We start from the raw sequence: 105,941 nt of genomic DNA, 5'->3' as shown, positions 1-105,941 counted from the left end.
CGGAGCCGATCAATCTGAAGTTGGATATTGCCGGGGAACTTGAGTCCAAGTCCAATTCCTATAAGTGTAGTTTAAAAATGAGCAACATGAGGTGTAGAGATGAAAATTACAAGTATAAACTCACATAGGAACAGAGTTTACCAAGCGTGGAACCCTGGTCCCTACACTCCACCCTGAAATGAAAATTGACCGCAAGTCTACGGTGAAACTCATTTAGGCGCCCAGCTCTTCCAATCTGTTCTCATTTCCTCCGTTCCAAATGATAGTATCTTTAAGCTTTCTAGGGACTGTTCTGTGTGCGTTATATTATTAACTCATTTATCCCTACCTCACGTTCATAAAGTCTGTTATAACTTGTAACAGAAGTAACAAAGTCGTGGTTCATGGCCTCACAATTCTTTTTCAATTACAAATATTCTCCCCTCCCCCACATTTTACAATGAAAATTCTCAGCGCACAGAAAAGTTGAAGGAATTGTGCTTCCGCACAAACGCATCACGTAGGCGCCAAGATGCGTGTGTGACACGTTTGCTCTATTTGCTTCATCACGTGTCTCTCTCTCCATCCCTCTACCACCCACCCAGGCGTCTTCTGACACATTGCGAAGTAAGTTGCAGACATCAGTACACTTCACCTCCAAACACTTCAACAGATTTATTTTAAATTTGAATAGTTTGCCTGCACTTAAAAATCAGTATATTTCTCTATTAAACTGTTTTAGGTTATTCTTTAAAAATACAGAAGGATCTAGCAAAATATCGGGCCCACATTTCCTCATGACCGTGTTCTCCTTCCTTGTTAGATGGCAAAAGGGCTTTTCCACGGGCCCTGGCAGCTTCATTCATGTCTTGTCTGGTCCTAGAAGCCATCTGAGCTTTTCCCCACCACTAAAACAACTTGATGCAAAGATCTGTCGTGCAATCATGGGATTAACAGAGTTCTGGAGGGAGCTGAGCAGAGGGCCCAGGGAAGCTGAGAAGAAGTGGATGAACTAAAGAGAGAGATAGGCTATGGACCTGATGTATCTTGATGATGAATTGGGGTTAAAGGGGGTGATTGAGAACCACCACCCTGGTTTTCCTTTTCTTTCTTTCTTCGTTCTTTCTTTTATTCTTTCTTTGTTTCTTTGTTTCTTTCTTTCTTTCTTTCTTTCTTTCTTTCTTTCTTTCTTTCTTTCTTTCTTTCTTTCTTTCTTTCTTTCTTTCTTTCAGATTTTACTGGGGAAGGGGAACAGGACTTTATTGGGGAACAGTATGTACTTCTAGGACTTTTTCCAAGTCAAGCTGTTGTCCTTAGTTGTGGAGGACACAGCTCATCTTCAGGTCCAGTTGCCGTTGCTAGTTGCAGGGGGCACAGCCCAGCATCCCCTGAGGGAGTCGAACCAGCAACCTTGTGGTTGAGAGGACGCCCTCCAACCAACTGAGCCATCCAGGAGCTCAGTGGCAGCTCAGCTCAACGTGCTGTGTTCAATCTTAGTTGCAGGAGGCACAGCCCAGCATCCCTTGCAGGACTTGAGGAATTGAACTGACAACTTTGTGGTTGAGAGCCCACTGGCCCATGTGGGAATGGAACCGGCAACCTTCGGCGTTAGCAGCACAAAGCTCCAACCGTCTGAGCCACCGGGCCAGCCCTGATGGCCTGGATTTTGACTCCAGTGGTGGATGCTCGGTGACAACCCTCACTGAGATGAGGAACCCAGGCACAGGTTTTTTTCTTCACATGTCATCTCCCTCTGTTCTTCACTCCTCTCTTCATCCAGCTCATGGCCTGTTAATTCAGTGTTGCCAGGCTGCTAAAATTTCAACCCAGATGAATCTGCCTACCTGACTTTGCTTTGCTCTCACTTGGGATGTGTGCACTGTGGGAAAGCACCCAGCCTTGCATGTTGGGGTCAAAATATTTCCTCATTCAGCTATGGCTCTCATTCTCCCACAGTGCCTATCATAATCTGTATCAAATTAGAACTGCCTACTTATTTTTAGCCTTCAACCTGCCTCCTAACCTATTGCCCCCCAATAAATTGTAAGGGCAAGAACTGCCTCTCACACGTCCTATAATTGTAAGTGTCCTTGGCCATCCTTCCTTACTCAGGAAAGAGACCCTCTTTTTGACCAAGGTCAGCCTCCCCTGTGTATTCTAGTGCAAGTTTAGTTCTATTCCTTTGAGACCTTGCTCTAGCAATCATGCCTTCCCTTTGTGTGATAGATACTCTTCCTTTATTGGCTGTTTCCTTCCCCACCCCTTGTGTTAAATATGTTACTTCCTCCAGGGTTATGATGCTGTTGGTTGTAGAATAAATTTTAAAAGATGTTTTGTTTTTATTGCATTGTATCTTTGCTCAAGGACTCACATTTCTTATTTACAATAAAAGTAAGATCCAGTGTATGGAAGGGCGTGAGAAAACGAGCAGTCTCACACTGTAGGTGGGGTGTGAACTGGGCTTCTTTTTGGAAGCAACTTGATGATACCCACCATAATTTAAGCTATAGATTTCCTTTGGCCCAGCAAACACATTCCTTTGTATCTACTCCAGAAAAACACCTCCACAAATATACATTGAGGTGGATGCAAGAATGCTCACTACAGCCCTGTTAGCAATAGCAAAAACATAAATTAAGAACAGCTCAGGGCCGGCCCGGTAGCTCAGGCGGTTAGAGCTCCATGCTCCTAACTCTGAAGGCTGCCAGTTTGATTCCCACATGGGCCAGCGAGCTCCCAACCACAAGGTTGTCAGTTCGATTCCTCAAGTCCCACAAGGGATGCTGGGCTCCGCCCCTGCAACTAGCAATGGCAACTGGACCTGGAGCCAAGATGTGCCTTTCACAACTAAGACTGAAAGGACAACAACTTGACTTGGAAAAAAGTCCTGGCAGTACACACTGTTCCCCAAAAAAAGTCCTGTTCCCCTTCCCCAATAAAATCTTTAAAAAAAACCCACACAGCTCAAAGCCCTTTAGCAAGGAAATAGTTATGAAATATTATATAGTGACTAAAAAGAATGAGGTGGCTGTATGTGCACACATGAAAAGAGCACCAAGAGATATTGCTATGTGACAAAACAGAGTTGCAGAACAATATGGACTATATAATATTGATGTACAATAAAATAAAAACATAGACGAATACAAATGATGCGTAGAAGAATCAATAGCCAACTAATAGAGAGCTAAACTTACTTCTGGGAATGGAGCAGTACTGAGGGGGTGGTTAAAAGGCAATTTATTGCTCAACTTTTCTTACAATAAAAATATCACTATTTACTTATGAATATCACATATTACTTATGAAATTGAAAATGAATAAAAAAGAAAAAAATGCAAGGGCCACAAACAACATACATGGATTTCTGATTACGTGGTCACTCGTGAAAAAATGTGAATGGCCCAGCCTCCACCACCAAATCCCATAATCCTTTCTTCTGAAATCTTAGGGTAAAGAAAAATTTATTCTCTTAATCCAACACTATAATTCTATGCTGTCTGACATGGTAGCCACTGGCCTCATGGCTATTAAGTACTTGAAATGTGGCTGGTCTGAGTAGAAAAACAGCTCTACCTGTAAAACACAAGTATCTAAAAAAAGTATCACATTAATTTTTATATTGATTACATGTTAAAACAATAACATCTTAGGTGTATTGAGTTACATAAAATATGCTATTAAGTTCACCTGTTTCTTTTGCTTTTTTTTTATGCGGCTGCCAGAAATTTCAGAATTACATATGTGGCTTATATTTCTGTTGGGCAGTGCTGCTGTAATCTTTCAACCACAGAAATCAATGGTGTTTTCTTTTCTTTGTTTCCATGAGATTTGGCACTGTGATTGGCAAAGAGAGGGCACTTAGTTACTGTTTACAGACTTATTGAACAAAAGAAAGCTTATAAGGAGTCTTACTAATCTTGTTGCCTGTTTGCCTGGGGCTCTGGGAAATTCAAAGTCCAGCTTCCTGCTCAGCTGAGTTCCTGGGACCTCACCCTGTTCCAGATCAGCTCTGGATGGGTGGAGGAGCCCCATCATGTGGAATTCAGGATTGTTTCTAGAGCGCTGGACACAAGAAAGTGAGAGCATCACAGCCCCCTCTTCCACACACACATACCCTTTCTCCTTTATGAGGCCCAAGTGGTCCATCCAGTGGGCAGGTAGAGATGATCTCGGTGAGAGCAACCATTTAACCTTGTTCAGGTTTTTCTGAGCAAATTGCCTGTGTGGCGGCTGGATCCACACAACCAGCTCGGGTTTACATTCAAATCCCTGCCTTCGGGGCCAGATAAAACGTCTTTCAGATAGAAAGATGCTCTGGAGCAACTCTAGTTTTTTCATTCTGCAAAACTTTTCCAAGCATCTGTTTAGTGTGGCATAGTGTTTAACATCATAGAATTGAGCCAGACAACTTGGGTTCACATTTCTGGTCTGATTGTTTCCTAGCTACGTGACCTTGGTTGAGTTATCTCTGCATAAGTTTTCTCTGCAGAATGGGATGAAACTAATAATAAACCCATCCCATGGGAAGACTGTAAGGTTACCAGTATTATAATGTATAGGGCAGAGGAAACTTCCTTAAAGGAAAGATGTAGGAATAACTGGGCCAGAGATTAGACTGCTGAAGCAGAAAGACGTGGCCAAGAGAGAGTAAAAAGCCAGGGAGGCCCCAAACCATCAGACTTTCTTCAGGAGTGTGGGATTAAGGTCTGGTCTGGAGAAGTGGAGCCCAAGGACAGCTGTAACAAGAAGCTGTCCAGGGCTAGTGAGGGGTGGTCACGGTGGTGGTGGTGGTGGTGGTGCTGGTGGTGGTGTGTGTGAGTTTTGGGGGGCGGGGAGGGGTGCAGGTAAGAACCACCAGCTGGACCCTTCCTGGGGGTGTAACCGAGTCCAGTTGGTGGACAACGAACACAGCTGCAGTAAGTTTGTCCAGTTTAATTTTAGAACGCGGACATTCCGCCTTTGCTAAACTGACTCTCCCAAAGCGCTGCGTACTTCGCCCTCTGGCGGTAATCACCGGCAATTACAGCGCCTTGGTCCCCCTTTTTCCCAGAAAGGGGTGGGGCTGCTTCTCTCCTTACCCCTTTAACTGATCCGCTAGCCAAGTGGGCATCTTTGGCGGACTCATTCAAGAGGCTGAGAATGTGGGACAGACATAGCCAGGGAGGTGGGCGTGCTCTACAGAAATAAGGGGCAGGAGACTGACTTCCCAGGATTTGACCAGTGAAACCCACACATACACTGAGGTGACCAGAGGACAGGAAAAAAAAGATGGTAACAAGCCAGTGCTACCAACTGCCCAGCTTCCTGCCCACAGCAAAGCCGTGTGAGCAGGCAGCTGGTTAGCTTGGAGACAAAGGGGAGGGTAAGAGCCAAGGGTTGGTATACAGCCAACGCTGCCAGGGACAGGAGCCAGGCCTGGGGTATGACAGGACTGGCTCCAAGCAGGGAGTGCTCTTTCTTAGAGATGAGTGCTTTGGGTTTTGTAGAGAGAAGCATTAGAACCATCTAATCCACTTCCCCAGATTGTGATTCCACAGGCTAGAAAAGCTTGGTTCTAGCTCCAAGTAAACTGGTAGCCTTGCGCTCTTGCAGAGAGACAATGGACACGTCTGCCTCGTAAATAATACACAGAACTCCACACAGTTATCCGGCGTTGGGGATGAATGGGACCAATGGAACTCACCTCCACTACTTTCAGGGATAATTTAAATTAGTGCAAAGTGGCTTTGGAAAGTTTGTTATCCTTGAGGAATGTTGATTTTTGCATCCCAAACCCCAGCAAGTCCACTCCTGGTTATACAGCCAAGAATGTGCACACATTCTCCCTTTCAAGAATATGAAGGTTGCAGTTTTCCTTTGTACATTCTAAACTATGTAGAACTTTAACATAGGTAGAACTTTTAAATAAACTTGCAAAGACTGTGATTTCCAGCATTATCATAATGTCAATACTTTAAAATAAAGCAGTTAGTCACTCTTTTAAATGTCTCCATGAGACTATAAATGCCACAGTGATTTGATACCCACAATTATCCATTTAAAAAATACACAGACTAGTTTTTCTGGAACAGTTGCACATTTTATATTGGTTCTTTTTCTCCTTGAACTTATATTTCCATTCTGCACAAGCCCGGGAATGCCTTCATGCACTCTGGTAAATACAGAGTACTGTGTGGAGTGGATCCATGATTTCTTCTTCCCTGTCCACTCTCTGTGCCCTGTTCAGTTGAGTGAATGCAGGTCTGGGGTAGCTGGGTGATTTTCCAGGAAGACCCTGAACCAGCTGAGTGTTTTCCCAGCTCAGAGACCCACTAAGATTTAATTTCCTTCCATTGCCCTTTGTTTACTCATCAAGAAATATCCGAACCACGGTCCTAGCACGCAGGAGCACGTGTGTTTCCAGTCCTAACACTCTGAATAGATCACTACTTACTTAAACATCGAGTCATTTAATGCACTAATCACTACTATATCGAGAGCTTATCATGTACCAGTAACTGTGCTGAGTGCTTTATATACATTCGTGCTCCATAATCTTCACAATGCAGTTTAACCTATTTACCATAGTATTAATATTAACTAATTTTACCAACCAAAAGAAACTGCCTTCTAAAACCAAAAATCTAGCTCTCCAAATAAAATTACCTATTAACGTCCAGGAATTTAAAGGGCCAGGCAATATCGTTTTCCAGACGTTATCGATAATTTTCCACCAACAAAAAGCCACATTTGGAGAAGTTAAGATGTCTCCATCTTAATTGTATTGAGACTTGTTGAGAAGATGGTAACTAGGCACCAGGACATTTCTTGAATTCTTTCTGTAAAGCGACTTTGAATTAACTAAAATCAAAACACGATAGTAGGTGAGTGAAATAAATGATTGGGGATCACAATGTTTCAGGATACCAAATCCTGTCCCGACTCACCACGAAGATGGGATGTCGCAGAAGAGTGGGACAGCTTGGAAGAGGACCCGCTAGAGGGCGGCAGAGCACAGCGGACCCGGTCTGGTCCTGGGAAACCCAGACGCGGTCCACCCAAGTGAAAACGGCTGGCAGAGAGCACTTCCGACTGCCCGGCTTCTCACGAAGGGGACGGGAGGCAGGTGCCTGGAGGAAGGTTATGGACCAGCACTGTCCAATAGAAATATAATGTGAGCCACCATTCGTAATTTCAAATCTTCCGGGAGCCACTTACAGAAGGAAAAGAAATAGGTGGCGTTAATTTTAATATTTTGTATTTACCCCCATATATCCAAAATATCATTTTAGCATGTAATTAATATAAAAAGGTATTGATATCTCACTTTTTTTGGTATTTGGTCTTTGAAATCCGATGTGTATTTTCTATTTACATCACTTCGCATTTCAAGGGTTCAATAGCCACTTGTGACTGCAGACATTTAATACCCAGCAGGTAGGTACTTCCTGCAGGACAAGGGCCTTAGGAGGATTGCAGTATCATCCCAGGGAGAAAGAAGGTCAGGCCAAGGACTTCTCCTGGCCCTACGTACAGTCACCCTATGGCTCCAACACCTCCTATAAATATTTCTGCCAGGGCACTGCTATCTCACTCTTCACTTCTCAGGCCTCCTCTTTGCTCCACCAGAGTTGCTTTCTAAAGTTCCCAGATTGGGAAAATTTCATAGTTCCTCCTGTCCGCTCTGCTCCCCTGTGGTTTGAGACCAAAACTGTTCGGGTTTGCAGAGGTTCAAGAGTTTAGATGGCTTCACGTCCAAAGAGCACAATGATTGGGAAAACTCAACAACTTGATTCTAGACCCAGTTTCCCACTGAGAGAGAGGCAGATCTGCAGAGAGGTGAGAACAGGCTGTGGTCTTCCCCAGTCCTGGTGTGGATCCCAGCTCTGGTGCCCTTGGGCAAATGGCTTAAAGCTGTCTTGGTGCCTCAGTTTCCTTGTCTGTAAAATGGGAATAATAATAGTAGCTATCCAATATGCTTGTTGTGAGGATTAAATGAGATAAAGTTGTGTTTGGCACATAATAAAAGCTAAATAAATGTTAACTTTTAAAAATCTACATTTGTATAACTGCATTTCAACACTTTTAAACAATTATTATTTGGCAAAATATATAAGCTACTGAAAACTGACAGCTGCTGTGCTGGGCCTGGCGTTGCTCTGATCAAACCTTTGTGGTGCCTGGATTGGTCTGTTATAACCTCACCTCCTGTCAACTTCAGCCAAATAACAGATCCCATCATTACCAGTCTGCCTACTGAAATTTTTAAACAACAGGAAGAGAAAGATTATCAATTAAAATGCCTTTGAAAACAATTTTGTTTTTTGCTAATAAATGGGTAATGTTTATTATTCAATAATAAGCAAAGTGTCAGGTGATTTTTTTTTCCTTTTTTAAACATGCTTTAACACATTTCATTCCCACAACTTTATGAATTAGATGCTATATTTTATAGATGAGGAGACGGGTCACAGAGCTAGGAAGTAGCATAAGCAGTTCCAGACAGTCTACTTTTCACCAGAAAAATCTATTCCTTCCACCCTTCGGCGTCACCTTAAAAGCTCTCACCTCTATAAAGCCCTTTTAACTGCCCCAGTCCTCCCCCAACCTATCATGTGCTCCTAGGCCCTTGGTTCAGGACTCTTGTCATCTGTCATGTGACATCACCCTAAGTTATGCGGGAATCTAGTTCCTCATACCAGGGTGTCAGCCTCCTGCCGGGTGACAAGGCCCAGACCCAGGCCCAGAGTAGGGAACCCAACAGACCGAGGTTTGATTTCTGGCTCTGCCACCTACTTTGTGGGGTGCTTTAAACCAAAGGCTTAATTCACTGTACCTCCAAGGCGTCAGAGTGCTTTTGGTAATATGTGTAAAGTTTCTAACACATACAGATGTTTCATAAATCATGGTTTCTTATCATCAAGACAATGGCTATGCTGTGTTTTTCTCTGAATTAAAAAAATAAGGTTTTTCACAATCACTAAATGACATAATCAGTAAATTGATCTGGAAGGCAATTTGGTTACAGCATAAACACTTTAAATACACTTGCCCTTTGACCCAGCAATTCCACTTCTAGGGAATTACCTGAAAATATATTCCCACAGGTCCCCTCTGCTCCCCTGTGGTTTGAGACCAGAACTTATATATGCATAAGATACTCATTGTAGCAAAAAATTAGACGCCACCACAACGTTCAACACCAGGGAATTGTTTAAATAAATTCCAATATACCCATCAGATGGGATGCTATGAAATCATCAACAAGACATGGCTTTATGTACAGTGGGATGAACCACTTTCCAGATTTTTTTTAAAAAATGAGCAAAGGACAGAACAAGTGGAAAATGTTACAATTTGTGTAAAAACTAAAGAGAAAGGCTGTATATATAAGTACGTACGTATACATTGAGTATCTCTGAAAGGAACCGCCAGAAATTGCTTTTGGATATAGTCTCTGGGTAGGGAGTTGTCGGGCTGGGTTTCAGACATGGGAAGGAGGCTGGCTTTTCACTGACTGCCCTTTTTGAATATTGTGTGATATGCATGTATATTGATTACATTTTTAATTAATTTAAAAGTAAAAATGAACACCTGGAGATATTCAATCTCAGTCATAACACTTTCTTAAAGAATATATAGAAATAGCCAGCAGATATATGAAAAGATGTTCGATATCACTAATCATCAGAGAAATGCAAAACCACAGTGAGAAATCCCCTCACACTCAGAATGGCTAACATCAAAAAGAGAAGTGCTAACAAGTGTTGGGGAGGATGTGGAGAAAAGAGAACTCTGTGTACTCTTGGTGGGAATGCAAATTGGTACAGCCACTCTGGAAAATAGTATGGAGTTTCCTCAAAAAAATTACCTCAAATAGAATTAGCATGCGATCGCAGCAATTCCACTTCTGGGTATATGTTCAAAGGAAATTACAACAGGATATCGAAGAGATATCTTCACTCCTATGCTTATTGCAGCATTAGTGACAATAGCCAAGACACAAAGCAACCTAAATATCCATTGATGGATGAATGGGTAAAGAAAATGTGGTGTACAGCCTTTAAGAATTACCTGCAAGAAAACTACGCAAAGCAGGTCTCCAGCCAAGAGCCCTGACCCGGGCTGTCCAATGTCTCTCTCATTGTGCTGTCTTTTATTTTTTTCATTAGATGGGCTGTCCTTTCCTTAATTTCTGTATAGGACTCTGAATCTTCAGCTGTGGTGTCATATTGGTTTTGTTTCTGTTTTTAAATTAAGTCTCTGGTTGAACCCCTGTGGTGAATATATTAAATAAATACATTTTGGTTTAAAAAAAAAGAAAAAAAGAAAAGAAAATGTGGTGTAAATATATATACAATTGAATATTATTCAACCATAAAAATAAGGAAATTTTGCCATTTGCGACATCATGGGTGAACTTTGAGCACATTATGCGTGAAATAAGTGAGACACAGAAAGACCATTACTGTTCAATCTTACTTATATGTGGAATCTTAAAACAAAACAAAACAAAACAAAACAAACAAAAAACCAGACTCTTAGAAACAGAATATATTGGTGGTTACCAGAGGTTGAAGGGTTGGGGAAATGGGTGGCGGTGGTCAGAGGGTACAAACTTCTAGTTATAAGAGGAATAAGTTCTGAGGATCTAATTAACGTACGGTATGGAGACTATAGTTAACAATACTGTGTTATATACTTGCAAGTTGCTAAGAGAGTAAATCTTAAAATTTCTCACCACATACACGCAAAGAAGGTAACTAACTATATGAGGTGATGATGTGTTAACTAATTTTATTGTGGTAATAATTTTGTAAATAAACATATACCAAATCATGACAGGTGTCATTGGGGGAAATGATTGAATGAACTGGGGAGTCCAGCATGAGAAGGGAGCCTACTAGGCCATGAGCTACGCATAACTGCAGTTGCTCTGACTCAGAGAGCCTCGGGTGGCCATGCTGGTATACCCTCTGTCCCTGGCTCACTCTGCTCCAACACAGCTGGTCTCTGTGCTGGTCCTTGGACATGCCAGATGGGCTCCTACCTCAGGGCCTTTGTACCTGCTGTTACCTCTGCCTGGAACACTTTCCCAATACATCCTCATCTCCTTCAGGTTTTTACTCAAATGTTATCGTCTCCATTAGGCCTGCCCTAACAATCTGTTTAAAATAACAACATCTGCCTCCCAGCATTACCCAGTCCCCTTTCTTACTTTATTTTTCTTTATCATCATCTAATAAAACCCATATTACATTTAAGAAGTTTTAGGTTTGATTTGAATGGATACTGTGTTCACATGGTTCAAGATGAAAAGTTGTGCCCAGTCTTTTGCTATTACAAATAGCACTGCAATCCGTAACCTTGTGCCTACATCATTTCACTGCACAGAGGAAGCACTAGCCTAAAGTCCCAGAAGTGACATTTCTGGGTCAAGGGGTAAATGCATTTAAAATTTTATCTTATTTATTCCTTGTTTTCCTGCTCACCTCACTAGAATGTGAGCTCCAGGAGCGAACAGGACTTTAAACTTCCATGCTTAGCACATTGCACGTGCTCAATAAAAAAACACGTTGAATGATGAAGGAATGAACCCATTCCTGGAAGCCTGAAGATAGGCTCCTGTGGACCATTCCAGTCTGCTTCCTTCCTAGCCTCAGAGCTATGGATCCTTAGAAACCCTTGAACTCAACACAGAGTCCCTGCTGGTCCCACACCCCCTCCAGAAATCAAAAGCCTTTTCCTCAGCACCTAGAGGGGTGCTGTTCTAAGGCTGGTTGTTCTCTTCCTCTGCTTCCCTTACTTCACCCAGGAAGGCATTTTAAAAATATGTCTACTAGGCAGCATGCCTCATTTCACCTCTCAATTTCCTTCCCTGACTACAGTTTCCTCTTTTCTAAACATTTACAAAAATCACTAAATGCTTGAAGAATGATGAGGTGGCAGAGAGACTGGGCTAATTTTCAAAACTGAAATTCATTCATGGAGTGAGGGTTTATTTGTGCCTGGCCCTGGGCTGGCAATGAAAATAGACGACGAGAATGTGATGAAAGTTGTCCCTACATCAGGGGTTCATGAGTCACAGGGAGAGAGCACCCAGGACATTTCCTTGAGGGCAGGGACTCAGCATCCACCCCCACAAAAATGAGCTGGCTGATGTTTGAGTCCTTCAGGCCTCTAGGGCAATAGTGAAGACTTGACCTGAATAATTCTCTGATTTTCCTCACCTGTCAAAAGGACTGTTTTTGTTGGTTGGTTGGTTGGTTGATTGACCTTTGGTTTCATGTTTCTGGGAGTGTCTATTGATATTTGTCTGAGTCAACTGTTTTACTGTTTAACTTGGCCATTCTGATTCTAGGTGTTTCCCTTTGGGCCTATTGGGGAAAACCCAGACAGCATTAGGACTTTCCCCATTGGCTCCCAGTTTCCATGCTAGTGGGGAGAAGAAGAAGGGGCTAAAATATGGAGCTGGACTCACCTGGATTCAGACCCTGGCTTGACAATTTAGTATGAGGTTGGTGCAAACTAACTGTGGTTTTTACAATTATTTTTAATGTTTTAAACCGCAATTACTTTTGCACCAAACTAATATAGTTATGAGGTCTCAGAAAGCTGAGGTCAAAGCTCCCCTCATCTTGTGTTCCATACTTCCTGCCTTCCTGCCCTGCCTATAACCAGCCACCACAATAAAGAGGAGGAAAAGGGTAAAGTTCAGAACTTATCACCCAGAACTGGAGAGAAGATTCCATGATGGCAATCTGTGTGCCCCAGGCCAGGCGACTGCCTTCATCTTGTGGTCAAGTGAGCTCTTTATAACAAAAGCTGGAATCCATGGCTGCTGATCATCCCGATGTGCCTTTTGTGATTGCAACTTCAAACATGTCTTGGCTCCTAACCTAAACTTTCTGGATTTTCTGAGGAGTCCAGATATAAATTAGAGCATTGTTTGGACCTCTTTAATCCCACCCGGCACTCAAGTATCCGTGATATGTGTAACCAAGAGTGCTCTTACTAAACTTCAGTAAACAGAAAAGTACAGAAGATTCCTAGACATTGGACACCTGCGTCCGTGTTTCTGCTGTAGCGACAGATCCCAAATTTCTATACGGACTGAACCACCAAGGCAAGGTCCTTTAAGATCAAAAGAAACTGGAGAGTCTTGTTTTTCTTTTTTTAATTCATAGTTTTATTTTGTTTTGTTTTTTAAATGTTATTGGGGAACAGTGTGTTTCTCTAGGGCCCAAGTCGTTGTCCTTCAATCCAGTAGTGGAGGGCGCAGCCCAGCTCCAAGTCCAGTCACCATCTTCAATTGTTAGATGCAGGGAGCATAGCCCACCATCCCATGTGGGAATCAAACCAGCGATCTTGTTGTTCAGAGCTCACGCTCTAACCCACTGAGCCATCCGGCCGCCCCTGGGGAGTCTTTTGATTCTAAAGAAACTGAAGATTTGAAAGAGCTTGAAGCAGCCTGAACTGGAAGACGACGCAGTGGTTATTTCAGGAGACAACAGTGATTAAGATGAAGGGTTTGGTTTTGAAGGAGGCACCAGACACCCCCTGCAGATCTGAGATGGTGACTGGATCAGTAGAAAAAGAAATGTCGTTTCAAATCCCTGAACTGGTGCTGTCCATAGTGGAGTATTCCACTGTAGCCTGGGAGAGAGTTAGGAGACATACCAACGACTGAAACCTATAGACCTTATTTGGATTCTGACTCAAACAAACCAATTATAAAAAAGGAACAAATAGGGGACATTTAGAGAAACTTGAAAAAACTGATTAGATAGTTGAGATTGAGCAGATCCTTATGACACATAATATCCAAGAAACCATAGAACTAACCCAGACACACATTGGAAAGAACTACCGGGGTGATAATTGTTTGCCTGGAAGTATTTGATTTAAATTAGAACAGGAAAACAGACAGCTCTGATAGCAGAGTCTTAAAAATGTCTTCAATGGGGTAAGACATTCTACAGTAGCCTGTCTAGTTGAAGCTGAGTGATGGATCCGTGAGATTCAAGTTGCTGTTCTTTCTACCTCTGCATACGTTTGAATTTTTCTATAATAAAAGTCAAATAAAATAAGGCCAAAAAATGGAATACCTCAAATGTAAATATCAAATACTTCTCTCTCCTTACAAATCATCAATTGTTTAAAATCATGCCACACATTTGTTTACTTCATAATTGAATCACAATTTTCTGATAAAATTTTGTGTTTTTCCTGGAGCTTCTTGGCACCTTTCCCATTCCTTTCTGAGAGGAGAAATATGTGCCTTTCTTACCATATGACTAAGAGCTTCTAGTTTCTTAATTGTATTATCTGTTGACTGGAATTCACTTTATTCTTAAAGATATATATAATTTTTTTTTTTTTTTACAGTTAACCAGAAACAAGTTTATTCAAGAGATAAATTCAATACAGGCTACTTTAGAATGTCTTACCCCACTGAAGACATTTTTAGGACTCTGTTATCAGAGCCTCCTGTTTTCCTGTTCCAATTTAAATCAAATACTTTCAGGCAAACAGTTATCACCCTGGTGATATCTTTCCAATGCGTGTCTGGGTTAGTTCTATTGTTTCTTGGATATTATGTGTCATAAGTCAGGCTCCCCAGAAGCAGAGCCTGACAAGAACTGTGGTGAAAGTGAGACCACTCTCTCAGTTAATCATCATCACCAGGATAGAGCAGGGGAAAAACACTAAGCAAGGAAATAGTTTTGCACGAGACGAACTTCAGCCTGGTCTCATGGAGATTCTGGAGTTTATCTGCCTTGAGATAGGGGGACATTTTGTGCAGCAACACACAGCAGCTGGGTGATGGGTACACCAGAGTAATGAAGGATGCTATTCCAGTGGTTCTCAAACTCATCAAAACTCAGATCCCTGGGCTCCACTCCCAGAGTTTCTGATTCAATAGGTCTGGGATGGGGCCTGAGAATATGCATTGCTAACATTGCCAGATTCTGCTCCTGGAACTATACTTTGAGAATCAAAGCACTATATCATATGTTCCTTTTTTTGTTTTCCTGGAGTACAAACTCAAGTAAATTTTTTCAGCAAGAGTACATTGCAAGTAAACTTTATTTGTTCTCCCAAGTCTATTTTGCTCCTACACTTGTTTTTTAGTTTGGCTGGTTCAAAACATTTCTCCTCAGGATTTCGCAGGTCATTGTTTATAAGTTTTTGGCTTTAGAGAAGCATGATGCTAATTTGATCTTTATTCCCTTATAGATAACCTGCTTGTTTGCTTTCAACTTCCAGAAGCTGTTAGACTTTCTGAAACCTAATGAGATTCTAGGCTGCATGTTTTTTCTTTGATTCTACTAGCATTTAACAAGCACTTTTAATATAAAGACTTCTTTTCTTCATCGCTCTGGGGAAATTTTCTTTTATTATCTTCCTGATTATTTTCTTGCCTCTCTTTTCCCTTTTCTCTCTGGAATTCTCATTACACAGACATCAGGTCTCTTAAATTGACTCTGTATGACTTGATAGTTTCCCCCTCATTAAAAAAAAATTTTTGTCTCTTTATTCTTGGTGAATTCTATGACTTTTGCTTCTAGACATTTTTAAAGTAAATTTTTCATTTTGGACTAATTTTAGATTTATAGAGAAGCTGCAAAGATAATACAGAGAAGTCCTATAAACGCTTCACTCACTTTCCTCTAATGTTAGCATCTTACATAACCACAGTGCATCAAAACTAAGAAATGAACATTCATACATTAATATTACTGAAACTCCAGATTTTATTCAAATTTCAAGTTTTCCCACTAACATCCTTTTCTGTTCCAGGACCTGAATCCAGCACCACATTGTATTTCGTCATCATGTCTCCTGAATCTACAGTTAGTGTCTTTTTTTTTTTAAATCACTTTGACAGTTTTGAAGAGTACTAGTCAAGTATTTTGTAGAACGTTCCTCAATTTGGATTTTTTTCTCATGATTACACTGGAGGGAGAATGGCACAAAGGTGAAATACCCCTCTCCTCACATCATATCAGCTGGTGACCGTAACCTTGATCACCTGATTAAAGCAGTTTGTTAGATTTTGCTGCTGTAAAGTTATTATTTTTTTCCTTTCCATACTCTATTCTTTGGAAGAAAGTCACTAAATCTAGCACACATTCATGGCAGGAGAGCCAATTAAGCTCCATCTGGAGAGTAGAGTAGCTACATATGTTATTTGGAATTCTGCTGTAAGGAAGATTTGTCCCTTCTCCCCATGTAGTATTTATTTATTCAATCATTTATTTAGATCAGCCTGGACTCATGTATATTTATTTTAGACTTTAGCTTATCTTCCAACTACATTATTTATTTTGTTGTTCAAATTGTCCTAGCTTTGGCTATTGAGAGCTCTTTCAGGTTGGTTTCTGTGTCCCTTTGACACTCCCCATCCTGATTTATTTAAGTACTTCCTTATTTTCTGGCACTAACTTCTGAACTGTCAAATTGCACTTTTTATCTTGGCAATCATATATTTCATTTCTCAGAACATTTTCCTATTTTCCGATTAATCCTTTTTATTAGCAGCCATTTCTTGTTATGGACTCGATATAATCTCAAATTAGAATTCACTTCTAATCTTGATGTTGTAAATGTTGTTTATTGGATTTAAGTGATCAGAATTACTCTCTAAAGTACAAAAGACTTAATTACAATTACAGAACATATGTAAGTATGATAACTTGGCAATGTAACTAACAGCATAAATGTCAGAATCAGAAAGTCAGGAGAGATGAAACTGAGTATAGGTGCTAATTTTATTTTACATAGTAGAAATCATGAGATACAGTTAAAGTGGATGAAACTGGAGATAAATGTTTTAAACAAATATTGAGCTTGAAGAAAGAATCTCTAGAAGAATAAACTAACATTATAACGAACACAATGTTGAAAGAATTGGAAGAAAAGCTGTAGCGTAGGTGAGCAGGTTTCTTCATAATTTGCATGAGAGGAGTCAATACATATTAATTCAATTAATCAAGAATGGACGTATATGCATATTAATCAGGTTTGTGATGAAAGCTACCACACCTCAAAGCAGAAAAGATTGTGGGGTTTCTTTTGGATATGGGGTCTATTCCTTTAGAAATAGAATGGAGCAACACTGAGTTAGTCCTTAGTTATTATTCTGTATTGAAGCATTTAGAAAAAAAAATGTATTACTTTGGTAAAAATATTCTATAAAAGTGATTTCAGTGTATGTAAATGTTGAATGCAAAGCATACTAGTGCTTGATAGAATGTACAGGGTGGGAAGAGAAATGACGGGGCTAGATGAGGTGCAATGTGTGCAGGGTCTTGGCTGCAGAAAACAACCCCCTGTTTTCTGCTCCTTCAGCATGTTTATCCATTTAACAATTTACCTAAAACTGGCTGAGCTTCAGACCCTGTTTTGGGTCAGAGCCTCTGGAGCTCTCTTTGCCCTTCATGTTTAAACCAATCCTTACAAAAGACTGCTCACTTTAGAGCTGGCACTCCTCACCATGGGAAGGGTCAAGAGTCCAAGTGCATTTTCCTTTTCAGGATGAAGGAGGTTGGGGGCAGGGGGCGGGATTCCTAGGAGGTATGGTGACCAACCCTCCTGGTTTGCTCACCAGTGTCCCAGTTTTAAAATTGAAAGTCCTTCATCTCAGGAAAACTCTCTGTCCTGGGCAAACCTGGGCATTTGGTTACCGTTTCCAAGGGGGCAGTACTAGCCCCTCCTCTCACTTCTCCTCTGTCTTTGTTCTGTTGGAAACCAAGCCACCCATGACTTATGGGAGTCACCTCTAGAGCAGACAGCATGATCTGCTGTCTGAATTTTGGAGGGTCCGCAGTCATAGGGTAGGTGGAGCACAGATCAGGGAGCAGGTGATGCTGATTTCTGCATGGCTAAGGTGAAGGAAAGAAAGGGCTCCAATGGAGGGTACTAGGAGCAGTAGGGGGTTGGGTAGAGTAGATTAAGGTAAGGTGGTTTCTTAGCAACCAAAGTTGGATGACTGGGGAACATTAGAGTTTGACCTTGGGAGGAGACCAGATTGTTATACCCACCTCATTCTTTAAAATACACTTATTTAATAAGTATTTATTGAGCACCTACTATATACCATGCTCTTATCAAGTTAAAAAGAAGTAGTGAGAACTGAGATCCTTGCCTTATTCCTGATCTTAAGGGGAAAGCATTCAGAAAAGTACAGAGATTCCCTATCTTCCCCCTACCCCCACATATGTACAGCCTCCCTCACTGTCAATATCCTGTATCGCAGTGGTACATTTGTTACAATTGATGAACATACATTAACACATCATTATCACCCAAAGTCCACTGTTTACATAGGGTTTACTTTAGATGTTGTACATTTTATGAATTTGGACAAATTCATAATGACACGTATCCACCGATATAGTATCGTACAGTATTTTCACTGTACTGAAAATCATTTGTGATCATCTATTCATCCCTCTCAATGTGTGGCAACTACTGATCTTTTTACTGTCTCTATAGTTTTGCCTTTTCCAGAATGTCATATAGAGTCATAAAGTATGTAGCCTTTTCACAGTGGCTTCTTTCACTTAGTAATATGCATTTAAGGTTCCTCCATGTCTTTTCATGATTTGATATCTCATTTGTTTTTAGCACTGAATAATATTTTGTTGTCTGGATGTACTCCAGTTTATTTTTCCATTCACCCACTGAAAGACGTCTTGGTTGCTTCCAAATTTGGCAATTATGACTAAAGCTGCTATAAACATCTCTATGCAGGTTCTCGTATGGACATAAATTTTCAACTCTGGGTAAATACCAAGGAGCATGACTGCTGGAGCATATGGAAAGAGTATGTTTAGTTTTGTAAGAAACCAACAAACTGTCTTCCAAAGTGGCTGTACCATTTTGCATTCTTACCAGCAATGAATGGTACTTTCTGTTTCTCCACATCTCTGCCAGCATTTGGTGTAGTCAGTGTTTCAGCTTTTATTCTTTCTAATAGGTGTGTAGTAGTGTCTCATTGCTGTTTTAACTTGCCTTTGCCTGATGACATATGGTGTGGGGCATCTTCATAAGCTTATTTGCCATCTGTACAGCTTCTTTGGTGAAGTGTCGTTTCTTTTGGGGGACTGAAATTACATGATTTTGTTCACAAGTCAGAAAGGCAATTTTTTTTCTCTTTATTCTTCAAATTAGATCATTTAGATCTATCTTCAAAGTCACTCACTCTTTATTCTGCTGCCACAAACTTATAGTAAGCCCAACTAGTGAAATTTTTACTTCAAATATTTTGAGCTTGTATTTTGAGCTTTAAATTTTCCATTGTATTTTATTTCTTTCCATTTCTGTGCTGAAATTTACCCATCTATACAGTCTTTATGAGCCTATTTTCCTTTATGTTCTTGAACGTATTTATAATATGGACTTAAAATTCTTGTGTGATCATTCCAACATCTGGGTTATCTTGTAGTCTGTTTCTATAGGCTGCTTTTTTGCTTGACTATGAGTTACATTTTCCTGTTTGTTTGTTTATTTGTGTGGTTTTTTTTAAAACTGTCTAGTAATTTTTATTTTTGTGCTGGACATTATTGATGATATGCTGCAGACACTCTGCATTTTGTCATCTTCCTATGGAGAGTGTTGACTTTTGTTCTAGTAGGCAGTTAAATTATTGGCTGATCATCCTGAACTGTGGAAGCTCAATTTTATGCTTTGTTGAGGCAGATATATTTCATTTATTATTTTTTGTATGATTAATGGTTTTGAAAAGTTTCTTTTAGTTTAAAAATCTGTTATTGGTTATATCACATGCAGTTTTAAGGTTGTATCAAATATGGTACAAAATTTTAATGTTTTTTCATATATGAGCTTTAAGATTTCAGGCCTTTTTGTTCATTATTTTTTGATACAGTAACTAATCTTAAATATACTTTTACTCTTTAACTAGTTTGTCATTGAGGTTGTCCCTGTGGTACCCTGTCATTAATTTTTATGTTATCTTCATCAATGTTTGTATTTTATGTCAAATCTGGAAAACATTAAAAACTTTTTCTAATGTGTTAGTTTGATTATTCAAACTATTCATTAATTGACTTTCTCCTATTCATTAGGAGGAATTGAATAACTCCTATTCATGAATTGCATCAAGCAGCAATCTAAGAGAACATTCATCAATTCTTTTTGAAATTTATCTTTTCCTCTTAATTAACTACCCTTTTGGGGATGATCTGAGAAACAATTGTTACAGTTCATGGCTTGATGTTTAAAATAGTTTGTATTGATTTTATCACTTAGTTTTAAAATATATAACTTTGTTGAGGCATCTTTTAGATATAGGCATATCATAATTCATAATTTCAAGTGTACAAGTCAATGATTTTTTTTAGTAAATTTACCAAGTTACAGAACATTTCCTTCACCCCAACTAGATTCCTTATTACTCTTTACTGTCAATCCCCATAACCCCTCTTCTCATCCTTGCCCCAGGCTATTAATCCACTTTCTATCTCTACATATTATGTTTGCCTTTTCTGGACATTTCATATAACTGGAATCATACAACATATGGTCTTTTGTATCTGTCTTTTTTCCCCCACATAGCATAATGTTTTTGAAGATCATCCATGTCATAGCATATATCAGTATTTTGTTTCTTTTAATTGCCAAATAGTATTCCTTTGTATGGATATACTGCATTTGGTCTACCCATTTTGTCTATACATGTTGATGGACATTTAGATTGTTTCCAATTGTTGGGCATTGGGTCTATTTTATTTTGCCTTTAATCTTGGGCCAAAACCCTAGTCTTGGGACACAGTCTTTATCGTTAAGGTATGGCACTTACGAAGTTTCAGTGGAAAGCCCAAGGTAGTCACTAAGTTACTATCACTTGGCGAGACTCAAATTTATCTCCTCTGTGGTGGGACATGTCTGAAATCTCTGCTTAGTTCTTTTGACTTCCTAACTACTACTTTCCCCTGAGATCGTCCCTGTGTATGTACAGTTAAGGGTCAACCAAGGACTTGAGGTCAGCCTATATGTAGATTTGGAGTCTTAATCCCTCTGTGGTTCCCTCCTTTCCAGGATTCCCGCTTCAAATTGCTAGCCATTCTAGCAGCCCCAAATTCCTTCCTCTAATACCTCAAGAAAGCTTCTTCTCCCTCAAGTTTTCTGCTTGAACTCTAGCTTCCCTATGCTGCTAAGACTCAGGAGTGCCCTTAGGGGAAAAGCATATCAAATTTGATTTCATTCAGTGTGATCCCCATCTTTCAAGAGTGAAATCTCCTCCAGTTTCAACTGTTTTTGTTTTCTCTCCACTGCCTTCAAATCCTTGTTTTTATATTGTATTCCAAAGTTTAATTGTTATCTCCAAGAGGGTTATTCTGACACGCGCTACTTCACCATTACTAGAATCAGAACCATTATCTCTCTTTTTTAGAAAGCTAACAATACTAAGACAACTGGGCAAAGTCTCTGTTAACACGGGTGTCTGTCCTTTCCTGTCATCTCCTGGCTCTGAACTTCTACTGTAGCTCACTTGGCTGCATTTCACAGTAAAGTGGATATTTGTATTTTTCGGCTACTCAGCCTCTAAACTTCCTTCTTATGTTTGGGGAATCCTCCACCCTGTGATTCTTGGAATAATTAAAGCCTGCCTCCCATGTGGAAATCACAAATGCCAACAACACAGTTTCTGTGTCCTTGCAGCAAGGGCAGGGCCACATGACCTAGGGCAAGAGCACATGACTAGGCTTAGCCAATCAGATGCACGGGGGACTTTAACTCAAAGATGTAGGCCCAGCAAAGAATCCTTTCTGGTGAGAGGTGGCAGTGGCCATGTTTAGTTTCTGGGGCTAAGTTTGGTGCCAGCAATAGGGGCAGAATGAGTTGCAGTGTTCTTTATTCAGCAGTACCACCTACCTGAATTTCCTGCTAATATGCTCTTTGTATGGTTAAGTCAGCCAGAATTGGTTTTGTTGATTACAAATGAAAACTTTGAATTGTCCACCTAATGACAGTTAAATACCAGTAATTCCACCATGAAGAAATCTTATTAGACAAATCGGAGATCTAAAACAGCCCCTGCCATTTTGGGAGCTGACCTATCTGTGAGCCTGCTTCCTCCGGATATAGCCCCATCCTCCTTTCCAGCCCCTCCCCTCCGCTCTGTGTGCTCTGGCCACAGAGACAGCCGAATTCCTCCAAAGTGTCTTGCCCTTTCCTTCCTCCCTGGCTTTGCAGCTGTTGAATGTCCTCTCGCTGGAATGCAGTTATCATCCCTCCTGTAAACGGCTGACACTGCCTCCTAATTAGTCTCCTCTGCATCCCCTCTGGCCCAGGTCTAATCCATTCTTCGCACAACAGCCAGAGCCATCTTCTCCAAATGCATGTCTGAGCATGTCACCATTCTGCTTAAAATCTTTCAAAGCTTCTTTATTGATTTTTGGATAAAGACCAAATTCTTTCATATGCCCCCCCCCCCCCCCCCGCCCAAGGATGGTCTGGCTCCTGCCTACCTCTCCAGCTTTATGCGGAGACACTCAGGTGGTAGATATCCAGGACAGCTTGATCAGGAGGGGAGGCAAGGATGACACCCAGATTTCCGGTTAGGGCAGAGGTAGGAAAGCTCTTTGGTTTATTAACCTTTAGCGTCTCCAAAGCACGCCTCAGTCAGCCTCACATCCTGTGTTGAAAAGGGAGCTGAAAACTCATCCACCCATCCACTAACACTTGAATCCGACATTCAACTACCTGACCAGCTAAGCGGAGGCTTTCAGTTTGAGCTACAGTTCTACCTCTTATTTGCTATGTCCTTGGCTTAGGAAGTTTCCCTTTCAAAGCTTAGAGCTTTTGTTTTCTCATCTATAAAATAGGAATAATACTGCTTTTCTCCCTATGTAGGTATTTGTCTTTTGGTAAGGAATTGTTATTGTGAGTGGTAGATTTTCAGGCATGTGACTGGCCCAAGTTGGGGCATAGTTGGAGATGACCATCTCCTATGGGCCTCAGTAGTAAAATCTAGTTGACTTTTAGAAAAAAATCCTTGTGGTTTTCAGGTGGAGTATGTATTACAAATGTGTTGAGATCGGAAGGAAGGCGCGTCCAGGTACTCTCGGCCATCAGTGCCCTTGGAGCCCTGTGCGGGGAGGTGGCCTTCATGGCCAGTAGAACAAATAGACCTGCCCCAGACCTCAGAGTTATCCTGGATCCTCCACTGTCTACAGTTGGTCCCTCAGCAGAAGCCTTCGGTTCTACCTCCAAATATATATGAACCCTTTTACGTCTCTTCATTTCTGCTGCCACCACCCTAGTCCACACCACCGTCCGCTCTCTCTTGCCTACTACAATAATGAGATGCCCTGCCTCTGCTTTGTCTCACTCCAAGACATCTCCATCCAACAGCCAGAGTGACCTTTAAAAATGTAAAGCACTGTTCCTCATCTCTTAGGTCTCCACTGGCTCCCCAAACTCCTCCGCCTCAGACCATCCTGCGTGATTGGCCCCACTGCCCTGTTCACCCAAATCCAAGCACCCAGTCCCTGTTCCTGGGCGTCAGAAAGGCCCAGCTGCTGTATTTATTTGCGATTCCCCTCTGCCTGGGCACCTCTTCCCCTGGCTCTCCCCACACACCACACAGCGCTGGCTCCTTACCCGCAGGTCTCGGCCCAGAGGGCATCTCCTTGAAGAGCCCTTTTCTAAGTACACTTGAATCCATCATGCTTTGTTTCATCACTGCTTTATTTCCTTCGTAACACTTACTACTGCCTGAAATTAGACTGTTTATATTTATAGAGGTCTCCTCAAGACTACTACTTTTCCATTTTTATTAATTTTAATTATACTAGGAATACATAACAACATTGTCTGAAAAGCCTGACAGGTAAAGCAAAAATACCCCCTTCCCTCCTCTTCCCCCATCCTAGACCCCTCACTGGAATGACAGCTCCATTTGTCCTGTTGATCACTATTTGTAAGTTCCTAGAACCATGCATGACACATTCAACAAACAGTTATTGAATGAAGAATAAATCAAGGACCACGTTCCGGCTCTACTACATACTAGGTTCCTTTTGGGGTGGCCTAGAGGAGGGGAGGTCAGAGGCCAAGGGCCAGAGGCGGCTATGGATTTGTGCAAACTTAGCTTCTCCAAGTGTCATTTTGCTCATTTATACAAAAGGGAAAAGAACATTTATCTTATAGAATTGTAAGTATCAAATAGTGTCAGGCACACCATACACTCCCTCGTGAAGTTCATAGGCTAGCGGGGATATACTGGAAATACTGCATGTTGAGTCCATAGGCTACCAATCTGTTCAGTGTCCCGAGAATGTTAGAACCATGCTTTCCAAACTGGGCTGAGAAGAGCTGTGTGCTGACAGGGGTTACCAGCAACGATTTGATGCATGTTCCTGGGTAGTTTGTTTTACTTGGAAGTAATTTATAACATTATGCTTTATATTGAGTCAAATGATGCTGCGGGCATCATCATGGGGAGACTCACTGGACATGAGATTTGGTCAAAACACGGTTTTCTAGGTGGGAAACTGATGCAGAGAGTGGCAGAACTTGGCCTCTTGATCCTGGGAAGAGTCCTCTTTGGCTCACACAGTGAGCCTCCTGTCATCACACAGAACTCTGCTGTACTTCTCTCAAGATACTTGACCTTAGCAGAAATAGCAGGTGGCTACCTCTCCCTCCTCCGTGGGAGTGAGGGTGAAGCCCAGAGGCCAAGGCCAGGAGGAGAGTTCTGGGCCTTAATCCACACTCTCCTAGCTGATAATATTACCCAGACCCTGGACCACCCTGCCTGCCTATCAGTCCCCACTCCCCTACCACTTGCCCATCTGGACACAATTACAGTAATTCTACTGGGATATCCTTACCAGGCTATGTATAACCAGCATAGGTAACTTTCTGAGCATAATTACAGGAGATGTTTACAGACCCACAATCACATCGGAGTAAATAATAGTTTCCTTTCCTCCCATTAATACTCCAAGATTAGGGACCTATCAGGGCCAATTAGCCAAATCCCAATAGTGAAAGACATCACACTCGGCCACTATCTGCAAAGCAGGAAGGGACCTCAGACAAAGCAGGGTTCCAGCCAGGATTTCTCAGGTCGCCAAGAGGCCCGCAGGGAGATGAGCTAACCTGTACTAGGCACCTACTATGTGTCAGGCACTCAGGGAAGACCAGCAAACACCTATGGCCAGTTCTGCAAGCTGGTATTAGTCTCGCACTTTCTGTGTTTGGAGATTGGTTCTGAGAGGGGTGGTGTCCAGGGTTACCCACTGCAGGCGAGGAGCTGGGCCAGGGCGCTTCTCATCACGCTACCCTGCCAAGCTAGCCTCTGAGGCTGTAGCATACCAGCCCTACGCCCCTTCTTTATCTCCTCTTCTCACTGCTTCCTCTTCCGGGGCTGCCACTACCGCTGCCCCGGCTCCCTTGGGTTCCCCTCCCATCCTCATCAGTTCCCCCGTGTAGACGCTCTTCCCCAGCCCCCTCCACTCCTGCTTCCTGTCCCTGTTGGGTGGTTGGGTGTTCTCTCACCAGAAGGGCGGGGAGTTGGGGTAGGGGGAGCGTTGAGCAGAGGGCGAAGGCCTTGCCAGGCACCCGGAGTCTCACCCCTACCCCACCCCTACCCCACCAGGGGCGCCGCCAGGGTAGACTCTAGGCTTTCACCTGCCCACACACACAAAGACTGTCCCCGGCGTGCGTGGGGGAGTGCGTCTGCACACACGCACAGCTGCACAAAGACGTGCACACAGCTTCATCTGCACAAATACTCTCCTAATCGTCCCGCGCACGCGGCGTGCACACGTACCCGCGCCGGCACACTCCCGCACGAATACCCTCCCCCTCGTGTGCCCTCACGTGCACACACACACACACACACACACACACACACGCGCGCGGGCGAACCCCCAAATACTCTGCGGGCCCTGTAGTGGCCGGCTGCCCTGCCCTGGCCGCTCGCTGGGCGGCGCGCGCGCACACAGACACGCGCGCACACACACACACACACACACACGCACACTCCCCGCACTGCTCCACGCCCCTGGCCGCGGCCTGGGCGCTGGCAGGCGGCGGGCGTGGACCCGGGCGGGGGCAGCGGCGGCGGCGGGAGAGCGGAGGAGGCGGAGCAGGCAGCCGAGAGCAGGCTGGCCCCGCTCCTCCTGCGGGCCGGGGATTTTCCAGCCTGGGTGCTGACGCCGCGGACCTCCCTGCGGCCGCCGCGGACCATGGGCGACAAAGGGACGCGGTGAGTGCAGGCGGCGGGGCAGCCCGCTGCGCGTGGGGGCGAGCTGGGCGCGGGCACGGCCAGGGGTTCTAATCCGCGTTCTGGCCCCGCGTTCGTGGTCTCCTCAGGACCCCCCACGCCCGGCTCGGGAGGCACTCGGCTCTCCTCTGCCCCAGCGGTCTCCCGTGTGGTCGCTGGCAGGGCCGTGGGCACGGGTACCGAGAGCAGAGGACCAGCCGCCCCATCAGGCGCCGGGCTCCTCAGCGCCGACACACACACACACACACACACACACAGACACACACACACACACACACACACACACACACACACACACTCCCAGGCAGCGGCAGCAGAGACGCACAGGGGCAGGTTGGCACACAGTGGTACACACGGTCCTTTGGACACACGGGCACACTCATCCATGGGCACGCTCATGCTGGCACACACTCACCACATACAGTGACACACTGTCACACACGGGTACACACTTGTCAACACATGCTTGCCGACCGTCATGTTGGCGGACACGGGTCACACTCCAACACACGTCAACGCTAACACACCTTCATGCTAGCACATACGTGTTGGTCTACACTGATACACATGCACTGTCACTTGCACTCGCTCTGGCACACATGTGTTGTCACCCTTATTGACATGAACCCTTGTGCTGGCACTTATCTCACTAACGCATTGTTAGCAAAACCACACTGACACTGACCCCCCACAGACACAAACCAGACTAATGCCCACACAGACTGGTACCCCAGGGTGACAAGCTAACAGACCGTGGGCTGCTGACACACTCACTCCAGTCCTCACGTGGCAAGGAGTGGAAACACACACATATTACACAGGGTGGGAGGCCCCCCCGGAGCCTGGGAAAACCGCATCCCATCCACCGATTTCCTTTTCCTCTGTCTGACCTCCCCAGGCCTCAGGGCCTGGCTGGGATCTGTTTTGAGCTGGGGTGGGAGAGGCGCTCCTATCTTCTTAGGAGCCTTCCCTAACTCTGAAAGGCAGAGGCTATGCCTCTGAAATGGGAAACTGGGACAAAAGGGGGCAGGGGGCTGGGGCAGCGCAACCCCTGGGGACAGCCCTGGTCAGGCACTTTAGATCTGTCCCTTCAGTTTACCCACTTCCTTAAGTTCTCTCTCCTCTTACACCTTCTACAACTCCCTCTTTTTCATTTTTCCTTTCTTTCCTGTCTCCTATCCTTGTGCTCCACTCCCCGCTCCTCTCTTCCTTCTCTCCACCCTCCCTCTGTCACTTCTTGCTTCCAATAATTATTTGTCGAGCACCTGCTGTGTATTAGAAATAGTGTGGGGATCAAAGATGTGTCCTGAAGGAACTAATAGATGAGGGAGAAATGGCCTCAGAGGTCATCATGTTTTGCGATCACTGACAAAGCAATGTCACACCCATTGCCATCTGACACACTCTCTCAACAGCATGAGAAAGGTTCTCCAGAGATTATTTCCATTTTCCAAAAGAAATTGAGGCTCAGAGGTAACTTGTGCTCCGAAGGTTTAGAAACGCTTCCCAACCATCCTCCTGACAGCTCTTCAAGGAGGCTGTTTCCTCTTCCCCATTTCCCTCAAGAGGAACCAGAGCTCAGAGAGGTTACCTGACTCGCTTAAAGTCAGGAAGGGTCTGAAGCACGGCCGAGGCTATTGCCCACTCGGTCAGTTTCTCTGTGACTTGCCCTTGGATACTGCCAGCCCCTGTAGGCCTTGGGTTGCAGGCCTGGGTGGGGTGCCCTGCTCTGTGTGGGAGGCCCAGACTGGTGGGGGAGGCTTCAGAAGATCGTGAGGCGTCTGAATGTACCTTGATGGCTAGTCCCCATTGCAGCCGGCTGGCCAGCACTGTGAGCCAGGTCTCTGTCTTTTGCAGAAGGGAGGACATGTGACTCTCCTCCACCACGTCCATGTTCTTCAAAAAGCAAAGATCCACCTGACTGTGAGGTCTGACTTTTTCCCCTGCAGAGAGTCAGGAGCCCTTCCTCTCCTTCATTCCTCCTGTGCTGCTTTGCTATCACGGTGACTCAGCCCCTCTTGGGCCTTGGCTCGCCTCTCTGTGACTTGGGGAGGAATGTCATTGGTCCCCTGTTGCCATGGGTTGTCAGCAGGTTGGGGACACCATGAGCAGTGAGGCACCTATTGGAGACCCTATCCTTGGGGCCAGAGCCTTTTCCATGATTCCCCCTGCTCTGTCTCTAAGTCACTAGGGGACCTTGGGCTATTGTCTTCACCTTTCTGGACCTTAGTTTTCCCATCTATATATTGGAGCTATTAATACTTAAAATTTTCAGGGCTCTCCTTGTGTGTATTGAATTCACTTCGCAGAGGAAGAGGACTGCCTGAATCTGGAGCCCAGGCGTGGCTACACTCCACCCAAGGGTAGCTCTGCAGAGCGCTGTCTTTCCTGTAGCCCCAGGAGGCCTCCCTCTCCTTTCTAGGCAGGTTTCCTGAGTAATTTGGAAGAGAAAGGCAAAATCAATAATGGGCTGTATCTTTCCTTGTTCAAAAGCCTTGGGACTCTGCTTTATCTCAGACAAATATCCAATATTCTAAGGGTCATCATGTTCATCTCTGGGCCTGGATTTGCATCCACGATATGCAAGTGATAAAGGGAATTAGTCAGAAACTGTCACTGCCCTCTAGGAACTTCTGGGGTCGAGGAGGAAAGAGGGGATGAGCTAAATACCTGATAAGACTCATTACGGGGCAAGTAGTACACGCATGCTGACTGTTCTAACAAGGTGCTCTGGGAACAATCATACATCCTTTCAACAAATGTTGACTGAGTGCCAGGGGCTGGGGGTTCAAGATGCATAGCTCCACTCAGTCCCCAAGGGATTTAGAGCAGAGCAGGTGATTATAATGCAGAGTGGGTGCGGTGGGGGGCTAAGGAGGAGTCCCCACACAAGTCCCGGTGGGGACACAGTAAGGGAAGCTTCCCTGGAAAGGAGGTGACATTGGAGCTACTGAGCTTCATCTGGAAGGGTGAGGAAGCCAAGGGGATAGGGTTAGGGACATCATTCCTGGCAGAGGGTGCAGAATGTGCAGCTTTGGGAGCATGAAGCAACACGTGCAGCTGCGAGACGCGCTGCGGATGCTGGGTGAGCCCTACGAGGTAAACACGGCCCAGTCATCAACAGCCTGGAATGTCAAGCTGAGGAGAGAGTTTGTCCAGAAGTTGATGGTGATTCAGAGAGGAGTGTGAGGAGGGGAGGGGTGGGAGCACATCTGCATTTCAGAGGGGGGCCTTTGGCAGTGGCAAGGAGGGTGGATGGGAGGAGCTGGCCTGGAAGCAGGCAGACCTGTGAGGTGGCTGAAGAGCCTGAGAGAAGGCGAGCTCTGAACCAAGGCTGTGGAGAGGAGGGAATTGAGAAACATGAATAAGGTGGTGGAGCTTCTTCGTCTCACTGGTTGGGCATCTGGTGTGTCAGGAGTTACACACATGATCTCATTTGATTCTCCCAATGATCCTATTAAGGGACTGTTGTTCCCATTTCACAGATGAGGAAACAGATTAGGAGAGATTAAATAATTGGTCCACTGCCTTCAGCCGGTGAACTTCTGAACCCAGGCCTGTCTGCCCACAAAGCGCCTCTGCTGCTCCATGCTTTCACTCAGAGGGAGGGAGCTTGTCTGGCTAACAGTGGGCCTCCCCCATCTCCCTGGCAGCCGTGTCCTCAAGTTGTGCCTCCCTTCTGCTTCTTGCTGTTAGATAACAGGAGGGACTTCCTGAAAGGCAATGGAGTGGAATGGATTTTCCTTTCCTACAAATGTTTATGAACTCTTCTTTTTTGGCGGCGGAGGAGGGTGTATGTCATGAGGACACGTAATCACCAGCTCTCTGTGAGCCTTGGCTGTTGTCTCTCTTGGCGGTTAAGCTCTGTGTGACCCATCTTGGCTAGAACGTGGGCAAGTCCTGTGGCTTTGGTCAGGGTCACTTGGGCTGCTGGGAACAAAAGTAGAGCCTGACCCATCGACTCCGATCCCTGATTCTAGGCCAGCCTCTGGGCTTCAGACGTCTGCATGGCTCTCTTCATTCCAAGCTTGGACCTCCGTGCCCGAGGTTGAAGCATGGGTTCTGGGATCCTGAGTTGTGGGCTGGCCAGACCTCAGGGCTGGGCAACGGGAGAACAATAAGCTGAGGGTCAGCCTGCCCCGAGGAGCTTCCTGGTCTCCATTAGGACGTTCTCCACTATTGCCAGAGTGACCATGCTGCCCATCTCATGAGGCCTGTGGGGGGTAAAGAGCTTGGCAGGAAGCCAGACTAGAAGTTGAGGAAGATGTAGGGGGACTTATGCATAGGTAAGTCAGGACCTGGGGGTGGGGGCGGGTAAGGGTGAAGGTGGGAGGTGGGGATTTGAACGTCTTTTCTTTAGAGATGGTATAGTTGACTTGGGGAGTATAGATAACATGGCACAGGGAGAAGGTGTGGCCTATGAAGAGAGGATGGTTGGAGATAGCTGGGGCCTTGGAGAGTACCCATGGCTGAGGGTGGAGAAAGGAGCGAGGACACAAGGGAGGCTGTGTCCTGGGAGCCAAAGAAGCAGGGAAGGACTAACAGAGGACAAGCTGGAAAAAGACCCCTGGGATGTAGCCAGAAGGCAGTGGCTGGTGACTTGATGAGGGAATTTGATGGAGTGATGAGGACAAAGCTAGGTCCAGGGGCAGAGGAGAGGGGGAGAACCCTGCTGTTCTCCATGCCTGGCAGTGGGGTGAGTCTCTTGGAGGAAGGGTGTGAGGCCCTGGGCTGGGGTTCTGGAGCGTGGGGACCTGGAGTGTCAGCCAAGGGCCTGGAGGAACACGGAGGGCGTGTGAACTGGTCACAGGGGACGTATGTCTGTTCTGGCTCCTGAAAGACGGGGAACCTGACTCAGGCTGCCGGTCTTGGGGAAGGCTTCCTGGAGGAGGTGCCCCCTGAGCTGGGTCCTGGGGCATGAAGAAGGCTTAGGTGTTCTAGACAGAAGGAAGAGCCTATGCCAAAGTGCAGATAGTGGATGTGGGTGCATGATTCACGAATGTGAGGAGTGAGGCTGGTGAGGGAGGTGCAGCCCTGGTGAGAGGGCCTTGGGTGCTGGGGTGGGTGGGTTTCAAGGCACTTTCTCACTCCTGTATCCATACCCCACATGTCTTTGTTCCACAGCAGGTGAGCTCCTTGTGATTTGGGACTATTTCTGTTTGCTCTTTGCTGATCCATTCTTCACCTCTGGGTCTGGTCCTTAGGAGTTGTCTGGCAGGGGTTTGTTGACTGTACTGAACTCCCTCTCTTTTTGCTTCTGCTATCAGTCTAGGAGTTCCCTAAGTGCTAAAATCAGGTCTTCCCCACTGGGGAATCCTAACAATGGAAGTCATGCTTCCCACATTAGACTGGGTGCTGGGGGGTCTCCTCCATCAGGTTGGAAGTTCTGAGGGCGGGGGTGTACCACCCCTATCAGAATGGGGTTCCTGCGAGCAAAGTCTGTTTCTCCTCTATGAGACAGACTTCTGCAGCTGGGGTCCATAGCTCCTACATCACTCCTGAGGGTGGGCATGTCTGCAGCGTGATCGTGCATTAGAACAGGTACTGTCCCTGATGGTTCCTGGGCACCCTTCCTCCCTCCTGTTACCGGACAGGTCCTGCCCCAGGGGAGGCTTGTGTCCTAGTAGGGGGTGTAGAACAGAGGGGGTGGGTAGGATAGGGTGGCTGCTTTTGAGAGGGGAACAAAGGACGCTGTTGTCCTCACCCCTTTATCCCTCAAGGGGCCCTGGCAGGGTCATCTCTCTGGCGACGCACCTCCTCCTTCCTGGGATGGGCCCATCTTCAGTCCCACTTTAGAGGAACTGCTTGTTCCTTCTCAGGAGACCTGGTGCCAGACGAGGTCCCCTGGAGGTCGGGGCCCAGGGACTGGACCAGACAGGTCCCTGGAGTTCTGTGTGACTGAAGTCACCACAGAAATTGAGCAGCTTTCCCTCTGCCTAGGGCTGGGCTGAGCCTGGCTAAGACCGTAGCTGGGACCTGTTACACCTGGACAGGGATGGAAAGAGCCTGGAGCAAAGTGGGGCGATGTGGCTGGTAGCAGGCCAGCAGCAAGTGGGACTCCTCACTCAAGCTCTGAGCTGTTCAGTGGTCGTGCAGAATGCAGCTTCTCCCCCTGAGTGCACCCAGAGGCCCAGAAACTAAAGCAGATGAGGCAAGAAGTCCCTCCCATACTGGCCCTGAGCCTCTGGGTGCGCTAAGAGAGAAGCTGCACGCTTTTTCTTTGGCAGCTGGTCCCCTTCTCCCATCCTGGGCAATCAATAGACATGGGTGCATTTTGGCAGAGGGCCAGGGGAGAGCGCGGGGAATGGACAGCTGGGATGTACCTTCTCAGGAGGGTCCCAGAGCTATGCTCCAACGCTGACTCATTTGCAGTGTGACCTTGGGCAGGACATTACCCTCTCTGGGTCTTGGTGTCCCTATGGAAGTCGAATCAGCTAGCCTTCTGATTCGAGACCCTTCTGGCTAAGTCACCCCTTTCCTCTGTTCTACTAGTTTCAGGGTGACCTTTCTTCTGTAGGATCGGAAGCGGGGAATTGGGCAGCGCAGGCCTCTGCCACAGACCAGGGGGTTGAGATTGCCAGGGAGCAGGGTCTGGGTAGTGAGGGTCGTGCTCTCTCCCTCTGGCCCTCGCCTCTCAGCAGCCTTCCACCTCTCAAAACACTTGCAGTAGTCTGCAGGTCCCGGAAGGCTTCATTCTCTCTGCCCAGGCGGTTCCCTCCTCATGGACACCCTCCTTTGGATATCCACAGCCCCCTCTGTGATCTGATTCGCATAGATTAGAGGCTGATTAACATACTGAGTATGCTCTAACAAGAACCAGATTTCCTGGTTTCAAATGCCAGCTCTGCCACTTACCAGCTGGGTGACCAGTCCTAATTATTTAACCCTTTCTCTGGTGTAGCTCCCTCATCTATAAAACAGGATAGTAATAGTGCCTGCGCAGTGGGTTTTCATGAGGATTAAATGAGTTAAAATAGGTAAAGCTTGGAGACAGTCCTGGACACAGGGCAGTGTTATGTGAGGTTGGATGACCTCTCACTGGGTCTGCCTTCTTCACCAGGCTATGAGCTCCCCAAGGGAGGGACCCTGTTTGACTCACTTTTGAGGCCCCAAAGGGCTCAGCACAAGCCTGCTTTATCGTTGGCCCTCAGTACAGGGGTGGTGACTTGACTTCACACAACTCCCTTCTTGTCTTTTAAGGACGGGCTCACATGTGGCCTCCTTTGGGAAGCCCTCCCTGATCTCCAAGTGCCTTGTGACTTTTTGTGCCATTCTCTTCCTCTGCAGCACCGACCCCTCCCTCTGTGCGTGAGTCCTGGTTATTTGCACACTTGTGATGTCTTCTCTGTGAGGCCAAAGGCACCTGGCCTAAGTCTGTTGTCCCTAACACCTGTGCAGACCTGGCATGGCACTGAGCTCCATAAACATTTGTTCAGCAAAGGAAGCTGAATGTAGGTGTTTTACTGGGAAAAGATATACTCTGGGGGGGTAGGGAGGAAGTGTGCTTGGGGCAGACAATGGGGCATCAGTGCTGATTTTGAACTATCTAAACGTGGCCTAGAGCCATAGGTATTAAATTATTCTTTGTGACCCACAGGGCAGAGGTCACTGGTTAAGCAGCTTTACCTTGTTAGGAGAATATATTTTCCAACAGCCAGAGCTACCTGGCAAAGGGGTTGGTGGCTCATTCCAGCCTCTGTGCCTTTGCTCCTGCTGCTCTCTGCATCTAAAATGTCGTCTTCACTTCTCTCTGCTTGTCCAAATCCTACTTCTTAGATAAGTGCCCCAGCCATGGAGCCATCCTTTCCTGCCCCCCTCCCTAGAGGATGGGCTCCAGTCACCATCCCCAGCCTTATACATTACTGAGCCTTTCCTGGGTCCGGGCAGTGGCACAGGAGAGTGGGGAGTCCCCTTTTAGGATGGACATGTAGATCTGGCTACCGCATACCCAGTGTGGTTTGACCTGGCCTGAGGAGGGGACCATGGCTTCCAATGACCCACTGGTGATCAAGGAACTCTTTATGCAGCTGGAGAGCACAGAACTCCCTATTGGCTTCCACTGGGCAAGTACTCAGAACCCACCTAATTACTGGGGACAGAGTTCTGGGCATTGCATCCAGCAGGCTGAGGTCATAATCAGCTAATTAAACCACCCAAGAATTGCTTCTTGGCCCGGAGGAGTGGATGGAAAGGAGGTGGGAGTGGCGAGGCTCAGAGAGATGTGAGAAGGAGAGGGATGTTATGTAGGGCCTGCAGAGCAGAGCTGGAAAAAGGAAGCAAGAAGCCGGGAGAGCAGGGAGAGAGAGACAGATGGATGGATGAGAGAGGGTGCTCTATGGGGACAGCACCCAAGGGACATGACTCAGGGGTAGGGACTCTGGCCTGAGAGACAGGACCCCACTTCTTCACTGTTCCTGTGATACCACGGAAGAGCTGCTTTTCTTCTTTGGGCCTCAGTTTCTCCATGTGTCAAGCAGGAAGTAAGGGAGGCATTGGCCCAGAAGGTTTCTAGGAACTTTCTTTCTTGCCTCTAGAGCTGAAAGGGGAGAAGACATCAACAGAGGGTAGGCTGTGTTTCAGCTTGGCCTCTAGCAGCCCTGCCCTCTGGAAGGGGCAGACATCTAGCCTGAGACTGAGTTGCTGTAGGTTCATCCAAAGGGAAGACTGGTGGCAGCGGGCAAGCCCTCAGCCTCTGACAGGCCCTGTCCCTGCCTGTCCTCCTGACTGTCCTAGCAAACTAGTGTCCTCAGCGAGAGACCATGTAAGGCTGCACAGTGTCTTTTCCATCAGTCTAGGAATTTCCCAAGTAGCACCCCCAGGTATGTGGGGATGTGGCTCTCCGAAGGTGGAGCCGTGAGGTTTGGAGCATGGATTTGTCACAGACTTGGCTTTACTGTCCAGCAGTATTGCTCCCTATCTCCAAGAGCTTGGGTGAAGTTCTTCAAGTCTCTGAGCGCCAGTTTTCATAATTGTGAAATAGGTGGAATGATATCACCCACTGCAGGTGGTGGCCGAGCAGAGAGAGTAAGGACTTGATAAGAAAAAATCATTGTTATTATTTAAGACCTAGAGTGGATCTCACTCAGCTTTTCTGTCTCTGACCCCGTCTCTCCTGCATTCCCCTCTCCTCTGGCCTGCCCTGGGCTGTGCACACAGCTAGGAGTGTGGGGGCGGGAGCTGCTCTGGGCCAGAAGAGAAGCTCAAATGATGGCGGGAAAGGGAAGTGAGATTGCCCAGTGCTAGGCAGGGGAGGAGCCCTGTGGTGCTGGGGCAATCTGGGCCCCATCCCTTTTGGCCCCTCACCCATAGCAGATTCTCTAGGAGGAAGTGGGGAGAATGTGGGGCAGGAAGCCAGGGCATGGGTGGGCATTGTGGAGGACCAGAAGGCCTCTCTCCCTTCGTCCTTGCCCTGAGATGCCAGTGAAGAGCCCAGAGCCTGGTTTTCTGTTACGGAAGCCAGCAGGCCACTTGTTTCACATACTCAGACAACAACAGCCCTTTTTGGTACCCAACCCCTAGCGGGTGGAGCCTCCTTGGAGCTGGGACACTTGGAAAGCAGCGCCTGCCGCAGAGGCAGCGAAGACAAGGAAGAAAGCCACCTCCCCCTCCCCCAGCCTCTCCCCAAAGGGCTGGGCTGTGACACACCAGGGCCTCTGCCTCTGAGGAAGCTGGTTACATAACTTAGCACGACTTCCAGCTTCCTTCTTCCATTCCTCCCCAGAGGGGCCGTGGTGGAGTGCTCCTTTGCTCAAATTCCTGGGCCTTGAGGGGTCCCTGTGACCATCCCCCTGCCTGGGGACTGGTGGTAGGTGCTGCCCACACCGTTTTGGGAGGAGCGCTGTGTGTGCTACCTTCGTGCAGGCCACTGGGGTTGGCTCTGCACACTACCCCCCTTCCCACACTCCTGGGAGCTGAGCTGCAAAGGGGAGAAGCCTCATTAGAGGAAACAGGCCATGTCCTGAGATAATTTGCTTGCAGAATGCCCCCAGAGGGGAGCTGGCTTCTATGCAGCCAGAGGAACAAATAGCCAGCATTTTTCAGTTTGTTCCGTTCAATTTCACAAACATTTCTCAAGCGCTTGCTGGGTGCCATGCCCAGACAAGCCGCCTGGCCCACTCCAGTGGCATGTCCCTCTCCCACTGGGCAGCTGATGTAGAGACAGACAGCCCTGCTTCTGTCTCTCATTTAAGACCGTGCACTTTCTCATAGGCTGGGGCCTCACCCTCCTGGGTTCTGGGGTGGCAGAGAATATCATGACAAGAACCACCGGCCCCTCACCCGCTGAATGTCTAGAAACTCCGGGCTAGACATTTTCAGGGTTGTCATATCCTCTTTCTATCTGACTACCCCTGCCCTTCCAAGTTGGTGCCTATGAACCAATACTTCTGTGAGTATCCGTCCCATTGCAGGCCCTGGGCTGGGCCCTGAGTCTGAAGAGGAAACAGACAGGTCTCACCCCTAGTGCTGCTCATATCTTTTGGGGGAGAGGAACTGGATTATTACAACACATGTAAGAAGGGGGTGATGGAGATGAGTTTATTCTGGGAAACTCAGTAGTAAGGGTCAGAAGCAGCTCCTCAGAAGGGCGATACTGGAGCCAGCTTTGGAGGTGGGTTTGAAGTGAGCCAGAGGGGACGCTTGTCTTGGTGGTATTTGTGACAGATGTTTTCAGTCGGAACTGACTTCCTTCATCAGATACTTGAGAACCCACTATATTCCAGCCATAGTGTTAGACACTCGTTTCATCTGCTGTCTAAGTAAGGGGTGTCCTGGGACTGCAGACTGCCTGAGGACATCAAATTTAGGGTAAAAGTGAGTTCTGCCACGTGGCGTCCATTGAATGCTTCGGCCTGGACAGAGGAACTGGGGGAGGTACATGAGGAGACACCGGGCTCAGCAAACCCCACCGCTGGAAACCGGGTCTGCCCAGGCCTCCTCTGGTGGAGGGCAGCGGGAGCAAAGGCTTCTCTCCAGCAAAGAGACCCTGCCAAGGTCGGATGACTGCTCCCAGGGGAGCGACAGACATGAAATAGTTGGGGAACCACATCTTATGAGAAAGAGCTCTAGGCTTTGGGGCTGTTGTGTGGTAGATGGGGCCACGTGTGCTATCTCTGTAGCCCTGAGGGCCTGGGGCGTGGTGGAGAGAGACAGTGGCTGGGGTTCTCACCTCCCCTCTAGCTGTAGCTTTATGGTGAGTTTTTCAGGCATTGTGCATTAAGTTTCCATGCTTTTTCTGTTCTATCTTGGCTAATGAAAGTGCCCAGCATATTAGCAGGTTGATTTTATTATGGGGCTGTATAGCCCCAGTGCAGTGAAAGAAACCTGGAAGCATTTTTAAACTCAGTAAAGACGACTTTTTTCTTTCTTTCTCTCTTTTTTTTGGCAATAGATTTTTAAACATATACTAAAAATGACAAAGATGATCAGACAGTAAAACTAAGCGATTAATATGCACATATAAGGTCAGACAATTAAGTTCACGAACTCATCCTAGAAAAAGTGCTATATACTGCATTGCTGAATATCACTATGTCACTTCGAAGTTCTCCTGCTGGGAAGCTATGCACTGATGCCAGTGCCTAGTCCACCCTTCAAAGCAATTTTGAAACTTTTTCTGGAATGGCCATCAGAGCTGTCGTCGTATTACCCTTGATGTCCTGAATGTCATCAAAGTGTCTTCCTTTCAATATTTCCCTTATCTCCTAGTAAAGAAAGAAGTCATTGGGGGCCAGATCAGGTGAGTAGGGAGGGTGTTCCAATGCAGTTATTTATTTACTGGCTAAAAACCCCCTCACAGACAGTGCCCTGTGAGCTGGTGCATTGTCGTGATGCAAGAGCCATGAATTGTTGGCGAAAAGTTCAGGTCGTCTAACTTTTTCACCAGCCTTTTCAGCACTTCCAAATAGGAAACTTGGTTAACTGTCCACTTGGTACAAATTCATAATGACTAATCCCTCTGATATCAAAAAAGGTTAGCAACACTGTTGCAACAAGTTTGCGAACTTACTTGTTAGAACTCGTATTCATTTTCCATGTTATTTAGAGAGCTGACTTCAGCAGCAGCGACTCAGTATATGTGCTTGAAACAGTCCAGCCATATCTTATGTTCACCATTTTACAGAGTCAACTTTGCAAAAGAAAATAAAAAAACAAACAAATGTTTTTAGTAAGAAGAACTTTCAAAGAACCATGACCCCAAGACTGACCTGGCTCCCTCCGGCCTCAGCTTCCCTTGGAGTGTAGAGCTGGGGGAGGGCGTGTGTGAGCACAGAGCTCCACAGCAGAAGAGAAACCCTAACCCTCAGAGTACCCAACCTGATGGTGATGGACACACGTCCCCATCACCATAGTGCTTTTCATCTCCCCATTTCACTGCGACTAGCTTGGTCCAAACCCCACTTCTGGCCTGGACTATTGCAGTCGTCTTCTGCCTGCCGTCCCACTGCCCAGTCCAAACCTTCCCCAAACCCTCCTTTGATTCTGAAATTCACATCCGACCCTGTCCTACCCCTGCTTAAAAATCGATCCGTTGTGCTCCGTGTCATAGGATAGTCCACATTCTTCAGTTGGCTCTGGAAGCCCTTCATAGTCTCCTTCCCAAACTCCTTTCCCAAGTCTCCCCACCACACAGACAACACCCTGGCGACACTGACTTTCTGGCTATTTCTCCACAGCTTTTGTACTTTCCACACTTCTTTGCCTATGTTCGAGCAAGTCTTTTTGTCTGGCTTGCCTTTCTCCTTTGACTGGTGAGACCTCCCTTACATGTTAAGTTTGAACCTGACCTCAGCACTGTTCAGTTGGACATGTTTCACTGGGCACCTGCTGGATGCTTGCGTGATGCCTTCCCTGGACTCCACGCTTCCTGCCCAGGCAGTGTCAGTGCTCCCCTCCATGCACTTCCAAGGCTTTGCTGGCTTCCATGATGGCATGTTGTATCATAGTTGCCTGTCGACGTGACAGTTTCCTGTGCTAGACAGCAGATACATGCCTGGTACCTCTTAGACTCCAGCTTCTGATCGGAGCCTCAGAGAAGTGGGGGCCAGGGTTGGGTGGGGGAATGAGTCAGGCAAGATTCCCTGGAGGAAGTGAGCCCTGAGCTGCTGACCTGAAGGAGAAGCACTCCTTCCCTCTTCTCACTTCCTTTCTGGCCCTGATGCTGGAAGAAAATAGCTAAAACTGACCGGAAAAGGGAAATGTATAGATTTTTGAATTGGGGGTTGGGATTTTCTATTCTTAAATAAGGCATATACTCCCTCCCTTCCTTTCACATACAGTTTCTGAACCTCTAGGACATGCCAGACACTGGCGCTATAAAAATTAATTAAATAAAACATGTCTCTATATTTTTCTATCTTCTAAATATTCATGCTGGAACCTGCTCTTTCCTTTATCTGCCTCGTTGGATCTGAGTTCAAGTCTTGGCGTGTCACTTTCAGCTCTGCGACTCTGGGCAGGTCATGCCACTTTTTTGAGCCTTCGTTTTCTCATATATACCACAGAGATGATAATACCCTCCTTATAAGGTTGCAGTTGATAATGTGTGCAAGGTGCTGAGCGGGTGCCTTTGACAGTGGTTCCTCATTGCATGAGACCCCCTGTCAGACTGGAAGCTGAGGGCAGTGACTATGTCCAGTGTGTCCTCAGTGCCCAGTACAGGGCCAGACACACAGTACATTACAGTGATCAGTCATCCCTGTTCTCCTGGGACTGTCTCACCTGCATCCTGGGAAACCCCTTGGTCCTGGGCGAATGGAAACAGTTGGTCACCCTATGCTCCATTCTCCGTAAGGGTTTATAGAATGGATATACGAATGAATGAATTGTGAGGGAAGGACAGAGGTGGGACTTGGATGAGCAAGAGCAAGCGCTGGAGGGCTGGCTAGTGCGGTGAGAAGTGGTCCTGGGAAGGGTCTGGAAGGGAGGTGGGAAGGGGCCCTCTGCTGCTTGGCAGGGTGTGGGAAGACACAAGGCCAAGTCTACAAGGCTATGGCTTTCAAGCAAGTGTCAGGCTTCCAGGGCCCATGCGCTCTTCCTCTGACACATCCAGAGAGAAGGCAATCATTGATTTCCACTTTTTTGGGGGGAGTGGGGGATGGCAAAGCCTATAACAAGCCCCCAGCTGCTCCTCTGCCTCAGAAGCTGGAGGCCTTTTAGAGCATGTCTGTCCTCTGCTTTCTGACCTGTTCACATTAGACTGTGATGAGATTGGGCAGAGGCCAGGGCTGGGAGGTAGGAGAGCCGGGCTGCAGCCCCATTCTCAGGCCCAGGCCCAGAAACTGAGCGAGGCCTCAGTTTCCCCACATGTTCCATGGGGATACAGCTCTTCCTGCCAAGGTATCTGTGAGATGTCATTTGTGGAAGGCAGCTTAGCGTGTCTAGTACATACTAGGTATAAAATAAATGTCATTTATGGTCACCTTCTGTAAAGGGGGACAATAAAACTTCCTTAGCATACCTCGCAGAGCTGTGGTGTGGGCCAAATAGGACGTGGGAACACGGGTAAGCTGTAGCATACCCTTCACATATTTGGGCATCAGGTTCTTTATAGAGCTGTTCCTGCCCACCCAGGGCTCCAGGCACAGCTGGGGGCTGAGCCTGCCCCCCCCCACCCCCCAGGCATAAAAGGATCTTCCCAGCCATGAAATCCAGTGGTGCTCTCCAGATGCACACATACCCTGCGGGCAGGCCCTGCACTCAGATGGTTCTGCTTCTTCTGAAATCTTGGCAAGAGAGAGGAAAACAGACTGGGATTGACTGCAGGGAGGGTTTAGCAGCAGCAGGGTGTATAAGGAGGAGAAGGAATGTCCTCTGGAGCCAGAGCCGCCTTGGAGCCTCCTCTGTCTGTTGGGCTGGAGGCAGGGCCTTTGTGAAGGCGGGTTGTACTCAGATCGCCTCTGGGCCCTTCCTCCAGCCCAGAGGCGGATTCACCACGAGGCCAGTGCAGCTGCAGCTTCAGGCCCTTCGTGCTCCAGGGCCCTTTCAAGGCCTAGCAGTGCCTCCGAGTGCTCAGAGGGTTTGTGAAATGTGCACAAGGAAGAGGTGTTTTTGGTTTTGTTTTTAAAGAGGGCTTCCAAACTATATGAGCTTCAGGCCCAGTCAAGCCTGCATGTGCCCCTGCTCTGGTTGGGCGGTCCTCTGTGCCAGGATGTTGGTGCTATGGTGCTGCATGTCCTCAGGGAGGTCTCATCCCACCATGTGGACCTGGTCATCAGTTAGAGCCTTCCCTGGTGAGGCAGGACCTGAAAGCCAGTTCTGGGCCAGGCTGAGCCTGCTGGCTGTGTAAATAAGAGCCTGGAAAGGCCTCCACTCTCAGTCTCACTCACTACAAACTGGACATATTCTACCTACACGAAAAGGCTGTGGGAAGGTTTAGAGAATGTACCGCAGATGAAAGTGCCTGGCACAGCCCCAGGCTTGTCATGGGAGCCAGTAAATGTTCATGGAAGCTGAATGGAGATGGCTCAGGGGAGCCCACCCCTTCCACTGGGATGGAGTCAGTTCTGCTCTCTGTCAAATTCACCTGCCCTGTGCTGTGCCTGATGCTGGGTGCCACCCATACAGGCTGGTTGGATAGGGTGGCAGTGATCAGATGAGCTAAGAGGGTTCAAGTGTTTATAAGCTGTGAAGGACAGCTCCCTGGGAAAGAGCTATTGTAAACTGAGTGGCCTTTTTGTAGGGGAGGGGCAGGGTGGAAGTCTGGACTGACCTTCCCTGCTTCTGGGTCGGGGTTGGGGGGTGGGTGAGGAGCCTAACCTGTTTTGTGCCTGGAAAAAGTTCCTGGGGCTGACAAACCTGACCTTTCCTGCTCAGAAAGGAAGGCAGGCCAGCAGGGTGCGCTGCTTTCCCCTTGCAGAGTCCGGTTGCCTCGTGTCCCTCCCAATTTAAGCGCCTTCTTCAGGCCGGGGAGGGAGGAGACTGGTGGGGGCGACGTGCTATGAGGAAAGAACGTGGGCTTCGGTGTCAGGCCAGGTTTCAAATCCCACTCTTATTGCTTGTTATATCTGTGACCTTGAGACAGTTATCTAATCTTTCCGAACCTCAGTTTTCTCATCTTTAAAATGGAGGGTGATAATATCTCCCCCACTCCTGGGTTGTGGTAAGGCTTACATGAGATAATGTAGGGCTTAGCACCGTGCCTGGCACAAGTAGGTGTTCAATAAATGTTGATTGTCCCTTTCTCTTATCCCATAGCCCCCATCAACCTGTCTTACACTCCAGCCCTTTACCCAATCTGTGCAAACCCCCAGTTGGACTGTGGGCTCCTGGAGGCAGAGGTTATGTTTTGTTCTTCCATCATCACACCCCCAGCCCTGGCACAGTACCTTCGAGACACCTTGAACAGGCCCAAAGGAAAGAGTGCTACATTTTAGCCAGAAACTCACTGTGCACCCACTATGTGCTCCTGCTGAGGCCTACTGTGTGGTCTCTGCCCTTCACAGCTCAAATGGCCACTTGTAATTTGCTGTGACCTTCTCTGCACAAGCGACTTTGTCTCCTTTCTTCTTAGCATCCCTGTAATCCAATCATTATTTGGTCAGTGTTTAAGATCTGCCTCTCCTGGCTGGAATGCAAGAGCCACTGGGGCTGTGTCCCCAGGTCCCAGTGCCTGGCATTTTTCTTGAATGAATGGCTGTCCTTTTCTTTCCCTTCTCTAACGTCAGCCCAACCACTTTCTAGTTGGGGCAAGTCAGCCTGCCTCTTTCAGCTTCAGTTTCTACTTCTTTAAAATGGGGGAAGTAGTGGTCCCAAATAATCAAGTGCTCAGCTGTGCCTGGAACAAGATAAGCACCCCATCACATCAGCTGCTATTTTTCCAATGATCTCCAAGGGTCCTTCCAGTTCTGACCTTTAATGACCTCGCCACCTCTGGCTGGGAGGAGACTGGGGAGAACATTCCATTCCCAGACCCTCTCTGTTGGCTTCACAATGGATGTGGAGCTCTGTGCACACTGTTTATGTTTCCCCAGCAGAGTTTATTACCCAGCCGGGCCTTCTGCAATTAATTACAAGCAGAGAAAATAACTTGTCCCTGGGAGGCTGGGCTTGGCATAAACAGTTACATCCAGCCAGGGGCCGGCCCTGGGGCAAGGCTCTTCCCTCCAGCCTTTGGAACAGAGGAGGGATTCGAGGATTAGGGCTGGGAGGGGTAGGGTCGATGGGGAGGTAGCCAAAGAGAAACATTTTCCTTCAACAGCTTTTCCTGGACTCTTCCTTAGGCCTGAGGTGCTGGCATGTGCTTTCTTTTTCAATCTTCCTAATTACCCCACCAGTGGAGTCCCTGTTTGCAGATGAGGAAATTGAGGCTCAACTAAATTAAGCAGTTTTCCCAAGGCCACACAGCAGGGGAGGCAGGATCACATGGCAGCTATGTAGGAAAATAGACTAGAGAGGGTAGAAATTGGGAAATCACCAAGGGATTGTTCATTAGTTCATTCATTCATTCATTCATTCATTCATTCATTCATCATGTATTTGTTGGGCTCCCGTCATGTGTAAAGGGGGCGTTAGGAGCCAGCGGTGATGATTAGTGACTGGCTAAGACTGTTTGCCTTCACACTGAATGCCAGATACTCCCTCAGGGTGGTCCCATTATGTGTGGCAGAAGGTGGTTTCTTGGAGGGCCAGGAAGGGCGTGGCCTCTGTGGGTCTCCAGGGGTCATAGCCACACCATCTTACACAAAGAAATGGCTTGAATGAGAGTCTTCAACTGGAAGGTCCCTCTAAGGCTAATCCACTCCTCCCAACCTAGAATCTGGAATTCTCAATGCTTGGGCCCCTGCCTTTGAGCAGAGAAGGCTCAGAGAAGGTTTGGCTCCAGGTTATACAGCAGGAAGAAATAGTGGGGACAAGTAGCAAAAGGCTTTTTCTAGTGTAATTATGTCTAAGAGGTGAAATGACTGATTGACGGGCAATCCCCACTGGCTGTCCTGGTCCCATACTCCCTCCCCACTCCAGGGTTGTGAGTTTGTGTTTCCTGAAGGCCCGTTCTAGCAATTCCGGCTCTACTGGACAGTCGTGCTGTACAGCTCTCCGGAGACTTCTGCTGGGGGCTATCTTCCTTCTATGCGGGGCAGAAAGCTGAGACCCAGGAAGGGAAAGGAGCAGGGCACTCCGGCCTCTGCACTCATTTTGGACATGATGTGCCTGGATCCTGGAACCCTTGTGCTGGGGGCCCATCTCCATGGCTTCAGGCCATCGTGGAGACATCCACTCTGTGTTACCCGCTCGTGGGCCAGAGACTGGCATGTGGTAACTGGTGCCCAGGAAAAATGTGACTCGGGATGAGTGACTGGCTGGGAGGAGATGAGGACATAGGGAAGGACACTCTTGTCTTGGAGGTGGGCGGCCTCAGTCCAAGTCACCACGTCGACCGTGAATTAACCTCAGTGTTACCTTCTGGGAAATGAGACAGAACAACCGTCCTCACTCACAGGGTCATGGATCGAAAAGCAGCATTGACTATTCTCAATTGCCACAAAGTGGAATCAGATGGCCCAAATGTCCATCGATGGATGACTGGCTAAACAAACGGTGGTCTATCCACACCATGGGATAGTACTCGGGCATCAACAGGAATGAAGCACCGAGCCATGCTGCAACACGGATAAACACGGAAAACACTAAGTGAAAGAGGCCAGACGCAAAGGTCACATGCTGTATGACCGCATTTACACGAAATGTCCAAGATAGAGAACTCCATAGACACAGACAGCTGACATTGGTGGTTGCTGGGATGGGGGAGAAGAAACTGCTTATGGGTGGAGGATTTTACCGTGGAGTGATGGAAATGTTTTGGAACTAGATAGAGAGTGCACAACACTGTGAATGTACTAAATGCCACTAATAACTCACTTTACAGTGGTAAATTTTATGCCATGTGACTTTAACCCCAATAGATTATTTTTTTAAATTGCTAATAAAAGCAACATCTGTTAGGAAGGTATACTGGGGATGAGACATGGGTATTGAGATGAGGCTACTGGGGAATGGATGGTGTGGGAGTGAGCAGCTGTGACGGGGTAAAGGCGTCCAGTGGGTGGCAGTTTGGCAGGTTGGTTGAGACCAAAGGCTCTAGAACAAGGCTGCCAGGGATGGAAGCTGTATGACCTTGGACAGGTTATTTAACCCCTCTTTGTTTCAGTTTCCCCACCTATAAAATGGGAATAATCAAGTTTTTGCTATGGGAATCTTCATCTTTTATTATGGAAACCTGAACGGTTTCCTGAGGATTAAATGAGTTAATATCTATAAAGCGCTTAGAATGGCGCTTGGCACAAAGTAAGTACTGTGTAAATGTTAGCTACTGTCGTTATCACTCATTCACATTTTTATTTACTTGTTCACTTACCGAGTACCCTGCTGAGCCAGGCGCTGGGCTGTACTCTGAGGACACAGCTGTGAGAATGACTCAGGGCCTGCTCTCCGGAGCTTCCTCACATCCTGGTCCCAGAGTCACACCCACGGGACCCTGCTCCCCTTGCTACGCCTGCAGCTTCAGCTGTGATGAAAATTGTTCATTACCTCCTGCTTCTCCAGAGCTGCCTGAGCAGGCACCGGCTCCCCTAGGATCAGACAGGTCTCTTTCATGGCATTTGAAAATACCCTGGGCTTGCGGGAAACTTAGCAAGGCCCTGGGCCTTCGTTTCCCTACCTGTCACAGAAGACAGGCTGGCTGCGTTCTGGGGGTTCTTCTCAGTGTTGTCTGGCTTCCAGATCTCTGAGCTGCATAATTCACCAGCCTGTGTTTGGAATGGGCTTCAGGTGTCACATCGGCTGAGATTTAATTTATAAGATGGGTTTTTTATCAATTAAAATGGGTTTTTATAAAAATGTGTTTTTTTTTATTTTTATAAAAATGTATTTGAGCCAAACAGAAGATACACCTGGAAGCAAGGTTTCAACAGACTGAAGTAAATAGTTCAGAGAATTAACAGTTTGTCGTTTCTTTTATGCATTTGAGATGGTGAGGGAACGTAAGGAAAGTGGGAAGAAGCATGGATAGTCTTCTTCGGGCTGGCCAGCCAGAGTAGGGGTTAGAGTGGGAGTCAGGGGGTCCGGTCTGAGCTCCAGTCTTCAAAGACCGGGTCTCTGCCTCCCTCGGGGCGTGGCCAGCCCTCTTCGGTGTATGGTGTATTCACACACAATTGTGCTTCAACTGTGTGATGTTTGGATTACTGCTTTTTGTCCTTCAGCATTTCCCATGCCATTAATTTATCCTAATTCCTGTATTTATTAATGACACACAGAGTTCCTTACGTGACTGCTCCCCAGTTTATTGAACTGCCCCCCTATTGGGCATTTACATTATTTCCAGTTTTTCGCTCTTATAAATAATGCTGAAATGGTGAAATTTGAAGCTATTCGATCACTTCCTGAGGGCGGAATCATGGAAGCTGCAGTGGTCCCAGGCTCCGCTGCCACCCTCCCTCCTGACCCCTGCATTCCTTTTCTTGCTCCTAAAGTGAGCTTCTTGTCTGTGGGGAGGAGATTCCCTCCAGGTAACTCTCATTATGAGTTGTTCTGTTTATCTTTGACTACATAACCAATCACCCAATAATCTGCTTAGTAGCTCAAAACAACAATCTTCATCTTCGTATCCCTGTTTCTGTGGGTCAGGAATGTGGGAAGAGCTCAGCTGGGCAGTTCTGGCTCATGGTCTCCTGTGGTTGCAGCTGGCACAGGCTGGAGCAGCTGGGTGCTTACAACAAGATCGGGTGATATTATCCCTGGAATCTGGCCACATCTCTCTCCCTCATTGCTACCTCTCTACTCTGGTCCACCTTCATTTCTCACCTGGATGAATGATATCAGCTAAACACACAGCACTCCGTGGACAAGGTCTTTACATACATGAAGTTACTCATTTAATCTGCACACAATCCAAGGAGGCTGGTGCTGTTGTGATCCCTATTCCAGCTAATAAATGGCAGATCGGGTATTTGAACCCGAAGCAGTCTTGTCATTGATCCTGCTCCTTAACTGGCCTCCCTGTGTCCACTCTAGCTTCTCAGACCTTCCATTCTCCACCCAGCAGCCAAAGTGAGCGTATTAAAGTGTAATTATATCATGTCCCTTCCCTGCTGAAACCCCACTGTCTTTATCACAGTGATGGCAAAATGCCGACTCCTGACCAAGGCTGCCCTGCCCTTGCCGGCCTCGCCTACCCAGCTTCCTCAGTTCCCTCAGGAGGCTCGCTCCTTCCCCCAGAGCCAGGATTTTGTTTTGTTTTCCATTTTGCCTCAATGCAACATCGCCACTTCTTGCCCTTTCAGAGTTATGACTGCTTCTTCCTTAGCTCCTATTTCACATGTCACTTCTTGGACAAGCCTTCTGGACTTTTCCGGCTGGTCAGGTCACCCGTCCTGGCCTCTTGCAGTACTGCACTGGACAGCACTTATCCAAAGAGTCACCTCATCCTGTTGGTTTGTTTGATGCCTCTCTTACAGGGCTGTTGTGTTGTGCACTTGCAGGGGATGCTGTTGGCATTGAGATCTGTGCCGTGGCGCCCCCTGGGGTTGTGCAGTGCCGAGCCCTATCGTCTTCCTGGCCAAAAGGGAAACTTCATGTGGACAGGTTCCATTGCACAAATCTGCCCAGTCACCGTATGTCCCTGATGGCCAGCGCTGTCTGACACACAATAGGTGCTCAATAAATATTTGTTGAATATTATTCGTAGTAATAGAGCTAATACGTATGTATTACTAGATGCCAAGCACTACGCTCATTTAATCCTCAGAACAATCCTTTGGGGTAGGACCTACGGTCCTCCCTTATTTACAGAGGCAGAAACAGGCTGAGGGACAGGGAATCACTTGGATTGATGGCATCTAGGGAGTGGAGGTTTCAACCAAGGCAGACTGATTCACTAGGATAAGAAAGTGAATGAAAGAAGGACCTTTACATTCTAGCAGCTTAGACCCAGTCAGATGAGGAATGTGAGGAAAAGACCAGACACAAGTCATCACAATAAAGCCTCTCAAATGGTGGTGGGGACATATGCGTGACGAGGGAAAGAAGAAAGAGAGAAAAGGCCCCTGGACAGAAGTGGATTTGCTTTGGGGCCCCTCTCCTCCTTAGGTGCCAGGCCTGACTGAGTATTCTGTTGACCACAGCCTGTCTCCTAGGCTGTCTGTACCATTTGGAAACCTGAGGAAAGAGGGTACCTGCCAGTGATGGGGTGGGAGTGGGGGGAAGGGGAGGATTCTCTGCTATGTACTGAATGAAGTCAGTCATACCAGAGGCCTCAGTTCTTACCTACTGTGTTTTCCCCAAAATAAGACCTAGTTGGACAATCAGCTCTAATGTGTCTTTTGGAGCAAAAATTAATATAAGACCCGGTCTTATTTTACTATAAGGCCAGGTCTTATACAATACAATACAATATAATATAAGACCAGGTCTTATATTAATTTTTGCTCCAAAAGACGCATTAGAGTTCTTGTTTTCGGGGAAACACGGTACTTGGATGCCTGTTTTCACCTCATGCCTCCTCTGAGGGGGTGGGCAGGAGAGTCCCATTGTACAGGTGAGGTAATGGAGAGACCCACAGAAATCAAGGGATCTGTCCAAGTTCCAGAGCTAGGACCAGAGTCCAGGTCCCTGGAAGTCCCCTAGCTCCCAGCACTGAGAGAGAGAGAGAGAGAGAGAGAGAGAGAGAGAGAGAGAGAGAGAGAGAGAGAGAGAAAGGGAAGGAGGAGAGGGGAGGGGACGGGAGGGGAGGAGAGAAAGAGGTGGGGGTGAGGGACAAAGATGGCGCACCCCCTTCCTCAGTCCCGGGGCTCCCCCTGACTCTTCATCCCAGCAGTGCACCTACTAGAAAGAAGGCCTCCGTTAAGCGCTGTGGACTGGCCTGAAGTGGCTGGTTGTCTGGGAGTCCAGAGCTGCTTCAGTGCCCACACTCCCTCCTTTGAATTCCTTGGGTTTCCCACTGGATTGTGGGCTTTCTGAGGGCTAGGCCTGGACTCCCTCATCAGGTTAGTTCACTCCACAGTGTTTTCTGAGTTTATTCTAACTTTTGCTGGAGCCCAGCCCAGCCTAGAGATCGGGTCTGGGGGCTTTGCGAAGAGTGGGTACCTGAGTGGGGTCTTACAGGAGCAGTAGGAGTGACCAGGTGGAGCCCACATCCTCTTCTTGCTGAGCGTCGGCCCCTCGAGTATAAAGCTGAGCAGGCCCTGATGACTGATGGGGCCTCCCCGCCACCCCCACGCCTGGCAGGGCTACCCAGCCTCTAAAACTTCCAGAGGCTCCAGCCCCAGTGCCTTCCCAGCCACCTGCCCCGCTGAGGCCTCAGCTTCCATCCCTGTCTCCTTGCTCACAGGTTCAGTCGACTGGGGATTCTGTTTTGGTTGGAAAGAGGAGGCGGGGGTGTTTGCGTGTCTGGCTCTTTCCTCCTTTCTCATTCCTCCTCCCTTCCTCCTGCTTGCTTCTCAAGATGTTTCCTTTGCCAGCCTGGCTCCACTCCAGCCTCTCCCCTCCTCAGGCAGGCAGCAGCCATCCTTTCCCACGTGGGACTTCTGTGGGCTCTGGCTTTCCAGAGCGCACCCATAATGCTTTCTACCCCACTGGAGGGGTCTGCAGGGCATGCCCTTCAGGGTAGGGGCACATTGCCTCCTCCTTCCTCCACTGTTTAAAACCCACATCTCCTGGGAGAGGAGGCTGCAGGCCTTCTGCTTTTCGTGGGACTTGGGGCTCATCCTTTCCCGCTCTGGGCCTTGGTTTCCTGGGGCAGCCCACAGCCAACGTGGCCCCTTGGCACAGAGACACATAGCATGTTGTGTTTATTTGGTAGTAGTTTTGTGCTGCTTTGCCAAGGACCTTTACTTCTGATGGAGATGCATTGGGGAGCTGCTCCCCACAATTTGGCAGTGACTTGGAATGTAGAATTTGCATCACTCCCCCCCACCCCTTGTCCCCACCTTTTCAAATCCCCAGCTGAGGTCCCATCACCCCCTGGGGACCTTCGCTGGCCCCCTCTCTGCCTGCCCCTCCTGGTCGAGGTTCACAGGGTGAAGGAAACCCATGCCCTGGCTTGACGGCGTTCATTCTGGATCGTGTATCCTCAGCACCTTGCACTGTGTCTGGAGCAAGGCATATGCTGAATAAATATTTGTAGAATGAATGGTTGGAGGAGCAGCAAGGGAATCAGAGCGTGGCGTGATGGAGTGGTGAGGATGGACAAGGTGTTGAGGGAGCACTTTCCAGAGCAGGTAGAGCTGACCTGGGGTTTTGAAGGGTGAGTAAGAGTTGGACAAATAGGCAGGGTGGGAAGAGCATTCCAGGCAGAAGGAACAGCCTATGCAAACTCTGAAACAGATGGTGTTTATGGTGCGTTGGGGAAGTAGCCAGAGGAGACTGGTGAGAAGGGCCTGGATGTGGCAGGAACCTCTGATCTGGGGGTGGGCACCCTGGCTTAGCTCCTCAGCAGTTAGCCCCTCAGCGGCGTCCCAGGTCTTTGTACTGCGGGCCTGGGCTTGTAGGGTAGGCAGGCAGTACCGAGGGGGATGGTCCTGGGGCCTTGCCAGGGCTTAGGACTGTGTGAATCCATCCCAAGGTTATGTCTCTGCTCCCCTGGGCTGAGCAGGTTGTAGGATTAGAACCTGTCAGGGCCAGCTGGTTGAGACAACACATAAACTAGAACCAGATTCAACTGTGGTCTCCATAATTTCCTGGCTGTGAACCTGGGCAAATAATTGACTTCTTTATACTATGATTTCCTCTACAATAAAGATAATAGAAGTTACCTCTCAAGCTTGTTACAGAAATTAAAACAAGGTAACTGTGTAGAGTTTTCCTGTTTCCTTCCCCCTGTCGTCCCCGTGCTCCCTCACACTCCTTCTTAGCAGCGCTGGCCCTTTCGACTGAGGCTGAATACGGTTTAAGGACTCTGGGCATCCTCAGGCCTGGTAGTCCACCCCTAAATGTCTCCTCCCACAAGGCCCTGGATTGGGAACGCCCCTGTTAAATATGCACCATCTAGGGAGAGGTCTCAGGGCCTCAGGGCCTCAGCAGAAGCATCGCCTTTAGAAACACAACAGTTAGAACTGCAAATTCCCAGGCCCACCTTATACCTATTGAATGGGAACTACGGGGTGGGCCCTGGAAAGCTGGGTTTTAACAAGCCTCACAGGTGATTCTGACCCACGCTCAAGTGTGAGAACCGTGCCTTACAGACGGGTGCCCAAGGGCTCTCAGTGGGAGGAGCCTGGCTTTCGGTCTGGAGTCGGAGCGTGTGAGTGCACACTGGACCGGATTCGTGGGCTGCAACCTGTGCAAGCTCACTGGGCCCTGAGCTTAGCAGGGCCTCACGATTGGTTCAGTGCTCTTCTGTCTCGTCTTGAAATCTGAACAAGGGGCCCTGCATTTTCATTTTGCACTGGACCCACAAATGATGTGGTTGGTGCTGGATGCTGGTCCCAGCCGCGTTCCAGGTCAGCTGGGTGTCCTCCGGGAAGACACTTTCTCGCTCTGAGTCTCACTGTTTTCATCTGTACAGGGAGTGATATTCCCCACCACCTCGAGTAATTATGAGGATTAAATGGGATACCCAGGTTCAGCAGTTGGCACAGTGCCTGGCCCAGGCAATGGAGAGTGGCTTCCTGAGGCTGTGTGCCAGCACTAGGCACACTTCTGGGGACACCATGGCAGCAAACAGAGACTGTGCTTGGCTTAATGGGCTTTATGCTCTGGCGCAGGGAGACAGCCAGCCAGAGAGGCGCACTGTGAGAAGTGCTCTGAGAATGCCTCAGGAGGCATCTGACCTAGTTGGGGGTCACCGAAGGCTTTCTGAGGAAATGCCCAGTGAGTAAACGTCTGAGACGAAGTGAGATGAAGTGGATGTGAACTCGGCGTTGAGGTGGGCAGCGTTGTCCAGATGGAGGCAACAGCATTACGATGTGTTATTTTCCTGGTTATTAATAAACAGATCTCTGGGGGAGGCTGAGGTGAGAGGAGAAGGCGCGGAGGGAGGAGATGGGCCGCAGGGGCTCAAGGCTTCTCAGCAGGCAGCCTCAGGGCCTCATAACCTGGTCTGGGTTCCTTCCCTTCAAAAAGGCTCCAGACCACAGCGCTTTAGAATAGCAATGGGCCCTCACCCAGAGGCTCCTGGAGCAATGTAGGAATGTGGCTTTGCCGGCTGGTGCCGCAGGCAGGCAAACTATTAATCCTTCGGGAACATTGGCTTCCTCTTCAGCAAAATGGGCTTCACAACCCGGACTCATGGGCTGTGGTGAGGTGGAAGTGAGGCCATTGCAAGGAAGCCCCAGCACAGCGCCACCCACAGGAAGTGCTCAGTTGGCCATCCCTCTTTCCTTCCATCCATGTGGAAGTGGGGAGATCAGGTTTGAATCAGGAGCCCTTCCAGCCAGGCTTGCTCCCTTGGGGTGGGGGTAGGGGTCCTTTCTTTAACCACAAGGAAAATGAGGCTTATAATCTTTTTCCTAGAGACGATCAGATGAGATGAAGAACTAACCAGCCTTGAGGTCCCTGAAGCAGTGGCTTCAGAGATAGCTGAGTGCCCATCTCTCCCTTGGGGTCCAGCCTCGGGGTTAAATTAAACCCACCAGGTACAGCACAGAGAGGGCTGAGCTCCCCCAGCTGAGGCCCTGAGTCCAGGCCCAGCTCTCTTAATGGTGAGAGCAGCTTTAATGTATCACAGGCTTCACTGCACCAGTGCTTCCCATGCATTCATCAAGAATAAAATTATTACTCTCATTTTAGAGGTGAATCAGAATGATTCTCTCCTTGCCGAGCTCACCCAGCTAGTGAGTGGCAGACCCCAAAGCCTTAACCACTGTCCCAAACTGACTCCCTCTGACCCACGGTGGGGCGGAGGCATGTCCTGCACTGCTCCGGGCCTCACAGTTGCCATGTGACCTGAGGGACAGGACCTGACATTCTCTGCCGCCCCCTCAGTTCCAGTGTCCTGGGGTCTGCGTTTCTGGGAGGGCTTGTCTCCCTGGCTTGTGACACCACACACCCTGCCACACATCCAGGCTGCTGTTGCCTTTGCTATGTAGGAAATGCCCACCTTTCTCAGGGCCTGTCAGCTCCAGCCTCTCAGGGCCTGTCAGCTCCAGCCTCCCAGGCCTCCTGCCATCTGAGGCTGACTCCAGGCCCTGCTCCCTCTCCTTTACCCACAAGGAGGAGCAGGAGGGGCCAGAACTCATGGTTTCTCCACCACAAGTGCGTGTGGCCCGGGCCTGGTGGGGCTGGAGCCCTGTGGGAGATTCCAAAGTTAGAGTTTGGTGGCTCTGGGGAACTGAGCAAGGTCACTGTGGCTGGAGGGTGTGTGTGTGTCGGGGGGAGGGGCAGTGTGGGAGGGGAGGCTGGAAGAGAGGGCAGGGGCCAGATGGCAAAGGGTTTGTGGGGAACACTTAAGAGATTGTAGGCAGAGGAGGGACTGAGAAAATGGCAGCGGCAGCGTGAGTTAAGGCATAATCAGGCACTCAGCATTCAATAGCCATGAGTCATGGTTGTGATGCTTTTTGTTAAATCAGTCCTTAGGAATACCCAGATTCGACTTCTTACTGGCTATGAGAACTTGGGCCAGTCACTAACCCTGGGACCTGTAATACTGGAAGAAGGTTGAGGAGCCTTCCTCCTAGGGATTGTATCAGGATCAAAGAGAGTTCCTGGGGTGATTTCATCTAATCCTGGTCAATCCTGGAAACACTCAGACCACCAAGTCCAGCTGTATAGCCAGGACCCTTCCTCTGTGTCACATGCCTCCCTGCTTCACCATTTGGCACAGGGCCAGACTCAATCACTGGCTTCAGAAGGGCCCAGCCGTAGTATAACCCCTTGCAGGCAGAGCTTTATTTTCCCCAGATCCCTTCCCTGTGCTCAACCTCGGCCCTGGGGTGGCAGATCCCTGTCTCCTCCTGAGACTCTATCCATGACCCTGAAGCCCGGACCGAGGGGCTCTGGCCTTAAAAGCTCATGGAGATTCCCAGTAAGCCAATGTGGTGTGGAGGGGAGCTTGCAGGACCTGAGGAAGTTCTGGGGCTTCCCTGAGCCTCAGTTTCCCAATCTGCAAAATGAGAATGGAGCTACCTACTATGTTAGTTTCCTGCTGTTCTTATAACAAATTATCACAAATTCAGTTGGCCTAAAACAATGCAAATGTATTCTTTCACACTTCCGGAGATCAGTACTAAAGATCAGCAGGGTCGTGTTCCTTCCAGAGGCTCTAGGGAACAATCATTCCTTTGCCTTTTGTAGCTTCTAGAAGCCGCCTGCGTTCCTCGGCTCCTGACTTCATCCTCCATCCTAAAGCAGCACTGTAGCGTCTCTCAATGTTTCTGTCATTGACTTTTCTCTCTCTGAGCCTCCTGTGTCCCTCTTTATAAGGACCTTTTTGATCACGCTGGGCCTATCCAGGTAATGCAGGGTAAAAACCCCATTTCCAGATCTTTAACTGAAATCACATCTGCAAAATCCCTTTTATTACATAAGGTAACATTCACAATTCGGGGGATTAAGACATGGGCAACTTGGGGGGGGAGGGGGTATTATTCAGCCTACTACACATATCTTGCAGGGTAGTTGTGAAGATTACATGAGACAAGAAATGTGAAAGGCTCAAACAGTGCCTGGGACATGGCAGTCAGCCCCTCAATATACTTTTTCCCCCCTTCTTTCTCTGGGCCTGTCTCCCCATTCACAAAATGAGACCCCAAATAGCTCCAGCAGTGGGATCCCACCTTATTTAGAGTGTACAATATGGACAGGCCATCTGTGCCCTTGGCCCAGCCAGGGATTCCTAGGAAGCAACAGTATCGAGCCCCGCCCCAGGAGACCCCAGCAGCCCTTGACAAGCACCCCTTGTCCTCCTCCCTCACTGGGTTAGGCCTCCTCTCAGTTCCTGGCTTGCTGAGCATTTCCCATCATTCCCAGGGATGGCTGATGGGAAAGGCTGAGCTCACTGATCCCTGGGGAGGGCAAGGGGTGGAGAGAGCAGAGGGAGAGGCTGGCGGCAGCCTCTGTGAGAGAAGGGAAGAGGAGAGGCCAGGAGAAGAGATTTACAGGGAGAGAGGTCGGGGTTATCAGTGTTCAGGATGAGTGGGAGAGGGTGGGGCAGGGCCTCCAAGTTGGGCCTTAGAAAATGGTCAGCTCTTTCTCTGCCTCTTGGGCCTGGCATTGGCCACGCTGCTCTGTCCCTCTGCCAGCCCCTGAGAGGCCCTGGGGCCCAGAGGAGAGTATATGTATGTTGGGAATGGGAGGAGGGTGTCACAGACCAGCAGGGGCCAGAAATGAAGGATTGCTGCCTGCCAGGAATACCCACTGTTCTTCATGAGAAGAGGGCCATCTCAGCCAGCACCCATCTCCACCCCTTCCCTCTGCTCAGAAGGCACTCACCATTTGCCCTTAGGCTTATCACCTGCCTTTACGGCACCTCACTTTTCTTATTTGCATGTGCATGTGATGGGGGTGGAGGCAGGCAATAACACCATTATGGGATTTGAAAGAATCCAATGAGATAGTGATTTTGAAATGTACACTCTGCTCTGTCAGGATGTGTAATTCCATACGTATGCGTGTCTTCACACTGCTGGTCTCTCTCCTGCACCTTGACAACCTGGCAACCTCTTAACCCTTCAAGTCCTAGCTCTGATGTCCCCTGCTCTCTGGAATTTCCTCAGCAGCCCCCTATCCATCTGTGAAAAACCAAGCCTCTCCCTCCCAGAGTTATTGTCACCCCCTTTACAATCCCCTCATGTGGTTCCTTTGAAGGATAGTTGTTGGTTTGTGCACCTGTCCCCTGTATCGTATGTGGGCAGTGCATTCCCCACAGGCCCCTCTGCTTCTCAAGGTCACTGTAGTTGTGACGGGACAGAGGCAGGCTGGCAAAGGCACCAGGGGAGCTGGCCTCCTGGAGTCTGGTTTGGGAAGGCCCCCAGATGGCAGTCCAGCCCTCAGATTTGAGCAGAGCCCATGACCGACTCAGACTCACAGGCGTCCCAGCTCAAAGCGGCTGGCCAAGTCATCCAGACACAAGGGCCTTCCTTCCCTTTCTGTGACGTGAATGCTTGTGCTCGCTACCTGGGGCCTCCTGCTGATACTCAGGACACCAAGGCGGCCACGTTGGTCATGAGGTTTCCTGATGCGGGTGAACCCTGAGCCAAGGGGAGAGTGCTAAGGGAGGGACCGGGCCTTAGGGAGCATATTCCATAAGCCCCCCTGCCACACTCTTAAGTGCCCCCAGGAGGTCCATGTCCCAGTGCCTTCAGCCCACTGGATAACACAGAGAGTGCCATAGAGATGTCGGGAGATGCGCCATCGTGGTCAAAGACTCCTCCAACCCCTGGCTATTCGTGTGATTACTGAAGTCTTGCCCCCACTAGGCTTTAGACCACATGAAGGCAGGACTCCTATGGCCTTGTTCAGCCTGGCGCTTGCGGTGCCGCTTAGTGCACTAATCCTTTCCGATGTCAAACTTGGACGATGTGCCGGGCATATGCAGACATCCACTTGTTCATTCCCCTCAACACCCTGGAGGTAGGTCGTGTTATCCCACTATCCAGGTGAGGACAGGTGAGGTGAGGAACCGTTACATGCTGGGACAGAGATTCGGATCCTGTTCCCCATTGCTCTTCCCTGTGTCTGTCACCATTTGTGTGGCCTCCCTGGGACTCGGAAAAATGAACATCTAGGTTGGGACAGGTAGAGCTGGTTCCGAAGCTGTCACTCCAGACAGGTTGGTGGCTGTGGAAGGGGCCAGCACCATCCCTCCTGGCAGGTTTTTCACAATGCCCCGGGAAAAAGGAAGGCAACCAGTATTAGGAGCAGGTGCAGGGTTTGGGGTGGGTGTGGGGTGTTTATTACCAAGTCCCAGGGTGTGGTTTGGGCAGAGGTTTTCGGGCCAGCGCTCCTCCCTGCTCGCTGCCTCACAGGCAGCTGCTTTTGGCTGGCTTCACTGACCACCTCATCTACAGGCCTGTCTGTTCTTGGAAGTAATGGAAATGCATTTCTTAAAAATGCTCTATAATTCAGCCTTGTCCTAATAACAGGCCTTTGTCTCTGCTCAGCACTCTGGACTCCTAGGAACTCCTCATACCCATTATCTCCTCTCAGCTGCCCAGGCCGCTATGAGGTAACGAGACCCCCACTGAGAGCCTGTGAGCCAGCTAAGGCCGAGATGGACAGGGACCTGTCCAAGGCCAAGCATCCAGTCTGTTTATTGTGGGTACCACTTACAGAGCTCTAACTGTGTACCAGGGTCTCATTGAACGCTCTGGACAGCTGAAATGCAAGCTGATGAAGTGACAGTCCTGCCCAACTCCAAGCCCTACCTCTTTTATGATGCACCTTCTCTGTGCCAAGCACAGTCCCTGCCCTGGAGCAGCTCCCATCCTGGGGGGCCACGCCTACCAAGGAGGTGTATGAGATAGGCATGCTCAGCCTGGATGCAGTAAAGCTTCCCTCAAGGGAATAATGCCTTTTTCTTCCCTCGCATTGTCCTCCAGATTAAACATGATAAGTATATAAGGTACCTAGCCCGTGACAAATACATAATACATCTCAAATTAATTGTTCTTGGGTTTTGTTTTCTAAATTTTAATAAGACTACTCATTTAAAAGTTTCAAAAGAAGAATAACATGATTTTAAGATGACTGATAAGCACATGTTTTAAACTGTAATGCTTCTCTTTTATAGAACCTCTTACATTCTAAACGATACCACCTTATGTCCAATAGTGAATAGATTTGGAACACACTTAGGATAAACTGTATCTTCCAAAAGTATCTAATTCTTTTTAAATTCAGAAGCATTGTTATGTTTTTACTACTTGATTTATCAAGTGAATGGTACATTTCTTATTTTCTGCTCTGTGACTTTCGGTAAGTTACTTAACTTCTCTGTGCCTAAATGTCCTCATCTGTAGAGTAGGGATAATAAGAGGATCTACCTTATATGGTTCTTGTGAGGATTAAATTAGTTAATACGTTGCTTAGAATAGTGCCTGGCTTGTATTAAACACTTAATAAACATCAATTATAATAATAATTATTATATAATAATTAGTTATTATTATAATTATTATATTATTTTTAAATACAAAAATATACCCAGATTGAGTTACCAAGCCAGTCAAGTTGCTTTTCAGTGAATGCACATTTGGCTAACATTTGCTGAGTGCCGAGTGCTGTCCCTGGGCTTGTTTGGGCCTTGGTCTCGGGGCCCAGCTGCTCCCTTGCTCTGACCAGTGGTCTGGGCTTGCTCATTTTCACCTCTTGCTCACAGCCGTGGAGGCCCCTGGTGAGGCTGAGCTTATAAAACGCGTAGGCAAAGCACTTTGTGGATCGATGCTAACTAATAGCAGCTCCCTAGAGCTGGCACGTGTAGGGAAGCCGATTATGGAGGCGGCTTAGACCAGGCTCAGGGACGGCCTCCACCTGGGGAAGGCCAGGAATATCCTCAAGGTGGGACCCGGGAAGGGCCCTGCTGACCCTCGTGTCTCCTGCCATTTCAGCCAGGGGTGGGTGCTCTCAGGGCTGGGTGGTTGGGGAGGGAGGTGGTTAGTGGCCACAGGGGGAAGAGGTTTGTGCAGTTAGTGTCCGAGCCAGGAGCAGAGAGACCTGTCCAGCCCGCACATCCAAACTAGAGCTGGGTGCACAGCCTGTGCTGAATACCCTCTTGTCAGGGATCTCCCAGTTGCCCACTTCACTGTCTCCCAGGAAGCTGATGGCCAGGACAGATAGTCTCTGGCCTCTGCCCAGACACATGGGTGTCTTAAGGACGGCAAGGAAGCTTCAGCTCAGTTGAGGGCATGAATGGGAAGTTGGCATAGGACCTGTGCAAGGGAGGATGTGGGCGAGAATTGCCCCAGATCTGCCCCAGGGGGAAGCCTTTCTCTGTGTCTTAGACTGAGCAGAAGTCTATTCTGGAAACTGTTGTGGGGGCAGCAGATAGGCAGCCTGCCTTCTGGGAGCCCCTACACTGATGGAGGAGGCATGGCCTTGTCTTCCAGGAGACAGACTCCTGTCTGATGAGGGGAGCAGGGCTCCTGTTCCCTGAGACGCCCCATCTCATGGAGGGGACATAGCGCTCTTGCCCTCTGGTAGCTCCTTGTCTGAGGAAGGAGGCATGACTTTGTTCTTCAGAAGCCTCCTGTCTGATGGAGGCCGCCTCCCTCAGAGAAATACTTATCTGATAGAGGAGATCTGACCTCTCCCCTCAGGAAGGCCCTCTGTCTGCTGGGGAGGTTTATGTTGTCCAAACCACTCGAGAAGCCCTATCTGATGGCCTCTTCCTTTGCCCTCCTCCTCCCTGCCTCCCACCTCCCCACCTGATTCAAGTGGAGCCCAGATCTACAGGTAGTAGCCACAGAGAGCTGGGCAAAGGGACGGGCTTGGCTGCTGTGGGGCAAGGAGAAAGGGAAGGAGGGGGACTGTAGAGGGGTCCCCATAGCAAGTAATGGTGACATGGAAGGCTTCACAGTGGAGGTGTCTTTATGGGACAGTGTGAGGGACAAGAGGCTCCTGGCTGTGACGAATATCCACTGGCTGCCCCAGGCTGAGAAGGGAAACTGGAGAGCTCACCTCAGGGAGCCCCTGTCTCCATGCAGGCCAGATTGCTGGAGAGCAAAGGGCCCTGGAGACCCTCACCCTCAGCCAGACCATGTGCAGGCTGAGTGCTGCCAGCCCAGAGACATCCGCCCTCCAAGGCCTGCGAAGCCCAGAGCAGGGGAGGAAACAGGACACGTATCTCAGGAACGCCTTTTCCTTTTCTTTGTAACTAACCCCCTCATTTGGGGCTGGAGAGAGCTGATTCTGCGGGGCCTGCCCTGGCCTGACTCAGCTGCCTGCAGACCCCAGTTCTGGGTCTTCCAGGGCCTTCCTCGGTTGCTGCTCCTGGGCTGGTCCCTTAACTTCTTCGAGACTCATCTATAAAATGGGGTAAGACTTCCTATCTGCCTCCTAAGGAAGTTTTTCTCCCCTCTTTGTAGGAGTCACATAATTGAGATGTGCATTCAGCGCTTCCTGTGTGCTGACCTCTGGGGTGGGCAGGGCAGAGAGCTTAGGTGAGGAACGGGAAGGGAGCTTAGGTGTGGGCAGACAGGAAGTCTGTTTGGGGCTTGACTGAGACGTCAGGGGACGTCCAAGTAGAGATGTCCCAAGGCTGGTGTGGGGGGGTCGGAGAGGGTTTGTCTGGAGATGGAGATGTGGACGTACCAGCATCTGGTGGCAGCTAAAGTGGCCCGGTGGGTGGGGTCACCCAGGGAACTGCTTGTCATGGGCCCTGGGAAGGGGTGGGGGCCAGACCCTGGAGACGACAGCCAGTCGGCTCAGCTCCGGGGCCTGTGGAGAGCTGGGCACAGAGCAGGGCAGGGGACCACTCGCCTAGGCTCTGGAGTGAGCACTGAGATGGGGTCAGTTGGAGGGTGTTCCCAGGGGGGTGTTGAGCCCTTCGCCTCAGGAGGCTGGGTGGAGGGGAGTGTGGGCCACAGACGAGGGCGTAGTAAAGGTAACGATTCTCAGACACTCCAGAAGTGGTCAGCCAGACTGGTATCTTTTTATTTTCTCGTCATTTGAGTTAGTCCTCTGCTGGCTGGCGGGGTACTGTGGAAGCGCATGTGTATTTATGTGGTATGTGTGTGGGGTTGTATGTGAGATGTGTGTGGGGAGTGTGATGCAGGTCTGTAGTGTGCTTCGTATTTGTGTGTGTGTGTGTGTGTGTGTGTGTGTGGTGTAGGAATGTCTATGTATGGTGTACATGTGGTGTGAGGTGTGAAGTATATGTGGTATGTGTGTGGTGTAGGTATACGTAGCAAGCATACACAATGTGTTTGTGGTGTGGTATGTGTGATATGTGGTATGTTGTGTGTATGTGTGGTGGACGTGGGGTCTGTAAGTATGTATGCAGGGTGTGATATTTATGCAGTCTGCAGTGTACGTGTGCGTGGTGTGCGTGTGGTGCCTGTGCATATGTGAGGGGTGTATGTGTCTGTGGGTGTAGGTGTGGGGTGGGTACAGTGTGCACGGTGTGTGTGTGAGGCGTGTAGAGTCTGTGCCTGTGGCCATGTTCGGATCCCTGTTCCAAGTGGCACAGGGCAGGCTGGTGCTGAGCTGTCTGCCGGGGCTGGAACTTAGAAGCGTCCACCAGCCTTGTGAACTTCTCTTCTCTACCGAGGGGTACACCCAGTGGCACACTGGTAACAATCGGCTGTCCAGAGAAAAAGGGGGTTGGGGGTTGCGGTGTTTGCCGGGTTCTGTGGTGTAAATGCTGCCACCACGGCTTTCACACTGCTAATATGATGTCCTTGAACGTGGAGTTGGAAAGAGGCGCACAGGAGGACACCACCAGATAGCATGCCCACCATATAGGTTAGTAGACATAAATCACCTCAAGAGCATCATAGTAAAATTTACTAGAATAATTGGTAAGTGATAAGTTTTGAGTATGTATTCCCTTGTTGTTAATATAATTGATTTAATTATAAGTTTAGATCAGGATTTTTCACCATCAGTGCTGTTAACGTTTGGACTGGGGATTCTTTGTTGGGGGTGGGGAGGCGCCTGACCTGTGCCCTGTGCAGGCAGCATTCCTGGCCTCTACCTGCTAGATGACAGTGGCCCCCCCACCCCCAAATTGTGACAACCCAAAATGTCTCCATGCATTGCCAAATGTCCCCTGGGGGGCAAATTCTACCCCCAGTATAGAACCACTGGCAAGGGCTGTGGGTAACAACTAGCTCGCGAAATTCCTAAGAATGTGACAGTTGGCTCTTACGAGCCTGTGTGAGCCAGCTCCAGCTAAGGCACCATATGTGGCTAAATATAAGGCATGGATTCCTCCCCCCCTAAAACAAATTCTTTCTCAGGAAAGAGCGCTCACCTTAGGCTGTAGCTTTCCGTTCCTTACAGACCCCTGACCACAGAGGGCCTTCAGGCCCTGACTGGCCCCCACAGTGGTTGATGAGTTGTGAGTCGGAGACGCACATCCATGCTGATCTTTTCTGACATTTTATGAAATGTGACATTAGGGAAAAAGTAATGCTTCTGAATTTAACATCGCATTTTCACATGTTAGTCTATATTCTTAAAAGCTTGTGTGTTCAAATTGGCAAGCAAAACAAATAAAACTTTGAATAAAATCTTCCCACTGGGAAAAGCAGACTGCCCGTGTCTGGGACTGACTGCCCTGTACCTAACGGGCTCCTGCTGAGGACCCACAGGCCCACCTGTGTCTCATCCTGGTGGCCATGTCGCCCGCCTCTGATTTGCTGCTTGGCCCAGGTCCTAGTTTTCCCCAGTTTTGAGCTCAGAGTTTGGCTCTTGTTTATTCATTTATTTGTTGATTCAAAATAGTCATTGAGCACCGACTATGTAGCAAGGAAAGTGAATGAGTGAAGGAAGAGGGTTCCTGCTCTCTGGAGTTCTTCAGGGTTTTTCAGTTCCAAGGCAGTCTGCCAAGGAGCAGAGGTGTACAGACACAAGGTGGATGCCGAGGGGATGAGGGGAGGATGGAAGGGAGGGAGGGGAGGTGTGCATGTGTCAATTGGCCTTAGTGTGCCTAGAGCTGAGCTGGGCACATTCTCCATCATATTCCACCCTTGTGCTCTGACTTGAGAGAGGGCTTGTTCATTTGTGGAGCATGTTTTCCAGCTCCAGAGAGTAGGTGCCTTGGCAGTGGGGCTCAAGGGCTGTATCTCCTGCAGGTAAGAACAGTGCCAGTGCCAGAGATTGGAAAAATAAAAGGAAGAGAAGCAAGGAGGGAAGTAGGAAAGATGGGTGGAAAGAGGAAAGAACGGGAGCAGAGAGCGGGCAGGATCAAGAAAAGCGCCCCTCTCCCTTCCGAGATAAGAGTCCGGGCGAGTGTACTTTAAGCTGAAGCGGTCAGGGAAGTCTTCTGGGATGAGGTGACATTGGGAAGGAAGGATGGGAAGGATTGCAGCGGGGAGAACTGACAGAAGGGCTAGTACAGAAAGAGGGAATAACAAATTGTCCCTGGAGATTTCTGGAATGTGAGGGACTAAAGTGGAATTTAGTTTAGTCCTAATCTGTTGTTTTTCATCTGAGACTGGGAGGAAGATAGATAACTCAAAAAACTTCCCTGTCTCCAGCAGTGGCCACATCACCACCTCCTCCCACCCCCAAGGCCTTTTTACCTGAGGAACATTTGGCAAGAACTCTCCCCTGGGCACCGGAGGGGAGGGCAGAGTGTTGGCCAGGGGAGTGATAAATAATGGCAGTAATAATTATAGTACCATCGATGCCGGCTTCCCTTAAACAATTCCATACTAGATACCAAGTCTTTATATATATCTTCAACCTATGGGGTCCATATCATTCCCATTTTCCAGACCAGGGAAAGTATGCCTCAGAGTGGATGCTAAACTCTCTTGAGGTCACACAGGACTCAGGCAGGGTCTGCTTACTTCAGCATCCATGCTGTTTCCTCTGCCCACAGCCTTCCCTTCCTGCCATCTCGACCCTAAAGAAGGCTGGAGAGTGTTCACGTACAGTCAGTGTACTCTTTCGGACCCAGCTGCCAGCCTGCTCAGTGAAATTTTTATTAGCCTTTGACTTTTAGATCTCCAGTTTCTTAGGATACTAGAAAATGGACCATACATGCTCCTTTAAGAAACTCTCTCCTCTGTCATGGCCACTTGGTAGCTCCCCTCCTTCCTCACTCTGCACCCTCTGAAAACCTCCACAAATATGGATCATGGCCAGTGAAGTGAGCCGGTGAGTATCGAGGAGGCTGAAGGATTTGCTGTCTGCCTAGAAGCCTGTGGGAAGTCCAGAGGCCGGGAGCTTGACTTAGCCAGACCCCCCCATCCACCACCCCTTGCCCCTCAGACCTGCCAGACACCACCAGGTCTGCAGAGGTCATGCAGAGGTCAAGGGAGCCTGTGAGATTTTGAGCCGGAATGCTACAGGAACCCCAGAAGCCTGGGGTTCTCCTTCTTGTGTGTGGCTCTGGGCACACCAACAAGTCTCTGAGCCTAAGTTTCTTGGCCTGAGCTCAAAACTCTTCCCTCCCTTGGGCTTTACTTTTTCTATTTGGGAAATGAAGCTGGCTGCCCTGTGATCCTTCAGGCTCCACAGATCTGTGAAATGGGGGTGACATATCCTGTCTTTCTGCTTCCTTCTCCCTCCTGGGCTGTCCTGAGAAGCAGGTGCATTAATGGTGGGTAAACAGGCAGGCAATGTTCTGACACAGGGAGGGCTGTTCAATTCTGGCAGAGCAGACAAGCCTGTACACAAATAACTCTGCTACCAGGGAGAGTGTGATAAGGGCCCTAGAAACCTCTTTGCTGCTACAGCCACCTGCTCCTCACGCCTCCCGGCTCCCTGATGGTTGTTCTCACACCCAGGAAAGTGGGTCAGAATGTAGGGCGGCTGTACCTACATTCTGTAAATGCCCCCTTGCATGGTCCCCACCCTACCCAACTGAGCCATGATGGATGTCAGGGGTGGGGGAAAGTTACGGGGTCTGGGACATCTCTGTGTCCAACACACAGTCCTGGCCAATCATTCTTCCTTCCTCCAAATGCCCAGGGCTCTCCATAGCCTTCTATATGGTCCAGGTTCCTTAGCTTGGTATTCAAGACCCTTCATATCTAGCCAGAAGCTGGCCAATAGACGTGCTCCATGACTATCTGGGCAGCTAGTGGACCCTTCTCTGGCCTAGCCTCCTCCTTGGTGCCCCCCCAGGCACTCAGGACACATTTTAGCCATGCCAGTGTGCCCACTATTTCCCAAGCACCTCGGGCCTCTGCTGGCAGGGCTGTCACCTCTTTACCTCTGAGCGTTCTTCTCCCTCTTTGCTTCCGCCTCCCTTGAAGCTCTTGACTTCCCAGATAGTACCACACAATCCCACCTATAAGGTAGAATCATGAGCGGTTAAAAGTGTGATCTCTGGAGCCAGACTGCCTGGGCTCTAAAATTGAGTTCTGTCCCTCACTAACTGTGTGACCTTGGTCAAACTACTTAGTCTCTTTGCCTCGGTTTTCTCATCTGTGAAATGGGGATGATAGTAGTACCTCCTCATAAGGATGTTGGAGGAACAAATGAGTTAAGATTTATGACACACATAGAGCAGGACCTGGCGCCTGGTTTCTCTTCTTGGTGAGTTTTCTGATGTTGACTGAAGACTGAGTAATATTTGAAGGTCCTCCCACATTCACTGTATTCATAGCATTTTTCTCCAACATGAATTTTCTGGTGCTTCACAAAGGAATGCTCTCAAGTCAGTGGTAGTGAATTTGCATTCACGGATAGTAAGATGAATATTGTCTACATGATTTCCTCTAGGTGGCTAGTTCATGGGGTTGCTCTTTTCTGATACTGGCTTTATGATGGGGTAAGTTATTTAGGATCGCTGAGTCTTAGGTTTCTTCTCTGAAAAAAATGGGAATATTTGATGGAATAATGTATCTTAACCACGTGCGAAGTGCACCTTGCTTACAGGGAGAACTTAATGCTTGGAGGATGTCATACCTGGCGGGTTTCTCTAACCTGGCCATACCATGGTCTTTTGTCAGCAGAAAAAGGAATTCTTCCTTTTAGTGCGCCCAGAGCCAGGCACTGGTAGGGGCTGTGTGAATGTGGGCCAGCTAATGATAAGTGGAGAGCCATTAGTTAAAACTGAGCAGAGGCCCGTTTGGGGTGTATCAGTTGTATTCCTGACTCAGCCTGATGGTAGCTGAGAGCCTGTCCCTAGGAAGCATTTTCTAAGCTTAATACCCATTGATCCTAACAACCAAAGAGAAGTATAGGCAGGAGGGATCCCTGGAGTCCTAGAGAAAAGGATCATCACCAGCCATCATCTTTTTAAACTTCATCCATCCTCACTCTAGACTAATTCTCTCTTAGAGCATTCATCCAAAAACATTCAACCTGTATTTATTTATTGAACACATACTGTGCTCCAGGCACTATGCTATGCCCCAGGGAGCCAGTGTCAATAACACAAATAAGATTTCTATTCTCGTTGAAGTTATATAAGTGAAGCAGAGGGTGAGTCAACAGACCGTTATAAAGTGTGGGAAATGCTGTGAAGGGGACACATTGGGCATGGGTGTTGGGGGGCATCTAACCCAGACATAGGGGGAGTCAAGGAAGGCTTCCTGGAGAAGGAGATAGCTGAGCAGAAGACATAGCCCAGGCGTTCTAACAGCTGACACAGCAGGCCTGGGGAGGGATCTAAGGAATCACAGGGATGTGGACTCTGGATTGTAAATTGCAGAAGCAGAGACTCTGACATCAAAGGATTCCGTCTAGGATCCATATTTCTCTACTTTACTTACAATGTTTTTTCCAGACTCTCCTTTCACCAAGACTTGAGACATATCTTGCCAGGGAAGCCCTCGCATTTTTATAAAGTAATTTATGCTTATTGTACAAAATGGAAAATAAGGGATATAAAGAAGTGGGTGGGTAGGTGGAGGGAGTTTCGTTCAACCCCTATTACTTTCCTTTCATTCATTTTTTGGGGTTTGTTTTTAGTATTATTCTTTAAAATTGAGATATAATTTACATACCATAATATTCACAGTTTTAGTGTAAAATTTCGTGGTTTTTAGTACATTCACAAGGTAGTATAACTATCATCACTATCTAATTTCAGAACATTTTTGTCACCCCAAACAGAAACTCCTACGCATCAGTAAACATTTCTTATTTCCCACTTGCACAGCCCCGGGCAACCACTAATCTACTTTCTGTTTCTATAGATTTGCCTATTCTGGGCATTTACTATAAATGGAATCAAACAACATAGGGCCTTTTCGTCTGGCTTCTTTAACTTAACGTAATGTTATCAAGTGTCATCTACGCTGTAGCATGCGTCCATATTTTACCTCTTTTTGGAGCTGAATAATATTCCATTGTATGTGTGTACCACATTTAGAAAAATACATGCATCAATTGATGAACATTTGGGTTTTTTTGTTTGTTTGTTTTTTACCTTTCATTACTATTATGAATAATGCTGCTCTGAACATTTACGTACACATTTTTATGCAGACATCTGTTTTCAGTTCTCTTGGGTATATTCCTAGGAGTGGAATTGCTAGGTCATTGTTAACTCCATGTTTAACATTTTTCCAAAGTGAGTGCCTCGCCTTATATGACTACCAGCAACATATGAGGGTTCCAGGTTCTCCACAGCCTTGACAATACTTGCTTTGTCTTTTCTGCGTTATGGCTATCCTAGTGGGTGTGAAGTATCACACTGTGGCTTTGATTTGCATTTTCCCAATGACTAATGATGTTGAACATCATTTCATGTGCTTATTGGTCACTTGTATATCTTCTTTGGAGAAATGTCTATTCAAATCCATTGTCCATTTCTAACTGGGTTATTTGCCTGTTTATTAATGAATCATAATAGGGTCTTTATATATCCTGGATACCAGAACCTTATCAGATAACATGATTTGAAAACACTTTCTCCATTCTGTGGATCATTTTTTCACTTTCTTGACAGTGACCTTTGGAGCTCAAAAGTTTTTAATTTTGATGAAATCAATTTTATTAGTTGCCTGTGCTTTTGGTGTCATATCTAAGAAACCATTGCCTAATCCAAGGTCATGTTTCCTTCTAAGAGTTTTATAGTTGTAGCTCTTATATGTAGATCTTTGATCCATTTTGAGTTAATTTTTTTTTTTTTTTTTTTTTTAGATTTTATTGGGGAAGGAGAACAGGACTTTATTGGGGGACAGTGTGTAGTTCCAGGCCTTTTTTCCAAGTCAAGTTGTTGTCCTTTCAATCTTAGTTGTGGAGGGCACAGCTCAGTTCCAGGTCCAGTTGCCATTGCTAGTTGCAGGGGGCGCAGCCCACCATCCCTTGCAGGAGTCGAACTGGCAACCTTGTGGTTGAGAGGACGCACTCCAACCAACTGAGCCATCCGGGAGCTCAGTGGCAGCTCAGCTCAAGGTGCCATGTTCAATCTTAGTTGCAGGGGGCGCTGCCCACCATCCCTTGTGGGACTGGAGGAATTGAACTGGCAACCTTGTGGTTGAGAGCCCACTGACCCATGTGGGAATGAACTGGCAGCCTTCGGAGTTAGGAGCATGGAGCTCTTACCACCTGAGCCACCGGGCCGGCCCTTGAGTTAATTTTTGTATACAGTGTAAAGTAGGGGGTTTAACTTCAATTTTTTTTTTTTTTTTGCCTGTGGGTATCCAGTTGTCCCCGCATCATTTGTTGAAAAGACTATTTTTTTCCCCATTGACTTGTCTTGGCTCCCTTGTCAAAAATCAATTGACCATAAATGTATGGGTTTATTTCTGGACTCTCAAATTTGTTCCATTGATCTATGTGTCTATCTTTATGTCAGTATTACACAGTTACTATTATGATAGCTTTGTATTAAGTTGTGAATTTAGGAGTGTGAGTCCTCCAACTTTGTTGTATTTTTATTTTTTCAAGATTGTTTTGGCTATTCTGGGTCCTTTGCATTTCCATGTGAACTGTAGGATCAGCCCGTCAATTTCTGCAGAAACTTCAGCAGGCATTTTGGTAGAGATTGCATTGACTCTATAGGTCAATTTGAGGAGTATTGCCACCTTAACAACATTATGTCTTATTATTTTTTCTTTTGGTATGTATTGAGTAGAAATTGAGCTCATGCCAATGTACTGCTTTGAATCCTGATTTATTTTGCTCAGTTTTCCATCATAGGCATTTCCTTGTGTTACGAAAGATGCAAGCATACTTTCACTGCTACATAATATTCCACTGTTTGGCTGTATTACATGGGATTATAAATACATGGTTGTTGGGTAATCTGTCACGGAAAGTGCTTTGTTCTGGGTCCCTCCTGGTGCAGGCTTCTTCCTACAGGCACAAATAGACTCTGGGAGGACTGGTGGCTCACAGAATAGCAGCGAAATAGTAGTGTCAACGTTGATCAACAGGTACCCCAAACTGCAGGTAGGGAATGGGGATCACTGGAGAAGCCAACATTCTCGATCACGGAGAACTGACCTGCCAGCCTTTCTGGCAACGCCACCCTGATGGAATGGAATCAGGAAACAGGATCCAACAGACGGTAGACACTGATAAAGCATGTTTATTTTAGACGTGTTAAAACATTTGCAGCATGAAATTCATTTCACATTGTAACTCAGTACACCTAACATGAAAGTTTCACTAAATGAAACTTTGTGTATCAGCTGAGAGAAGCTGACCTGCTGTCGTAAACAACCCTCAGATCTTAGTGGTGCAAGAGCCTTCTTTCTCTCTCATGCTATAATACTTGTCTATCATGTAGCAGGAGTGCCCTGGAATTTAGGTTGCTGGAGTCTTCCCCATCCAGATCATTGTTGGTTTCAGTGGCAGAGGAAAGAGGGTGTGGTAGGCAGACGAATGGCTCCCCAAAGATGTCTAAATCTTAAACCTTGGAACCTTTGAAGATGTTTTATTACATGGCAAAGGGGAATTATAGTTGCAGATGGAATTAAGGTTGCTCATCAGTTCACCTTAAAATAGGGAAATAGGAGGACGAATGTATTTATAAGGGTCTTTAAAAGTGGAAGAGGGAGGCAGAAGAGGTCAGAGTGATGCAGTGTGATAAGAACTTAACCTGCTGTCTCTGAAGATGGAGGAAGAGGCCATGAAACAAGGAATGCAGGCAGCCTCTGAGAAGCTGGAAAGGTCAAGGAAACAGATTTGCCCCTAGAGCTTCTGGAAAGGAATGTAGCCCTGCTGACATCTTGATTTTAACCCAGATACAATTTGAACTTCTGAACAACAGAACTGTAAGATAAGCCTATATTGTTTTAAGCCACTAAGTTCATGGTTATTTGTTATAGGCTCTATGGAAAACTAACACGAAGGGTATGGGGAACTATGCACCAGCTTGTAAATGTTTCTGCCTAGAAGTGACATGTGGCACTTCTACTCAGATTTCATTGGCCAGAGCAAGCCACATTGCCATGTGTAACTTCATAGCACTGGAGAAATTGGCCCAGCCTTAGAGGGGAATGGACAGTAATATCTATTATACCTTTGTTATCTGCATCTCATGCTTACATCTTCTATTCCATTCCATTAAAACAATGGCAAAGGGCTGGTGGCAGTTCTTTAAGTTGATTTCATTATCAACTTAAGGATTGACCCCTGGTTTGAAAAATACTGCTTTATAGACTCCTCTGCCCACGCCTCATGGACCACATGACACACCCTAGGCAGAGCTGATTGGCCCAGGTGTGGGACACCTGATCAAAGTTGACCAATGAAATTCCTCTCCTGGGAATTTGGAATTGGGCCATTTAGCAGTTAACAGTGGGAAGCGGAGTGAGGCAGAGTAGAAACAGGGTCAGAGTGAGAGCCAGGTGCAAGCCAAAATGATGGAAGAACAGAAAAGCCCTGAGTAAGCAGAGAGAGTTGGTCCACAGAGACAATGGATCAACCACACAGAGAGCAGTGCAGCCGGGAGAACATGCAGCCCCAGAGGGAGAGGTGGAGAGAGAGAGCAACCATCTGAGAGGCTGATGGCTTCCCCGTTTCTGACTTCAGCCCCAGCGCATCCTGCCTGCGCGTTCTTCCCGTGAGATTTTTTTTTTCCTCCTTATACCCTCTCCTCCTTTTCTTGAGCTACCCTCGGTGGGTTTCTGTTCCTAGTCTCCAGTGAGCCTTAATCAGCTAGAACACCAGCAGTATTTCTCTTATGGGAACAGGTCTTGAGTCTGAGAATCAGGCTTGTGGGGCATAGATGGAACTTGGGGGTGAAACAGATCCAGCCGTCCCACAATCTGGAAGATTAGCTTTGATCACAGTCTTGCGTGTTTATCCTAGCTCTTCAGAGTGGGCAGGCAGAAGCCATCTGTGTGATGCTGCACACGGGGGGGGGGGGGGTCCTAGTGATCTGGAAACACCCCTAGAGGGGCCTTTTTTTCTGACCGCGTTGGGGTCAGGAAGCTGGTGAAGTTGCTTCAGGGAGGGCTTGGCTGTGCAATATAGAGTGGAAAGGACAGCGTGGGGACAGCGTGGAGACGGGCAGCCACTGTTCGCTTGTCTGAGCCTCAATTTCCTCATCTCTCAAGTGGGATTGTTGAAAGATCAACAGTGTTCTGGGAAAAATACTTAGAGACAGGACTAGGGCATAACATACTCTCAGGTCATGGCAGCTGCTGTTGTTGTTGAGGAAGCCATCCGTGTGTCAGTTTCCTGAGGAGGTGGCCCCCCAGGGGGCTGATTGAGTTAGCCACAGGACATTCCCCACCACTAGTCATGCTTCCTGCCTCTGGTCACCCTTAATCTCCTTCTCACCCCTTAATGAATAATGGCTCTTTCATTTCTTCCTCTTCCCCTCCCCTGCCCTCATTTTCCCCGATTTTCTGTTCCTGATGTTGGAAACACCTGCTTTAGGAAAGCAGCAGGGTTGGATATAAAGTAGCCGTCCTCTGGAGGAAGACGGGCGGAATTAGCTCGGAATCCTGACTTAGCCCCTTGCTTACTGTGTTCCTGGGCAAACTACTACATTTCTCTGAACCACTAGTTCATGATCTATAAAATGGGGGTTACAATGCCTACGTCACAGTGCTGTTAGGAGAAATAATTAGGTGTTCAACAAACTCTAGCTCTTTCTTACCACCCTTCCTCCCTTCCTGATTCTCAGTCCTCCCAGCCTGGCTCCCACCCTCCTCCTGTGGCCCAGAGGTGGATTTCTGGTCTCCTTTGCAGGTCCAGCCCAACTTGGGAGCTGCTGGTCGAACCGTGTGATCTGTATTTTTTCTCACTTTAGCAATTATTATACCCCAGCTGACTATGGCATCTTCACATTCCAAATCTGATGAATATTTATGAGGAGGAGAAAAAGCTCAGAACTCCTAGGGGAGGTGGGGGAGGGATGTACCAGGCTCTTCTTTGCAAGCCAAGCTCAGACGCATCCAAGGTCCCTTGGGCCTTAGAAGTAAGGGGTGTGTGTGTGTGTGGGGGGGCGTGCTATTGGAGGCAGCACAGAGCCACCCCCAGCTCCTTAGAGGAGTGACTGTCACAGTGACAATGTAAATTCACCCCGCCTTGCTGGACCTCGCTCCTGGAGAAGGATTTGGGCTGTGTGATCCTGCTTGGCCACATGTGGGCCTCCATCTGTCTGTGTCTGCTGTAGCTCTCTCTGCTTGGGACTGTTTCTCCCTATCGTTTTTTGTTCATTTGTTTTTTTTCACCTTTCATTCCATCTTTTATTTTCACACCTCCCGGAGCATGTCCCTCTCCTGCCCTCTCCCTCCTCCCTCCCCTCCTCTAACACCTTCCCTTGGGTCTCTGTCTCTATCTTTCACTTTTCTTCTCTCCCTCCCAACATTACTCTGAGCATTTCTGGGGCTTGATGATGGGAGATAGGTGAGGGGGTCTCAGGCTCCCAGACCCAACTGGGGGGAGAGGGCAGGGGGAGCTGCTAGAGATAGCAGTGTGCTATGGAAGGGTGAGCGCGTGGCGGGAGTTGGAGACCACACCTCCGCCTGACTCTGCATCTAGTGCTCTGTCTGCTGTGTGGCCACGGGAACAGCCCCTCTGTTTCCTGGGCCTCCGTTTCTCAGTTAATTCCAATATTCAATAATTCATTCATTCATCCACTCAACTAATATTTATGGAGTGCTTGCTGCCTGCCATTCATTAACACTTTTATTGAACACCTACTAAGTGTTCATCTAGGCACTTGGCATACATCAGTGGACAAGAGAGCCAAAGATGCCGGCCCTCATGGAGCTGACACATTAGCAGAGTAGACAGGCATAATTGTAAGCAGCCATTACATAGCAGGTTAGGAAATGGTGAGTGCTATGGAAAAAGGAAAAGTAGAGTGAGAAGGAGTGGGAGTAGGGGTGGGTACAGGGTGAAGCCCCGTCCTATAAGGCTGGGCAAGCCGATCTGTGAGGGGAGAGAGTCCCAGGGAAGGGCACTGCTAGAGCAAAGGCCCTGAGGCAGGAACCACCCTGGTGTGGTGGGGGCACAGCAAGGAGGCTCCGTGGCTGGAAGAGTGAAGGAGGAACGTGGGAGGTGATGCCAGGAGCTGAAGGATGTGGGCAGACACGCAGACAAGGCTTGTCCTCTGTGTGAGCTGGGAGGACGTGGAGCAAGTGAGCAGCATGATCTGACTTACATCTTGAAAGACTCTCTCCACCTGCCCGTTGAAGAACAGACTAAAGGGGCCCAAGCCCAGGAGAGCTGTCGTGGCAGTGATGGTGGTTTGGGTGAGGGTAGCGGAGGAGATGGTGAGATCTGATCACGCTCTCGGGGCTCGGATGGTGCCTGAGAATTGCTCCAGGCCTCTTGTCCTCCGTCCTGCTGAGAGACGGCCTGCAGCAGCCTTCACCTGCGTGGGATATGCTAACTCTGGCCTTTCCTCTCTTTCTCTCCACAGGGTGTTCAAGAAGGCGAGCCCGAATGGAAAGGTGAGTCTATGACAGCTGCACCCCAGCTCCTCCCTGACCCCAAACCTTGGTTGCCTCACTTGGGCATGCAGGACTCTGCACACCTCCATCTGAGGTCCATAGGAGCCCCTGACCACAGAGGGAGGGGCCCTCTCCGGAAACTTTCTGCCTGGGGGAGGGTGGGAAGTTCCCCTGGACTTCCTGGAGCGCCTGCCCTGGTGGAGCCTGATGTAGGGTAATGCAGCCTATCATAGACAAATTCGTGTGCGTGCCGTAATTGGAACAAGTGCCAAGGACCTCAGGGGCACTGCCTTCCCTGGTGTGAGGCCTCTGGACCTCTTTAGTGAACCCTGGCTTCATCTAGCTATCGGGGGCAGCTCCCAGTGCCTGCCCTGCTTTCTTTCACCGGCCCCAGGCTCCATGCTGAAATTCTCTCAGTTCAGCAAATAGATATTACTGACATCATTCATGTCAGGTCCCAGTGAGCGGTGGGGCTCGGGATAGGTGTACCGAGACAAGTAAGACACAGCCTGTGCTACTCACAGCCAGATGGGGCAGACACGGAAACTGATGATTCTAATGTAACGTGGCAAGTGTGAGATAAAGCGCTGCCCAGGGGCTGCAGGTCCCCGCCTGGTGGTCAGGGACGGCTGCCCCTAGGAGGCACGTCTTTCCAGACAGGCACGGTGAAAGGGGCATTCTGGGCATGCACATAAATCAGAGAGTGTGAGGGGATCAGAGCCGTTGTGTCTGAGTGCCAAGAAGGAGGCTGGAGCTGAGGCGGGGTGGCTGTAGGGCTGGTCCTGGGGAGGCTGGTGGCAGCTTAGGACCTTGTACTCCTGGCCTGGGCTGGCAAGTGGCATCTTGTGCCCTCCCACAGCAGATATCACCATTCAGCTTTGCTGCTGAGCCAGGAGTCTATCCTAGATTCCATCTCATCCCAGGGCCCCCGGGCAGCTCCTACCAATCGATCAGAGTTGGCATCTGGAATGAAACCCATTTGTCATCTTACCTCTGGGCACTGAGGAACCATTAAAGGGTTTTCAGACGGGAACGGCATCATTAGATTTGCATTTTAGGACAGCCAGTCTGGCTAAGGAGGGGTGTGAGGCTGCAGAGAGCAGGCCATGGGGGTGGGGCTGGTGTGCAGTCCAGGCAGGAGTGTCTGTAGGGACCGAGGGGAAGGGGTGGGCTGGAAACTGATGGAGGGAGACACCTCAGGATTTAGGAATGTCTAAGATGACCCTCTGGATTCTAGCTCAGGGTCTTCCCTGAAGGCTGGCTACTGAGTGGGGCGCCAGCTCCGGATTCCTCACTGCTCGGAAAGCCAGCGCTCACATGAGTGGTTTCTGCCAGACTGTGCAGAACTCAGTGTTCAGAGCACCACACCTCTGTCCTCGCTGTTTCCTTGGCCTCTTCGAGAGGCTCCACTCTCAGGGGTGGAATGACGATCTCTGCAGGCCTCAGTGTCCTCATCTATCAAATGGGAACGATCGCAACTTCTTCATAGGCGTTGAGATGAACAAGTGCTTTCAAAATGGTCCAAGGATTTGTTATTCTTAATAGTGGGGCTGGGGCTTGGGTCCAAGACCAGTTAGGATTTCGATGAGGGTTGGGGAAGGGTCTAGGAGTTTCAGGGGCAACTCCCAAGGTTTTCTCCAGGGCAAGGGCAAGAGGCTTTTCAGGGGTATGTTCTCCGGGCCCATAGCTGCTAACGTGCCCTGTGCCTCTCCTCCCCAGCTCACCGTCTATCTGGGAAAGCGGGACTTTGTGGACCATATTGACCTCGTGGACCCTGTGGGTGAGTCCCTGGAGGCCAGGGAGGAAGGTGATTGGGGAGGCAGGGCTGGCCAGGCCCCTCCAAGGTACAGTTTCCAACCCATTGGCCTATGAAGGATGGCAGCAGGGGTGGCACAGAGGCTGGGGAAGGGAGGGCAGAGCGGGAGGGAAGCAGCTCTACCAGCATACCAGACACCTGGAGCTGTTCAGCAAGTGCTCACAGAGCAGCTACCTCGTGTCAGGCTCCGTGCTGGGCCCTGGGGGGTCCCAGAGAGCCCTGGCGACTTGTCCAGAGCTGACCAAATGACCCACAGTGACAATCCTAACACTGGCTGATTGTGTCTTCCTGATGCTGAACTATCCCCCGTGGTTCCACTGCAAGCTCAGGGGCAAGTCCAAGCCCTCTGGTCTCATCGACAGGACACTTAAGTAAGGTTAGGCCTGGCCATTCTCTCTCGACCAGCTTCCAGGATCTTCTCTCCCAAGCCTGAGATCCGTACTCTTTCCGCTGCCTGCCTGGCACTGCCCCTTGGTCCTCTAATTGACAAGTCTTACTTGCCTTTTAAGACCTGGTTACAGCTTTCCTTCCTTGGGGAGCCTTTCGTGATACCCCTGGTCAGGGGTTGCCCTCTGCACTGAGTTCCCACTGAGCCTCTGGTGCCCAGGCACAGAAGGAAGGCACACAGTGAAAGGAGGGAAGATACAGGGCAGGCTGTGGGGACGGGTGGCACTGCCCTGACCAGCTGTCCCTTAGACCCTCCCAGCATTGGGACAGAGCAAGGAGCCCTCCAGGCCCTCACTGCCAGATATGGTCTCTGAGGTTCCCTGAAAGGTCCGCTGTGGGTGCAGTGTGGGGTTCGGGTGGGTTACGTAGGGTGTGGGCAGAGAAACAATTTTGCTTGCTTAATACATATGGCTGGGTTGAGCTTGGCCAGAGGTAATCGGGGACATCAGGTCAGGGGAGGAGCCTGAGCCAGTGTTTCTGGCCTCTCGGGTTCTGGGCAGAGAAAATGTCCTTTGTGTCTGGCTGCACTCGACACTCCCAAGGCCGGGCCTTGGGACATTCTCCCAAGTGTCAGATGTGGCAGTCACCGTCTAACGCTCTCTACATATTAACTCATTTAGTCCTCACAGGACTTCACAGTCACAACCCCTGACCTGTAAATCCCGAATTCAAACAGCTATGAAAGCCTAAAATTGTTCGTAAGTTTCATACAGCCTTTATGTAGTGGCCAAGCTGACCTGAATAGATAGGAGACTGTTTATGCCTTAGGTAGCCTCTCGGAGGGAACATTCACATTTCTCTGCAGAGGTATCTGTGGGTTTGGTTGTGGGGTCCTGCCCAGACCCTGCAGAGCGTGTTACAGACTATATGGAACATGTATCACATATGGCCTTTCTACAATTGAAAATTTCTAAATTCCAAAGTATACTTGATCGTAGGGGTTTTGGACCCACGTTATCATTCTTATTAACAGATGAAGAAACAGAGGAGTTAAGTAACCTGCTCCAAATCACCAGCTGGATCTGGAAGGCCAGCCCACGGGTGGGGGTGGCCTCCCCATTTCTCTCACAGTGCTTTTGGACAGACAGATGGTTGGGTTTCGGTCTGGCTTGGTGTTTAGGGCATTTGAGAGGGCAAGTTATGGGGGTGTCTGCTCAACTCTCTGTCCTTCCTCCAGATGGGGTGGTCCTAGTGGATCCTGAGTATCTCAAGGAGAGGAGAGGTAAGGCCCCCACCCCCAGCCTGTCCAGGGGCCTCCTCGTCTCCCGCCCCCCCCCCCCGATCTCCCCAATCTTATTGGTACTTCCCTACCCATCCCCACTGGTTCTTCCCTCCACAGCCCCAACTGCACATCAGAGCAGGTGCCCTGGCCTCCTCTGGCCTGGGGCAGCCCTGCCCCATGCCCACGAGGAAATACCATTTCAATGCCCTGAGCACTTTACAATATATCATGATGATCCCAAGGCTGGGTTACGAACAGGGCCGAAGTTAGTGTCTCGTTTTACAGAAGAGAACATGGATTGCCAGGGAGGTGAAGGTATTGTCCAAGGTCAGCAAGAAGATTGGAAGCAGAGGTTGGGCTGGGATAAGACCCCATGCCTTCCAGACACCACCCAACACTTATTTCCCCCTCCCTCTGCTCTTTCCAACTGTGCCCCTCCACACCTCCCATGGGCTGGAGTGGGGGGTGGAGGAACTGACCGAGCAGTCAGCCCCCACCTCCTCCCAATGGCCAGGCCATAGGTGGCTCTTCCAGGTACCCAATACTCCTGTCCCAAAGGCAGTGCAGCCCTCCCCACGGGAACGTTGGGACCAACCTGTTGCCTCCAGTTGGGCCAATCCCAGGGCTGCAGCTGGTGCTCTGGGGGGCTTGTTTGCTGCCCTCCAAGCCCCTCAGTGCCCACTGCTCCCACAGTCTATGTGACACTGACCTGCGCGTTCCGCTATGGCCGGGAGGACTTGGACGTCCTGGGCCTGACCTTTCGCAAGGACCTGTTTGTGGCCAATGTACAGTCCTTCCCACCGGCCCCCGAGGACAAGAAGCCCCTGACGCGGCTGCAGGAGCGCCTCATCAAGAAGCTGGGCGAGCATGCCTACCCTTTCACCTTTGAGGTTAGGACTGCCAGTACCACCCGTGGGAAGCCCTCTGGGCAGGCACATGGGGCAGCTGGGGCAGCAGCTAAATGTTACCCGGTTTCCCAGTGTACCCTGGGACCTGGGGTTCTGTCACTTACACGGCCTGGCGAGTGTCCCTTCTCTGGCCTCTGCCAGGGGCGTCACTCTTACCTCTGGGCTACTCCTTGGACCCTCCTGAGTCCGGGTCCTTGGTGGGAGAAAGGAAGGTTTAGAGGGCTGCAGAGAAAGAAGGAACCCTTTCTCACCCCGGGGTCGCTACAAGGCTGCCTCCTCCCTCAGACTGGCTATCCGCTTGCCCGGCTTCAGCCTGGCTCACAAACATGGGATGGCAAGTAGTAGATTTCCCTGCTCTGTTCCCTTTCCATTCCGAGACTCCAAGATTCTAGGTTTTCAAATGTCCTCTTTCTCAGACTCTGAATCTGTGATTCAGTGAAATCCCCTTGTTCTCTGGGAGGGTTAAAGACTGGGAGAGGGTCCGGATTATCCTCTCCATTGGGGACATACAGGTTTCCTGTGGCTGTTGTAACAGACCACCACAAACCTGGGGGCAATTAAACCCGCCAATTAAAACACAAGTTTCTTACGTTACAGTTCTGGTGTTTAAAAGTAAAAAACGGGTTTCACCAGGTTAAAATCAAAGTGTCAGCAGGGCTGCGTCCTTTCTGGAAGCTCTAGGAGAGAATCTCTTTCCTTGCCTGTTCCAGCCTCTGGAGACCACTCACATTCCTTGGCTTGTGGTCTACCCCCCAAACCCCCTCTTCAAAGCCAGCAATGGCCCGTGAGTCTTTCTCACATCCCATCACTCTGACACTTGACTTTTCTGCTTCCTGCTTTCATTGTTAAGGACCCCTTGTGATTCTATCCAGCCCTCCTGGATCATCCAGGATAATCTTCCCACTTCAAAATCCTTAATCACACACTCCGATAAAGTCCCTTTTGCTGTGTAAGATAGCATAGTCACAGGTTTTGGGGATTTGCGGGGGGGCATTATTCTGTCCACAACAATAAACATCATGGAAAGATCTTTTTCAACTGTTGTTCTGGGAGAATTGGGCTAAGCTAATCCTTTTAGAGAAAGAAAAACATTGAAGTCCTTGGCTTTTCTGGAGGGGGCCTCTGGCCCCGTGTGGGGCGTGGCTTGGCCTGGTCTGATGGAAGAGACATGCTTGTCCTTAGGGGCCCCTGGTGTGATGAATGTGTGAGGGATGGTGGGGGTGGGAGACATGGGGCGGTTTGTGGGGAATGTGACAGGAGGCTCATTCTGTGTGTCCTTGTAACAGATCCCTCCGAACCTTCCATGCTCTGTGACATTGCAGCCGGGGCCTGAGGACACAGGGAAGGTAGGTCAGCCCACAGCGAGCATCTCTCTTGGTGCAGGACACTTGTGTCCCCAGGTCCCCAGCTTTCTGTCTGGGAGGTACCGGAACTCTCCCTGTAGAAGCCTCCTTGTGTCTAGGCCAGTCTGATACCCGCCCCAGATAAGCAGGCTCTTTTCAGACAGGTGGCGGATACGGTTTCATCCTCACTCCACATTCAGTTATGTGGCAGAGTCTCTCCCGACTCACTCTGACTGACCTTGGCGTTGGCTGCAGCAAGACCAAATTGTTCTTGGGACTACCACCTGGCCTCACACGTTATATGGAGGGGCAGTCATTCCATAGGTGGGGAAACTGAGGCTCAGAGAGAAGTGATGTCACTAGTGTCACAGGCTCCGGGTCTCTGAGCCCATTCCCTCATCTGCGAAATGGAGATAATAAGATGTGCCTCCTTGTGTGGTTGGGAGGGTGCAGTGAGACACTGAAGCAACTCACCCAGTGCAGGGTCTGCACACAGGACGTGCTCCCAGATAGGGCTCCGAAGGCACCAGTTGTTGTGTCTGGGCAGCTGCCTTGGTGAGGGTGGCCACTCAGCTGAGGCAGGAGTCCAGGGAGTGGAATCCAGTTAGGGGGGTTTGGGATGCCCAGTGTTGGGGAAGCTGGGGATCAGCTCTGTGGGGAGGTCAGATGGGGAGGCAGCTGCAGAGGGAGGTGGCACGGCCCTGGGGCTGAGCACCGGGCTCCTGAGTAGGGCCAAGGGGCTGCTGGGCTGTGGGAGCTTGGGGACCCCATCCAGCATCCTTGTTTGTAAAATGAGAGGGTGGCTGGCTGTGCTCTGCGGACCCTGCCCATTCCAAGGCCCTGTGGGCAGTGAGCTCTTCCCCACAGGCCTGTGGTGTGGACTATGAAGTCAAAGCCTTCTGTGCGGAGAACCTGGAGGAGAAGGTCCACAAACGGTGAGAAGGGCACAGCTTCCGGCCGGGTGTGGGCCAGCTGCTGACAGAAGGAGGGAGGCAGGCTGGGCAGAGGCAGAAGAAGAGACGAGTAACAATGCCCGGAAGTGTTCAAGGAGGGGCCACCCATTCCCGCCTTGGAAGCTGTGAGAAGGGCACTCTGCAAGGCTATCAGGTCATGGAGGGCTTCAATTGCCCTGGCTCAAGCTCAAGCCGCAGCATTTTTTCCTTTACCACTGTACCTGCTTCCCATATCTCCCTGCTTTTAGTCTTGTCCCCTCCAGACTGCATATCTTTTTACTTTGTTTTGGGAAAAGCCCAACGTTCATATTGTTTTAAACAGTGAGCAAGTTCTTTCCAGGCCATCCTAGACCCCCATTTCCCAGTTCTCCTGGGAGGCAGTCAGCAGCAGCAGGTGGTGGTGGGAGTGTCAGTGGAGGCTTCTATGCAAGAGAGGGAAGTGGAGAAAGTAAACCCGCCCAGGGGAGAGAGAGGAGGAGGTCAGCTCATGTCTCAGAGAGGGGCAGTGTTCTCCTGAGATGCACGGCCTTGGGCAGACAGAGCCCAGGCTGGCAGCCCGGAACACTGGCCCGGACTTCTGGGGTGGACTGCCCAGCCCCACTCTCACGTCGGCATCAGCCTTCAACTGGGATGCACTCCTGCCTGGGACAGTTCCTCCCGGAGGCTGGCTGAAGGCACTGCAACCTCTCCTGGTGTGGGCTGAGTTTGCCACCTGGAGGCCACAGGGTGTATTGCAGCCATCTCCATTTCCAGCCTGAGCAGCTCATGTGTGGGGAGAGATGGAACCCTTCACCCTCGCTTCTCTGTCCCCCTTTTCTTCTTAAGGCACGAGACCAGGGGAAAGGAAGGGGTTGTGGGTTGTGGGTTGTGGGTTTTGGGGGTGGAGCCTGACTGGAGCAAGGAAGAGGAGCAACACTGAGAGCCAACACCCTCACCTCACCACCAACGGGATGTTTTAAGTCCATACCAGAATAATGATACAGCAAATATCGTTTATCAAGAACTTATTAAGTGCTGTACACTATTCAAAGTGATAGACATGTATGAACTAATTTAAGCCTCATAGCTGCCCTAAGAGGTTGGTCCTGCTACTGTTAATGTTTTTCAGGTGAAGAAGGGAGATACAGTTAATTTACTGTGTCTTACAGTTAGTAAGAGGAGAGGTAGGACTTTAAATTAACCCTAGCTGTCTGGTTCCAGGGAATGGAGGTGGCTTATCTGAGAAATGGGGGTGCCGGCATGCCCAGATGCCATGGAGACTGCCTCACTGAGTCCCCATGCCCTCACAACCCTCGTGTCCTTGTTTCCTTCCTGAGCCCTGTCACCTTTGTTGAGCCCCATCTCATCTCTGGGCCTCCATCCTCTTGCTGAGGTTCTCTTTATCGGCTTGCATTCCCCCGACTGAACCTGTCACCTCTCCGAGCCCCCATTTCATTATGGGGCCTTTGTCTACTCTGCATATTTTTATTTAATAGATATTTAGCAGGCGTTTGTTAGATGGAAGGCACTGTCACAAGTGCGGAGAATACAGCAGTGAACAATTTTAGACAAAAATTTCTGTCCTCAAGTGGCTTACACCATCAGGTAGCATGAGGGATACAGGAAGTGAGGACAGCCCCTTTCTTACCTTCCTGCTGGCTACCAAGACAGACCCACATGAAGTGCTGCCATGGGGTTCGGCCCTGGTGTTGTGTGTGTTCAGACCAGGAGAAGATCCAAGTGGATGGATCCAGGAAGGTTTCCTGGAAGAGGAGGCATTTAGCCGGGCCTTGAAGAAGGAAGCAAAGAAGGACAGAAGCCGTAGGAAGAGGGAGTTACAGAGGCCCAATACGAGTGAAGCTTCAGAGATAGGACCAGATAGTCCATCAAGGGTAATAGTGAGGAAGTGGAGGTGACTGGGGACAGAGGGAGCGAATGGAGAAGAGCCAGATGGGGACACAGCCTCCGTGCCAACCTCTGCAGTTTGGACTGGATTCAAAGGCCATGGGGAGCCGTGGCAGTCCCTTGAGCAGGAGAGGGATCTGAGGATTGCAAGGAAAGGGGGTAGAAGCGGGTGACTCTTGTCATCTTTCATTCCGCCCATCTCCACTAGGAATTCTGTGCGCCTGGTTATCAGGAAGGTTCAGTATGCCCCGGAAAGGCCTGGCCCCCAGCCCACAGCCGAGACTACCAGGCAGTTCCTCATGTCGGACAAGCCCTTGCATCTAGAGGCCTCCCTGGATAAGGAGGTAGGAGGCTTGCACTTGGCAGGGGGTGGGGGCTGCTCAACCAGGGCTGGGACCTCAGATCTCAGCTCTGTCGTGGCCTTGGGACTCCTTGGGTCGGCACTTCTGCCCCCAGCCCTGGAAGCACAGGGCTCAGGCGACCCGAGGCTTCCCTTGGGGAATTCAGGGAAACCTCTAAAAGGGTGGCAGAGGGGGTCATGAGCCTGAGGGATGAACTGACTTCAGAAGTCAGTGTGCCCTGAAGGCTCTTAGGTCCTGGCCATCTTCCCTCACCCTCGTTCCCTCTTGAGCTTTGTGCACCCCTTTTCCCTCTCGGGAGACAGTTGAGGCAAGATGCAAGTGGAGGCCCTTCCGTGAGGGTTCAGGGCTGGTTCTCTCAGTGAGCCAGTCAGCCCTTCCCCACCTTTCTCCTGCTTCTTCTGGAATCCCCTGTGTCTAACATTCCAGGCAGCCAGAGCTGGCAGGGACTTGATACATCACCTAATTCAACTCCTCCATTGTACAGAGGGGAAAACTGAGGCTTAGGTAACCTGTCCAAGGCCACACTGCTCTCATCCTCCTCATCATTGTTATTATTGTCAGCACCATTTCTGGTGACTAAGCCAGGCCTGGCCCCCAGGAATATCACCTTCTAATTCAAGTATCTTTCAAGGTCCCACAAAGGAACCGAAGTCTAACATACCTGGTGGCCCAGCATGAGTGGCAAGTTGCTATGAACTTGGGGCCCTTGTCAGAGTGGCCGAGGTCTGGGACCCCAGGAGGTGTGTGGGAGGCCTCTTCTCCCTCTGCCTCTCTAGCTCTTTGGTCTCACCTACCCTTTCTCCCTTCTTACGTCTCCCAGATCTATTACCATGGAGAACCCATCAGCGTCAATGTTCATGTCACCAACAACACCAACAAGATGGTGAAGAGGATCAAAATCTCGGGTACCCGGGCGAGGGCCAGCGGGGGAGGGGGAGGGAGCAACAGGGAATCCTCTGGAGGGTAGGGGGTCGCTGAGGGCTCTCTGCTTGTGAACAGCCTCGTAAATAACTACTGACGCACAGGGAAGCCCACGGCCTGCTCTAAGCCAAAGGGTAAGGCTTTTGAGACTGGTAACACAGGCTGCCTAGTGGCCAGGTAATGAGTTTACCATTTAAGCTGCCACCTCTTAGATTTCCTGGGCTCTGGGCAAAGCCATCCTTGAGGGAAAGATTTTTGGTTATAGAAGGGAATGGGTGTGTTTGGGCTGCCGTTTAAGTGGAAGATGGGGGCTGTGTCCTATGGAAGCCCCCCAAGGACTCTGGCCATTGCCTGGGGCTGAACTTCCCCACGTCCGGGGAGCCGGGAATGCCTGGGAGCTGCACCCCTTTCTCATGCCACCTGTCTCCCCCTTCCTCCCCAGTGCGCCAGTACGCGGACATTTGCCTTTTCAACACAGCCCAGTACAAGTGTCCCGTGGCCATGGAAGAGGCGGAGTAAGTGAGCACAAGCCCAAGCCCAGCCCTGCACACGTGGATTGGCTGAGGCCAAGAGTTACCGGCCCTCACGGCTCTTCTCCACCTGGCAGAGGGCTGCGCTCACACTTCCTTGCCACTCATAGTACATGACCCTCACAACAGCCCTTTAGAAAACATCCACTTGATTTAGCTGTAAGAAAATGCATGCTATAGTCAAGGAAAAGACCTGCAAAAATTAGAATGGCAAAATAAGAGCTAACGACGCTAAGGGCGCTGAGGTCATAATTACGCTGCACCAGAAACCTAAATTGAAGGGAGGTACTTTGCTCTGAGCTTCCTGACAGCCAAAGCAAAGAGGGTAAGGCACTCGGGGCACAGCTTTGCTTGTCTGATAAAGGAATAATCCAGCTCATTGGATAAAAGGGGTTGTGTGGGAGAGTAGAGAATTATTGTATTTTAAAAATCTAGGTTTAAGGAGAGCTACTAGGATCGAGCATGGAACTTTGTCCCAAACTTGTGAGCCGCTAAGGGAAGTGAAGAGACATCGAGTGAAACATCTTTTTTTACCTAAAGGAAGTAGATGTTCCTATTAGAAACCATACCTGTTTTTTCTTCTCCTTGCCCTGCAAATAATTTTTAGGGGCAGTTACATTTCATTTATTTTTTTCTGTATGTGTGTGTTTATTTACATGTAATAGCAATCCGAATTTTTGCAGCTTAAAAACAGTCTTCAAATGTTACTATGTGGTTTTTGAGACGTCCTGGCTAGGTTGGGGTTGGCTCAGGTGGGGATGGGGGCATTTCCACACTTGTCTCCCTTCTTCCCAGTGACACGGTGGCACCCAGCTCAACATTCTGCAAGGTCTACACGCTGACCCCGTTCTTGGCCAACAATCGAGAGAAGCGGGGCCTTGCCCTGGACGGGAAGCTCAAGCATGAAGACACGAATCTGGCCTCTAGCACTCTGTGAGGACCCACTCTCCCTGGTCCCGGGCTTTTGAATGCTCTCCCAGCCCCCAGTGGATCCACACCCACCTTGGTCCCACCAGTGCCAATACGAGCCATGGGTTACCCTCTTCCCAGGTGCTGTCCAGAGCCCATCCTCAGGAGTTTGATCTGCCAGGGAAGCTGTCCTTTTACTCCCACTGCTATCCAGGGGTGACTTGGAGAATAAGATGGACCCCTAGATCCAGCTCCCTTTGTCAGTGCAGGGCTCTGCTGGCTTGCCTAGGGGAGGGCAACCCAGAGAGGCTTCCTGCAAGAGGCAGCAGCTCCTAAGCTAGTGTCTTCAGTCAGATCAGATGTCCCTGGGGCATAGTAAGGCCAGAGGGATTGGCTCCTGGAAGGGTTCCAAGAGAGAATGAATCAGGAGGGGGTTGCAGAGGCTGGAGAGTTCAGGGCAGATGTGGGGGTGTCCCCCAAAGGCAGGGATCCCAGGGACATATGGTCATTCCTTCCCCATGGTCATCACTGACTGTCTGAGACCTTGGGGTGTGGGGAACCTGTTTTTCCCTACCCGCTCAGGTCTGGCCCTTTGGTGGGGCGTGGGCCTGTCTCTTCAGCACCCCAGCCCAGGACTCCCAACATGGACCCTGTGCTCCAGCCTGAATGGTCTTTCACCACCCCCTGCACAGGCTAGCCACACACCTCCAAGCGTTTGCCCTCTTCTACCCTGGCTCAAATCCTGTCTTCAAGACCTGGTTGAGGCACCCCCTCCTGCAGAGTGTCCCCTGCTACCCTCGACCCTCCCTACCAACTACACCGCATCCCCCAATCCCTGTCTGGCCCTTTGTGCCCCACTGGTTGTTGAGCAATCAGGGAAGCAGAGTCAATTCATTGGAAAGTAGGAGGAGCCTGCCCCTCTGCACTGCTGGGACTCAGGCCCAGGGAGGAGAGGGGCTTCCCAGGGCTGCACAGCTAGATATGGAACCCAGGACTCCGAATCCCCGCCCCCTCAGGGCACAGCTTACCTTTCTCACACTCTGCTCTCTGCTTGCTCATGGCTGAGGGGCTCGGGAGAGGGATGGGGGTCCTCTGCCCGCTACTGCACCCCATGCTTGCCATGTCCCATCCCTCCAGCGAGTTCCCATGAACCGACTTCCTTATGTTGTCTTGCAGGTTGAGGGAAGGAGCAAACAGAGAGATCCTGGGCATCATTGTTTCCTACAAAGTGAAAGTGAAGCTGGTGGTATCCCGGGGCGGGTGAGTGCTCTAGCCCAGCCCAGGACCCCGAAGTGCAGAGGGATGTGCCCCCCGACCACCCATGGCCCATTGCCCGGTTCTGCCTGTTTGCTGGGCCGTCAGCTGCATCGCCTTGAGAGTGAACCAAGCTCGAGGACTTCCTGTTCTTTCTCTTCTTCCTTCCTGCTTCTCTTCTCTCTACCCTTCCCCCTCTCCGGCTTCAGAGACCTTCAGCCCCTGCTTACCCCTCCGTCTTTCCCTCCTCCTCCTCTCTCTCTTTCCTATCCCCACCACTCTGGGCACATGGGTGGGGGAGGTTTCCTCAGAGCCTATGCTGTGGGGTTTCCAGGGGGTTCTGTGCCCCTCATCGTACCTTGGGGTACAGCCCCGACCCCCATTCATGTCTATGCTCATCTGCTGGGGAAACGGCTAAAGGGGCTGAGAATCCCACAGCTGGATTGCGGATGTTCTGACTCTCCCATTTTACAGATAGGGAACCAGAGGTCCGAACAGCTCCCCAAACATTTCCTGCAATCTTCTCCGCTAATCTCAGGTCATGGGCTGTCATGGAAGTGGACCAGACATATTCCCTGCCCTGGAACATAGTCTGGTGGCGGAAGGGTCACAGAGAGCTACTTTTCCCCATGTATTGGCCCTACGTGATGTTATAAATCTGGAATTAGGATTGTCTAATTTGTCACAGGGATTTCTTCTCTAATTGATCAGTGTCTGCAAAGATATTTGAAAGCTCAGCATTAGACATTGAATCCCCTTTGTTATGAGAATAATGCCTCGTGCAGGTGGCAGCATGTAATACTGACCACATGTTACGGGATATCTCAGAAACGCAAACCCCAAGTCCCATGGCCTGTGATTCCGGCAGTACCCACAGTCCGTGTAAAGCTTCTTCCTGGAGAAATCCTCAGTGGCTCCTAAATTGCTTCCTGCTGTCGTTAGATGGGCCTCCCCAAGGCAGGCAGCACAGGGGTTAGTTTTTACGTCTTCTCTGCCGATGAGGATCCTGGGGCTCAGAGAGGCCTGGCAGGGGGTGTGGCTGAGCCAGGCCTGTATCTCAGTCTCCCCGCCCCCCAGGCAGGGCTCTTGCCATGTCTGTGTCTTCTTGAATGAGAAGTTCCAGCCGTGCAGGGGTGGGGTGGGTGGGAGTGTGTCCCAGGGTCTTCTCTACCCTGACGGGCAGCAGGGGTGGTGAATGAACATGCTTTCTGTTTTCTTCCTCTCTGAACTCTCTCCTGACCACTCCTCCCGCCTCCTATGACCCACCCAGACTGTTGGGAGATCTTGCATCCAGGTAAATTCCCTCCCTTTGACCAACCCACCTTCCAGAACAGCAGGGCGCTGGGTTGGAAGGAGTCTTGGCAGCCACTTTTGGTTACCAGGCTCAGGCATGTGTCGGAACGAGAACCCTCTCCGAAGAGGTCAGGGAGACACAGTTTCCCCTTTAAAAAGCTCACCCTGCCCTTGCATTCCACTCAAGTGACCAGAACCTTTGCAACCAGCAAAACCAGCTTCACTGATCTGGGGAGTGAGCCACAATCAGTCTGAACTACAGAATGTTTTGGAGAAATGCAGGCTTCATGGCTTTCATGCTTCTACACTAATGAGAAGGAACTACTGGCTGAGTGTTGCTAAGGAGAGGTCTCGGAGAGATCTGCTTTCGTAGACGAGATCCCAATGTTGCCAGCTCGATCCACATGCATGCCAAAAATGCACGAACCCCGCGCAGTGGTTTTGCCTCCTCCTGTCACAAAATGGCAATGTTATTCGTCCCGAAAAATCTTAGTCCCTGGAAGGTGAAATTAATTCAATTCCGTTTAGTTCAGTATAATTCAGTAAAGATTTCTGGAACCCAGACTTGTGCCCAGCTTGGGCTGGGTGACAAGATCCCAGAGAGGAATCAGACACAATCCCTGCCCTTGATTAAGTTGGAAAGTTAAGGTCCAGATTCTTCCACCCATATCCTTTATGGCTTCAGTGAAGGTGGGGAAACTCAATCTTCCAACAGCTTCCATTCTGAGAGCTCACTCTTGCAGGTGAACTTGGGAACGTAATTCCCTTTTGGAAGCAAAATGCAAAGTACGAAAAAGAAAATAAAAGTAGTTTCAACAGGCTTATGAAACGCTTATGTTCCCATTGAGGGAAGATGATGATTCTGACAGCCACAAGCTTCACAGTTTAACCAAACCTTTTGCCTACACCATCTCCTGGAAGTTCTAGTGTTTCTAGAAGGTTGGCATTGTTATCCCCATTTTCCAGATGAGCTCAGTGAGACTTGAGGATGTCAGGTGCCCCCCAGTGAGTGGTGGGGCTGGCAGAATAGACCTTTCTGGTGGCACATCTTATGCCCCTGCCCCCTCTGTTCCCCTGTACCTTCCTCCCTCCCAACTGGGCCTGTGCAGCAAGGTCAGTAGGATGAGCATGTGCCTGGCAGCACTCATAGTTGGCAGGGCCTTCTAGGGTGACACCAGCCCAAGATAAGAAGAGTGGAGAGCAGAGTGTGGGTAGGACTCACTTTCTCAGTTCTGAGCTTTTATCACCCATTGGTTAAGGGTATGAATGATGGAGTCGGAATCCTGTCTGTCATTTCCCATTAATAGCTGTGTGGCCTTGGGCAAGATATATTTCTCTCCTGTGCCTCAGTTTTCCAATTTGTACATTGAATATAATAATAACATGGTTGTGAAGATTAGAGTTACTCTAGAATAGTCCTTGGCACAGAGTCAGCACCGTATAAGTGTCTTGTTATTTTTGTCATCAGGGCCAAGGGGAGAGGAGGCCCTGTCAGGAGCACTGGCTGGTGGCTCCCCGCCCCCCATTACTCACCACCCTCACCCTCCATCCCCACACGGCTTCAAGGCTCTATGCACAGTGTTTACAGCCCTGAGGCCTGGGTCCCATCCAACTTGAATTTGATTAAACTAACCTCATCAGGGTATCATCCCGATGGCGGGGGGCTGGGGCCACCTGAGCATTTTTATAGGAGGCTCTTGGAGATGCCGGGAGATGGGACAGAGTGCGGGTCAGGGTAGTTCCTACCAGGAAGTTGGGAAGTACAGTGTCAGGGAAGGCTGGGCTGGCTGTGGTGATTTGAGGTTGGCAGGGTCCCTGGATACCTCTGGAGCCACAAGTGACTGAGGTGCACACCCACCTGGGCCATCCCCCCCACACACACACGCCTCCTCCCAGCTCATGGGAATCCAGAAACCCTTCTTGGGAAACGGGGAGGTTTCCATTTCTTTTTGGAGCCAGAAGACGTCTCCTAGTTCAACTCCTAGAGAGACTGAAGTTCACAGAATGGCTGAACTTCAGCCTGAGACAAGATTTCCTACCTCTCAACCCAGAGAGCTACCTCCTCTGACCATAAAACCCTTCCCAGTCCCCAAACTGACAGGGCATTGAGTCTCACGGCCCAAGCCTGGGCTTGCGGCTCACTGGTTCTGGGTCTCTGTTTCAGTGACGTGGCTGTGGAACTGCCCTTCACCCTAATGCACCCCAAGCCCAAAGAGGAACCCCCACATCGGGAAGGTGAGCAGGATCTTTGGGTCACTGGGGTGCGCGTTTCCAGATAGCTGACCCCCTTCTCCACCAGCTACCATGTTTCCCCTTCACCCCACCTCCCTCTGGGACAACCTAAAGCCTAGGGTCACCCTTCTTCCCCAGCTTCCCAAGATCATTTGTGAGGCCTACATTCCTATTTGCATCTGACCCCCCAGGAGACAGAAAGGTCTGACTCTGTTCTCCACGGGGGTGAGTGGGGGAAGCTGGGAGTGGAGGGTGGGGGCCCACTGGCCATGCTCGGAACCCTTGTCTTGCATTCAAGTCTAGGGGAAGAGGCTACAAGAGTAAGATGGCCCCTGGACCCACCATCTCCATACTTAATTAAGTCTCAGATTGTTTCAGTTGAAAGAGATATATAGTATGTACCACAAAGAAAGAAAAATGTTTCCACAATTAAACTATACAATGCCATTGATTGTAAAAATACCCCAAGTTGGGAGATGTGAAAATGTGATAAAAAATAAGGTTATTTTAGAGTTAGTGAAACTCGTGCATACAAGAAGTGACGCAAAGTCATGTTGGAGACAGGCCAAAAGGAGCAGGATCCAGAAAGTGTTCTGTTCTCCTGGGCCACCGGGGTCCTCCTTGGTCCCTTATTCCTGCCTTTAGGATGACTTGAGGTATTTCTAAGGCCAGAAACCAACTTCCCTTCCCCACTCCCATGTTCCTTTGCCCTCCTCGTCTTCGCTTGGTTGTTTGGGGCAGGGTCCTATGCCCCATGCCCACTCAACACTAACCAACGGGCGCCCGCCCACCCTGTGTTTAGTTCCAGAGAACGAGGCACCAGTAGATACCAATCTCATAGAACTGGACACAAAGTAAGCAGAACCCTGCCTGCGGATGTCTGGGGGGCGGGCCTTGGGCGGTGGTGGGGCAACGGGGTCATTTGCATATATGCTTATTAACCCCTGAGGAGCAGCTGGTCTAACCCCGTCTGCTGAGAGCCGCCTCTGCTCGCCTCTTCAGCAACCCGCTTGCCTGCATGTGACTTGAAGGACCCTCCGTGCCTGTTCCTCTTCCTCCTGCCTTGGTGGGGTCTGTCTTCCTCCCTCGTCCTTGCACGTTCGTCGGTCAGTTCGTTCGTCCATCCACAGCGCCAGCTCAGCTCAAACAGGGCTGGTTCATGGCCCTGGGCAGGGGTTCTCCTGCCCTTCCTGCAACCAACCAGTGGAATCAGGCTGTGGAGTGGGGAAGGTTCTAGGGATCTTATTGCTTCTGACTCCTGAGGACCAATGCAGATTTCCCTGTGGTCAGAGGCCATCGCATCACTGGACAGTGGCCAGAAGGGGGGGCCTGGGCCGACATCATGAACTACCTCCAGGGCCAAACAGCTTTCTCGCTCCAGCTCCAAATCTACCCTTCCTTTGTCCCCCAGGAGATATTTGGGATGTGGGGTCTCAAGTCACCCCCTGAGCCCACCCTATGCAGCTGGGTGAATTCTGGGGGACAGGGGGCTCGGGTAAGGCAAAGTGGACATGTTTCATGGTATAAGGGAACTCACTGTTCTTGGTAGTAGTCCTTAGTCCTGAAACCCCACTCAGGTACCTCCTTTCCCCACCCACCTTTCCTCTGCACCCTATTTAGATTTGTCACCACTACGCCCCAGACCCTTTCCTCTCCAAGATCCCTCTGGGTAGAATGTGAGCTGACATTTTTCTAGTGAAAGGGTCTTCACGGTTGGTTTTCTCTTCCAGTAAGCCAAGCCTACTCCTTCCTGGGTACAAACAAGCATGCTTCTTGAGGGTAGTTCTTTGGGTGGGTGGGTGGGGTTTCTTGGGCCTGTTCTCGGGGGATTCAGAATAAGCTGTGAAAGTGGCCTCTCACAGTGGGAATAAGTTCTTCCTCTGGCCCTAGCTCAGCCACACTGCCCACCGCCCTCTCCCCCAACTCCTCAAGAACGGGGTTACTTGCCAGTGCTTTGGCATGGAAGGCACACTCATGCCTCCCTCTGGTATCTCCAGATGTGACCAGCACTACTGTCACTGGTGGGTATCCACATGTGCCAGCCTGGCAGGCCTTTCTGCCCAAGGTCAGCAGTGGAGGCCAGCCTGAGTCACATCGGCTGGGCCGGCGCTCTGACCCCTCTGGACCAGCCTAGTCTCCCTGCCCTGCAAACACGCCCCGTTTTCCTTGTCTTTCCCACCAGCGATGATGACATTGTGTTTGAGGACTTTGCCCGTCAGAGACTGAAAGGCATGAAGGACGACAAGGAGGAAGAGGAAGACGGGACTGGCTCTCCACAGCTCAACGACCGATAGACGGGGCTGGCCCTCCCCTGGGGCAGCGCCACATCCTCTCCTGCACTGGGCTGCCTATCCGCCTTCTTCCTATTCTGGTGCCCCCTCCCCTTTGTTCTTCCAGTTTCTACCAGGGGCCCAGTGGTCTTCCAGGTCATGGTGATGAACCTCTGGCCTCAGAATGGGCCTCATCACCATGCCAACAGAGCCACATGCACGACCTTCATCCCTCTACCACAGTCACCTGCCACTTCCCCTCTTTTCCTCCTGACCCCCAGAAAGACCACCATGGCTCTGGCCTTGGAATTTGACATGGGATGGGGAGCAGAGAAGGGAGGATGGGGCATGAAGGACTTGGAGGGGTGGAGATGAGGGCTCAAGACCCGTGAGAGGATGTCCACCGTCCCCGGCCGTTAATACAGTCTGGCAACTACAGGATGACCACACTGAAGGCCGCCCTCTTCCGGCTGGCTGGCAGACGGGGGCTAGATTCCCAATGCCTTTTTGCAGTTCTGACCCACCAAACGCCTCTCCATTCCACCCTGTCCCTGACCCTGTGTCTGACAGTGCCATCGGCATAGACCCCTGGAGTGGAGACAGCAACAGGACTGACTTTCTTACCAGCAGTTACCTAGTCTAAGGCAAACTGTGGACTAGCTAAAGCCTATTTCAGTATTGTCAGATGTAACATCCTAGCTACCTTGTACCTTATGCGTGTGTCCTATCTGTAAATATGCAGAGAGAGAGAAAGAGAAGGGAGGGGTCTTCAGAAAGTTCCAATCCCTGAAGAGTGAGCCAAAGCTCCTGAGGTTTCGTGAAGGGCGGCTCTGAGAGATGGGGGCAGGGGTGGGGAGGTGAGAATCTGCCCTGTTCCCTTCCGTTGTGGACTTAAGAGCAATCAGTGATCCCACGGGAAGTAAGGCTAGGGGTTCAGAGAGGGCTGGGGCCACCGGTATCCTCCTGCCTCCCCTTGCAGTTCTCCAGGGCTGGGCTGGGCTGGCCCTGCAGGCTGGAAGAGAGTGCCTGAGGCCACTGTACTCACAATCTAAGGGAGACGTCCTTCCCTAGAGGGTGGCAGGGACCATCGGGATGCTCTCACCTAAAAGGAAGGGGGCTGGTGGGCAGCAAGAAGCCCTTTGTTTCCTTGGGGAGTTGATGACTCCCCCCAATAATTTCCAGCATCATGGGGCCCCAGTACCCATTGGCTGGTGTTGGTATGATTGGGACTTGGGGTGTTTCCAGGGCAACAGGACAGGCAGATGATGAGGTAGAAAGTATTCAAAGGTATCCGTTCTAGAATGGCCTTTGGTGCTCACTTACTGTGTGACCTTGGGCAAGTTCCTTTCCCTCTCTCAGCCTCAATTCTTCACCTAGAAAACCAAGGGGCTTGACCAGATGATCACAAAGAGCCCTCCAGCTCTGGCCTCAGAGTTTGTAAACATTAACGCTTCATCGGACCTCAGAGGTGGCAGGGCTATAGAGAGCTCCTACCCCCAAGCCCGCGCCTGGGAAGGGTGCTTCTTGGCTCTCTGGAGAGTTGCCAGATGTCAAGATGTGGCCAGAGCTAACATGAGCCGCTGGCCCCTGGGGCCTGACTATTACAAAAGGACAGCTTGTATTTGCTGAGGCTTGGGGTGGGGGAGGCTTGTGATAGGGCCTCAGGAGGTCACAGTCCCCTGTGGATGCTGACCCCTCAGGTTTACCTTAAGCACAAGCAAATATATTGATTTGTAAAACAGGAGACTCTCTCCTCAATTCCCGCTCCCTCCTACAGTAGTAGTACCTTGGTTTTCTAACGTCTCCGTTGACAAACATTTGGTTTACGAACCCCATAAACCCGGAAGTAAATGTTTTGGTTTTCGAACACGCCTCAGAAGTCAAACATGTCACGCGGCTTCTGCTGAGTGCAAGATCCTGAGGCGTATCTGTCGGCTGTTTCCCAACGTTTCAGAACTCGAACGGTCTTTCAGAACAGATTACGTTCGAAACCCGAGGTACCACTGTATCTCTATCTCACTTGTCTGAAACGGAGACAACAAAATTTTACTATACGAGTTAAATTTCAACCCTTTTCAGTCCAGCCCTTCCTGGGGTGGACTAGGCACCCATTTTCCATGGTGAGAGTACCCAGTTCCCATGCTTGGCACTGCACCCCAGCCCTTCCCTTCTGAATCTCACGAAGACTCAACCCCGAGGGACCCCCACCCCAGGTTAGAACCAAGTCAGCTCGGGAGAGTCGCACTCCCCTGGCTACCCTGGGGTCCTAGCTGCGGGTGTTCGGGTGTCCAACCCCTGCTAGAACTTGCCGGGCCGTTTGCACCTCATCAGGCAACCGTAAAGCTGATGAAATGCTGGAATAACGCACGACAGGCATATGGTCTCCATTGTTTTCCTCTGGGACCTTTGGGGCTCATACAAGACCCTTTAGGATTTGGGATGATCACTCCCCTACAATCCCCTGGCCCCATCCCTAACCTGTGCACACAAAAGACTTGTCAGGCTGGTTTCTTGAGCTTCCGCTCCCTTAATATCTCTCTCACACTTTTGGGTTTATCCTAGTGTTTACCTGAAATTTCTCCAGCTATAGAAAGCATCATATCCCTGCCTAGCCTTTTATTCTTTGGGCGCAGGACTGCAGAAGGGCAGAGGTCAAGTTCATTTGAATTTGGCTGATAACCAGAGTCACAGAGATGGGTCAGTCCTAGCCCCTGTTCTCAGGAAGCTCAAGGTCAGGGGAAAGTCATGGGGTGGGGGGGGAACGGGGCCATCATTCAGGAATCCATGGCTGCTGCTAGCCCATATAGTGCCTTGATGTGAATTAGAAACGGTGTCTCTTCCAGGTGGACTCAGCCCACAGCAGAAAGCACAGCTTTGTGAGTGGGGCACAGGCTGGAGATTAGCCCCGCTTACCCCTCCTGCATAGCCATGCGCTGTAGGCCAGGGAACTCGCAGGCCTGAGCGTGTCCTCTGGCCTCTTCCTAAGAGAAAGGCTGAGATCAGCTTCCCAAGCTTCTGGTTGGCTCCAGACCCCACTCCCCTTGCAGATCCCAAACATGACTGAGTCCTTCTCTGCAGGGCCCCTCTCCATCTGGAGTCATGTGAGACCCTGGGAGTTGGGGAGCCCCACGGCCCCAGGCACCAGCCCGTAGTGCCAGTTCTTTCTGTGAATACAGTTGGGGCCTGTGCTGACCATGCAGCGCCACACTGGGACTTCCCAGGGGGCCAGGAGGGTGGCACGTAAGTAGCAGTATGGTCCTGAGGGAAAAGCCCCAGGCACGGGACAGCTAGACTCCTCAACAGTCCAACTAGGGGAGGAGTTTAGTGTCTGGGCAGCTAAGGACTGGGTTATTTCGCTGGACCCCACGTACCTCCGCAGCCTCAGGGCCCAGGCAGGCCAGAGTGGGCTCACTCGGGATGTTGGTTCAATTGGGGGAGCCGCTGGCAAGCTGGTTCCCATAGGGTGCAGTGAAAAGCACACTGGCCTGGAGTCCACAATGCTTCCGAGTGCTGGCTGTCCCCAACCCGCTGTAGGGTTTTGAACACGTCACTCAACCTCTTGGGCTTGTTTCTCTGACTATAAAGTGGGACAGTAATCCCTTCCCTGCCTGACTCAAGGATGTGTGAGTCTCAGACGGATGAAAGTCAGTTGAGATGAAAGCCCTGTAAATTGCAAATGGCTGCACAAGCCATGGCCCTGCCACCTCGGGGGAGTGGCCCAGGATCACACAGGAATTTGCCGAGGGCTGAGCCCTCCTTCCACAGGCCCTCATTTCTTGCCTGCTTCTCAGGTTGGGGGGTATCAGCTAGAATGAGATGCATCCAGTTAGGCTTTGGTGACCCAGCTGAGATGGGAATTGAGACACTAGGTAGGAATGCCATGCCCATGGACAGTGGTCCCAGCGACCAGGACAGAGACAAAATATGGATCTTGTCAGTGGCTGGGATGGGGAGCATCTTGGAGCCTCCCAGGCGTGGGGTCACCCACATCCTCCATCTCAGACCCCGCAGAGGCCAGGAAGCCTCAATTCTGGCCCCAGGTTAGGGAGAGCCCCCAGCCCCTGAATCACTGCTCCATCAGAGAACCCCAGGGTGAGGTGGGATAGAAATTGCCTGCCCCCCTCCCTCCAAAGTACAAGGCCCCCTTCAGGAGCAACTGCAGCTGCCAATGCTTCCTAATGACACTTAGGAGCTCTTTGGGCTTGGGGAGAACCCATGCGTCATGCTGAGACGTGGGCCCCAGCTGACCCGTCCCCGGTAGTTTCGTTAGCCCACAAAGGCAGCTTCCCTCCTGCCAGTGACTGAGGACTGGACATTCTCCGCTCATCCCGGAGGAAGGCATCAGGCCCCAATCTTGAGTTCCTATAGGATTTCATGGACAGAAGCTTCTACTTGTTCTGATACTTTTTCCAGTCACCAAGGACCAAAACGGACCCCTCCCCACCCCTCGTGTATAAGCCTGCCTGGGGTCTGCGTTCTGCCATCTTCGTCCAGGCAGCTCTACTTGGTCCTCCCTGCAGGACTGACATGGCCTACCTGTTGGGGCAGGGTCAGCACCTCCGATACCCTCCCGCAGCAGCGCTGCACAGTGGCTTCAAAGAGAGACCTGTCGAAGGAGGAGTGGCACTCCCACCTCATCACTCTTTCCCAACTCCACTCCAAAAGGCAAGTCAAAGCACAGGTGCCCAGGACCCAGGACCTGCAGACACGCTGACACAGTGGTTTTCAAACCAGGTGCTGTGGAACCCTTGGTGTTACACAGAGTTTTGTCAGGGGCTGCTAAGGTGGGAAGAGGCGGGTGGAGGCGTGGGCTAGGTCTCCAGCCCTCCCCCCATTCCCACTTCCACCAGGACAACTCTGCTTTTATCTCTCTTGCCTATTAAGGTTTTACCTTCAAACTTTCTTTTGAAGAAAAAAATTCTTCAAACCACCATTCTGAGGTTTGATCTTCGACCAGCAAGCATATGTTCCACTCTTGCTTTTCATGTTGGAATGGCTCTAGCATTCCAATACAAAGAGTATCTTTGTTACAAACACACACACTCACACCTAATGATTGTTTAGCCTCCCACCCTGAAGCTGTGGCCTACATTTGATTTGGGCAGAGGCCTGGTGCTCAGTGAGGAGGAGTCTTGACACTGATACTGGCCTGTGAAGAGTGGGGGCCATGCAGCAAGAAAACAGGCCGAGCCCTCACCCCCAAACTTGTGTCTGCAACCAGTATGACCCTCAGTTCTTCTGGCCCAGGGCCGGGCGGGATGACAGAAGGAACAGTGTGATGGGAGAAGGAGACACTAGAGTCAGATTCCTCTTTATATTACAACCAGATAGATGGGAGTCCAGGTTTCATAAAAGAAATACTGAGGCAGGACTTAATGACAAAAGTCCCAGCTGTGCGGGCAGGCTCTGTCCAGAGACCTTTCAGGCAGTAAGCTGCCCTCCAGCAATTCCAATAGGATTCCATGGCCACACTTGTGGACAACCAAACGTGGATCACAGGAGAGTGCCTGGGAGAGAGGCTGGCCCCCCACCTGCAGTCTCCAGAATCCTCTCCCTGCCAGCCTGCCTTCTGCCCAGGCCCCTCACCCGGGCTCACGAAGGGGTGGGCACTTGGATGAGGCCTGGACCTGGTGTTGGCACAGAATCCTGCCGCCCCACCCTCACCCCACAGGGCATTCTAGATGGAGATGGGAGGCTTAGGGCCCTGGGAGCCCACTGGCTGCTGTTTCTCCATGTGGAAGACGGGGCTAGTGCCCGACTCTGCCCACCTCACAGGGATTACTGCCAGGGTCATAGGAGGGGTGGGTATGAAAGGTGGCGTCATACGAGAGGCGGGAGCCTCACAAACTCGGGGTGTGGTCACGGCCTGCACTGCACATCAGCAGAGCACTTGGGAACAAGTACAGGACGCACTGTCTGTCTTACATCTCTGCTCAGTGCTAAGGCCCAGACACAGACACTGTGGCGGGGTCTGCCTCTTCCTACTCCATGGGAGCCAGCTCTCAGCCTGACGCAGTGACCGTGTGTGGGTCCTGGGCACAGGGAGTGACAGGTAGCTGGAACTGCGTCTCCAGGTCTGTGAACCCTTCTGTTCGGTGACGATTTTGTGACTCCCTCATTCCTGGGCCACCTACCAGGTTTATTTGTTGTACCTGTGGCATTCCTTATTATGTCAGATAAGTTATTACAGTTTAGTCAACAGGACAAATGAACAAAAGAACCATAAATAGGAGACCATTAAAGGTTCTTTGTGACAGATGCTTGCTGTGCTTTTATTGCTGTCTCATAAGCCCCTGGCAGGACAGAGACGAGAAAATGCTGTCCCTGATGCCCTGGACTGGTGGCTCAGTCAGGTGCTTTCTTCCCTTGTCTGTGGTTCCAACTCCCAACTGCACCCCCTTCTAGAAACTGCCAGGAAGCTTTCTCCTCACCCCTCTGCCATTTACCAGCTTTATGGCCTTGGGAGAAGTTGCCAAATCTCTGATTCCTCTCAGACACCACTGGAGCCCATGACCCCTGTTTGCTCCTTGGGTGAAGCCATCCCATCTTCTCTTTGGCATGACCACTTCCTCTGGAGTGCTGTCCCAGTGCCAGCCCTGGTTTTTGTCTGTTTCTCACCGCTTGCTCTGCTGGGTCTCCCGGAAGTCCCTTCAGCTTTCCATGACTTATCCCATACCTGTTCCAAAAAGAACACCTGGGAAGAGTGAGGAGCGAGGCGAGGAAGATTCAGATGGTCATGTACTGTATTAACACAAAAAGAAGATTCCAATGAATGTAAGACGACTTTCCTAGAAAATTGATTATATATGAAAAACAACATTTTTTTACATTTCTGTAAAATAATGTGCAACTGAGATCAAAGCATTGCCCTCCTGGTTGGCTAGAAGGTGGTCTGTTTCCTCAGATGCTCACTTCCAGCCAGAGGAGCGCTGTGGGAAGACACTGACATTTGAATCAGGAGACTTGAGCTAGAGTGTTCATCCTGCCCTCCCCTATGGACTGTATCAGTCTGAGTCCAGATGTGCTGGTATTTCAGAAGCAGGAATATAATTGAAGAAACTGGTTATAAAAATGTTGCAGGAGTTGAAAGGGCAAATGGAATGTGAGGCAACCCAGAGGTCAGGTACAACAGGAAAACACGACCACTCGTAGGGTGGAACGACAGGGAGAGGAGGTGGTGGTATGGAGCTAAGGAACCTGGGCAGCCCAGCAGGAGCACTGAGGGAGAGACAGGGTGTCTGAGGAATCCAGACCACAGAAGAAACACAGCTCTTGTTGGGGATGCTGCCCAAAGCAGAGAGAGTGAAAGAAATACTCTGGTTTCTCTTCTCCCACCCTCCAATTTCACGCCTGTGCCTCCTATTGGCAAAATCGAATTAAAAGCTAATTTTCAAGGAATCTTGGGAAATGTAGTTTGTGATGGTTGGTGCACTGGTGCACTGAAATACACAGCAGGAGGTCAGGGGATTAGATTAGAGAACAAACAGGCAAATCACCAGCTCTTCTTTAATCTTCTCATCCAAAAAATAGAAATAACCACTTTGACCTGGATACCACAATTTAGGGGTGCTCTGACATTTAACCAGGTATCTGGAAAGTTCACATACACTGGGAAATCAAACAACAGATTTCTAAATGGGTCAAAGAGAAAATCACAAGGAAAATTAGAAAATACTGTAAGTTAAATGAAAAATGAAAACACAAATAACTAAATTTGTTGGATGCATCTAAATTATTTCAATAGATGCAGAAATGGCATTTGACAAAATTCAATACCCACTCATAAAAAAACAAACAAACAAACAAACAACACCTCTCAGTAAACGTTTTTAATCTGACAATGTGCATCTACAAAACACCCACAGCTAACACCATACTTAATGGTGAAAAGACTGAATATTTTTCCTCCAAAGCAAGGATGATTATTCTTGCCACTTCTATTTAACACTCCTCTTAGAGGTCCTAGCCAGTGAAGTAAAGCAAGAAAAACATATAAAAGGCCTACGGATTATAAGGGAAGAAATAAAATGATCTCTATTCATAGACAACATGATTATTTACATAGAAAATCCCAAGGAAGCTACAAAAGAGATATTAGAACTAATAAGGAATTAACATAAATTGTAGGATACATGATCAATACACAAAAATCAATTGTACTTCTGTATAGTAACACCAAACACTGGAAATTGGAAATAAAAAGGCAATGCCAAATAAAAAAATACCATCTATAATGGCACCAAAATAAAAATTCTTAGGTATAAATATAACAAATATGTGCAAAACCCCTATGCACATCTCTAAAGCACAAAATGCTGATGAAAGAAATCAAAGAAAACTTAAATAAATTGAGACATGTACTATGTTCATGGATTGGAAGATTCAACACTGTTAACGTATCAGTTCTCTCCCAACTGATTATAGATTCAATCTAAATCAAGCTTTCTGCAGGATTTTTTTTTTGTAGATAAACAAGCTCATTCTAATATTTATGTGAAAAGATAAAGAAACTAAAATAGCCAAGCAATTTTTAAGAAGAAGAAGGAAGATAGAACTCACTACCTGATCTGAAGACTTACTATGAAGCTACAGTACTCAAGGCAGGGTGGTTGAGGTGTCTACATAAATGGAATGAGATCCAGAAACCACAATTAGACCTGCACATACACAGTCAATTGATTTTCCAACAAGGTGCAAAGGCAATCCAGTTGTTGTCTTTTCAATAAATAATGCTGGTGAGGATATGGAAGACCTGGAACACTCATACACTGCTTGTGGAAATGAAAAATGGTAAGGACACCTTTAAAAAAAATTATTTATCTGGTTAGCTCAATTGGTTAGAGTGTGGTGCCCTTAACAACAAGGTTGCTGGTTCGATCCCCACGTGGGCCACTGTGAGCTGCGCCCTCCACAACTAGATTGAAACAACTACTTGACTTGGGAGCTGATGGGTCCTGGAAAAACACACTTAAATAAATAACAGGTTTTTAAAAATGTATTTTAAAAAATCATTTTTCAATAACAGTTGACATACAATATTACATTAGTTTCAGGTGTACAACATAGTGATTAGACATTTATGTACCCTACGAAGTGATCGTCCCGACAAGTCTAGAACCCATCTGATACCACACATAGTTATTACAATGTTATTGACTATATTCCCTATGCTGTGGCACAGACACTTTGAAAAACAGTTGGGCAGTTTCTTATAAATTTAAACATACTACAGGAGTTAGCAGTTCTACTCCCAAAAGAAATGAAGAATTACATTCCCACAAAAACCTGTACATGAACATTAATAATGGCTGTATTCATAATTGTCAAAAACTGGAATGTTCTTTGCTAGTGTGAATAGATAAATTATTGTACAGGCATACAATGGAATACTACTCAGCAATAAAAATGAACAAACTAGCAATACTTACAACACATGGATGAATCTCAAATGCATTATGCTAAGTGAAAGAAGCCAGACTTAAAAGGCCAAATATGTATGATTCTATTTATACAACATTTTGGAAAAGGCAAAACTATGAGGACAGAAAACAGACCATTAGTTGCCAGTGGCTGGGGTTGAGGGATGGTTGGCTACAAAAAGGGGCAACAGAAGGGATTGGGGGGGGGGGATGGAACGGTCCATTTCTTGATTGTCCAAATCAACTGTATGCCAAAAAGAGTGGATACTCTTTGCAAATATGTATATTAATAAAAAAGCCAAAAAAATCGGTGGTGGGGGGGGTGGCTGCTGGAAAAGAAACTAATTTATAGCTCACAAACCACAAACAATATTTACTGGCCTTGTACCACTTACTAGGGCTTATGCTGGGCCCTGAAGATACAAAGATAAATAAGACAATCCCTTTCTTCAAGGTACCTCCAGATTCATAAGAGGATAAGGTATGACGACAAAAGTATGGATTGGCTATTGAGAAATACTGGAGATGAGGCATGCCATGAGAACACCAAGCAGGGGTCATCACATCAGTTGGAGTGGGTGAGATGGGAAAGAAGGCAGTCTTCCTAGAGGAGGAATTGCTTCAACTGAGTTTTGAAGGATGAAAAGGAGTTAGGCAGGTGAAGAGAGGGCATTCCAGGTACAAGGGTTGGCCCATGGGAAGTCTCAGGGGGTGAGACAACCTGAGACCTTCAGGGAATTGTAAGGACTTTGGTGTGGTTAGGATGAAGGCAACCAGAAGAGCTGGCAGGAGATGGGAGGGAGGTTACAGATATTCAGTCCAGAAAACTTGGTTTTTATCCAGAAGACAGTGGGCCAGGTTTTAAGCAGGTCAGTGAGAGGGATCAAACTCATACATTTCTAGGATCCCTGGCTGCATTGCAGAGTTTGGATAGGGTGAAGGGGGTGGTGCTGGAGGCAGGGGGACCAGAGAGGAACCTGAGAGCTGGGACCAGATGGAGAAGCGGAAGAAGGACTGATCAGAAAGGTATTTAGGGGTACAGTAGCCAGAACTGGACTCTCATAAGATATTTGAACATTCTGTCTCAAACAAACTGTACTCGCTGTTTCTTCTGCCTGGATGGATCTTTTCTGGGCTACTAATCAATCGCTTTCCTTCCGTTCTTCAGGGTAAGCCACCTTCTGGGGGAGGGGGGTATGCCTGACTACCCCATTCAAAGAACACCCTTCCCCATCGTTCTCAGATCACTGTTTATTTATTTTCCTCCTAAGAAGTATCTCGTTTGTTTATTTGTTTATAGTCTAAGCACATGGCTCTGTGTTCTAAGTCTAACTTGGCCCTTTATTAGTGGAGTGACTTTGAAAATTATTTATCTTTATGTGCCTTAGTTTCTTCGTTTGTAAAGTAGGAATAATAATAATACCTACTTCATAGAATTGTCATCAGGCTAAAATGGTTTAATACGTCTTAAGTGCCTAGAACAATCCCTGGCACATAGTAAGCATATATAACTGTTAGTTATCACTATTATCATTTTATAAGGGCAGATACCTTGTCATTTTTCTTCAATACTGTATCCTCAGCTTCTTCCTAGCCCAGTACTTGGCACATAGTAGGCACTTATTAAAATAACTTGTTGAATGGATTGTGACTAAATCCATTCCAAAACAGAAACTTTCCCATCTTTACCAGCAGATGGCGCTTGTATGCAAAGAAAAATTAAAACTGGTCCGGCTTGGACACAACTGGCCAACAGATGTCTCTGCAGTTCCCTGGGCGCTGGATAAGTACTCCAAACGGAGGGCCGGACAGCTATAATTGTATTAAAAAATCAAAGTCAAGAAGCTAAGGCTAAATTATGTTTTGCATGATTACATATCCTAAAGCTGCATTTTCTTTGTTTTCTCACTTGATTGAACAGCAATAAGCAGCTGGCCATGCAAGCATCTTAGGAACCACCACCTCAGTTCAGTGAGGTGGCCGATTATGGGAGTCAAAGGGCGTGGGCACCGGACGTGCAGCAGAGGGAGACGTGATGCTCCTCCTCCCGTCCTGTGGATTTCTGTGGGCCAGGAGCAGTATTCACACATTTTCTCTGTGCACCAGGGCTGGGGACTGGAAAGGGAACTGGGCCCCTGTGGGGAACATCTGGTCTGGTGCCCACAACGGGCCAGAAAACCAATCAGCAGAAGTAAAGATCTGCGGGGAGTGGGGTACAGTGACAGGAGGCAGAGGGTGAGTCAGGAAAGCAGAGGGGACTCATGCTGTGGGGAGGGCATTCCAGGCAGAAGGTACTGTGTGAGCAAAGGTACGGAGCTTGGAATAGCTGGGCTCAGTTACTAGGATCTGAGCAGTCTGGTGTGGCTGGAGAACAGGGTCAATAGTGGGGAGTGTATTAGTTATCGAGTGCTGGCAGACTAGTCTAGCAGTCTAGCACTTTTTCTTTTCCCATCCAGGTGTTGTCAAAAGTCATGAAGTCCAGGTCCCCAGTCAGGCACAGTCCTAGCTTAGTCTTGTCCCCATGTGTGGGGACAGAGCCAGGAGTGCAGTTTCCAGGCTCTTGGCCTCACGTGGAAAGGTGCTGGCTCAGGTAGTAAATGGCCATCAACTGTGATCGGATGGCCATCAGCTGTGGCTAGTTGGCTGTCAGCTGTAACCAGTGAGCCATTGGCCACTAATATAACTGCTGTGGCTACGCTAGCAGAAAAATGGGGGGCTAGCAAGAAGATGGTGGCTGAGCTGGCAAGCGCGGATTGCAGTTAGCATGGCGGGTTGCAGCTAGCAAGTGAGGTTGGCTGGCAGAGAGAAGTGGACGGCAGGTTGCAGATAGTGTGGCTCCTGTCTCCTGTGTCTCCAACCCAGCCGCCAGCGAGACTATAGTGGTATGACTCCCCTATCTACGGCTCCGTGCGTGTTTCTTCTTGGCTTCACCGTATCCTGCGTTCTTATGTGGTGAGCAGGACCAGAGACCCCGCATGACACCCTGCATGACACCATGTAATCATTAATAGTAGCCATTTTCACTCTCCAAAGTTTCCTAGTTTGAGCAGTCACCTTAGTTAGGGCCCCCCTGTGTTTCTATTATCACAGTGAAGACGGGAGCAGGAATTGGTTCATCTGAGCAGTGCTCAGTGGAGAGGAGAAGCTCAGGAAGAATGAGTTTCATGCCTGGGACTTCAGAGCTTGGGGTCCAGAACAAACACCTTTCTCTTCTCAGGGAGGGGTAGAGGATTTCCCAGCAGGGTTCCTGCCTGCAGGAGGCTACCATGGGTTACTGAGGCCTGCTGGAAGCTGCAGATGAAGGCCAAAGAGTCCTCCCCATGCCTTCCTTATTTGCATTCTTTCTCCATCTCCCAGCGGCTACAGGCTTGGGTCTGGCTGCAGAAGGCGATGACCACAGGAGTAGAGATACAGAGGTGAGGTGGTCCTGGGTCCAACAGATCCAGAGCAGGGAAGGGAGAGCCCCAGGGGCATCCTGGGCTCTGGTTCTGCTCTGTTTCTGACACCCTCTGTGACCTGGAGGGCCTCAGTTTCCTTACCCGTACAACGAAGGATTAGTTGAGATAGTTCTGCATGGGACTGGCCAGCCAGGATAAATTGCCCTGAGGCATCGCTGAGGAAAGAGGGTGGGGGCAGTTAGGAAGGGGTGAAAGGGTGGAGGAGGGGACTCTGAAGGTGGCCAAGTGCATTACCGCAGGAATATTAACTGCCCCGTCACTTCTCCCAGCCTGGGAAAGGCCACGCCCATAAATTAGGGCTGTGAGTCTGCCAGGCAGAGACTTAATAAAGAAGATGGACTTCAGTAAGAGCAGCCAGTGCCTCTGGAGGTCCCAAGTCCAGCCCCAGCCTGGACAGATGGACCCTAGAGCCAGAGAGGAGCGGGGCGTCTAAAGTCAGTTCGGACTGGGGAAGGAGCTGGCTCTGTCATGTTCACTGCTGGATTCCCGGCACACAGTAGGATTTCAACTGGTATTTCTGACTGACTAAGAATCAAATGACATGGCAAGTCATGCTGAACCAGACTGAAACCCCATCCCCTGGACTCTAGCTGGGCCGTTCCCACTCCCAGACCTGCGGGGCGTGGGGAGTAAAGGGGTCATGGAGGTAAATGTCTCAACGAGATGGTGATCGTGGCTTCCCTCTGTTTTTGAGAGGAAATTTCAGTTTTTACAGGGTCACAGACGCCCAGGCAGTCTGACATGTTTTTCAAAGTGAATGGCTGGTTTCATGTCTCACATTTCTGACAGTCACACATACTTTCTCTCCCTTTCCTGCTCTCTCCCATACCTACTCTCTAAGGGGCCATCCTGGAGGGAGTTTTTTCCTCTGGCACTGGGACCCTGCAGTCTCCTGCCAACCTCAGACTTCCGGCAGCATTCACAGCATATGATTATAGTGGGAAGCTGGCCATTCAGGGGGGCCTTGGCACTGCTGAGAGAGGGTCTGGAGCTGGTGGGTGGCATCAGGGTGTCAGGACAGGGCTAGCCAGATCCTCCCTCTCACCTCTTCCGGCAAGCTCTCTTCTGGGCTCTCCCAGTGGCCCCTTCTGTTATCCCCCCGCCCATCTAGCCTTCAATGGGCATGGCTTAGTTCTGAC

The 105,941-nt window shown here is 49.1% G+C and overlaps 1 protein-coding gene across 10 annotated transcripts; it reads left to right on the top strand.

Moving 5' to 3' along the window:
* Positions 1 to 25,948: 25,948 nt before the first annotated feature.
* Positions 25,949 to 98,181, top strand: ARRB1 (arrestin beta 1; the record flags this gene model as incomplete). Of its 10 annotated transcripts, none has more annotated exons than XR_013994124.1 (16): positions 25,949 to 26,209; positions 73,551 to 73,581; positions 75,301 to 75,361; positions 77,022 to 77,066; positions 77,760 to 77,956; positions 79,261 to 79,320; positions 80,185 to 80,252; positions 82,363 to 82,498; positions 83,337 to 83,421; positions 83,880 to 83,952; positions 84,763 to 84,900; positions 86,053 to 86,136; positions 89,588 to 89,658; positions 90,458 to 90,509; positions 91,838 to 96,606; positions 97,968 to 98,181. XR_013994124.1 is itself a non-coding variant. In XM_081061768.1 (16 exons), 16 exons carry the CDS (start codon positions 26,190 to 26,192, stop codon positions 91,947 to 91,949), a joined length of 1,257 nt encoding a protein of 418 aa, XP_080917894.1. In that variant the 3' UTR covers positions 91,950 to 98,181. The 10 variants fall into 10 exon arrangements, 9 of the variants coding, with proteins under 9 accessions (XP_080917897.1, XP_080917894.1, XP_080917901.1 ...); XM_081061768.1 differs by adding an exon at positions 87,401 to 87,424 and having other exon boundaries at positions 26,048 to 26,209; positions 91,838 to 98,181; XM_081061775.1 differs by lacking the exons at positions 91,838 to 96,606; positions 97,968 to 98,181 and adding exons at positions 87,401 to 87,424; positions 90,658 to 90,778 and having other exon boundaries at positions 26,048 to 26,209.
* Between the last annotated feature and the right edge of the window lie 7,760 nt (positions 98,182 to 105,941).

The sequence above is a fragment of the Rhinolophus hipposideros genome (genome assembly GCF_964194185.1).
Source record: "Rhinolophus hipposideros genome assembly, chromosome: 10".
In the NCBI taxonomy this organism is placed as follows: domain Eukaryota; kingdom Metazoa; phylum Chordata; class Mammalia; order Chiroptera; family Rhinolophidae; genus Rhinolophus; species Rhinolophus hipposideros.
This window is presented reverse-complemented; position numbering and strand designations above follow the sequence as displayed.